Source organism: Jatropha curcas, chromosome 5 (genome assembly GCF_041381405.1).
Source record: "Jatropha curcas cultivar XTBG-Jc1 chromosome 5, XTBG_Jcur_1.0, whole genome shotgun sequence".
Taxonomy (NCBI): Eukaryota; Viridiplantae; Streptophyta; class Magnoliopsida; order Malpighiales; family Euphorbiaceae; genus Jatropha; species Jatropha curcas.
Window position 1 is genome coordinate 1,243,098 of NC_143155.1, and position 109,558 is coordinate 1,352,655.

The 109,558-nt window shown below is 32.8% G+C and overlaps 2 long non-coding RNA genes, 1 other non-coding gene and 14 pseudogenes across 3 annotated transcripts; 2 read left to right on the plus strand and 15 right to left on the minus strand.

Annotated features, from left to right (window-relative positions):
* The first annotated feature begins 945 nt into the window (after positions 1-945).
* LOC119369890 (uncharacterized) lies at positions 946-1,653 on the plus strand. Its single transcript, XR_005177456.2, has 2 exons — positions 946-1,036; positions 1,127-1,653. It is a non-coding gene; the product is annotated as an uncharacterized LOC119369890 (long non-coding RNA).
* A 3,069-nt stretch (positions 1,654-4,722) lies between these two features.
* Positions 4,723-6,870, minus strand: LOC105629974 (L-type lectin-domain containing receptor kinase SIT2). The gene has a single exon (XR_016320960.1). It is a non-coding gene; the product is annotated as an L-type lectin-domain containing receptor kinase SIT2 (transcript).
* Positions 6,871-8,139: 1,269 nt separating this feature from the next.
* LOC119369870 (L-type lectin-domain containing receptor kinase SIT2 pseudogene) lies at positions 8,140-10,217 on the minus strand (annotated as a pseudogene).
* A 1,538-nt stretch (positions 10,218-11,755) lies between these two features.
* On the minus strand, positions 11,756-13,276 carry LOC110008645 (putative L-type lectin-domain containing receptor kinase I.5 pseudogene; annotated as a pseudogene).
* A 2,011-nt stretch (positions 13,277-15,287) lies between these two features.
* Positions 15,288-17,962, plus strand: LOC149495985 (uncharacterized). The gene is made up of 2 exons (XR_016320784.1): positions 15,288-15,878; positions 17,628-17,962. It is a non-coding gene; the product is annotated as an uncharacterized LOC149495985 (long non-coding RNA).
* Positions 17,963-19,338: 1,376 nt separating this feature from the next.
* On the minus strand, positions 19,339-21,339 carry LOC149495986 (L-type lectin-domain containing receptor kinase IV.2 pseudogene; annotated as a pseudogene).
* A 4,222-nt stretch (positions 21,340-25,561) lies between these two features.
* Positions 25,562-27,769, minus strand: LOC149495987 (L-type lectin-domain containing receptor kinase SIT2 pseudogene; annotated as a pseudogene).
* Positions 27,770-33,406: 5,637 nt separating this feature from the next.
* Positions 33,407-35,923, minus strand: LOC119369865 (L-type lectin-domain containing receptor kinase SIT2 pseudogene; annotated as a pseudogene).
* A 1,466-nt stretch (positions 35,924-37,389) lies between these two features.
* LOC105644023 (L-type lectin-domain containing receptor kinase IV.2 pseudogene) lies at positions 37,390-37,845 on the minus strand (annotated as a pseudogene).
* Positions 37,846-37,864: 19 nt separating this feature from the next.
* Positions 37,865-43,829, minus strand: LOC149495988 (L-type lectin-domain containing receptor kinase I.3 pseudogene; annotated as a pseudogene).
* Positions 43,830-46,778: 2,949 nt separating this feature from the next.
* LOC149495989 (L-type lectin-domain containing receptor kinase SIT2 pseudogene) lies at positions 46,779-63,413 on the minus strand (annotated as a pseudogene).
* A 4,541-nt stretch (positions 63,414-67,954) lies between these two features.
* On the minus strand, positions 67,955-69,956 carry LOC149495990 (L-type lectin-domain containing receptor kinase IV.2 pseudogene; annotated as a pseudogene).
* A 4,366-nt stretch (positions 69,957-74,322) lies between these two features.
* Positions 74,323-76,642, minus strand: LOC149495991 (L-type lectin-domain containing receptor kinase SIT2 pseudogene; annotated as a pseudogene).
* Positions 76,643-77,960: 1,318 nt separating this feature from the next.
* LOC149495992 (L-type lectin-domain containing receptor kinase V.9 pseudogene) lies at positions 77,961-80,875 on the minus strand (annotated as a pseudogene).
* An 815-nt stretch (positions 80,876-81,690) lies between these two features.
* On the minus strand, positions 81,691-83,690 carry LOC149495993 (L-type lectin-domain containing receptor kinase IV.2 pseudogene; annotated as a pseudogene).
* A 5,577-nt stretch (positions 83,691-89,267) lies between these two features.
* On the minus strand, positions 89,268-91,809 carry LOC149495994 (L-type lectin-domain containing receptor kinase SIT2 pseudogene; annotated as a pseudogene).
* Positions 91,810-93,112: 1,303 nt separating this feature from the next.
* Positions 93,113-94,673, minus strand: LOC149495995 (L-type lectin-domain containing receptor kinase SIT2 pseudogene; annotated as a pseudogene).
* Between the last annotated feature and the right edge of the window lie 14,885 nt (positions 94,674-109,558).

Consider the following 109,558-nt stretch of genomic DNA (forward strand, 5'->3'; position numbering starts at 1 on the left):
TCTGTTTGCTACATCAATTAAAATAGGGACCAATTTACTAATTTTAGCAATCGATATGGTCGGTCGCTAAATTTTTAGGGCGATTTAGTCGCCTTCCTCTCTCGCGCGAGACTGAATCAATCTCACGCCTCCTTCGTCTCCTCTCTCACTCTCTGTCGTCTCTCTCCTTGTGTCTCACTTCGACGCCGGTCATCAATGCCCCTGTTTTCGCTCGCCGCCGCCGTCCAACAGGTAAGTTATTTGTTATTTGTCTTTTTTTTTATTTTTTTTATTTTCCTTATTTATAATCTGCAGTTGTTAATGTTTACGTTATTTTTTTTTTTGACATTTTAATTTTTTTATTTTTGTTTAGTTGATTGTTTATTGTCCGTTTATTGTTTGATTAATCTGCAGTTAACTTTGTGTTATAATTTATTATTTTGGTTTTGTTATTAATTATTTATTATAATTTGTTTGTTGTTTGTTTATATTTAAGATTAATGGTTTTGGTTTATATTGTTTTTATGTTTTGTTGTTTGTTTTTGTTAGTAAAAATTCTGACTTTGGATTAGTTTTTTGTTTTTTTTGTTATTTTTTAGATATTAGTTATGGTTTTTTTTTTTTTTTTTTTTTGTATAGTTTGGTTAATTGGTTTTTATGGTTAATTAGTTTGTATGTTAATTGGTTTTAGATATTAGTTTGTTGGTTTTTGTATATAATGAATTAGGTTGTTGTTAATTAGTTTAGTTTGTTAATTAGGTAAGTCCTTTAATTAGATTAGTTTTCACATATAATTTCTTAGAGATAAAAGAAAAAACGTTGTTATTATAATTTGTTAATGTGTTTGTTAATAAAAATCTTCTTTAGGATAGTTAGTTTGTTAATTAGTTCAGTTTGTTAATTAGTTTAATTTTTTAATTCGGTTAGTTTTTTATTTATTTTCTTGTCAATTTTATGCAGACTCAAGCATCTTAACACATTAATTTGTTAAAAAAAAATGCACAATTGAGTAAGCATAATTCATACATTCATTGATAGGCGTGCCGAGCTTGTCAGAGTAAGCACAATTGAGTATTTTTTTCTGTTTTTTCATATAAATTTGAATATTTTGCATTGTTCTGATCCTGTTGTATTCTATATTTGTAAGGATAACTATACTACGGGGAAAGAGAGAGCTACTGTAGCTCAGGCTCAGACTGGTAAGTAGCCTACAATCGATGAGTTGCAGCTTTATCTCGAGGCTGCAGGAGGCGAGAAGAAGAGAAAAGTCTACGACATTAGTTCGCAGTCTGATATTTTTTATAGTCGCACGCATGGGGCTTCAGCGAGTAGAGCCACACCAGTTGAGCCGGATGCAATTACAGAGGAGATTCAGAATTTACGGGCTCAGCTTCAGGCACAGCAATAGATATTACAGCTTATATTGCAGCAGCAATAGCTGATTGAAATGTATGCTTGAGATCGATCTATTGCATCACCAGCTCCCTCTACACCGACAAATCACTCTGATCCCTCGGCTTCTTTAATTCTGCCTGCTTCTCAGAGTTCCATTATGGATTTTACAGATCAGACCCCACCTTAGACATCTTTTTTGCTATTATGTTTATTTTGTACATATTGCAGTATAATTTGTACAATTTTATTCACACATTAATAATAATTTTTTTTAATTCAGTATTTTTTTCATTGCTGTGATTGTTTGTGTGAATTACTTGAATCAGCATATATTGCGATTCTTTATAGGTGAAAATTTTTGGTTGTCAAAAATTTAAATTTTATTTTTGTATGCCAAAAAACAAATAGCGACCACTAAGCGTCAGAATAGCGACGAATAACAATATTTTAAAAATTAATTGAAAAAATATAGCGACCGATTAGCGATGGATTGAGTGACAGTTGCGACGGCTTAACGACGGAACGTCAAAGATTTAAAATAATATACAACGACCGATTAGCGATAGATGTAGCGACCAACTCTAATGACGGACTAGCGACCGAGATATTTAGCAACCGAATAGCAACTGCTTTATCGTTAATGGGAGTAAGTGATTCAGCGACTGAAATATCGGTCGCTGAGTTGCGATTAATGTCATATTCAGTTGCTAAAAAAATTAGCAACAAGAAATTGTGCGATCGATTATGGTGGTCGCAAATCTATTTTAGCGACAGATAAAAAAGAATTAGTGACCAATTTGTCTGTTGCTTAATAGTGTTTTTTTTTTTTGTAGTTTATATAATAAAGGAAAAATTATAATTTTGGTACCTGAACTTTATATTTTTTTTTACTATTTGGGTGTCTTGCCGGAAAACTTTATCGTCGAGTGTCTATACTTAAAAAAATTTGCAATAAGGTGGCTTTGACCGATTTTAATTGTTGGAATGTTGAGTCAACAAATATGGGGTCCATTTTTTAATAGCTGGAAGCTAATGTGGATTTAATTAAATCCACTTCACACCAAACACTTGATCGAACAAAAAAAAAAACACTCGAAAACAGGTTTAAATCGTTGATCGAATCATTGAAAAATCAAGGAAACTTTCTAGAATCGTAATCGGTCCAAACCAGCCTTTGAATTGGACCCAACCCATGGCATAACCAATAGGATCAGGAGAGAGAAAACTCATTTCCCTCCCTATCTCCTTCTCCCTTCGGCGCCGACATCTTCTCCACCATTCCTTTCCGTTTTCCGGCCAAAACTCCATGGAAACCAATGCTCTTCGACTCTAGACCCTAGTACTCGATAAGGGGAGCTCTATTTTGGCCTTGGATCGTGTTGATTAGGCATTGTACGCGAGATATTGAAGCTTGAACGCTGCCTCACCGTAATAGGTTCGATTTTCTGGTAATAATACACGGTTTCCAGTGGGCTCAGGTGTGGGATGAGTTTCGATCAGTTCAAAATAGCCTCCTGATATTTTCCCTTCGATTTCCATGCACACCTTCGTTTAGCGAAGCCACCATGAACAGTGGTACGGGCGTGACTGCCATGACTGATTCGATACTAGGGGACCATTATTTCTTCAAATTGATCACATATTCGGACTCCCCAAAGGATTCCGAGTGAGTTGGTGTGTCACCCATCGAGTTCCGGTGAAAAGTGACATTTTGGCCACTGTCCATGGCAGTCACGAGCAGAAGAGGAGTTGCACAAGCACTCAACTCTGATTATAATTTTCAAGGCAGGACGAAAGAGACGAAAGAGTGATTTTCCAGGCATTAACTTTCATGTCAGCTGCCACGTATTAGGAAACGGGCCCCACTTTCGCTGACTAAGCATTCTGGCATACAACCATCTAATTGCAAATTTTTATAAATATAGACACTCCGTGGATAAAGTTTTCAGATACTAAAAATAGAAAAAAAATCCAAAATTCATATATCAAATTATTATTTTCTCATACGATAATTATATATTTTGATGAGATTTGACTATAAGTATATAATTTTGTTAGATGGGCAAAAATATCTTAAGTAATTGTTATATTTTATTATTTTTCAAAACATATAATTAACACATTGTTGATATCTATGTAAAATGGAATGTGAAAATATTGTAATCCATAAAAATATTATAATCCATAAAAATACTGTAATAAATTTATGATAAAAATATTTTTAAAAAATTTAATTTTATTAATTGAAAAATAAAAATAATTTTATTTGATTAATTACTTTAGTTTTCTTTGTAAATATAAATAATATTGGTTAAACAATAAAATAAAAAGAATTAATAGTGTATACAAAATATATAATGTCAATGTTGAATAGATGGTCTTTGAAATTTAAATTTAATTTGGACTGTTCTTGTATTCTAACATAGAATGGTCAAAGCTGACAAAACAAAAAGAAAATTGTCAAAGCTGAAAAGGGAGACTTCCAGTTTATTTTACAACTTCCATCTAGGGGTATGCAAAAAGTTGACCATCAAAACCGAAAAAATCACAAGCAATCCCGAATCCAAGTCAACTAAATTGAACCAATTTGATTTGATTTAATTTAATTTAGTTCAGTATGATTTTTTGATTTTAACTTGTTATTAGACTTATTTTGCATTGATTTTCAATTAATGAAAATGGAACTGAACTAAAGAATTTTGGTTCTTTAATTAAAATCAAAGCCAAACCAAATCCAACTGAGCAAGTTAATTTGGTCCGGTATATCTGCTCAGCCCAATTTCCTCCTCATCATACTTCTTAAAAATAATCTATACGGCCTACGGTATAAATGTGACCTTATACTTTCAGTAATTATCCTTATAGTACCTTAAATTTTATATGGACGCATTTTAGTAATAACTATATCCTCGCCAAAATAAAATGTAAGAGTGCAAGGTCATGATTAAATTCTTTGCAAAATTATTTTATTTCGGCGAGAAACATGATTGTTACTCAAATGTGAAAATGTGTGGTTGTAATTACACTGAGAAGTCTAAGAGGCCACAAAAAAAATCGGCTAAAGTTGAGAATCAAATTTATGTATTATGACTAATTCTGGACGGTACGGACTCGAACCGTATACCTTCCCGGTAAAATAAATCAAACTGATTATTATCAAAATGATTCCAACCTGAGTATGTCCATCTAAACATGGGAATATCTATTATCCAAATCCAAATAAGAAATATAGAAATGATAATTAATTTTACCCTTCTAAATTTATCAACTAGAAACTTTTTATAACTGAGTTATCTGAAACATCACATTTACAAAAATTCTGTAACATTAGAGAACAATTAGCAGAAGCTCAGAATCAGCAGCAAAAATATGCACAATATATTCTGCTAAAGAAATTTTTTTTCTCTGAACTTAAAGAAGGTTTAGCTAATTAGGCTACAAGTTTTGCAGATTCAACGACCATAGCTAAGTATAGAATCTGTGCTAGACAAACCAGAATAGTCATTAGATTCAGGAAATGACAAACTGCAATCTCTAGCAGCTTCTTGGCTAACTGTAATCAAACCAATAGCAAAACCATCCATTGGTGCTTGCGGTAAGATAGCATCTCCATCAAGATATTGGATTACTTGCCTCATAATAGGCCTAGCTGCTGGTATAGGATGAACACAAAGAAGACCCAGCTTCAAAACCAATTCCATTTCTTCAACTATATAATTACCTTGTAATTTAGGATCACTTGTTTCAAGAATTACTCCTCTTCTGTAACAATCAAGAACCCAATCTACTAAAATAATCTCTTCGCCCTGTCTTTCTGCTTCTACAGGCTTCCTTCCACAAGCTACTTCAAGCATAAAAGTTCCAAAAGCAAAAACATCACTGCTTGTAGTAGCCTTTCCAGTTCTTGTAACTTCTGGTGCTAGATATCCAACAGTTCCAACTATGCAAGTTGTTTGAGGTGTCGATCCACGATCGTAAAGCTTTGCAAGTCCAAAATCTCCTAATCTTCCATTAAGATCAGCATCTAATAGAACATTGCTAGCTTTCACATCTCTGTGTATAACAACTTGTTCCCATTCTTCATGCAGATAAACAAGTGCAGATGCAACTCCTTTTAGAATCTGATATCTCTGAACCCAATTTAGAGTGGGTGTGTTTCTGCGAAATAGAAATTTGTCAAGACTTCCGTTAGGCATATAATCATATACTAAGAGCAACTCTCCTTTTCTTCGACAGTAGCCTAAGAGTTGTACTAAGTTCCTATGCCTTAGCCTCCCCATACTAACAATTTCAGCTACAAATTCTTTCATTCCTCGTTGAGAACCATGAGATACTTTCTTGACAGCAACTTGTGTATTTGACGAAGGTAAAACTCCTCTATAAACCCTTCCAAAACCCCCAAATCCTAGTAATTCTTTGTCTTTGAAACCTTTCGTTGCTTTATAAAGTTCTTCATAAGAAAATCTTTGAGGACCATATTCTTTTTCCCAATCTTCACGCAGTTCTTCATATTTTTTCCTCCTAACTATATAAACAGCTCCAGTTATTAGCATCAGTAAAATAATCGCTGTTACTGATGCGATTATAATTCTTAAATTTCGTGTTTTGGTCGAATTTCTTTGAGAAGGAAGTGGGGGAAGTTTTGAGATATCAAGATTTTGAGCTTGCCCATTTTTGTTGAAGCTCCATCCAAGAATATAATGGTGGCTTGCCACTGCTCCTGTAGAAGAAGAAAACCCAATATACATAGAATCCAAGAAAATTAGAGAAAGATCAAGTTTTCTTGACAAGAGAGGCTTTTCTGGTTTCTTGATTGCTATAGGAGCTAAGGTAACATTGATTAACTTCTCTACATCATCATAATCAATCCAAACTTGCATTTCATTTCCACTAATGAGCTTCAAGTTCTTATTTTGCCTTTCTTCTTCCGAATAGTAAGCTACAAGAGCTGATGCATTTGATGTCAAGCCATTCACATCAATACCAACATGATTGTCATCTTTCTCTCCAAATTCAGTAGTAAGTAGAGTATCAAGCTCAACAGCAAATACATGGTTTGAAGACAAGCCATTGCTTGTAGAATTAAATAGTCCGAAATATTGCGTTGCTAATGCTCCTGTGAACTGCACAGATGGAGAAATAGTGAACGCAATTCCATGGCCGCCAAGATCAGGCCTCTCAGGAACAATAGCAAACGCAAAGTTAGTAGAAAATGAGAAAGATGACTGGGAACTGTTGGAGAAAGATTTACTAAAGTTGAAAGGTATTGGAAAGAAAGCACGACCAATTTGCTGGTATGAAATGTTTGTTAGCTCTAGCAGACCATTTGAATGGACTTTTGCAGCTCCATTAAGATTTAGGTTAGCTCCATTGAAGCCATGGTAGATGAACTGGTTTTCTGGTTGAGCTAAGGCCAAAAATTTTAAGGTAACAGAGAGGCAAAATAGGATATTCTGCAATTTAACCGCTGAAATCATGTTTACAGGGGGAGAGAAAAATGTTTAACAGAAAAGCTTTTGATGTGTGGTTTTTGCTTCTTCTTTTATGTTAATACCCTTAGTCTAAAATATCAACAAGCATCTATTTTCATGGGAAAGCAAATACTTTTCAGAGATAGTGGAAGGTCAAAGCAAAAGAATGCTCTAGGTAATAACAATAATAATATTAAATATTAAAAGCTTTTACGTGAATCTTTCAAATTTTTTTTTCAAATATTGACTATATATAACTTATAATCAAGTCATCTAATCAGGTTAAATAAGTTCATGCACGATGCTAATTAGTAATTAGGGTCAGAAACTCATTAAATGACCATTGAACTCCACTGGTTAACAAAATGAAAATTTGAACACCATTGATCCTATTAGGTAGAAAAAGTTAACCATACTACAAGAAAAAAGATGGCTGCTTCTAAAGTCAATGAAGAATGACAAATGTGAGAAATTTTGATGGGTGATCGAAAATGATATTTCTATATTTCTTTGTTTGATACCAAAATTCATCAACTACTTTTCTTTCACTGTCATCCAGTTTCAAGCAATACTGGCTTATCCTATGTAGTCATTTTGCCATTCTAACATGGCTATTATCCTTCTGTTAGCTATGAAATTTCTGAGTTCCGGTAAAGCATAAATAATAGAATAACCAGTAGTAAAAATTTCGGGAATCCTTTGACTTGACCAAATTTAGAAAAGAAATTATATTACTGGTGATATATATTAAATAATGGTGCAAATTGGTCAATAGTGCAGAAAATAAACCTGTTAGAGTGACTCAATTTAGTATTCTGTTGTCCTGATTCCTCTTGCTTTATAGTGTTTGTAATAAAATTTGGACAGTCTTATTTATTTTTTATTTTTTGTATAACCAGGACGTGTAATCCCCTCTTTGGATCGTAAAGCCTTAAGGTTTATGATTCTCCAGCAAAGTGCGCTTGCTAGGGATCAAACTTGTGTATGGTTCTTGTGAACTTAAACAAGATCTGATATTTAGCAGCAAAGATTCATCAAAACAAATGAAAAACTTATTTGGATTTCTATCTCATTATCCATGAAACTAGTCATGCTTGAACCAAATCCTATTAAATCAACATTTACAAATGAACTATAACTAGTAAGATTGCAATTTTGAACTATAGAAAACTTAGATGACTTGGCCAATGATATTATACTACTAAACATTAGGATTCATTTACAAGTGGCATTCTCTGCAAATGAAATGAATTCCTCATTCATTTGATGCAAACACTAAGCAAAATTTTTGCGTTCATCGACCACAACTTAGAATGGATTCATTGATAGACAATGTAGAATAATCATTAGACTCAGGAACTGACAAACTGCAATCTCCAGCTACTTGTTGACTAATTGTGACCAAACCAATTCCAGGACCAGAAGCTTCCATTTGTATTTCTGGCAAGCTAGCCTTTCCATCTAGATATTGCACCACTTGCCTCATGATAGGCCTAGCTGCTGGTATAGGGTGAGCACAGAGCAGGCCTAACTTCAGAACCAATTCCATTTCCTCCACCATATATTTACCTTCCAATTTAGGATCACTTGTTTCAAGAATTTGCCCTCTTTTCCAGCGTTCAAGAACCCAATCTGCCAAAATCACCTCCTGAGGTGGTCTTTCTGGCTCTAGAGGCTTCCTTCCACAGGCTACTTCAAGCATAAGAATACCAAAAGAAAAAACATCGCTGCTTGTAGTTACCTTTCCTGTTCTTGTAGCCTCTGGTGCAAGGTATCCTACAGTTCCAACAACACAAGTTGTTTGAGGAATCGACCCGTGATCATAAAACTTAGCAAGTCCAAAATCCCCTAACCTTCCATTAAGATCAGAGTCTAACATAACATTTGAAGCTTTCACATCTCTATGCAGAACAACCTGTTCCCACTCTTCATGGAGGTAAACAAGTGCTGATGCAACTCCTTTCAGGATTTGACGTCGGCAAACCCAATTCAGATTTGGTGTGTGATTGTGAAATAAGAATTTATCAAGACTTCCGTTAGGCATATACTCATAAACCAAGAGCAACTCTCCCTTTCTCCGGCAGTAGCCTAAGAGTTGCACTAAGTTCCTATGCCTTAGCTTCCCCATGGTAACAATTTCTGCTACAAATTCTTTCATTCCCTGTTGAGACTCATGTGAGACTTTCTTGACAGCAACTTGTGTATTGGAAGAAGGCAATACTCCTTTGTAAACTCGCCCAAATCCCCCAAAACCAAGCAACTCCTTCTCTCTGAACCCTTTAGTAGCTTTATAGAGATCTCTGTAACAAAATCTTTGAGGTCCATATTCCTGTTCCCAATCTTCGCGCAATTCTTCATATTTCTTCCTCCATATGATATAAACAACTCCAAAGATTATTGTTATCAGCAAAATAATTGCTATTATTAATGGGATTACAGTACTTAAATCTGGTCTTTTGCTTGATTTTCTTTGAGGAGGAAGTAAAGGAAGTTTTGAGATATCAAGATTTTGAGCTGGCCCACTTCTGTTAAAGCTCCATCCAAGAATATAATGGTAGCTTGACATTGATCCTGTTGAAGAAGAAAAGCCAACATACATAGAATCCAAGAAAACTAAGGAAAGATCAAGATTTGTTGACAAGAGAGGCTTTTCTGGTTTCTTGATTGTTATAGGAGCTAAAGTAACATTGATTAGCTTCTCTACATCATCATAATCTATCCATACCTGCATTGGATTTCCACTTATTAGCTCTAAACTCTTATTTTCCCTTTCTTCCTCTGAATAGTAGGCAGCTGAAGCTGATACATTCGATATTAAACCATTCACATCAACACCGATATGATTATTGTTGATGTCTCGAAAGTCTGGAGTCAGTATAGTATCAAACTCAACAGCAAAAATATGGTTTGAGGACAAGCCAATGGTTGTAGAATTAAATAGTCCAAAGTATTGTATCGGCTCTCCTCCTGTTAACTCCATAGATGGAGAGATAGTGAAGGTAAAGCCATGGCCACCAAGATTTGCCAACTGAGGAAGAATGGCAAACACAAAATTGGTGGAAAATGAAAGAGACTGAGAATTCTCTGATGAATGATCATTGAACTTTAGAGGGAATGGAATGAAAGCGCGGCCGATTTGTATAGCTGAAAGATTTGTCAGCTCTAGCAGACCATTCTTGTGAATTTTTGCAATCCCATTAGTATGCAGGTCAGTTTCATTGAAGCCATGGTAGATGAATTGGTTTTCTTCTTTTGCTGCTAAGGCTAACTGTTTCAAGAAGACAAAACTATAGAGTAGAAAATGAAACAATTTAAACAAAGAAAACATTGAGAGACACAATTAGTTGTTGGCTTGAACAAATTTAATCAAAATGCTTGTTCTATGAATTTTTGAATGCAGATAATAAAGTGTTTGAATATAAATATTTCTGTTCTAAATCTTGATGGTTTAGCAAATGCTATTCAACGCATGTGCTAGGTCAAAGGAAACAAGATTTCTATTTTTTTTCTTTTTACGTATTCAAGTTTAAGAAAATAGACTACAACTAATAATCTATTTCTGTAATCAAGTTGACAAAAATTCTTGCATTATAAAACTATAAAAAGATTAATAAATGATCCCTTGAACAGAACGACAATTGTATTTTATTATATTGGCACCCATGGTTGACTGTACATTACAAGAAGAAGTATATCACCTTTGCAAATTAATGACAGGATAATGAGTTTTAATAAATGACTGAAAATGATAATTTTTATTGCAGTCCAAAATTTAATTGCCTCTTTCATTTTCACCAATTTTCAGGGAATATGCATATTCCTGGAGTCCTGTTTCTTTCAATTTTAACTTAATTTGCTATTACATTTTCTGTTTTGTATATGTATATGAATTGAGTAATAATGTTCTAATAAAGCCTGGACAGCTTGTCTCTAACAATTGGAAGACTTCCAGGAACCCATTGGCTTGACCTTAATTTTATATATATATCATAATATATAGCAAGTGGCGTAACTTCCCTGGAAACATCTACACCAGGTAACTCATCCTGGAGTCCTGTTTCTTTCAATTTTAACTTAATTTGCTATTACATTTTCTGTTTTGTATATGTATATGAATTGAGTAATAATGTTCTAATAAAGCCTGGACAGCTTGTCTCTAACAATTGGAAGACTTCCAGGAACCCATTGGGTTGACCTTAATTTTATATATATAACATAATATATAGCAAGTGGCGTAACTTCCCTGGAAACATCTACACCAGGTAACTCATCCAATGGCAGTAATAAAAATAAGCCATGAATCCTAAGCTGCAAATGTCAAAAAAAAAAGAAAAGGCAAACCTATTTGCAGGCTTGGCTGCAGGATAGGCCAGGCCTTTGGGAAATTTGGTATTTTCAAAATACAGGCCCAGTCCGTTAATAGGTCTAGGACTACATGTTAGAGCTTAGGAATCTTAATTTTCAATCCAGACAGACTTAACTAAACCTAGTAATGAGCTTAAAATATTGATAAAACCAATGAAAAATAAATTGTTTTTGAAACAACGATTTTTCTTACCGGGAAAAAAAAAGGGAAAGTGAGAGCAACTTCTAAAAAAAATTTTTAGGGATTGGTTTGATCTGGACACATATTACCAGATCTAAGCGAGTTTTATACTTTTCAATCAAAAAATTACTTATTTCCCATTAATTGAATTTGTTTAATGCAACCTCTGGGATCAATAACAGAGAGACAAATAGAAAATCTAAAGCTTAATCTAGCCTTTTGGATCTTGTTCATGAAGCAATGGTATTGCATCTGAATTTCAAGAACTAAAAACATGCTTTAGTAGAATAAAATTAAATGATACATGGGATTCGAATAAAATAAAAGTTTCAGAATAAAAATTGAACTAAAAAATTTCATTACATTAGACATGTTCTGAGTTCTGACATTTAGCAAGTCCAAAATCGCCCAACCTTCCATTAAGATCAGAATCTAATAAAACATTGCTAGCTTTCACATCTCTATGTAAAACAACTTGTTCCCATTCTTCATGGAGGCAGAAAAGAGCAGATGCTACTCCTTTAATGATTTGATATCGTTGAAACCGATCAAGACTAGGTTTTTCATTGCTAAATAAAAACTTGTCAAGACTTCCATTAGGCATATGATCATAAACCAAGAAAAGCTCTCCTTTTCGCCGGCAATACCCTAAAAGATGAACAAGATTCCTATGCCTTAGCCTTCCCAAGCTAGCAATTTCAGCTACAAATTCCTTCATTCCCTGTGTTGAATTATGTGAGATTTTCTTTACAGCAATTTGTAGATTAAAGGTAGTGCTCCTTTATAAACCCTTCCAAAACCTCCACAACCAAGAAGCTCTTTGTCTTTAAAACCTTTAGTTGCTTTATAAAGATCCTTGTAAGGAAATCTTTGAGGACCGTATTGTTGTTCCCAACCTTCACGAATTTCTCCATATCTCTTCTTCCTTATCATATAAATAACTGCAGAAATAGTTACCAGAAAAATAATTACAATTGCCAATGGAAGCATAATTGTCAGTTCTAGATTACCCTTTGATTTTCTTTCATGAGGAAGTGAAGGAAGCTTTGAAAGATCAAGACTTTGTGCTTGCCCAATGTTGTTAAAGCTCCACCCAAGAATATATATAATGGTTACTTGCAACAGAACCAGTAGATGCAGAGAAACCAACATACATGGAATCCATGAAAACTAAAGAAAGATCAATACTTGTCGATAAAAGAGGCTTTTCTGGCTTTCTACTTTCTAGAGGAGCTACTGTTACATTAAGTAGCTTCTCCAATTGATTATATTCTATCCATGCTTGAATTGGGTTCCCACTAATGAGTTCCAAGCTCTTATTTTCTGCTTCATTTTCTGAAAAATACGTGACCGGAGCTGATTCAATAGATGTCAAATTGTTAACATCCACTCCAACATGATTGTCATTGATATCTCCAAATTCAGGATTCTTAACAGTATCTAACTCAATGGCAAGTAAATGATTGGAAGGTAAGCCTATCGTAGTAGAGTTAAAAAGTCCAAGATATTGAGTTGCTATTGCTTCTTTAAACACTACTGATGGTGAGATAGTGAAGGCTAAGCCATGGCTATCTCGATTATGCGACTCAGGAACTATAGCAAACACAAAGGTTGTAGAGAATGATAGAGATGAGAAAGAATTGTTGGGCAAATATTTGTCGAAATGAAATGGGAAAGGAAAGAAAGCATGACCTATTTGTTGGTTTGAAGTGTTTGCTAGTTCTAATAGACCATTTGGATGGATTTTTGCTGCCCCATTTAGACTTAGATTTGCTCCTTGGAAGCCATTGTAGATGAACTGGTTTGCTTCTTGAGCTAAGGCCAAGTGTTTTATGAATACAGAAAGAGCTAGGAAAAGTTGAAGTGATCTAAGAAATGCTGCCATTGAAGGAAGATTTAGAAAACAGAAAACAGAAAGAATGTGCTTGTATTCTGCATATGAATTTTAATTTCTTGGGCTAAAATATTAACATTTTCCAACTCAATCGAGTGTCAATATCAGGCATGAGAAAAAAAAATGATGACAACAAAGCTTTGATGATCTCAGAATCAAGTTGCTGTTATTGGAGGCTTTGTAGGCGGTCAATAGCATAAAAATGTAGAAGAAATAAGAAGAAAAAAAAATTATTGAATTAATTTTATGCGAAAAATTGCTAAAAAAATAAAAAAAAAGAAATGCTAGGTACTGTGGGCTGCAACGGCGGAGCCAATAAGAAGGAGGGTCAAAATTAATCCATTTGACTGGTCCATATCAACATTCCGGTGGCATTTGGGACGCTATGTGGTAAGATTTTTTTTTTTTTTTTTTTTTTTTTAAATTACAATTCATTATCAAGTAGTATATCATATTATTATTAGGAAAATAAGAAATATAAATATAAAAAATTTAAATTTTTTATTCGAAGATTGATATTGGCAAAAGAAATTAAATCTTTTTTAAATAGAACGACAAGAAATTTTTACAATTTTGTCCTTTTAGAGACTTATTATACCTAGGATAAAAGTGTAAAATATCAAATATTAATAGAGAAATGGTCCACACTATTAAAAACAATTAAGGTTATTATAACATATAATCACATTTTTTTTAAGATCCTTTTTTACAACATGCTAATAGAAATTTGGATATTTTTATATAAAAATTAAATTTTAGGTACAATAATGTAATAGAGTCTATAGTTTAGAGTGAATGAGTGAAATTAAATTAAAAAGAAAATGAAAAGTTTTATAATTTTAAAATAATTTTTTTAAATTAAGAGACAATTAAATTAAAAAAAAAAAGTTTTAAGAAAAATGGCATAGACCAATTTATTATGTGGTTATTAATTGTTGAAAAAAAAATTAAAGAATTGTATTATCAGTGTAATAAATTTATCATTCGGATTATTAATTATTGCAAAACAAGAAATCAAAAATTTTTTCATTAATACTGTAAATTTATTACTATCACCGTTTCATTAATTTTTTTTGACAGTTTTTGATTTTTCACAAGATTAGAAAAAAAAATATTCAACCACTTCAATTCTATAAAAAATAATGATAATTGATTAAATTATCCTGTAACTAATTCTTTATAACTAAAATGAATAAAGTTTGGTGGAAATAAATTAATATTCTGAAAATATTTCAAATAATTATTTTTTAAAATAATTATGTACACTTTTTTAATTATAATTAATGCTATAATTATATTTAATATTATATTATATTTTTTATTAAGTTAAAACAATAATTTATAATTTTTACTTACTATTTATTTTTGAAAATTAAAAAAAAATTTAATGCTAATCAGGTATTTAAACGAGTTCAGATATTTAAACTGTAATTGTAATCAGGTTCGGGACGAATTCAAGTAGTAAATGTGAATTTTTAAGTTGGTTCGAGTATCCAATTTATAATCGGATTCAAGTACGAGTAGTGCATTTTTAGCAGGTATTCGACTTGTTACTGAAATACCCCGAAATTTTATTTTCAAAATTTTAGAATTTTTATTAAATCAAAAACCCGAATTTTTGGATAGTATGGGTTGTTAAGACCGAGCAAGTTTAACTTGAGCCTGAATTTGAATTGGGCCCAAGCCCAATAACAGACTGTCCGGAAACTTTGATGAAATAAAATGGAACTCTACGATATAAACTAATTATCCTAAATTAATTTATTATTATCATTATTTGTTGTACTATTAGAAAGTAAATTGAAGAGATGTGTTATGATCCAACTAAATAATTAGATAAATTAAACTGGACCTAAAAATCAATTAATTATGTTGAAACCAAACGAAATGAGACCAAATCACTGAATCGGACCGAACCGGTTCGAATCGAACCGGACCGGCCCATTTCCTTTCTTTTCTTTTTCTTTCTTTTTCTTTTCTTTTCTTCCTTCTCCTTCCTCAGTAGCGTGACCACCTCCTCCTCCTCCTCCTCCTCCTCCCTCTTCTTCGATCTCCTTCCTCCGGCCACCAAATTCGGCAAATGAATACTCTAAAAACATTTACTCAACGCGAGGAAGAAGATTATAGCGTAGATTTGAATTGAAATTGTGTCTATTTTGAAGGGGAAGAGCTTGAAGTTTTGGACACCCTTTTTCCGGCGATTCACGCCGTTTCAGGCAAGCCTAGGGCTCAAGGTGAGTACCAAATGACTCCTCTCTTCTTCCTCTTTCATTTGATGGCCTCCTCGTCGACTGTAATGGCCGGAATCGGAAAACCCAAAATGGGTATCACCGAACCTTTCCGATCAATTTCCGGCCAAATAGTTCGTACCCACCTTGATTTGAATACATATTAATGATCCTCACATCGAAACGAATAAAATGATATATTGTTTGTTAATTTTGGTGATGATTTGAATTTCCGGCCACCGTGCACGGCGGTCGGCGGCGGTCGGCGGTCCGGTGACCGGACGGCGGCACTCCGGCGAGGCCCCGAGAGACAGAATCCTCTTCTCTTCGCACTGATCATGGAATCGTCGCCCGATTCCCAATGGGTACGTTCTAAGATTCAATTCTTAATTTTTATATATATAAAGAATTAATTGACTAATGAATTTAATCGAGTTATTAAATAGACTAAATTGAATAACAAGAGATTAACTTATTGAATTAACTAAAAAAAAAAATATATATATATATATATATATGAACATTTATAGTCTTTTGTAAATAAATTAGATTGATTAGTGTGCGTATTTGGATAGCGAACATGATTTGTTAACTGGTTTAGGACTTTAGAATAAACTAATTGTAAATTAGTTTAGAACATTGTCAAATAAATTACATGATTATTATTATGACTAGGTGATTTGAGGAGAAAGAATAAATTAGAATTAGTTAATTAGTTAATTAGATAACCATTAGATCAAAACTAGCCGATTGTGCATAAGAGAAGTAAGGCGAATTTTAGTTGGTTAACGGCTAGAATCGAAATTTGATAAATTAAGACTTGGGAGGCCTAGTCATTTTCGATATCGATATAAAAATCGAATTTTAATAGGTAGTAGTTATAATTAGTTATGGCTAAAATATGTTTTAGCTGTTTAACAAATTAGTTACCGTAAAGCTAATAATTTAATTAATAAATGATCTTATATGGATATTATTAGAATTAGTTTGTAAATTTTTAGTTGAGTGTTGATATTGTTGTTATGAAAGGAGGATGGGATTTTAAATTGATTGATTGCCCGACGGATGGGCTGTGTGCATTGATTGAGAAAGAGATAATGATATTGTGATATGTAAGCAGGTAGATAGTCCGATTTTTAGGGGAGGTGCTGCTGAAATTTTGACAGAAACTAGACTAAATTTTAATTAATCACATAATTAATAAGTTTACTTAGAGTAGTTCTATAATTTGGTACATAATAAATCTGGTGCTCTGATTATTTATTATCTTTATTATAGATTTCATTATTTACATATTTACTTATTTATTTTCATTCTTATTGTTATTATCGTTATTTATTTTATTATTGTTGTTTATTGTCAATACTATTATTTATTTATTTATTTGCATTGATTTTGGATGTTTAATTGCGCATTGCATTACAATGTCTAATCGATCAATATGTTTGCATTTAATTGCAATACTTGATTAATTGCGTTGTGATATTGTTGTGCTTTGTTGTGTGGAATTGGGATGAAGTGGGTCACCATGGGTTTGTGAGGACGGTTGGACCGTCGGCCGGGTAAATGGGAGATCGGCGCCCCCGTGTGTACCTACTGTTGTGATTTGTATGATATGGAAAACCACAGGTTGGCTTCTTTATTGGGCGCATCTGATAATCTAGGTTTGATCGCAGCCCGCAGGGTGACCTCCTGTTGTGAGCGCCTGATGATCTAGATTTGATGGAGACGACCGGGTTGCCTCCTGTTGGTATGGAAAAGAAAAGAGAGAATGGAAAAACAATGAGAGGGCTGGTCAAGTGAGGATTAGACCGGTCGGCCAGTATGGGGGATCGGCTCCCTGGTGCACACGTTATGAGAGGATGGGCCATGTGGGAGGACGGCTCATCGGGGGTTTCGGTGACACCATAGACCAATTTCCACGTGATGTGATTATTTGAAGGTGATATTGTTTGTGAGTACTGGTGACATGCCATTTGTGTGACTGGCTGCGTGAGCATATAACTAGTCGGACGACTAGATTTATATATATTTACACAATTGTGTGAATGTGTGTGTTGTGTAATAATAGTTACTCCTTAGAAAGCTCACATATCTTGTCTAATTTTTTTCAGGAAGTAAGTTTCTCTCTAATTCGATTTAGGATACGTTTCTTCGACGTAGGGCACTAAAGGAATTTTCCCTAGTTCCATAATTATTTCACTATGTAACTGTATGTATAAAAGGCTATGTATATCAATCAGTTAGTGACTCCGCAGTTGTAGAATTTATTTACATTTAGTTGTGTATTATCATAGACGAAATTATTTTGTGAGCCCATATTAAAAAGTGATGTATTGTTAATTGGGCCCAAACTGTGAAATGTGGTAGCTGATAATTTGGGCCGAAACTTGATAAAATCTTGAGGTTTATTTTTCTCTATAAATATGAGCTGAACGTTTAAAATTAATTTGAGGTAGTAAATTTTTAGTATTTCAGGCTTACTACGGGCCTCGGGGGCCTTAAGCTTACCTGGGCCCTAGTGCCGGTCCGGTCCATGAAATCGGGTCGTAACAGTTACAATCCTTAGTAGTGGTGGAGTGTTGGTGCACGGATTACAATATATATTTATAAACAAATATAAAAGTGGAATGATGATTACATGTATAAAGTTTTTTTAATCACATGACTAAACATAATAATGAAATTTTAATTACATTCCATTACAATACATTTTTTACCACGACTCCTTTTGTTTCTATAAACTTGTAGAAAAATATTTTCCATGATTTTTCATTGTTTGGAGTGTTCAGAAAAATAAGTGAAAGCAAAATATTTTCTTGGTCAAAGAAAAATTAAGTTATTTTTTAAAGAAAATAATTTTTTATTTTTGAAAGAGTAAAATATTTTCCGGACATTGACATATCTTATCATATATATTTTTTTTAATTTATTAATCATCACAGTCACTACTACTAGTCATCATTTACCACCGACCATCATTTAACCACCACCACCGGCCACCGACGACTTTCATAATTTATATTTTCTTTTCATTCTTCTCATATTTAATAATAAAATTGTTAAATTATAAAATTTCTATTATTATTAATATTTATTATTGTTTTATGAGATAAAAATTTTAATACTTTTAACTAATTTTCAATATTACAATCAAATAACAGAAAATAAATCATTTGAAAATAAAAAATATTTTTTAATAAATTATTTTTTTGCAATTTATTTTTTAAAAACAAACATAGCATTCGGTATATCGCATCAAATCTAACCAAATATAGCCGAGTGTATATGTGCCGTTTAAAAAGAAGGCACTAAAATGGTCCATGTGCAGAGGATATTGTTGATGCCGGCTCAAAAACAAGTCCAAAAGGTAAAAGCCCAAGGTTAGAACCCATGAGCAAAGCCTTAATGTAAAAAAATCTTCCAGATTTCTACATAAGTATTTCCGATGATCTAACTTTAAAATTCCACCATCAGCCCAAAAAGACTAAAACGATGCTCTTAATTATAGTGAGATTATGAATTTTAATATGTTAAATTGATATTTTTTACGTGGAACTTTTTGAGGTACCTAGAATAAAATTAAAATGAAACGTATTAATTGGAAATTTAGATTGATATTAAATATTTAAAAAAAAAAATTCCGTTCATGGTTGGATATTCCGGTGTCCTAGGCCTAGAGGAAATTTCAATGTCCCTTTCATTATTGTGAATAAGAATTCCTTTTTCATTTCTGTTCAATCTGTTTCAATAGTTTCATTTCTGTTCAAACACATTAATGTTTTACTTCGTTCTCCTGAATATGTATATTGATCAGCAAAAGACCTAACGGCCATTGATGAGAACTGAATTTATATCAGACAAGGAATAGGAGGCAGCATCATTGGTAGACGCTACAAAAGAAATTGAATCTGTACATGCTGTATAGCTACCTGAAACTAAACTGATATCAGGCAATGTAGCATTTCCATCCAAATACTGCAAAACTTGCCTCATTGTAGGCCTAGCTGCCGGGGAATGATGTGTACAAACCAAACCAAGTTTTAAAACCAACTCCATTTCTTCAATGACATAGTTACTTCCCAATCTTGGATCAACAGACTCGAGAATAACCTCTCTTTTCCAACAACTGAGTACCCAATCAATCAAAACAACCTCGTTCTCTTGTCTTTCTTGCTCTACAGGTCTCCTTCCACAAGCTACTTCAAGCATAAAATTCCCAAATGCAAAAACATCACTACTAGTAGTAGGCTTGCCAGTTCTTATAAGCTCCGGTGCTAAATACCCTACCGTTCCTACTACACAAGTTGCTTGAGGATTTGATCCGCGATCATAAAACTTAGAAAGCCCAAAATCCCCTAATCTTCCATTAAGTTCAGAATCTAATAAAACATTACTTGCTTTAACATCTCTATGCAAAACAACTTGTTCCCATTCTTCGTGAAGGTATAGAAGAGCATATGCCACATCTTTTATGATTTGATATCGATGAATCCAATCAAGATTTTGTTTTCCATTGCTAAATAAGAACTTATCAAGACTTCCGTTAGGCATATAATCATAAACCAAAAAAAGCTCTCCTTTTCGCCGACAATAGCCTAAAAGTCTAACCAAATTCCTATGCCTTAGCCTTCCTGTGCTTGCAATTTCAGCTACAAATTCCTTGATGCCTTGTTTAGAATCATGCGAAACTTTCTTGACTGCAACTTGTACATTATTTGAAGGTAATACTCCTTTATAAACCTTTCCAAAACCTCCACACCCGAGAAGCTCTTTGTCATTAAAACCTTTAGTAGCTTTGTGAAGATCCTTATAGGAAATTCTTTGAGGACCATATTGTTGTTCCCAATCTTCGAGAACTTCTTCGTATCTCTTCTTCCTCATTGCAAAGATAGTTGCTAATATACTTATGATAAACAAAACAGTTAGTGTCACTAATAGAAGTACAATTTTTAATTTTGATTTTCTTTCACGAGGAAGCTTGGGAAGCTTTGAAAGATCTAGACTTTGCGCTTGCCCGCTATCGTTGAAGCTCCACCCAAGAATATAATGGTGACTTGCATAATTAGAACCAGTAGATGCAGAGAAACCAACATACATAGAATCCAAGAAAACTGAAGATAGATCAATTCTTGTTGACAAAAGAGGCTTTTCTGGTTTCTTGATTGGTAATGGAGCTAGTGATACATTAACTAGCTTCTCCGTTTGATTATAGTCTATCCATACTTGAATTGGATCCCCACAGTTAAGTGCTAGGATTTTGTTTTTGGCTTCATTTGGCAGCAAGTAGGAGGCAGGAGCTGATTCGATAGATGTCAAATTGTTAACATCAACTCCAACATGATTGTCATTGATATCTCCAAATTCCAGGTTCTTTACAGTATCTAATTCAATGGCAAGTAAATGATTGGATGGTAAGCCTATTGTAAAAGCGTTAAAAAGCCCAAGAAATTCAGTTGCTACTGCTCCTTTGAATTGTGTAGATGGTGAGATGATAAAGGCAATGCCATGGCCGCCACCACTTACTCCATTTAAAGTCTCAGGAACCATGGCAAACACAAAGTTGGTAGAAAAAGAGAGAGAATCTGAATTGTTATTGAATTGCAAAGGGAGATGAAAGAAAGCATGACCTATTTGTCGGTGTGAAGTATTTGTTAACTCTAGCAAACCATTAGGAAGGACTTTGGCGATACCATTGAGACTTAGATTGGCTTTGATAAAGCCATCATTGTAGATGAATTGTGTTATCCCTTCTGATAAGGCCAAGAATTTGGAGCAAACAAGAAAAGCTAGCAAAATTATAAGTGATTTAACCAATTTTGCCATTGAAGAAAAGTAAAAGAAGGAATTATGTTGTTATCTAGTCTGTTTACTTACATCAGGATATCTTAAAGACCAAGAGACCCCAAGCCTCTGGTTCAATGAACCAAAATTGTTAATTCAATGAACCAGCAGGCTACCCAGAAGTCAAGGTTAGAACAGTTTTAGCTAATTAGTTTTTTAAAACGCGTGCCTTGCATGACCCACCGTCCAATAAAAAGTTGTTTTATGATTGATTAATTTTTATAAGCATAATAATAAACCTCATAATACATGTTTTTTTTTAATATTAGTATTTCTAATTGAGTTAAAATATTTATTTTTTAAAATATTTTATTAACTTTTATAAGTATGTAATAATAAGTTTCTTGATATTTTTGTTTATTTCTTTTAAATATTAGTACTCATCATTGAATTAAAATATTTATCCTTCTTTTAATATTAAGATTACTAATTGAGTTCAAATATTTCTAGTTTATTTAAAAAATATTTTTCCTTTTTTGTTTTACAAAATGTTTGGTTGTGAAAATATTTTTCAAATTTAGTTTTTTCACTAGGTGAAGCCGCACTTTGCGCGGGTTATTTTGATAAATTATAATTTATAAATACATATTTAAAATTTTATTTTTTTTATTGATATACATTGTCTTTTATAAATTGTATTTAATATATTATTAAAAGATTTATTTTTCTATTATATTAAATTATCTTGTTATAGAAATTGAAATACCTTGAATTTATATCAAATAAAATTCAATGAATCATACCTAGCTTTAGTTAAAGTTTATAATTCAAAATTTTAAACATTATATCTTATTATAAATAATTCTATACAAATCCCCTCAAAAAAAAAAAAAAAGATAATTCTATACATATAAAGTTTTACGGTTTAAAATAATTCAATATAAATAATATATAAATAAATATTATTTATAAATTAATTATGAACTTATGAATACCGTAAAATTCATAATCAATTCTCTATATATAAAATAATAAAAATTATATACTCGAAGCCTCCAACACAATAGTTATACAGTCTTCATCCTTCCTTCACTGTACATCTATCAAATCATGGCATGTTACAGGTTAATTGCAATCTCCTTTTCTTTACCACCTATAATACACTGATTTCATTTTCTTTAATGATAGAACAATCTCAAATCCGCAAAAGTATCATCCATGTTAGTGCATAGCATTAATCAAAATACTAAATTAGCTCAATTAGTGAATGAGTAATTGGTTTAATCAATGAGTCAATAGTTCAATTAGTGGATCATAAAAATATTAATAATATATATTAATTAAATAATTATAAATTGAAAAATATTAAAAATCAGTGTAGGTCAATCGGGTTTCGCGGATTGGCTAATTCAACCATAGGTTAGCTGATTCATGGGTTCTTCGCATTGACCTGTGGAATTTAATAACTATGATACTAAGTACTATCTAGTTATTTATGGTGGACTTTAAATGTGGAGTTTTTGAAACAATCTTTATTCACATAAAGAAGATCAATATGTAGGTGGACATGAATTTTAGGGTGTTTGCTCTATTTCAATCCATTTAATAAGAGTATGAAAGTTATAAATGAATTCAAAATAGATAAGGAAAGTCAAATTATTTCTCATATCTAATACGGATAATTAGAGTAAAAGTATGTAAGTCTTTGGATATATGTTATCCATCACCCGCTATATTAAATAGATCTGGTCATAGTACTCATTATATATTACCCATCATTAATAAAATTTTAAATAATTTTGGATTTGAATAATTTAAAATTTATGAATATTATTTTAGCTGAATTTTGAAATGAGTATGTACAATAAAATTTTGAATGGACTCAAATACGAGTACTAAAATAGAAAATGAGTATGAATAACCTGATGTTGCATATTAGAACTCATTAAAGCCCGACTTGCATCATTATGCTCGATAAAAGGACACTTTCATCCTTAGTTGTACCTTTAAAAAAAAAAGAAAAAAGAAAAAAGCATTAGCTTTTCCAAGCTAATTAGGGTATACTCGGCAAAATTAATTGTTTTTGTAACTATTAGTTGTTTTAGTAACATTTAACTATTAACTGTTAGTTGTTAGCTATTTGAAGAGCTTTTTATAAACTAAAAGCTAAATGTTACATAGGTTAACTTTTTATAAAAAGATTATTTTAATATTTAAAAATTAATTTAAACACTATGTTACCGAACATTATAATAAATAAATATAATTTTAGAAGTTACATAAAAAGATATTACCAAACACAGTTTAGTCTTAGCTTTTTTGCCACGCTACAAATACACACTCACGTGTAGACTCTTGACTTGTGATCAATGGCGAAGGGAGGATACCCGGGTTGGCTAACAATTTTTTTTTAAGATTTATACCTAGAAAATAGTGAAAATTTTTAATTTTACTCTTAAATTATATATTTTTTAATTTCATTTTTTTGTTTTGCCCCTGACCTTTAATTGCTTCTCATGATTGTACGTCAATGAAAAGAACGAGAAAAAGCATTAGCTTCTAAGCTAATGTGTCAACGTTTTCCACACGCTGCGCGGGAAATACACGCTCTTATAGACCATTGAGTTATGAAAACTGAGTACTATATGTCTAACTATTTATGGTGGACTTAACTGTGGAGTTTTTGAAATAAATTTCTTATCCTTGCTTTTGGACTAGAATAATATTTAGATAAAACCTTTACAATAGTGATAATTTTAGATTTTAAATCACTTGGTTTTATAAATATAATATCTTTGCAATATTGATAATTTTGAATTTTAAATCACTTGATCTTATAAATAAAATTCGTATAGAAATGCAATTTATTTCTATTAATCCAATCATTTATTGGTAAATATGAAATATTTTAAAAATGAGAAATAACGAATTTGATGGTTTAAACCATTGATTGCTTTATTTATTATAATATACAAATTTAATAATAAAAAGTCTGAATTTTGATATTTTTTTTAATTTTAGCAAATATTTTTAATTTTATCCGTCAATAGATTCCACATCGAAAATTATGAAAAAATAAAAATGTGAATGATAAAATGAAATTGTGTTTGGTAAAATGAAATATAAGTTCAATTTTTATCCAAGTTTTGAATTAAACGAATGAATTTAAAATTTAAGAATTAATATTTAGTGAAAGTATATAATTTTACAATATAAAACATACATAAACACATTCATTTTAAGAATTAAAATTATTAAAATTTAATAACTTTTTCCCACTCTCTATACATAAACACAACTCCCATTTTATCATCACCATTCACAAGCTATATATATATATATATATATATATATATATATTGCGAGCTTTGTATGGAGACCAAATTGACAAATATAGTAAATTCAAGGTATCAATTTATAAAATTAAAAATATTCGCCAAAATTGAAAACAAACATTAAAGTTCTAAGTTTTTTTTATGATTCAACCTTTATTATATGATAATGTGGCTCTATATTGGAGACGTGTATGATCCACTAACTGTCACATTAGTGAGCTTCTAACAATTCCTCCATGCGGCCATAACTGTTAATTAAATATTCAGGATTACGATTAATAAAGTTTAAAAAAATTACTTAAATATTCTTTTTAATAAAGTCAAGTAAATTGCAGCTAACGAAATCCTTTTCTCTCTCTCTCTCTCTCTCTCTCTCTCTCTCTCTCTCTCTCTCGGTGTGTAAAGTTAAAGGTTCAAATCCCTGAATTTCCGTCTAATTGTTTCATGCGAATGTCATGCCTAATTACAAGAGATGGCTAACACGGTCAGGTCACTGAATTCTTCACCGAAAAAGGGCTGTTCAAAAAGATTTTTTTTTCCCTGATTCCAAGCAGTTTAGCCAAATGCATTACTGCTTCCGTTCCATAATACTTGTCACATTTGAGAAAATAGCTTGTTCCAAAATACTTGTTGTATTTGGTTTCAACGAGTAATAAATATTTTTTTTCCATATTTTTGTATATGATCAATAATTTTTATTTCAATTTGATGATTTTCTTAGAGAATTAGTATTAAATTAAGGGTAATATAGTGAATTTACTCAATAATTTATTGTAATTTAGACAAATTTAATAATTTTCTTAAGGAACGTGAAATTCTAAATGTGACAAATATTATGAAAAATAGATAATAATTGTGTTACACATTTTCAAAGTAATAAAGCTGCACAAACAGGTTATTGTGAGAGAAATGAGATTAAGCCTTTGCAATAAATGAATTTTATGAAATCTATTTATCCTTGATGAGTAATATATTATATACTAAGTAGACAACAGAAAAACATTTCCCTTTTCTTTCTTTTTTTTTTTTTATTTTTATTTTTTAACTAAGAGGAATAACATTACACAGGACAAATCCTATGTTGTGTCAGACCAAGACAATTATTCAGGATAAGACGGGAATGGTACGAATACTGATGGAGGAAAAATTACCAAGAGACAAACTATAACCAATAGATAATCGGTAAACCGATATCTGGCATTGTAACATTTCCATCCAAATAATGCAAAACTTGCCTTATTGTAGGCCTTGCTGCTGGGGAATAATGTGTACAAACCAAACCGAGTTTTAGAACCATCTCCATTTCTTCAACCACATACTTACTTTCCAATCTTGGATCAACAGTCTCAAGAATAACCTCTCTTTTCCAACAATCCAGTACCCAGTCGGTCAAAAGTACCTCGTTGGCCGGTCTTTCTTGCTCGAGTGGCCTCCTTCCACAAGCTACTTCAAGCATAAAAATCCCAAATGCAAAAACATCACTGCCAGTAGTAGGCTTGCCAGTTCTTGCAAGTTCTGGTGCCAAATATCCAACAGTTCCAACTACACAAGTTGTTCGCGCATTTAATCCCTGATCACAAAACTTACAGTGTCCAAAATCCCCTAATCTTCCATTCAGATCAGAATCTAATAAAACATTGCTTGCTTTAACATCTCTGTGTAAAACTACTTGTTCCCATTCTTCATGAAGGTAAAGTAGGGCGGATGCTACATCTTTTATGATTTGAAATCGACGATTCCAATCAAGAGTTGGTTTTTCATCGCCAAATAAAAACTTGTCAAGACTACCATTAGGCATATAATCATAAACCAAGAAAAGTTCTCCTTTTCGCGGACAACAGCCTAAAAGTCTAACCAAGTTCCTATGCCTTAGCCTTCCTGTGCTTGCAATTTCAGCTACAAATTCCTTCATACCTTGTTTAGAATCATGCGAAACTTTCTTGACTGAAACTTCTACATTATTTGAAGGTAATACTCCTTTATAAACCTTTCCAAAACCTCCCCTTCCGAGAAGCTGTTTGTCTTTAAAACCTTTAGTAGCTTTATCAAGATCCTTATAGGAAATTCTTTGAGGACCATATTGTTGTTCCCAATCTTCAGGAATTTCTCCATATCTCTTCTTCCGCATTACAAATATAGTTGCTAATATAATTATGATAAACAACATAATTGGTGTCACTAATAGAAGCACAATTTTTAATTTTGATTTTCTTTCGTGAGGAAGCTTAGGAAGCTTTGAAAGATCAAGACTTTCCACTTGCCCACTATTGTTGAAGCTCCATCCAAGAATATAATGGTGACTTGCATAATTAGCACCAGTAGATGCAGAGAAACCAACATACATAGAATCCAGGAAAACTAGAGAAAGATCAATTCTTGTTGACAAAAGAGGCTTTTCTGGTTTCTTGATTGGTACTGGAGCTAGTGTTACATTCAGTAGCTTCTCCATTTGATCGTAGTCTATCCACACTTGTATTGGATCCCCACTTTTAAGTTCTAAGCTTTTGTTTTTCGCTTCATTTGGTGGGAAGTAGGATGCAGGTGCTGATTCATTAGATGTCAAATCGTTAACATCTACTCCAACATGATTGTCATTGATGTCTCCAAATTCAGGATTCTGCACAGTGTCTAATTCAACGGCAAGTAAATGGTTGGAATGCAAGCCTATTGTAGTAGAGTTTAAAAGTCCAAGACATTGACTTATTGCTCCTTTGAATTCTATAGACGGTGAGATAGTAAAGGCAATGCCATGGCCAGGCTCACCTGGAGGCAAAGACTCCGGAACCATGGCAAACACAAAGTGCGTAGAAAATGAGAACGAAGGCTTGAAATTGTTATTGAATTGCAACGGGAATTGGAAGAAAGCATGACCTGTTTGCTGGTATGAGATGTTTGTTAGCTCTAACAAACCATTAGGAAGGACTTTTGCAATACCACTGAGACTTAGATTGGCTGTAGTGAAGCCATTATTGTAGATGAATTGTTTTGTCTGTTGAGCAAAGGCCAAGAATTCAGAGCAAACAAGAAAAGCTAGCAAAATAAAAAGTAACTGAACCAATTTTGCCATTGAAGAAAAGAGAAAGAAGAAGGAATGATGCATTTAATCATAAACGTATTATAATTCAAAGGTTAATGAATTAATGGTACCAACTGGTCATTATGACTCGAGTGTGGAGATACATGCAGATAAAAAAAAGGAAAAATTATTATTTAGTCCCTAGGTTTTAAATAATTATCTAAATAATCCCTGACGTTTAATATAATATATAACTAGTTCCCGATATTTTACTCCGTCTAATTAAAAGGTCACTCCGTCTAAAAATTTGGTGTTTTGCCATTAATTGAAAACTATATATATATATATATATATATATATATATATATATATATATATATATATATATATATATATATTGTGAGCCTTGTATGGAGACCAAAAAAGGTATCAATTGATAAAATTAAAAATATTGGCCAAAATTGAAAACAAACGTTAAAGTTCTAAGTCTTTTTATCATTAAACCTTTATTATATGATAATGTGGCTCTATGGTGGAGACGTGCATGATCCGCTAACTGTCACATTAGTGAGCTTCTAACAATTCCTCCATTAGGCTATAATTGTTAATTAAATATTCAGGATTACAATTAATAAAGTTGAAAAAATTACTTAAATATTGTTTTTAATAAAGTCAAGTCAACTGCAGCTAACTAAATCCTTTTTCTCTCTCTCTCTTCGTCTCTCTCTCTTGGTGTGTGAGTTAAAGGTTCAAATCCCTGAATTTCCGTCTAATTGTTTCATGCGAATGTCATGCCTAATTACTAGAGACGGCTAACACAGTCAGGTCACTGAATTATTCACCGAAAAAGGGCTGTTCAAAAAAAATTTTTTTTTTTCTGATACCAAGCGTTTTAGCCAAATGCATTATTAACTCCGTTCCATAATATTTGTCATATTTGAGAAAATAACTTGGTCCAGAATACTTGTTGTATTAATGAGTAATAAATGTTTTTTTTCATATTTTTGACCAATAATTTTTATTTCAATTTGATGATTTTCTTGGAGAATGAGTATTAAATTAAGGATAATATAGTGAATTTACTCAATAATTTATTATAATTTAGATAAATTTAATAATTTTCTTAAGAAACGTAAAATTCTAAATGTGGCAAGTATTATGAAACATAGGTAATAACTGTATTACACATTTTCAAAGTAATAAAGCTGCACAAATAGGTTATTCTAACAGAAATGAGATTAAACCTTTGCAATAAATGAATTTTATGAAATCTAATTATACTTGACGAGTAATATATTATATACTGAGTAGACAACAGAAAAACATTTCCCTTTTTTTTTCTTTTTTTTTTTTTTTTTTAACTAAGAGGAATAACATTACACAGGACAAATCCTACGTTGTGTCAGACCAAGACAATTTTTCAGGATAAGACGGGACAGGTTAATGAATTGATGGTACCAACTGGTCATTGTTACTTGTTGATGATGGTGGGGACAAGATGCTTTATTCAGCCAGTAATGTGAAAGTGGATGTTCTGTTCATTTGCATGAAGTTCCATGAGAGTTCTCTTAAATTCTTCTTTTCTTTTCAATATTATAAGTGACAAGCTGAAATGTAGTTATGCAAGTTAAATGAATCTTCTTTTTTATTATTATCTTCTTTAAAGATTCATTTAACTTACATAAAACATTTCAGCTTGTCACTTATAATATTGTTTACTATTCAAGATATTTGCGAAAGAAATGAAGAGATGTCAGTATCAAAATCAGCAAACTCCAAATTCTCAATTAAATTCTTGATCATTTCACTCATTTAACATATAAACAATATAAATCAATTGTCTAAACATATAAGGAATATAAAAATAAATAAAAATTATTGAAATATATATTATTCACGAGAAACTAAAAATATAACTAACAACCTAATACAGTAACGGTAAAAGGCTAAATCATTAAAAATACTCCAAATATTATAGGTAGTTTTAATTGTACCATAAATCTAACTTTCTCCTTCTACTACCCTCAACTTCAATTTTAGTTAGGATATTCAATTTTAGTTAGGATAGCACCTCAGTTTCAAATTGTATCCAATTTAATGTAGGGAAAATAATTATTTCGTCCATGAGGCTTGCCATAATTATTTAAGTAGTCCCCGACATTTATACAAATATTTATAACATCTCTGAGGTTTACTTCCATCTTATTAATTGGTCCTTCAGTCCAAAAAATATATTTTTTCCGTTAATTTTGAGAGAAAAAGATGAAATTATCCTTTATAAGTTTCCATTATTTTGTCCCTGAGGTTTGCCATAGTTATTTAAGTAGTCCTGACATTTATATAAATATTTATAACATCCCTGATATTCACATCCGTCATATTATTTTATCCTTTCGTCCAAAAAAACACACTTTTCACTGTTAATTTTTAATAGAATGACCAAACTACCCTAAATCCTCTAATTAACATATCCTTCCTTTCAACTACCTTAAGTCCTCTAAATTTACCCAAAATTTAGAAATTTTAATCTAAAATTTGGGTAAATTTCTAAATTTTTAATGTGCTTGTTCAATTTTGAGTTTAAATCAAACTGGGTGATTACTTTAATTTAGTTTACAATTTATGATTTAAAATTTACATGGTGGTGTGTTAATGGTGGTGTTGGGTTTCAAGTGAACAAGAGTAAGCTAAATGTGCTGTGTAAATTTTTTCTTTGCTGTATTGTATTCTTTTTGGCAGATTTTGCATATGATTCCTGTTTCTGGGATTAATTGCTAAGGTTATTGAGCAAAGTAATGCATTGGATGCAAATACAAAGATTAAGTACATGAACATGTTTGATGCTCAAGTAGATGTTGTTCATTCTGCTTTGAGCTCTATGGAATTTGTTTATACCATTTTTGTGAGTGAGTGAGAAGGAAAGCAAATGAGTTGAAAGGAAGGATATGTTAATTAGAGGATTTAGGGTAGTTTGATCATTCTATTAAAAATTAACAGTAAAACAGTGTGTTTTTTGGACGGAAGTATCAAATAATAATGACGGAAGTGAACCTTACGGATGTTATAAATATTTATATAAATGTGAGGGAGTACTTAAATAATTATGGCAAACCTGAGGGACGAAATAATGAAAACTTATAAAGGATAATTTCGTCTTTTTCTATCAAAATTAACAGAAAAAGTGTGTTTTTTGGACAGAAGGACCAATTAATAAGACGGAAGTAAACCTCAGAGATGTTATAAATATTTGTATAAATGTCGGGGACTACTTAAATAATTATGGCAAACCTCAGGGACGAAATAATTATTTTCCCTTTAATGTACAACATGTTAGTTTTATAAGACCTAATTTAACATTTTCTCCCAAATCAGACTCCTTTTCAACCACCGTTGCTTATAAATAAATAAATATTTATATTTATTTATATAAATATTAAAATAAAAAATAATCTATTCATCTTAAAAATAAAATACTTTTATTTATATATATAATATTGAAAGCAAGCAAAAATGACGCCATAATAAATAAAATCTATTTTAATAAAAGATCTAACTTAAGTATAAACAAAATTTCATGCTTAAAACATAGCAAAACAAAAAATGTAAACTGATATTCTACGCTTATAACTAACTAAAATTTGATATTTTATTTGGCTTCTTATGATTTAAATTCCTAACTATTATTAGTTAGTATGTTGTTAAATGGTGAGTTTTTGATTGTCCTGGCCATAAGGGAGAGAGTATAGATCCAGTGAAAATAATATTTTATTCATTAAATTGGATACAATTTAAAATTATGGTGCTATTATAACTAAAATTGAACTTCAGATTATTAAGAGAAAAAAATTAGATTTAAAACTACCCACAAATTTCAAAGTTTTTTTAATGATTTAGCCACCGGTAAAATGTGTGCACTTTATGCAAAATGAGATAAAGACATTCATAGAGGAGATAAGAAAGTTTTGACATAACATGTTTTCTATGACGCAGGAGAGGATAGAAAGTTTTGATTCCTCCTTGTTCATAATGGTTCCTTTACCGTCACTAGTGATGTCAAAGTAATCAATTTCTAGTACTAGAAGTAGTAAAAAGCAAGAAAATATCAATACGCAACATGAAATATATAGTCCTTCGCTTGTTAAATCAGTGAAAATTTATGTGATTAAGAGAATTTAAATTTGAAATTTCTCGCTCGTTAACTAAATGAGAAAGCCAATCAAACCAAACGATACCCACTGACTTTATTTTATTATAATTTTTTGCTCTCTTTATATATTTTATTATTCTTTTAATGGGATTGAGTTGGTATTCCGCCAGTCTTGAAGTTTAAATTTTTTGTTTTGAATTTATTGCTAATGTTCAAGTAATTGGTCTTGTTCGAAAACATATATGATGATTTGTGGCCGAAAATAGCCACCAAACGGAGTACACTTTCATCGAGTTAAAATGATTCTAATGCTCTATCATTGGAAGAAATTAAAGCCAATTTCTAATTTTTTTTTATAGTTATTAATATGTCTTTATATATATATATATATATATTTTTATTTAAATCAAGATGTATAGTCCTTGAATATGAACGAAAGAATTCTAAAATATATATATATATATATATATATATATATACTGATTTGGGGAATAAAAAGGGAGTAAAGCAATTTTTACTTAAGAAAAAGCAAAACACGGTTGAGGGGAAAAAAAGTAATACAATTCTTAATTGGGGAAGAAAAAATCATGTTATCGTTAGGAAATGCATGGTAATAAAATATTTAATTTTGAGTCAATTAAATATAGTTTGATTAATCTTCCTATTTTAAAAAAAGACGTTCATTGTATAGTTCACAAAATAAAATACTCTTAAAATTTAAATTTGAGTTAGCACCATATCCACTAAAATTGAGTTCAAAGTGGTTAATTATTCCTTTCTTTTTCCAAGCATTTTTTGCCAAATGTAAGAACAAGAAGAATTGATCGACAAATGGGAATTGATGATTTATATACAATCAGAAAACAGAAGTTGATTTCTTCAATAATACATGCATATTGATCATCTGAATTAACTTTCCACTATTAATAAAATAAAATTATCCGTAAATTACATGGCAAATTTCTAGCTACATAATTATATTTTCCCCTTTGCTTTCTTACTGCTCTGGCTGCTCATCACCATCAGTATGCGAAATTTTGAAGAACGACAAATATGAAGAACGACAAATATGAGAAATTTTGATGGGTGATCGAAAATGATATTTCTATATTTCTTTGTTTGATACCAAAATTCATCAACTACTTTTCTTTCACTGTCATCCAGTTTCAAGCAATACTGGCTTATCCTATGTAGTCATTTTCCCATTCAAAGCATAAATAATAGAATAACCAGTAGTAAAAATTTTGGGAATCCTTTGACTTGACCAAATTTAGAAAAGAAATTATATTACTGGTGATATATATTAAATAATGGTGCAAATTGGTCAATAGTGCAGAAAATAAACCTGTTAGAGTGACTCAAATTAGTATTCTGCTGTCCTGATTCCTCTTGCTTTATAGTGTTTGTAATATAATTTGGACAGTCTTATTTATGTTTTTTTGTATAATCAGGACGTGTAATCCCTCTTTAGATCGTAAAGCGTAAAGGTTTATGGTTCTACAGCAAAGTGCGCTTGCTGGGGATCAAACTTGTATATGGTTCTTGTGAACTTAATCAAGATCTGATATTTAGCAGCAAAGATTCATCAAAACAAATGAAAAACTTATTTGGATTTCTATCTCATTATCCACGAAACTAGTCATGCTTGAACCAAATCCTATTAAATCAACATTTACAAATGAACTATAACTAGTAAGATTACAATTTTGAACTATAGAAAACTTAGATGACTTGGCCAATGAAATTCTACTACTAAACATTAGGATTCATTTACAAGTGGCATTCTTTGCAAATGAAATGAATTCCTAATTCATTTGATGCAAACACTAAGCAAAATTTTCACGTTCATCGACCACAACTTAGAATGGATTCAGTGATAGACAATGTAGAATAATCATTAGACTCAGGAAATGACAAACTGCAATCTCCAGCTACTTGTTGGCTAATTGTGACCGAACCAATTCCAGGACCAGAAGCTTCCATTTGTATTTCTGGCAAGCTAGCCTTTCCATCTAGATATTGCACCACTTGCCTCATGATAGGCCTAGCTGCTGGTATAGGGTGAGCACAGAGCAGGCTTAACTTCAGAACCAATTCCATTTCCTCCACCAAATATTTACCTTCCAATTTAGGATCACTTGTTCCAAGAATTTGCCCTCTTTTCCAGTATTCAAGAACCCAATCTGCCAAAATCACCTCCTGAGGTGGTCTTTCTGGCTCTAGAGGCTTCCTTCCACAGGCTACTTCAAGCATAAGAATACCAAAAGAAAAAACATCGCTGCTTGTAGTTACCTTTCCTGTTCTTGTAGCCTCTGGTGCAAGGTATCCTACAGTTCCAACAACACAAGTTGTTTGAGGAATCGACCCATGATCATAAAACTTAGCAAGTCCAAAATCCCCTAACCTTCCATTAAGATCAGAGTCTAACATAACATTTGAAGCTTTCACATCTCTATGTAGAACAACCTGTTCCCACTCTTCATGGAGGTAAACAAGTGCTGCTGCAACTCCTTTCAGGACTTGATATCGGCGAACCCAATTCAGATTTGGTGTGTGATTGTGAAATAAGAATTTATCAAGACTTCCGTTAGGCATATACTCATAAACCAAGAGCAACTCTCCCTTTCGCCGACAGTAGCCTAAGAGTTGCACTAAGTTCCTATGCCTTAGCTTCCCCATGGTAACAATTTCTGCTACAAATTCTTTCATTCCCTGTTGAGACTCATGTGAGACTTTCTTGACAGCAACTTGTGTATTGGAAGAAGGCAATACCCCTTTGTAAACTCGTCCAAATCCCCCAAAACCAAGCAACTCCTTCTCTCTGAACCCTTTAGTAGCTTTATAGAGATCTCTGTAAGAAAATCTTTGAGGTCCATATTCTTGTTCCCAATCTTCGCGCAATTCTTCATATTTCTTCCTCCATATGATATAAACAGCTCCAAAGATTATTGTTATCAGCAAAATAATTGCTGTTATTAATGGGATTACAATACTTAAATCTGGTCTTTTGCTTGATTTTCTTTTAGGGGGAAGTAAAGGAAGTTTTGAGATATCAAGATTTTGAGCTGGCCCACTTCTGTTAAAGCTCCATCCAAGAATATAATGGTAGCTTGACATTGATCCTGTTGAAGAAGAAAAATCAACATACATAGAATCCAAGAAAACTAAGGAAAGATCAAGATTTGTTGACAAGAGAGGCTTTTCTGGTTTCTTGATTTTTATAGGAGCTAAAGTAACATTGATTAGCTTCTCTGCATCATCATAATCTATCCATACCTGCATTGGATCTCCACTTATTAGCTCTAAAGTCTTATTTTGCCTTTCTTCCTCTGAATAATAGGCAGCTGAATCTGATACATTTGATATTAAACCATTCACATCTACACCGATATGATTGTTGTCCCTGTCTCGAAATTCTCGAGTCTTTATAGTATCAAACTCAACGGCAAAAATATGGTTTGAGGACAAGCCAATGCTTGCAGAATTAAATAGTCCAAAGTATTCTGTCGGCCATCCTCCTGTTAACTCCATAGATGGAGAGATAGTGAAGGTAAAGCCATGGCCACCAAGATTTGCCAACTGAGGAACAATGGCAAACACAAAATTGGTGGAAAATGAAAGAGACTGAGAATTCTCTGATGAATGATTATTGAACTTTAGAGGGAATGGAAAGAAAGCGCGGCCGATTTTCTTATATGAAAGATTTGTTAGCTCTAGCAGACCATTCTGCTGAATTTTTGCAATCCCATTAGCATGCAGGTCAGTTTCACTGAAGCCATGATAGATGAATTGATTTTCTTCTTTTGCTGCTAAGGCTAACTGTTTCAAGAAGACAAAACTATAGAGTAGAAAATTAAACAATTTAAACAAAGAAAACATTGAGAGACAAAATTAGTTGTTGGCTTGAACAAATTTAATCAAAATGCTTGTTCTATGAATTTTTGAATGCAGATAATAAAGTGTTTGAATATAAATATTTCTGTTCTAAATCTAGATGGTTTAGCAAATACTATTCAAAGCATGTGCAAGGTCAAAGGAAATAAGATTTCTATTTTTATTCTTTTTACATATTGCAGTTTACGAAAATAGACTACAACTAATAATCTATTTCTCTAATCAAGGGGACAAAAATTCTTGCATTATAAAACTATAAAACAATTAATAAATGATCCCTTGAACAGGACAACAATTATATTTCATTATATTGGCACCCATAGTTGACTGTACATTACAAGAAGAAGCATGTCACCTTCGCAAATTAATGACAGGATAATGAGTTTTAATAGATGATTGAAAATGATAATTTTTATTTCAGTCCAAAATTTAATTGATTCTTTCATTTCACCAATTTTCAGGGAATATGCATATTCCTGGAGTCCTGTTTCTTTCAATTTTAACTTAATTTGCTATTACAAGTAGAAGCATGTCACCTTCGCAAATTAATGACAGGATAATGAGTTTTAATAGATGATTGAAAATAATAATTTTTATTTCAGTCCAAAATTTAATTGATTCTTTCATTTTCACCAATTTTCAGGGAATATGCATATTCTTGGAGTCCTGTTTCTTTCAATTTTAACTTAATTTGCTATTACAAGAAGAAGCATGTCACCTTCGCAAATTAATGACAGGATAATGAGTTTTAATAGATGATTGAAAATAATAATTTTTATTTCAGTCCAAAATTTAATTGATTCTTTCATTTTCACCAATTTTCAGGGAATATGGAGAGCTTGACTCTAACAATTGGAAGACTTCTAGAAACCCATTGACTTGACCTTAATTTTATATATATAACATAATATATAGCAAGTGGCGTAACTTCCCTGGAAACATCTACACCAGGAAACTCATCCAATGGTAGTAATAAAAATAAGCCATGAATCCTAAGCTGCAAACCTATTTGCAGGCTTGGCTGCAGGATAGGCCAGGACTTTGGGAAATTTTGTATTTTCAAAATACAGGCCCAGTCCATTAATAGGTCTAGGACTACATGTTAGAGCTTAGGAATCTTAATTTTCAATCCATTCTGGCTTAACTAAACCTAGTAATGAGCTAAAATATCGATCAAACCAATGAAAAATAAATTGTTTTTGAAACAACAATTTTTCTTACTGGAAAAAAAAAAAAAAAAGAGAAAGTGAGAGCAAATTCTAAAAAAAATTTTAGGGATTGATTTGATCATAGGTAGATACATATTATCACATCTAAGCGAGTTTTATCCTTTTCAATCAAAAAATTACTTATTTCCCATTAATTGAATTTGTTTGATGCAACCTTTGGGATCAATAACAGAGAGACAAATAGAAAATCTAAAGCTTAATCTAGCCTTTTGGATCTTGTTAATGAAGCAATGGTATTGCATCTGAATTTCAAGAACTAAAAACATGCTTTAGTAGAATAAAATTAAATAATACATGGGATTCGAATAAAATAAAAGTTTCAGAATAAAAATTGAACTAAAAAATTTCATTACATTAGACATGTTCTGAGTTCTGACATTTAGCAAGTCTAAAATCGCCAAACCTTCTATTAAGATCAGAATCTAATAAAACATTGCTAGCTTTCACATCTCTATGTAAAACAACTTGTTCCTATTTTTCATGAAGGTAGAAAAGAGCAGGTGCTACTCCTTTAATGGTTTGATATCGTTGAAACCAATCAAGACTAGGTTTTTCATTACTAAATAAAAACTTGTCAAGACTTCCATTAGGCATATGATCATAAACCAAGAAAAGCTCTCCTTTTCGCCGGCAATACCCTAAAAGATGAACAAGATTCCTATGCCTTAGCCTTCCCAAGCTAGCAATTTCAGCTACAAATTCCTTCATTCCCTGTGTTGAATTATGTGAGATTTTCTTTACAGCAATTTGTAGATTAGATGAAGGTAGTGCTCCTTTATAAACCCTTCCAAAACCTCCACAACCAAGAAGCTCTTTGTCTTTAAAACCTTTAGTTGCTTTATAAAGATCCTTGTAAGAAAATCTTTGAGGACCGTATTGTTGTTCCCAACCTTCACGAATTTCTCCATATCTCTTCTTCCTTATCATATAAATAACTGCAGAAATAGTTACCAGAAAAATAATTACAATTGCCAATGGAAGCATAATTGTCAGTTCTAGATTACCCTTTGATTTTCTTTCATGAGGAAGTGAAGGCAGCTTTGAAAGATCAAGACTTTGTGCTTGCCCAATATTGTTAAAGCTCCACCCAAGAATATATATAATGGTTACTTGCAACAGAACCAGTCATGCAGAGAAACCAACATACATGGAATCCATGAAAACTAAAGAAAGATCAATACTTGTCGATGAAAGAGGCTTTTCTCGCTTTCTACTTTCTAGAGGAGCTACTGTTACATTAAGTAGCTTCTCCATTTGATTATATTCTATCCATGCTTGAATTGGGTTCCCACTAATGAGTTCCAAGCTCTTATTTTCTGATTCATTTTCTGAAAAATACGTGACCGGAGCTGATTCAATAGATGTCAAATTGTTAACATCTACTCCAACATGATTGTCATTGATATCTCCAAATTCAGGATTCTTAACAGTATCTAACTCAATGGCAAGTAAATGATTGGGAGGTAAGCCTGTAACACTCTCCGCCCAGTCCTGTGAGACCCGACTACGGATGCCACATTCGGTGCCAGAGACACCGTCTTAACTTAACATACAAATCATTAAATAAGATTATGAATTAGAAGTAATTGAGTATTCACAAGTGTAGCGAGTAATATATATATATATATATTTTTTAGATAATCATTTCATTTCGTTTTTATCTTTTTTTTTTTTTTTTTTTTTTTTTTGAAAAATAGATTGGGACAAATCCTACATAAATACTATAAGAATTTTCCCTTTTTAAAAACTGAGCTCGCCAAACATGTGAATACAAAACACTCCCAATTAAACTCCAAACTCCCAACATCTCCAAATAATCATCATAACACAACAACACTTCTATATTTTCATAACTATATAAATCCTCAATAGCATTTTAATATTCATCAATTAATTGCATTCAGTATATATATCAAGTCTTAATAAACTAATCATACCAACTCTCTTGAAATATTTTATATTCAATCATTTAATGAATCTTATGCTTATCTCCGAATATAGACACCAACATAATTGCTAATTACATGATTAAGTTATAATTCAAATAATACAATCTCTGAAAATATAATACTTATACATGCTATAATTCTTAAGTACATAAAACTCAATCTACTACTACCACAATAGTCACTTCTGCTCTGATGCTACTCTTCTAGTCTTCGAGCAGCAACCACAGTCTTTAACCTGCGCGTGATAAATCAACGCGCTGAGTATAAAACTCAGTGGTGCTCATAATTCACATACTTACTAAAGTTGTGATGACAACTTACTTAAAACACAAATGACATAAAATCATTAAATTTCAACATACATGTATATTTATAGCAAAAGAAATGTCAAATAGACTATTAATTAATAACATAAAGAAATATCAAATTACATTTACATTTATTAAATCATTACTTGCACATTTATTATACCAATACACATGTACCTGAATATCATGCTTTGAAAATTCATATCATTAATTTCCAAAGTAAGGTTGACTAACATGATATGATCTCATTCGTTTAATTCAAATATTTTGAAAGCAATAAGACGATTATAAATACAAATATGTTGATTCTTTAGTTAAGGCTCGTAATAATACAGAATGAACATAAGCATATTTGATCGTGGCCTATGAAAGCACCACCGTGGCCTATGAAAGCACCACCCCCATCACACAATCGTGGCCTATGAAAGCACCACCGTGGCCTATGAAAGCACCACCCCCATCACACAAATAAGCGCGTCCGCCTATTTATAAGGGCTGATAACCCTAGCATATGATCATAGCTTCACATAACAAAATCAATCTCATTATACCACGTTTCAATCATGCATAGTAGAGCCCAAATCAAAATCATTCTTTCACAAAAGCAATAATTCTTAATCAAAAACTCTTCATTACTTAAGACCCATCATTTCAAATTTCTCAACTTACAACTTACAAAAATTTCCACATTCTTCAAAGGAAATATTTCAAATATATATATATATATATATATATATATATATATATACTTAATATAAGAAAATTTCTCATCAATTCCTGTTCTTTTAAAACTTTCTTAACATCATAATAAAATTTATCATACTTTCCTTATGCAAAATTCAAAGCACATACACCTTAAATACTCATTTTTTTTTTTAAAACTCTAAACATATAACAGTTATCAAAATAATCATACTTATGTCATACTTATAGTGGTTTGGCCTCTTAATGAAACCAAGGGGAGGAATTTCCTTCTCCAACCAAGCATACTAACATAACTCTTATGCACCAAGGTATCCATTTCTATCCTCATCATGCATTATCTAAACTAATTCCACACTTTATCCCAAGATTTCCAACAATTTTTCTCATTTATATCCATTTAAACATATCCACAATACCACTTTTCAACCTTATATCTTATTTTTGTCAAATCAATCCTCAAACATACAAATAATCAAGAGAACCTCATCACACATGATTCATACATGCATTTATCCAAATAAACCTATGAGTCAAGGCATAGGAAATTTCCAGCATTAAAATAACCTTGACCTTTGCTGTGTTTTTAAGACATCACTTGAGTTATAGGTCTCCAAATTGAACGAAATTAGATTCATTAGAAAGCTAAGACAAAATGCTACAACTGTTATGAAGGGACCACAGCCCAGTTCAATGTGTAAGATGGTAAACAGAAGCTACGAACACAGACCAACAGTCCAGACCCGATTCAGCAGAACTAAGTCCAATGTTTATTAACTTCCTACTTCACCAAACACTCAAATTAAACCAATCCAAAACCAGAGAAGTCTCAAGACACAGGGCAACAACTCTCATGAAGAACTCAGAACATAATCTTGTCATTATAGTGGTCAAAATTGGCACTCCATTCAGTGATGCATGTGGCCCGACACAACAGAGTCAGTTTGGGTGTTTCAGCCATAAGTTGAGCTATATATCTCCCAATTAGACCCAAGAGGATGGGTTGGAAAGCTAAGAAGTAGACCTAAAACTTTCATGAAGGACTCAGACACAAATGGAAAATAGAAATGGTCAAAAACTAGTCCTTAATCTTACCCAATAACACTTTTTCCAAAATTCAGTTTACTTTAACCATGAAAAGAACATGAACAACAAAGATACAAGGTAGAGATTTCTACCACATACTAAATACTCATCAACATCACCCAAGAGCATGTTATTGCAACCAAAATTCAACAAATCAATCATTTCATACAAAATCCCAAAATACATGTATGATAGCATAAATGCACAAAATCAAAAATTCAAGTAAGGTAAGTGTGTTTATGAACACTAACCTTAAAAATAAGCTTTAGCAAGCTTCAATTAAAGCTTTCTAAGCTCTAAATTTGCCTGGACTCCATGGTAGATGTTTCCCCAACCTTTGGCTTAAGTAGAGAATCTCTAAATTTCTTGAAAATAATCACCACAAATCATTTCTCAAGCTTAATTCTTTAAGATTAATTACAAATCAAGTTGGGTGGGTTTAATTTGGTGGATTTAACAAGTAAGAAGTGAAGAAAAACAAAGAAGAGAAGAAGAAGAGGAAGTGGCGTTGAAGAGAAGAAGAAGAAGAGAAAAAGTGGTTGCTCAATAATTGGAGTTGACCTTATAAAGTGATCAAAGGGTATTTTGGTCTTTTCCCCATAATTGGATGGCTAAGATTAAACTCATCTAATGGCTAAAAATATTCTCCAATTCAATTCTTTCACAATATTATTTATCTCCACAAATTTCTCAAATTACTCCATAAAAATAATCCCTCAAATTTCCTTAATTAATAAAGCATCATAATTCACTATTCACTAATTATCTAAATTCTCCAAAAATATTCATTACTTACTTTCTACCCATAAAAATCATGCATACATACTCCAAAAATATTAAAGAAAATATAAAACATATATAGTAATTTTTCCGGACCAAAATAATACCGACTCCCGGACCGGTAGTACTATTCACAGACCGGTGGTACTATTTATAGACTGGTAAATCACTACCCATTCATAGTTAATCATACTCAATATCTTTCTCGGATCTAAATAAAATATTATCCCCCTTTCTGCAGCACCATTCATGACCCGATAAAATAATATTATTTTAAGATTTGAAAATTTTGGGGCGTTACAAAGCCTATCGTAGTAGAGTTAAAAGTCCAAGATATTGAGTTGCTATTGCTTCTTTAAACACTACTGATGGTGAGATAGTGAAGGCTAAGCCATGGCCATCTCGATTATGCGACTCAGGAACTATAGCAAACACAAAGGTTGTAGAGAATGATAGAGATGAGAAAGAATTGTTGGGCAAAGACTTGTCGAAATGAAATGGGAAGGAAAGAAAGCATGGCCAATTTGTTGGTTTGAAGTGTTTGTTAGTTCTAATAGACCATTTGGATGGATTTTTGGTGCCCCATTTAGACTTAGATTTGCTCCTTGGAAGCCATTGTAGATGAACTGGTTTGAAAAAAAAAAAATAATAAATAACATATTTAAAATAATAAAAATTTATGTATAATTTGAAAACCAAATTTTCATCAATATAAAGTTACCCATCAATCAATTTAATTTTTTATAACACTTATCTTTTTTACATTTTGTAGGTTCCCTTTTTTATATAAATTGCAAAATAAAATTGACATTAATATTCAATAAATATACATATGAGAAGATAAATTTTGTAGGTAATTTGATCCTAGTTTGTCACTAATATTAAATGATATTTTTTTAATTTTAAAATTAAATTTATTGATAATTTATTGTTAATTTATCACTAAATGCCGAAAAAAATTTTTTTCGGTAAATACTAATTTTTTTGTAGTGCTTAAAATTTTATGAAAAAAATTTTATATAAAACAATAAATAGGTAACTAAGGAATTATAATTATAATTTTTATTTGAAAATATTGAAATTGCATTAAAAATTGTAAATCGATTGTGATTTAGGGGACGATAACTTTAGTGTCCTTTTTGGTGATAAAATAATTTGCAAGAATAACATCAAAGCTGAATTAGTGAATAAATTAGGATAATTAAACAAATAGTTTTTTCCTTAGGCTGCAGAGAAAATGCACTCGATAGACTATTGACTTGTGATACTCAGCAGTGTTATTAAATCCAGCTCATATATTGACCTCGTTAAAGAATTGGGTGAACGAGTCATTGGTTTAATCAATAAGTCAGTAGTTCAATTAGTGGATCATAAAAATATTAATAATTATATTAATTAAATAATTATAATTTTAAAATATCAAAAAATCAGTCTAATCGGGTTTCACGGATTGACTAATTCAACCATAAGTTAATTGGTTCAATATAATTTCTCTTTTTTAAATAGTTCAAAAGAAAAATCGGCTCGATTTTGAAACTGATTCATTGGTTCTTTGTATTGACATGCCAAATTTAATAACTATGATACTGAGTACTATTTAATTATTTATGGTGGACTTTAAATGTGGAGTTTTTGAAACAATCTTCATTCACATAAGGAAGATCAAGATGTAAGTGGACATGAATTTTAGGGTGTTTGCTCTATTTCAATCCATTTAATAAGAGTACGATAGTTATAAGTGGATTCAGAATAGATTCAGATAATCAAATTACCATTCATGTCAGATACGGATAATTAGAGTACATATATATAAGTCTTTTGATACATGTTATTCATCACCCGCTATATTAAATAGATCTGGTCATGGTACTCATTATATCTTACCATCATTAATAAAATTTTAAATAATCTTGGATTTGAATAATTTAAAATTTATGAATATTATTTTAGCTGAATTTTGAAATGAGTATGTACAATAAAATTTTGAATGAATTCAAATACGAGTACTTAAATAAATTTTCAACAAACACGAATAATAAAATAGAAAATGAGTATGAATAACCTGATGTTGCATATTAGAACTCATTAAAGTCCGACTCACATCGTTATGCTCGATAAAAGGACACTTTCATCCTTAGTTGTACCTTAAAAAAAAAAAAAAAGAAAAAAGAAAAAAGCATTAGCTTTTAAGCTAATGTGTCAACGTTTTCCACACGCTGCGCGGGAAATACACGCTCTTATAGACCATTGAGTTATGAAAACTGAGTACTGTATGTCTAGCTATTTATGGTGGACTTAACTGTGGAGTTTTTGAAATAAATTTCTTATCCTCACTTTTGGATTAGAGCAATCTTTCGATAATTTCAAATTTTAAATCACTTGATCTTATAAATAAACTTCGCATAGAAATGTAATTACTTCTATTAATCTAATCATTTGTTGATAAATATGAAATATTTTAAAAGTGAAAAATAACGAATTTGATGGTTTAAACCATTGATTGCTTTATTTATTATAATATACAAACTTAATAATAAAAAAGTCTCAATTTTGATTTTTTTTAATTTTACCAAATATTTTTAATTTTGTCCATCAATAGATTCCACATCGAAAATTATGAAAAAAATGAAAATGTGAATGATAAAAAGAAATTGTGTTTGGTAAAATGAAATATAAGTTCATTTTTTTATCCAAGTTTTGAATTAAACCAATGAATTTAAAATTTAAGAATTAATATTTAGTGAAAGTATATAATTTTACAATATAAAACATACATAAACACATTCATTTTAAGAATTAAAATTATTAAAATTTAATAACTTTTTCCACTCTCTATACATAAACACAACTCCCATTTTATCATCACCATTCACAAGCTATATATATATATATATATATATATATATATATATATATATATATATATATATATATATATATATATATTACGAGCTTTGTATGGAGACCAAATTGACAAATAAAAGTAAATTCAAGGTATCAATTGATAAAATTAAACGTATTATAATTCAAAGGTTAATGAATTGATGGTACCAACTGGTCATTATTACTAGTTGATGATGGTGGGGACAAGATACTTTATTCAACCCGTAATGTGAAAGGGGATGTTCTTTTCATTTGCATGAAGTTCCACGAGAGTTCGCTTAATTTTTTGTTTTCAAATATTGACTATATATAACTTATAATCAAGTCATCTAATCAGGTTAAATAAGTTCATGCACGATGCTAAATAGTAATTAGGGTCAGAAACTTATTAAATGACCATTGAACACCACTGGTTAACAAAATGAAAATTTGAACACCATTGATCCTGTTAGGTAGAAAAAGTCAATGAAGAATGACAAGTGGCTTAACTTCCCTGGAAACATCTACACCAGGTAACACGTCCAATGGTAGTAATAAAAATAAGCCATGAATCCTAAGCTGCAAATGTCAAAAACAAAGAAAAGGCAAACCTATTTGCAGGCTTGGCTGCAGGATAGGCCAGGCCTTTGGGAATTTTGGTATTTTCAAAATACAGGCCCAGTCCATTAATAGGTCTATGACTACATGTTAGAGCTTAGGAATCTTAATTTTCAATCCAGACTGGCGTAACTAAACCTAGTAATGAGCTACTATATTAATCAAACCAATGAAAAATAAATTGTTTTTGAAACAACAATATTTCTTACTGGAAAAAAAAAAAGAGAAAGTGAGAGCAACTTTAAAAAAAAAAAAAAAAAATTTAGAGATTGGTTTGATCATAGGTGGATCCACATTAGCAGATCTAAGTAAGTTTTATCCTTTTCAATCAAAAAATTACTTGTTTCCCATTAATTGAATTCGTTTGATGCAACCTCTGGGATCAATAACAGAGAGACAAGTAGAAAATCTAAAGCTTAATCTAGCCTTTTGGATCTTGTTCATGAAGCAATAGTATTGCATCTGAATTTCAAGAACTAAAAACATGCTTTAGTAGAATACAATTAAATGATACATGGGATTCGAATAAAATAAAAGTTTTAGAATAAAAATTGAACTAAAAAATTTCATTACATTAGACATGTTCTCAGTTCTGACATTCATTCTGCTATTTCTTTTTGATATGCACTTTATAGATTTGTGCTACTCAATAACAATTTTGCATATTTGGTCAGCTAAAAATCTGGCTTATCAGCATTCATGAAAAGCTGAACATTTATCTTAAGCAAATTACAAAAATTAATACGTGTTCAGAACCCATTTAGCAGAATTAGTTGAAACTCATGACTAGCTAGCAACTAAGCTATGAGAGATTCAACGACCATCGAGAAGGATCGAGTCAGTATCAGAAAAGGAATAAGAAGAAATACTCTCTCTAGATGCAAGAAAAGGCCAATCTCTAGCTGGTCATGGGCCACCCGGAAATAAACCAATACTTGTGTTGTGGGGTCCCTCCAACATGTGGGATCCACACACATTTGAAAAGAAAAAAATAAAATAAAACAAAGAAGACTGCCGAACAAAGAAGAAAAAAAAATTGTTGAAATTTTGGACACGTGATTAACGCGTCCATTCGGTAGACGCGTTAATGACACGTCCCCTTCTCCTATTAGGAGAAGGATTTTCCTAAACTATGTACAAAAACATAAAATGAAAAGATCTACACAGTTAAGTGTAGAAAATTTTAGGAAAGGGTTTCTAAAATTGGGAAAGAGAGAAAATAATAAGGATTGTAATTTTGGGGTGTTTTTGGGAAACACTTAAAGTGTCACTATTTTTGTAATCTCTTTTGTACCTACTATTTTTTAGTGAAAGAATTATTCGGAGTTTTTGTCCCGTGGATGTAGCCCATAACAGTTGAAGGGTGAACCACGTAAATCTCGGTGTTCTTATTTTTCATCTGGCATTTATGGTAATTATTTAATTTTTACCGTTGTTATTATTTCTGGTGGATTCGATCGTCAATATCCAATACGAAATTATTGGAGGTATATGTGGTAATAGTAATTTTATTTTACTTTTACCATCGGTATTTTTCTGCGGGCCCCACTCGGGATCAGTTATAATCCCAACAACCTGAACCATACAATGGTATATCAGGCAGAATAGAATTTCCATCTAAATATTGCAGCAGCTGTCTCATCTTCGGCCTAGAAGCTAGTTTTCGTTGTGCACAAAGCAAACCTAGCTTCAAAACTAACTCCATTTCTTTCACAACATAACTACCTTCCAATCTGGGATCAACACACTAAGAATTTCCTCTCTTTTCCAGCATTCAAGAACCCAATCTACTAAGACGACCTCCTCTGGGGATCTTTTTAACTCTACAGGCTTCCTTCCACATGCTACTTCAAGCACAAAGATCCAAAAACCGAAAACATCACTACTAGTAGTAGGCTTTCCTGTTGTAGTTAGTTCTGGTGCAAGATATCCTATGGTTCCAACTAGGGAGGTTGTTTGAGGAGTTGATCCATGATCGTAAAACTTAGCAAGTCCAAAATCCCCTAACCTTCCATTAAGATGAGAATCTAATAAAACATTGCTAGCTTTCACATCTCTATGTAAAACAACTTGTTCCCATTCTTCATGGAGGTAGAAAAGAGAATATGCTACTCCTTTAATGATTTGATATCGTTGAAACCAATCAAGACTAGGTTTTTCATTACTAAATAAAAACTTATCAAGACTTCCATTAGGCATATGTGTTAGATTATTTAATAATCTATATGTGGCCCATGTGATTAAAGGGCTGGTTCTAATTAAGGTGGCCCAAGATGATGGTTATTAGGCTTAATGGATAAGTGCCAGTTAGGGTTTTAATACCCTTCCTCTGCCTTATAAAAGTAAAAGGAATCGACAGCTTAGGGTGTACACAGAAAAGAAAACAAAATAGAGAGTGTGACGACTGCCTCAAACATATATGGTGATAGCTTGTTTGAGAGAGCTCATAAAAGAAACTCTCATAGCTGTTGATTATTCTCTGATCATTGAAGGAAAACTTACGGACAAAAGGCCAGAGGAAGAAACATAGATCTGCTGTTACGGTGAGAATCGAATTGCCGCAACGAGGTAACTCATAACATAGATCTGCTGTTATGGATCAAGCTATGCTTTCACTTATTGTCTATTTCTATCAAATAAATTCTATGAATAATAGATCTGGGCTATATTAAAGATTATTTAACATGTGGTATCAGAGCCTGTACCTGTTCTAGATTTGTTTGATAGCATTTTGTTTGGCTTAATTTATGGAAAATTAATTTCGTATTGTAATGATTGAACGAAGCCCAAATTATAGAAATTTGAAAACTGTTTGTTTTCTTTATGCTCTATAAATTATTATGCTGTTATTTATAGAGATGGTTATGGCATATTATTAGGTTATGTCGTTAAAGTTTTGAGATCTTAATTCAATCTCATAAAAGTTTTCCATAAATCAATGTTTAATGAATGGAAAACTTGTTAGTCACCAAAGTGGCCTTGTCTGGATTAGTTTAGACATTGATTATGCAGCTTTCAATTGTTCATGTTTGTGTGATGCCTTAAATGACATGAAAGTTAAAATTGAACAATTGAGATCATTGATTATGATTTGTTAGGTTACCCAAAGGTAGACCATTAATTATAATCAATGACATTAAAGAGACTTATCATTGGATTAATTAATATGAATGTATATCCAAGATAACATGCATATTGTATGGAGCATTATTGAATAGTTGAATGGAATAAAAAAAAAAAAAACATAACTAGATTCCAGAAAGGAGCATGGGGCGTGCTGTAATGTAGGACGGGCGTGCTTCTCTCTGACTTACATAAAGGCTCGTAAGTTGCTCCACAATGAAAGTCTATTAAAGTATTTTTCTTCTTGGCATTATTATTGATTAAAGCTATGCATTTAAATATAACCCAAAGGTGAATCTAGATGCATAATTAAAGTTGTTATTTGTTTGAATCCATTTTATGTTTACTCAAAGCATTAACGTATGAGTATATGTGTAATGTTGCAGCTTCCTTTAACATGTTTGCTATGGGCACTGGGTTGATTAAGTTCAATGGATTGAACTATGTTGATTGGTCTGAACAAATCCATTATCAGTTAGGAGTTCTGGACTTAGATCTAGCATTAGTCTCTAAAAAGCCAGCAGCCATTACAGAGACCAGCACTGAAGCTGACAAGTCTCATTATGAGGCTTGGGAGCGGTCTAACAGGCTAAGCTTGAACTTAATGAGGATGACAATGGCTGAAAATGTTAAGCCATCAATGCCCAGAACAGACAATGCGAAAGAGTACATGCTGAAAATTAAGGAATACTCCCAATCGGACATAGCTGACAAATCCATCGTAGGATCCTTGATGAGTGAGCTGATGACCAAGAAGTTTGATTGGTCACAATCCATTCATGATCATGTGATTGGCATGCAGAATTTGGCAGCTAAACTAAAATCAATGGGAATGGATGTGAGTGAATCCTTTTTAGTTCAATTTATTATTAACTCACTTCTTCTTGAGTTTGGTCAGTTCCAGGTGAATTACAACACCCTTAAGGAAAAATGGAACATTCAGGAAATCAAGGCCATGTTGATACAAGAGGAAAGGAGATTAAAGAAATTGAAGAAACACTCCGTCAATCTCACATTTCATAATGGAACAAGCAGCAGCAACAACAAATCAGGGAAGAAAGGCAAGAAAAGGGACATGCCCCAATGAAGGTTAATGAGGGCCAAATTCGTAAGGAATTGAAGTGCTACTTTTGTAGGAAGAATGGTCACTTCAAGAAGGACTGTTCTAAAAGGAAGATTTGGTTTGAAAAGAAAGGTATACTTTATGTTTCAGTATGTTTTGAATCAAATCTTATTGAAGTGCCTAATAATACCTGGTGGTTAGATTCTGGTGCAACTACTCATGTGTCTCATATTATACATGGATTTCTTTCGATCAACTCATAAACGAAACTGAAAAGTTCCTATTCATGGGAAACATAATGAAGGCACGAATAGAAGGAATTGGGACTTATAGATTGATCCTGGACACTGGTTGTTATTTGGATCTTGAAAAGTGTCTCTATGTTCCCGAATGTGCTAGAAATCTAGTTTCTGTAGGGAGGTTGGATTATGTTGGTTTCAGTTTTAAGATTTGTAATGGTACATTTTCATTAATACAAACTTAAGTACTATTATGGTTCTGGTACTTTGATTGATGGTTTGTATCGTTTTAATCTTGATGCTGAATTTATTGAATCCCTTTTTAATGTTGAACACAATATAGGTAATAAACGTAGTGCACATAATGAATGTTCTGCTTTCTTGTGGCATCAAAGGTTAGATCACATATCCAAAGAAAGGATTTTGAGGTTAGTGAAATGTGAAATGTGAAATCTTACCTCAATTGGACTTCACTGACTGGGATTTGTGTATAAATTGCATTAAAGATAAGCAAACTAAGCACACATTAAAGAATCCAGCCACAAGAAGCAGTGAATTGCTTGAACTTATACACACTGATACATGTGGCCCGCCTTTTTGATGTTCCCTCTTGGGGTGGTGAAAAATTTTTTATTACCTTTATCGATGATTTCTCACGGTACGGTTATGTATATTTACTGCATGAAAAGACTCAATCAGTGGATATCCTTAAGATATTCATTAATGAGGTAAAAAGGCAGTTAAATAGAAAAGTTAAAGTGGTGAGATCTGATAGAGGTGGTGAATATTATGGTAAATTTAATGAAAATGGACAATGTCCAGGTCCATTTGCAAAGTTCCTTGAAAGTCGAGGCATTTGTGCGCAATACACAATGCCAGGTACACCTCAACAGAATGGTGTAGCTAAAAGGCGGAATCGTACTCTTATGGAAATGGTTAGGAGTATGCTAAGTAATTGTACTATACCTTTATCATTATGGATGCATGCATTAAAGACTACTGCATATTTACTTAATAGGGTTCCCAGTAAGGCAGTTCCTAAGACCCCTTATGAACTGTGGACGGGAAGGAAACCTAGTCTGAGGCATCTTCATGTTTGGGGCTGCCCAGCGGAAGTAAGGATATATAATCCATAGGAAAAGAAGCTTGATGCTAGAACGGTTAGTGAATTTTTCATAGGATATCCTGAAAAGTCAAAAGGGTACAGATTTTATTGTCCTAACCATAGTACGAGAATTGTTGAGTCTGGTAATGCTCGGTTTATTGAAAATGGCCAAATTAGTGGGAGCAGTGAACCACGTAAGGTGAATGTGCAAGAGATTTAGATTGAAAATCCAACTCAAATGGATTTTCCTAATGTCTCTTCTTTGGTTGTTGTTCCACTTGTTGTATCACGGTTTAACAACATGGTTGAATAATAAAGCAACATTCCGACCCCACAAAATGACCATATAAATGATGAACCAGCAAATAATGAACAATTCACGAATGATCAAGTGGTTTCATAAGAAATAGCATTACGGAGGTCACAAAGGCAAAGAAGGCCAGCTATTTCTAGTGATTATGTGGTTTACTCACTTGAGAATGAATGTGAATTGAGCATTGATAAGGATCCAATCTCTTTCCAGAAAGCCATGGAATGTGATAATTCTGAAAAGTGGTTTAATGCCATGAAGGAAGAAATGCAATCAATGAGTGATAATCAAGTCTGGGATTTAGTCGAGTTGCTTGAGAGGTCAAAATAAATTAGTTGTAAATGGGTTTTTAAGACCAAATGGGACTCTAAGGGCAACATTGAAAGATATAAGACCAGACTTATTGCTAAAGGTTATACTCAGAAGGATGGCATTGATTATAAAGAGACCTTTTCTCCAGTTTCCAAAAAGGACTCTTTAAGAATTATTTTGGCTTTGGTGGCTCAGTATGATCTAGAGCTTCACCAAATGGATGTAAAAACAACCTTTCTTAATGGTGACTTAAAGGAGGAAGTATATATGGACCAACCAGAGGGTTTTGTGTACACAGGAAAGGAAAACTTGGTGTGTAAGTTAAAGAAGTCAATATATGGACTGAAGCAAGCTTCCCGCCAATGGTATCTTAAGTTCAATAATACCATCACTTCATATGGTTTTATAGAAAACACTGTTGATCGGTGTATTTATATGAAGGTTAGTGGGAGCAAGCTCATTATGTTAGTCCTATATGTTGATGACATTCTTCTTGCAACGAATGATGTTGGGTTGTTGCATGATGTAAAGGGTTTTCTCTCTAAGAACTTTGAAATGAAAGATATGGGAGAGGCATCCTTTATGATTGGAATAGAAATATTCTGTGATAGATCACAAGGACTGTTAGGATTGTCTCAAAGAGCTTACATTGATAAGGTATTAGAGAGATTCAGAATGGAAAAATGCTCCGCATGTGACATCCTACCGAGTTGAGTCTTTGCATTGAGTCGAGTCTTGCATTGAGTTGAGTCGAGTTGAACCAAACCTGGTTGGGGTAGAAAGAGATTAGAAGTGGACTTATTTGCATATAAAGGTTAGGACTTGTTTGCATTAAAATATACAGCTTGTGTATTAAGTTGTAGCCTTTGTACACTTGAGGTACCAATTGGGGAGTTTACACAGCCAAGTCATTTCATCTAGAGACTACCCGTTCTTATCAACTCACTTTCCCATTTTCCCGTTTCTCCTTCTCTTCTTACTTGTCCCGCCCATTTTCTTTCAATTGTCAACATAGTTAAGCATTAAGTCAACTTCAAGTAAGTAGAATTCCTTGAAGTGTGATGTTATTTCCTATTTCATTTAGTTCTATTGGAGATGAGTTATGAGAATTCTTGTGTATAGGAGAAGAAAGTTCAAAAGGTGCAGAAAAGAGAAGCTGAAACAGAGGTCAAGCTTTTGACGTCAAGGTTTGATATCTCATGTTGTTTACTATTTTCTTTGCATGTAAATTGTGTGGTGTGTTGCTAGTGAGATGATATGTTGCTTATTGTTGAGTGAGAAGAGTGGACATGATGTGAAAACAGGGGATGAATATATGAAGTGGAAACAGAGTTTGCTGGAAATTTTACCAGCAACTTCATCTTGATTTTGAACCCATTTAATGATGGAATTAGGAATTGTCACAGAAGAGTTATTTGTTCCTTTTTGTGTTAGCTTTACACGCGTTTTGGAATCACTCAATTTGGAGATAGTTATTGAGAGTTATGGCCAAAAGAATACAGACTGCACAGAATCACGTCGCGCGCTCGCGCATGCTGGAAAGCACGTCGCGCTCGCGACTTCCCATTGCGCGCTCGCGACTTGAGTCAGGTAGCTCTCTGACTCTCAATTGCACAACTCGCGCTCGCGAGGATCACATGCGCGGTCGCGACTTTGGCCAGAAGCTCTCTGACTCTCAGTGTGCATAAGTCGCGCTCGCGACTTTCACATACGCGGTCGCGACTTGAGCCAGAAACCCTCTGACTCTCAGTCGCGATTCTCGCGCTCGCGATGTTGCAAGGCGCGCTCGCGACTTATGCTGTGACACTCTTTTGCCTTTCATTTGCTATGTAATTACATTTCTTTGCTCAACATGCATGCATCCAATCATTTTACAACAAAAATACAACATAAGAACATGGATTAAAACAACATACAAGCATTCATATGATGTGAAATCAAATCAACATGATGAACTATGAAGTTGTAAAACCATTTATGTGCTATTGTGTTACATTGTTGATATGCTAATATGAAGCTCCATTGAGGTTGGGTAGAAACCATGTAGATAAGGCTATGTCGCGACATAGAATAGCAGATCTGCGCCCCATACAGTTTGGAACTCCGGCTACAGGCTGTTGAGTGGATATGATTATACAGGCCATAGCAGCCAAGCATACAGTATTCATACAGTTTCATACAGTTTATCTTATCACTTCGGTTTCACTATAACCTTATGGAGCCATACAGATATTTTAACTTGCTACTGCATGAATCATACAGTAAAATAAACAGTAAGAAAGATCATTAAGGTAAAATGAAAGCTGCATGTTATGTGTGATTATATGTGCTTACATAATGCTTTTTGCTTATATGTGTGCTTATTGTTGTTTTATGTTGAGATATCCACTAAGCTTTATTTGCTCAGCGAGTTACCTGTTTAACTCGCAGGTTTTGAGATTGGTCCGTAGAGGGTCCGTTTACAACTGCTGCCGTTCATCTATAGAAGACTCGGTCTTCAGGGTAGAAACTCATTTTGTTATTTTTTTTTTTGGCATGTACAGGGCACACAGTTGGGCCCAATCCATTTTGTAACCAGTATCATGTCTTGTAAATATTCAGTACATTATTACTATAAGCAATCTCAGCATGATATTAGATTCATTATACATTATGATTTCAGCATGTCAGTTCATTCAGTCAACCAGGTTGTAGCGTCTTGGCTCAGTTTATTCGGGTTTACGGGTGGACCGAGAAGGGGTGTTACAAATTTTGGTATCAGAGCCCTAGGTTCAGTTTCCCTGGGCTTGCATTCATAAGTCAGTATAGTGTACATGCCATGACTACCCTGATGAACTAAGCAGTTGTTGTTCTTTTAGGAGGATGTCACAAGAGGGTGAGAGTGAGTCACACGCCTCCAGAGCAGTGGAGGGTGAGGCTCCAGCAGCACCAGGTCAAGAGGCATTATTAAAGCAACTTGCAGATACTTTCAGACAGATTGCAGGAGTGATACCTCAAGCACCAGTCATAATAGAAAGAGACAGAAAGCCCCCACTGGAGAAGCTTAGAAAATATGGTGCAAAGGAATTCAAAGCGAGCAAAGATGATAGTCCCGAAGTAGCTGAGTACTGGCTAGATGGGACATCGAGAGTTCTAGAACAATTGCAGTGTACAGCAGAAGACAAGTTGGTTTGTGCCACTTCATTGTTGATAGAAGAGGCATATACATGGTGGACCACTGTGCAACAGAGAGTAATAGCAGATCAGCGGACTTGGCAATTCTTCTTGGATGAATTCAAGAAGAAGTTCATCACCGAGGCTTACCTAGATGCGAGAAGGAAGGAGTTCTTATACCTGCGACAGAATAGAATGTCTGTAACTGAATATGAAAGAGAATTCACTAGACTAAGCAGGTATGGTAAACAGATAGTGGCTACAGAAGCCGAAAGGTGTAAAAAGTTCCAAGAAGGTCTAAATGATGAGATTCAGATGGGAGTGGTAGCTTCCAGATTCAGAGAGTTCTCAGCTTTGGTAGAGGCAGCTCAGGAGATAGAGCGAATTCAGGCCAGTCAGCGTACCAGACGCCAGCGGTCTCAGCAAAGAAGAGATCAGACTCCGAGTGCACCGAGTACACATCAGCCGGAGAGTAAGAGATTCAGAGGTGCTAGTAGTTCAGCTGGTTCTAGACCTTCCTTTAGCCAAGGCGCAGCTAGGGGTGCTAACATGCCAGCGGTATCAGTTGTGGCTAGTTCCGCCGGTGGTAGTCGAGGTTCAGGCAGAGGAACTGGTAGAGGCACCAGTAGAGGTGCAGAGACGGCAGGTTATCCTTTTCCACCTTGTGAGCATTGTGGCAGACGGCATGGTGGAGATTGTTGGTTGGTGACTGGTAAATGTTGGCTATGCGGAGCATCAGACCATCAGAAGAAAGACTGTCCTAAGAGGGCAAGAGTTCCTACACAGTTCATAGCAGGCAGAGGTAGAGGTGAGAGCTCCGGAGGGCAGAGACAACAATCAGAGACTGTGGATAGACCCGATACTAGAGGTCCAGCCAGGGTTTATGCTATGCGAACGAGAGAAGAGGAGGAAGCTCCAGATGTAATAGTTGGTGAGTTTTCTCTAGGTGGTCATACAGTTTATGCTTTAGTTGATCCTGGATCATCACATTCATACATTAGTGTACCTAAACCTTGGGTTAAAGGGTTCGAAGTTGCATATGTGAGTCAGGGTATGGTAGTTACTAATCCACTAGGTGATGTAGTAAAAACCCATACAGTGATCGAAGGATGCCCAATTGTTATACATGGAAAAGAGTTTCCAGGAGATCTTATGGAGTTGCCATTTAGAGAATTTGATGTTATTCTGGGTATGGATTGGCTAGCCAGACATCAGGCTATAGTTGATTGTGCAAAGAAAAGGGTGACATTATATACTACAGCAGGGGAAGAGATAATAGTAATCGGGAAGCGGCGAGATTTTCTGGGTAATGTGATATCAGCCATGACAGCAAAGAGATTAATTCAGAAGGGTTGTGAAGCATACTTGGTATGTGCATTACATGCAGAGCAAGAACAGTCAAAAGTGCAAGACATACCAACAGTGTGTGATTATCCAGATGTATTTCCAGAAGAGTTACCAGGATTACCACCAAGGAGGGAAGTAGAATTTACCATAGATGTCTATCCTGGAGCAGCACCAGTATCAATTGCCCCTTACAGAATGGCACCAGCAGAGCTAAAAGAGTTAAAGATTCAGCTGCAGGAGTTATTAGACAAAGGCTTTATCAGACCCAGTGTATCACCTTGGGGAGCACCGATATTATTTGTAAAGAAGAAAGATGGATCATTTAGATTGTGCATTGACTACAGACAACTGAACAAACTGACAATCAAGAATAAGTATCCATTGCCTCGCATTGATGATTTGTTTGATCAATTAAAGGGTGCAGGTATGTTTTCTAAAATCGACCTCAGGTCGGGATACCATCAGGTGCGGATAAAGGAAGAAGATATCGCTAAGACTGCATTCAGGACCCGATATGGTCACTATGAATTTTTAGTCATGCCATTCGGGCTCACAAATGCACCAGCGGTTTTCATGGACCTCATGAACCGCGTGTTTCATTCATATTTAGATCAGTTTGTGGTGGTGTTCATGGATGACATTTTGGTCTACTCCAGAGACAGGGTTGAACATGATAAACATTTGCGGATCGTACTTCAGACATTGAGGGATAAACAGCTGTATGCCAAGCTCAGTAAGTGTGAGTTTTGGCTGGAAGAAGTTTCTTTCTTAGGACATGTGGTATCATCGGAGGGTATCAGAGTGGATCCTAAGAAGATTGAAGCTATTGTTAATTGGAGACCACCCAGAAATGTTACAGAAGTTCGCAGTTTTCTGGATTTAGCCGGTTATTACAGAAGGTTCGTAAAGGGATTCTCTATCATTTCATCACCTTTAACAAGATTATTGAAGAAAGCAGTTGTATTTCAATGGGATGATAGATGTCAGCAGAGTTTTGACACTTTGAAGAAAAAGTTGACTGAAGCACCAGTGTTGACCCAGCCAGTGTCAGGTAAAGACTTTGAGATTTACAGTGATGCTTCTCATATTGGGTTAGGATGTGTACTTATGCAAGACAGGAAGGTGGTAGCTTATGTCTCCAGACAGTTAAAGCCACATGAATTGAATTATCCAACCCATGATTTAGAACTGGCAGCTATTGTTCTAGCATTCAAAGTATGGCGGCATTATCTGTATGGTGAAAAGTGTCACATTTACACGGATCATCAAAGTTTAAAGTATTTACCAACACAGAAAGATTTGAATTCAAGACAACGGAAGTGGATGCAGATTCTGGCTAATTATGATTATGTCATTAATTACCATCCGGGCAAAGCTAATGTGGTAGCTGATGCCCTTAGCCGGAAATCATTGTTTGCTTTGAAAGCAATGAGAATTCGCATGGAGTTGCAACAGCAGGGAGTGATTCTAGCACAGATGCAAATACAGCCATCTTGGGTTCCGGAAGTTGCAGAAGCACAGAAGAAAGATGCACAAACAGTACTATGGGTGAAACAAGTACAGGAAGATCATGGTGGGAAATTCAGATTGGATAACAGTGGAGTCTTATTCTATGAAGATAGAGTTGTTGTACCGCAGACAGGCGAGCTTAGACAAAAGATTTTGCATGAAGCTCATAACAGTCCATATACAATGCATCCCGGTAGTACCAAGATGTATCAAGATTTGAAGAAAGGCTATTGGTGGCCGGGCATGAAGAACGATATTGTACATGTTGTAACAAGATGTTTAACATGTCAACAAGTAAAAGCAGAACATCAACTGCCATCTGGGTTACTTCATCCAATAACAGTGCCAACATGGAAGTGGGATCAGATCACGATGGATTTTGTTACTGGATTACCTCAGACGCAGCGGAAGCATGATGCAGTATGGGTGATTGTGGATAGATTAACTAAATCTGCACACTTTTTACCAGTTAGGATGGACTATTCTCTAGCCAAGTTAGCCGAAATTTATGTTAGAGAAATAGTTCGACTACATGGAGTTCCATCATCCATTATATCTGATCGTGATCCAAGGTTTACATCGAAGTTTTGGGGTAAACTGCAGGAAGCATTAGGAACGAAATTGCATTTCAGCACTGCATTTCATCCTCAAACAGATGGCCAATCAGAGAGAGTCATTCAGATCCTGGAAGACATGATGAGAGCATGTGTCATAGAATTTGAAGGCAGTTGGGACAGATATGTACCTCTCATGGAATTTGCCTACAACAACAGCTATCAATCGAGCATTAAAATGGCACCATATGAAGCATTGTATGGTAGACAATGCAGGACACCTGTGTGTTGGACAGAACTTAGTGAGAAGAAGATTTTGGGTCCAGATTTGGTTAGAGAAACTGAAGAGAAAGTGGAGATTATCAGAAAACGGCTGAAAGAAGCAAGTGATCGACAGAAGTCTTATGCTGATTTAAAGAGAAGGGATATTGAGTATTCGGTCGGTGATAAAGTATTTCTGAAAGTTTCACCATGGAAGAAGATCCTAAGGTTTGGACGAAAGGGTAAGCTTAGCCCTAGGTTCATTGGTCCATACGAGATTGTTGAACGTGTCGGACCATTGGCCTATCGCCTAGCATTACCTTCAACCTTAGATCGGATTCATAATGTCTTTCACGTATCAATGTTAAGGAGATACAGATCAGACCCATCACATGTGTTATCAGCAGAAGAGATTGACATTCAGCCGGATCTCACTTATGAAGAAGAACCAGTTCAGATCCTAGCAAGAGAAATGAAAGAACTGCGGAACAAGAAAATAGCATTGGTAAAAGTTCTTTGGAGGAATCATAAGACAGAAGAAGCAACTTGGGAATCTGAAGAAACCATGCGACAACAGTATCCGCAGTTGTTCACAACAGGTAAACTTCGAGACGAAGTTTTTATTTAGGAGGGGAGAATTGTGACATCCTATCGAGTTGAGTCTTTGCATTGAGTCGAGTCTTGCATTGAGTTGAGTCGAGTTGAACCAAACCTGGTTGGGGTAGAAAGAGATTAGAAGTGGACTTATTTGCATATAAAGGTTAGGACTTGTTTGCATTAAAATATACAGCTTGTGTATTAAGTTGTAGCCTTTGTACACTTGAGGTACCAATTGGGGAGTTTACACAGCCAAGTCATTTCATCTAGAGACTACCCGTTCTTATCAACTCACTTTCCCATTTTCCCGTTTCTCCTTCTCTTCTTACTTGTCCCGCCCATTTTCTTTCAATTGTCAACATAGTTAAGCATTAAGTCAACTTCAAGTAAGTAGAATTCCTTGAAGTGTGATGTTATTTCCTATTTCATTTAGTTCTATTGGAGATGAGTTATGAGAATTCTTGTGTATAGGAGAAGAAAGTTCAAAAGGTGCAGAAAAGAGAAGCTAAAACAGAGGTCAAGCTTTTGACGTCAAGGTTTGATATCTCATGTTGTTTACTATTTTCTTTGCATGTAAATTGTGTGGTGTGTTGCTAGTGAGATGATATGTTGCTTATTGTTGAGTGAGAAGAGTGGACATGATGTGAAAACAGGGGATGAATATATGAAGTGGAAACAGAGTTTGCTGGAAATTTTACCAGCAACTTCATCTTGATTTTGAACCCATTTAATGATGGAATTAGGAATTGTCACAGAAGAGTTATTTGTTCCTTTTTGTGTTAGCTTTACACGCGTTTTGGAATCACTCAATTTGGAGATAGTTATTGAGAGTTATGGCCAAAAGAATACAGACTGCACAGAATCACATCGCGCGCTCGCGCATGCTGGAAAGCACGTCGCGCTCGCGACTTCCCATTGCGCGCTCGCGACTTGAGTCAGGTAGCTCTCTGACTCTCAATTGCACAACTCGCGCTCGCGAGGATCACATGCGCGGTCGCGACTTTGGCCAGAAGCTCTCTGACTCTCAGTGTGCACAAGTAGCGCTCGCGACTTTCACATACGCGATCGCGACTTGAGCCAGAAACCCTCTGACTCTCAGTCGCGATTCTCGCGCTCGCGATGTTGCAAGGCGCGCTCGCGACTTATGCTGTGACACTCTTTTGCCTTTCATTTGCTATGTAATTACATTTCTTTGCTCAACATGCATGCATCCAATCATTTTACAACAAAAATACAACATAAGAACATGGATTAAAACAACATACAAGCATTCATATGATGTGAAATCAAATCAACATGATGAACTATGAAGTTGTAAAACCATTTATGTGCTATTGTGTTACATTGTTGATATGCTAATATGAAGCTCCATTGAGGTTGGGTAGAAACCATGTAGATAAGGCTATGTCGCGACATAGAATAGCAGATCTGCGCCCCATACAGTTTGGAATTCCGGCTACAGGTCGTTGAGTGGATATGATTATACAGGCCATAGCAGCCAAGCATACAGTATTCATACAGTTTCATACAGTTTATCTTATCACTTCGGTTTCACTATAACCTTATGGAGCCATACAGATATTTTAACTTGCTACTGCATGAATCATACAGTAAAATAAACAGTAAGAAAGATCATTAAGGTAAAATGAAAGCCGCATGTTATGTGTGATTATATGTGCTTACATAATGCTTTTTGCTTATATGTGTGCTTATTGTTGTTTTATGTTGAGATATCCACTAAGCTTTATTTGCTCAGCGAGTTACCTGTTTAACTCGCAGGTTTTGAGATTGGTCCGTAGAGGGTCCGTTTACAACTGCTGCCGTTCATCTATAGAAGACTCGGTCTTCAGGGTAGAAACTCATTTTGTTATTTTTTTTTTGGCATGTACAGGGCACACAGTTGGGCCCAATCCATTTTGTAACCAGTATCATGTCTTGTAAATATTCAGTACATTATTACTATAAGCAATCTCAGCATGATATTAGATTCATTATACATTATGATTTCAGCATGTCAGTTCATTCAGTCAACCAGGTTGTAGCGTCTCGGCTCGGTTTATTCGGGTTTACGGGTGGACCGAGAAGGGGTGTTACACCGCAGGAATAGTTCCAATTCAGAAAGGAGATAGGTTCAGCGAAATGTAATGTCCTAAAAATGATTTGGAACGTAAAGAGATGGAGTCTATTCCATATGCGTCAGTGGTTGGGAGCTTAATGTATGTTCAGACATGTACTCGACCGGATATTAGTTTCGCCGTAGGAATGTTAGGGCGATATCAAAGTAATCCCGGGATGGACCATTGGAAACCTGCAAAGAAAGTACTTAGGTATTTACAAGGCACTAAGGATCATATACTCACTTATAGAAAGTTCAGCCATCTAGAAGTGGTGGGATACTCGGATTCAGACTATGCCGGTTGTGTAGATTCAAGAAAGTCTACATTTGGCTACTTGTTTCTCCTAGCTGGAGGAGCAGTATCATGGAAAAGTGGAAAGCAGTCTGTCATTGCCACTTCCACAATGGAGGCAGAATTTGTGGCATGCTTTGAGGCCACTGTTCATGCATTGTGGTTGCGAAACTTTGTCTCAAGTATAGGCATTGTCGACAGTATAGCTAGACCATTGAGAATTTACTGTGATAATTTCGCAGCTGTCTTCTTCTCTATGAATTATAGGTACTCTAAGGGTGCAAAGCACATGGATTTGAAGTACTTATCTATGAAAGAAGAAGTGCAAAAACGCAAAGTGTTAATTGAGCATATCGGTACTAATCTGATGATAGCGGATCCGCTAACTAAAGGCTTACCGCCCAAAATCTTCACTGGCCATGTTGATAGGATGGGCATTATAGACAAGTCCTTGTTAGCATGATGTTTAAACTTGTATATATATATATACATATGGTTATTTTGCTCATATTATTGTGACATTTGTGAATTCAATTAAAAATGTGTTTTTGCTTATTTATGTGTTATCCACATTATAGATGTATACAATAATGGTTTGAGTGAGATAACAATAACATTTGATTGTGACAATGTATTGTTTGTTGAATAGTTTCTCCATTAAAGTTTATGAATTGAAGTGGTTTGTGATATATGGAAGGAATCATGTCGATTAATGACTTGTGACCGCCATAATCTGATCATCTTAATTCTAATTAAGGTAAACATGATAGACTCAAGAAATGCACATGGGCCAAGTGGGAGATTGTTAGATTATTTAATAATCTATATGTGGCCCATGTGATTAAAGGGCTGGTTCTAATTAAGGTGGCCCAAGATGATGGTTATTGGACTTAATGAATAAGAGCCAGTTAGGGTTTTAATACCATTCCTCTGCCTTATAAAAGTAAAAGTAATCGACAGCTTAAGGTGTACACAGAAAAGAAAACAAAATAGAGAGTGTGACGGCTGCCTCAAACATATACGGTGATAGCTTGTTTGAGAGAGCTCATAAAAGAAACTCCCGTAGCTGTTGATTATTCTCTGACCATTGAGGGAAAACTTACGGACAAAAGGCCAGAGAAAGAAACATAGATCTGTTGTTACGGTGAGAATCGAATTGCCGCAACGAGGTAACCCATAACATAGATCTGCTGTTATGGATCAAGGTACGCTTTCGCTTATTGTCTATTTCTATCAAACAAATTCTATGAATAATAGATTTGGGCTATATTAAAGATTATTTAACAATATGATCATAAACCAAGAAAAGCTCTCCTTTTCGCCGGCAATACCCTAAAATATGAACAAGATTCCTATGCCTTAGCCTTCCCAAGCTAGCAATTTCAGCTACAAATTCCTTCATTCCTTGTGTTGAATTATGTGAGATTTTCTTTACGGCAATTTGTACATTAGATGAAGGTAGTGCTCCTTTATAAATCCTTCCAAAACCTCCACAACCAAGAAGCTCTTTGTCTTTAAAACCTTTAGTTGCTTTATAAAGATCCTTGTAAGAAAATCTTTGAGGACAGTATTGTTGTTCCCAAACTTCCCGAATTTCTCCATATCTCTTCTTCCTTACCATATAAATAACTGCAGAAATAGTTACCAAAAAAATAATTACAATTGCCAATGGAAGCATAATTGTCAGTTTACCCTTTGATTTTCTTTCATGAGGATGTGAAGGAAGCTTTGAGAGATCAAGACTTTGTGCTTGCCCAATATTGTTAAAGCTCCACCCAAGAATATAATGGTTACTTGCAACAGAACCAGTAGATGCAGAGAAACCAACATACATGGAATCCATGAAAACTAAAGAACGATCAATACTTGTTGATAAAAGAGGCTTTTCTCGCTTTCTACTTTTTAGAGGAGCTACTGTTACATTAAGTAGCTTCTCCATTTGATTATATTCTATCCATGCTTGAATTGGGTTCCCACTAATGAGTTCCAACCTCTTATTTTCTGCTTCATTTTCTGAAAAATACGTGACCGGAGCTGATTCAATAGATGTCAAATTGTTAACATCTACTCCAAAATGATTGTCATTGATATCTCCAAATTCAGGATTCTTAACAGTATCTAACTCAATGGCAAGTAAATGATTGGAAGGTAAGCCTATCGTAGTAGAGTTAAAAAGTCCAACAACAATCACAATTATTATCACCTTCATATAATCACATCACGTGGAAATTAGTCAGTGGCGTTACCTAAACCCCCGACGAGCCGTCTTCCCAAACGGCCCATCCTCTCAAACGTGTGCACTCAGGGAGCCAATCCCCCATATCTGACCGACCGGTCTAATCCTCACATGACTAGTCCTCTCATTCTTTTTACATTCTCTCTTTTCTTTTGCATATCATTCATATCATATCATCAGGTGCACACGGGGGCGCCGATCTCCCATTTACCCGGCCGACGGTCCAATTTCACAATTTCATCATAATCAGGATCCATAATTTACCGACCATCCTCACAAACCCATGGTGACCCACTTCATCCCAATTCCACACAAACAAAGCACAGTATATATATACACAACACAAGTAATCAAGCAATTCGTAATCAGAACAGTAATACAGCACAATATGGCAATTAAGCAAAATAATGCATGATAACATTTAGCCGTGAATACATGAATGCAGGCGGATGATGCGAATTATCTAACACTACTCACAGTTCTTTATTGTTCTTAATAGAACCCTCTTTACTATTGCCCGTTCTCAGCTTTTGTTTCGACGTTCAGCAGCTTCACAGTATCTAAAAGGAAATTCTAAGTAAGAATTCTAATTCAAGAAATTAAATCTTTAATCGTTAGACAATTACAGTCGTTATTTAATTTATTAAGCTATTTAATTACAGTAGTCTTGTTTATTCATTTATTTTATTCACATCTTTAATATAAGTGTCTTTAGTAAGTTTTATGGTTCATAATAATGATAATATTAGTAAATCAAAATAAACGTATCATTAATCGTAGTATTAGTTATACCAACAATTTTAAGAATTATTTCCATTTCTTAAAACAATTAGATTTGTTCTAATACTCACACATTAGGATATAAATGATTTATACCACCCATATGTTTTAATTGTTATTTTCCTTATTGTCCATCAATTATACTGAAGCCCGGTTCTTACTGGATGTTTACATTTCTCAATTATCTGTATTTAAGTTCATAAAACTCCAATTTTTTACTAATTCAATTAATCTTATATTCAATTAATTAATTAATTCACATTTTGAACTTTATACCTAAAATGAGTAACGAGGCCTTATAATGTACTGATCGAACATCGGATTTTATTTTCGTGATCCACGCGAAGAGGAGATCATTCTGCCTCTTGAAGGCTCACCGGAGTCTCGCAGGCCGGTCACTGGACCACCGCCGTCGCCGCCGTGCACGGTGGCCGGAAAAATCATCCTTGCCCAGAAATTTGCAACGATCACACCATTCAACTCAAAATTCCCCAAGGAGTCCATTTCAGGCGTTGGTTTAGTGAGATCAACCCTCTAGTCGGTCGAATCAAGCTGACAGCCGCCCCTCACCACCGTTCATGGTGGTTCCAGTTCCTTCCACCAAAACCATAGTTCCTTGGATGGAAAATGTTCACACAAGACAGAGGAATCGATCGGAGCTCACCTTGAAGCTTCACGTCACCAGAATTGCCGGAAATCGAAGGATGAGGATTGTCGATGGAGACAGCCTCGTTTCGCGTCACTAGAGGCTCTACCAGCGTGGAAGGAGGCCGGAAAATGGACCGCAGGCTCCAGGGATGGCGATCGCCACCTCTCACTGTCGATCTAGTGGCCGGAGACGAAAGGAGAGGAAGGAGGGAGGGATCGCGCGACTGGAGAAGAAGAAGGAAAGAAAGGAAAAGAAAAAGAAAGAAAAGAAAGAAGGCTAACGCTTCTAGACCATTCTGGTTCGATTCGAATCGGTTCGGTCTAATTCAATGATTTGACTCGATTCTTGCTCGGTTTGCAGGTTTTTCGCTTGGTTTTCGGATTATTCGTGTAGTTTTCGAAAAATCAATTTAATTCTCGGGTCCGATTCGATTTATTTTAATTATTTTTATTAGGTTCTGTAACATTTCCTCCATTTACTTAATGATAATAAAAATATTAATAGTAATGATTTTAAATTTAGAATAATTAATTTATATATATTTCTAATAGATTAATCGCTGGTGTTTTATATTATTTCTTGAAAATTTTAACTGTTCTCAAATCGAAAATTTCCGAATGAATTATTTTGGGCTTAGGCCCAATTCAAAAATTTGGGCTCGAATTGAGACTGTGTTATATTTGCAGCCCACGCGGTCAAAATTTGCGATTTTTGATTTAATAAAAATGCAAAAGTTTCGAAAATAAAAATTCGGGGTATTACACTGAATCTAATAATTGTTATAAAAGATAAGGAATTTAGAATTTATTGGAAAAAAATTAAATAAATTAAGAAAAAGTACGAAAAGGTGGTTCGAAGAACAAAATCTAAAAGAAAATCAAAGGAGAGGGAAGGAGAAGAGAAACAATTAAGGTTATTATAACATATAATCACATTTTGTAAGATCCTTTTTTACAATATGCTAATAGAAATTTGAATATTTTTATATGAAAATTAAATTTTAGGTACAATAATGTAATAGTCTATAGTTTAGAGTGAATGAGTGAAATAAATTAAAAAGAAAATGAAAAGTTTTACAATTTTAAAATAATTTTTTAAATTAAGAGACAATTAAATTAAAAATAAAAATAGAGAAGTTTTAAGAAAAATGGCATATACCAATTTATTATGTGGTTATTAATTGTTGAAAAAGAAATTAAAGAATTGTATTATCAGTGTAATAAATTTATTATTCGGATTATTAATTATTGAAAAAAAGAAATCAAAATTTTTTTCATTGATACTGTAAATTTATTACTATCACCGTTTCATTAATTTTTTTTTACACTTTTTGATATTTCACAAGATTAGGAAAAAAAAAAATTCAACCACTTCAATTCTATAAAAAATAATGATAATTGATTAAATTATCCTGTAATTAATTCTTTATAACTAAAATAAATAAAGTTTGGTGGAAATAAATTAATATTCTGAAAATATTTAAAATAATTATTTTAAAAAAAATTATGTACACCTTTTTAATTATAATTAATGTTATAATTATATTTAATATTATATTATTTTTTTATTAAGTTAAAATAATAATTTATAATTTTTACTTAATATTTATTTTTGAAAAATAAAAACAAAAAATTTTTTAATGCTAAACAGGTATTTAAACGAGTTCAGATATTTAAACTGTAATTGTAATCAGGTACGGGACGAGTTCAAGTAGTAAAGGTGAATTTTTAAGTTGGTTCGAGCATCCAATTTATAATCGGATTCAGGTACGAGTAGTGCATTTTTAGCAGGTATTCGACCTGTTCCGATCCTTAGTAGTGGTGGAGTGTTGGTGTACTGATTACAATATATTTATAAAAAAATATAAAAGTGGAATGATGATTGCGTTTATAAAGTTTTTTTAATCACATGACTAAATATAATAATGAAATATTAATTACATTCCATTACAATACATTTTTCGTTGCATTACATTTTTTACCACGACTCCTTTCGTTTCCGTAAATAAACTTGTAAAAAAATATTTTTCATAATTTTTCATTGTTTGTGGCGTTCAGGAAAATAAGTCAACGGAAAATATTTTCCTGGTCAAAGAAAAATTAAGTCATTTTTTAAGGAAAATAACTTTCCATTTTCGAGAGGGTAAAACATTTTCCGGATATTGACAAATCTTATCATATTTTTTTTAATTTATTAATCATCACAGTCACTACCACTAGTCACTATTTACCACCGACCATCATTTAACCACCACCGCCGGCCACCGGCGACTTTCATAATTTATATTTTCTTTTCATTCTTCTCATATTTAATAATAAAATTTTTAAATTATAAAATTTCTATTATTATTAATATTTGTTATGGTTTTATGAGATAAAAACTTTAATATTTTTAACTAATTTTCAGTATTACAACTAAATAATGAAAAATAAATCATTTGAAAATAAAAAATATTTTTCAATAAATTATTTTCTTACAATTTATTTTTTAAAAACAAACGGAACATTTGTTATATAGCATTAAATCTAACTAAATATAGCCCGAGTGTATACGTGGCTTTTAAAAAGAAGCCACCAAAATGGTCCATGTGCAGAGGATAATGTTGATGCCGACTCAAAAACAAGTCCAAAAGGTAAAAGCCCAAGGTTAGAACCCATGAGCAAAGCCTTAATGTAAAAAATCTTCCAGATTTCTACATAAGTATTTCCGATGATCTAACTTTAAAATACCACCATCAGCCCAAAAAGACTGAAACTATGCTCTTAATTATAGTGAGATTATGAATTTTAATATGTTAAATTGATATTTTTTACGTGGAAATTTTTGAGATACTGAGAATAAAATTAAAATGAAACGTATTAATTAGAAATTTAGATTGGTATTAAATATTAAAAAAAAAAAATTCCGTTCATGGTTGGATATTCTGGTGTCCTAAGCCTAGAGGAAATTTCAATGTCGCTTTCGTTATTATGAATAAGAATTCCTTTTTCATTTCTGTTCAATCTATTTCAATAATTTCGTTTCTGTTCAAACAAATCAATATTTTACCTCGTTCATCTGAATATATATATTGATCCGCAAAAGACCTAACGGCCGTTGATGAGAACTGAATTTATATCAGACAAGGAATAGGAAGCACCATCATTGGTAGACGCTACAAAAGTAATTGAATCTGTACATGCTATATAGCTACCTGAAACTAAACTGATATCAGGCGATTTAGCATTTCCATCCAAATACTGCAGAACTTGCCTCAATGTAGGCCTAGCTGCCGGGGAACGATGTGTACAAACCAAACCAAGTTTTAAAACCAACTCCATTTCTTCAACGACATAGTTACTTCCCAATCTTGGATCAACAGACTCGAGAATAACCTCTCTTTTCCAACAACTGAGTACCCAATCGATCAAAACAACCACGTTCTCTTGTCTTTCTTGCTCTACAGGTCTCCTTCCATAAGCTACTTCAAGCATAAAATTCCCAAATGCAAAAACATCACTACTAGTAGTAGGCTTGCCAGTTCTTATAAGCTCTGGTGCTAAATACCCTACCGTTCCTACTACACAAGTTGCTTGAGGATTTGATCCGCGATCATAAAACTTAGAAAGCCCAAAATCCCCTAATCTTCCATTAAGTTCAGAATCTAATAAAACATTACTTGCTTTAACATCTCTATGCAAAACAACTTGTTCCCATTCTTCGTGAAGGTATAGAAGAGCATATGCTACATCTTTTATGATTTGATATCGATGAATCCAATCAAGATTTTGTTTTCCATTGCTAAATAAGAACTTATCAAGACTTCCGTTAGGCATATAATCATAAACCAAAAAAAGCTCTCCTTTTCGCCGACAATAGCCTAAAAGTCTAACCAAATTCCTATGCCTTAGCCTTCCTGTGCTTGCAATTTCAGCTACAAATTCCTTGATGCCTTGTTTAGAATCATGCGAAACTTTCTTGACTGCAACTTGTACATTATTTGAAGGTAATACTCCTTTATAAACCTTTCCAAAACCTCCACACCCGAGAAGCTCTTTGTCATTAAAACCTTTAGTAGCTTTGTAAAGATCCTTATAGGAAATTCTTTGAGGACCATATTGTTGTTCCCAATCTTCGAGAACTTCTCCATATCTCTTCTTCCTCATTGCAAAGATAGTTGCTAATATACTAATGATAAACAAAACAGTTAGTGTCACTAATAGAAGTACAATTTTTAATTTTGATTTTCTTTCACGAGGAAGCTTGGGAAGCTTTGAAAGATCTAGACTTTGCGCTTGCCCGCTATCGTTGAAGCTCCACCCAAGAATATAATGGTGACTTGCATAATTAGAACCAGTAGATGCAGAGAAACCAACATACATAGAATCCAAGAAAACTGAAGAAAAATCAATTCTTGTTGACAAAAGAGGCTTTTCTGGTTTCTTGATTGGTAATGGAGCGAGTGTTACATTAACTAGCTTCTCCATTTGATTATAGTCTATCCATACTTGAATTGGATCCCCACAGTTAAGTGCTAGGATTTTGTTTTTGGCTTCATTTGGCAGCAAGTAGGAGGCAGGAGCTGATTCGATAGATGTCAAATTGTTGACATCAACTCCAACATGATTGTCATTGATATCTCCAAATTCCAGGTTCTTTACAGTATCTAATTCAATGGCAAGTAAATGATTGGATGGTAAGCCTATTGTAGAAACGTTAAAAAGCCCAAGAAATTCAGTTGCTAGTGCTCCTTTGAATGGTGTAGATGGTGAGACGATAAAGGCAATGCCATGGCCGCCACCACTTACTCCATTTAAATGCTCAGGAACCATAGCAAACACAAAGTTGGTAGAAAAAGAGAAAGAATCTGAATTGTTATTGAATTGCAAAGGGAGATGAAAGAAAGCATGACCTATTTGTCGGTGTGAAGTGTTTGTTAGCTCTAGCAAACCATTAGGAAGGACTTTGGCGATACCATTGAGACTTAGATTGGCTTTGATAAAGCCATCATTGTAGATGAATTGTGTTATCCCTTCTGATAAGGCCAAGAATTTGGAGCAAACAAGAAAAGCTAGCAAAATTATAAGTAATTTAACCAATTTTGCCATTGAAGAAAAGTAAAAGAAGGAATTATGTTGTTATCTAGTCTGTTTACTTACATCAGGATATCTTAAAGGCCAAGAGACCCCAAGCCTCTGGTTCATTGAACCAAAATTGTTAATTCAATGAACCAGCAGGCTACCCAGAAGTCAAGGTTAGAACAGTTTTAGCTAATTAGTTTTTTAAAACGCGTGCCTTGCATGACCCACCGTCCAATAAAAAGTTGTTTTATGATTGATTAATTTTTATAAGCATAATAATAAACCTCATAATACATGTTTTTTTTAATATTAGTATTTCTAATTGAGTAAAAATATTTATTTTTTAAAATATTTTATTAACTTTTATGAGTATGTAATAATAAGTTTCTTGATATTTTTGTTTATTTCTTTTAAATATTAGTACTCATCATTGAATTAAAATATTTATCCTTCTTTTAATATTAAGATTACTAATTGAGTTCAAATATTTCTAGTTTATTTAAAAATATTTTTCCTTTTTTGTTTTGCAAAATGTTTGGTTGTGAAAATATTTTTCAATTTTAGTTTTTTAACTAAGTGAAGACGCGGTCTGCACGGATTGTTTTCATAATTTATAATTTATAATCTATCTAATAATGCCATGTTACGGGTTAAATGCAATGTTCTCTTTATCAGAATCACAGGATGAGTAATCATCATATACAATAACATACAGATTCACAGAAAATACTCACTAAAAGCAAAATTCAAATCCCTTTCCCCAATTTTGAAAAAAAAAAAGAAGAAAAAAACTGAAAAAAGACACTGAATGGAGAAAAAAGATTATTATAAAGAGATTATAAAAAACCAAAATAAATAAATAAATAAATAAAAGGATAGGATAGGGTTCTTCATTTAACATAGTCTTTTAAATTCAAAATATATATTATTTTGTTGTAGATAATTTGTAAACAAATTAAATCATAGCAAAATAAAATAAAATTTAAAAAAATCAAAAATTTATAAAAAAGATAAATAAAAATCTGAACGCAGAGAGCATCTTGAACTTATTTTTTACTTTAGGATTATATATATATAAATATGTGTGTGTGTTTTTTATTACAAAATAAAAAAAAATCATTACTTAATTAAATTGATAAAAATTAACATATTTAAAATAATAAAAATTTATGTATAATTTGAAAACCAAATTTTCATCAATATAAAGTTACCCATCAATCAATTTAATTTTTTATAACACTTTTCTTTTTTACATTTTGTAGGTTCCTTTTTTATATAAACTGCAAAATAAAATTGACATTAATATTCAATAAATATACATATGAGAAGATAAATTTTGTAGGTAATTTGATCCTAGTTTGTCACTAATATTAAATGATCTTTTTTTAATTTTAAAATTAAATTTTATTGGTAATTTATTGTTAATTTATCACTAAATACCGAAAATTTTTTTTTCAGTAAATACTAATTTTTTTGTAGTGCTTAAAATTTTATGAAAAAAATTTTATATAAAACAATAAATAGGTAACTAATTAAGGAATTATAATTATAATTTTTATTTGAAAATATTGAAATTGCATTAAAAATTGTAAATCGATTGTGATTTAGGGGACGATAACTTTAGTGTCCTTTTTGGTGATAAAATAATTTGCAAGAATAACATCAAAGCTGAATTAGTGAATAAATTAGGATAATTAAACAAATAGTTTTTTCCTTAGGCTGCAGAGAAAATGCACTCGATAGACTATTGACTTGTGATACTCAGCAGTGTTATTAAATCCAGCTCATATATTGACCTCGTTAAAGAATTGGGTGAACGAGTCATTGGTTTAATCAATAAGTCAATAGTTCAATTAGTGGATCATAAAAATATTAATAATTATATTAATTAAATAATTATAATTTTAAAATATCAAAAAATCAGTCTAATCGGGTTTCACGGATTGACTAATTCAACCATAAGTTAATTGGTTCAATATAATTTCTCTTTTTTAAATAGTTCAAAAGAAAAATCGGCTCGATTTTGAAACTGATTCATTGGTTCTTTGTATTGACATGCCAAATTTAATAACTATGATACTGAGTACTATTTAATTATTTATGGTGGACTTTAAATGTGGAGTTTTTGAAACAATCTTCATTCACATAAGGAAGATCAAGATGTAAGTGGACATGAATTTTAGGGTGTTTGCTCTATTTCAATCCATTTAATAAGAGTACGATAGTTATAAGTGGATTCAGAATAGATTCAGATAATCAAATTACCATTCATGTCAGATACGGATAATTAGAGTACATATATATAAGTCTTTTGATACATGTTATTCATCACCCGCTATATTAAATAGATCTGGTCATGGTACTCATTATATCTTACCATCATTAATAAAATTTTAAATAATCTTGGATTTGAATAATTTAAAATTTATGAATATTATTTTAGCTGAATTTTGAAATGAGTATGTACAATAAAATTTTGAATGAATTCAAATACGAGTACTTAAATAAATTTTCAACAAACACGAATAATAAAATAGAAAATGAGTATGAATAACCTGATGTTGCATATTAGAACTCATTAAAGTCCGACTCACATCGTTATGCTCGATAAAAGGACACTTTCATCCTTAGTTGTACCTTAAAAAAAAAAAAAAAGAAAAAAGAAAAAAGCATTAGCTTTTAAGCTAATGTGTCAACGTTTTCCACACGCTGCGCGGGAAATACACGCTCTTATAGACCATTGAGTTATGAAAACTGAGTACTGTATGTCTAGCTATTTATGGTGGACTTAACTGTGGAGTTTTTGAAATAAATTTCTTATCCTCACTTTTGGATTAGAGCAATCTTTCGATAATTTCAAATTTTAAATCACTTGATCTTATAAATAAACTTCGCATAGAAATGTAATTACTTCTATTAATCTAATCATTTGTTGATAAATATGAAATATTTTAAAAGTGAAAAATAACGAATTTGATGGTTTAAACCATTGATTGCTTTATTTATTATAATATACAAACTTAATAATAAAAAAGTCTCAATTTTGATTTTTTTTAATTTTACCAAATATTTTTAATTTTGTCCATCAATAGATTCCACATCGAAAATTATGAAAAAAATGAAAATGTGAATGATAAAAAGAAATTGTGTTTGGTAAAATGAAATATAAGTTCATTTTTTTATCCAAGTTTTGAATTAAACCAATGAATTTAAAATTTAAGAATTAATATTTAGTGAAAGTATATAATTTTACAATATAAAACATACATAAACACATTCATTTTAAGAATTAAAATTATTAAAATTTAATAACTTTTTCCACTCTCTATACATAAACACAACTCCCATTTTATCATCACCATTCACAACCTATATATATATATATATATATATATTACGAGCTTTGTATGGAGACCAAATTGACAAATAAAAGTAAATTCAAGGTATCAATTGATAAAATTAAACGTATTATAATTCAAAGGTTAATGAATTGATGGTACCAACTGGTCATTATTACTAGTTGATGATGGTGGGGACAAGATACTTTATTCAACCAGTAATGTGAAAGGGGATGTTCTTTTCATTTGCATGAAGTTCCACGAGAGTTCGCTTAATTTTTTGTTTTCAAATATTGACTATATATAACTTATAATCAAGTCATCTAATCAGGTTAAATAAGTTCACGCACGATGCTAATTAGTAATTAGTGTCAGAAACTTATTAAATGACCATTGAACACCACTGGTTAACAAAATGAAAATTTGAACACCATTGATCCTATTAGGTAGAAAAAGTCAATGAAGAATGACAAATGTGAGAAATTTTGATGGGTGATCGAAAATGATATTTCTATATTTCTTTGTTCGATACCAAAATTCATCAACTACTTTTCTTTCACTGTCATCCAGTTTCAAGCAATACTGGCTTATCCTATGTAGTCATTTTGCCATTCTAACATGGCTATTATCCTTCTGTTAGCTATGAAATTTCTGAGTTCCTGTAAAGCATAAATAATAGAATAACCAGTAGTAAAAATTTAGGGAATCCTTTGACTTGACCAAATTTAGAAAAGAAATTATATTACTGGTGATATATATTAAATAATGGTGCAAATTGGTCAATAGTGCAGAAAATAAACCTGTTAGAGTGACTCAAATTAGTATTCTGTTGTCCTGATTCCTCTTGCTTTATAGTGTTTGTAATAAAATTCTGACAGTCTTATTTATTTATTTTTTTGTATAACCAGGACGTGGAATCCCCTCTTTGGATCGTAAAGCCTAAAGGTTTATGGTTCTCCAGCAAAGTGCACTTGCTGGCGATCAAACCTGTGTATGGTTCTTGTGAACTTAAACAAGATCTGATATTTAGCAGCAAAGATTCATCAAAACAAATAAAAAACTTATTTGGATTTCTATCTCATTATCCATGAAACTAGTCATGCTTGAACCAAATCCTATTAAATCAACATTTACAAATGAACTATAACTAGTAAGATTGCAATTTTGAACTATAGAAAACTTAGATGACTTGGCCAATGTTATTATACTACTAAACATTAGGATTCATTTACAAGCGGCATTCTCTGCAAACGAAATGAATTCCTCATTCATTTGATGCAAACACTAAGCAAAATTTTCACGTTCATCGACCACAACTTAGAATGGATTCAGTGATAGACAATGTAGAATAATCATTAGACTCAGGAACTGACAAACTGCAATCTCCAGCTACTTGTTGACTAATTGTGACCTAACCAATTCCAGGACCAGAAGCTTCCATTTGTATTTCTGGCAAGCTAGCCTTTCCATCTAGATATTGCACCACTTGCCTCATGATAGGCCTAGCTGCTGGTATAGGGTGAGCACAGAGCATGCCTAGCTTCAGAACCAATTCCATTTCCTCCACCAAATATTTACCTTCTAATTTAGGATCACTTGTTTCAAGAATTTGGCCTCTTTTCCAGTATTCAAGAACCCAATCTGCCAAAATCACCTCCTGAGGTGGTCTTTCTGGCTCTAGAGGCTTCCTTCCACAGGCTACTTCAAGCATAAGAATACCAAAAGAAAAAACATCGCTGCTTGTAGTTACCTTTCCTGTTCTTGTAGCCTCTGGTGCAAGGTATCCTACAGTTCCAACAACACAAGTTGTTTGAGGAATCGACCCGTGATCATAAAACTTAGCAAGTCCAAAATCCCCTAACCTTCCATTAAGATCAGAGTCTAACATAACATTTGAAGCTTTCACATCTCTATGTAGAACAACCTGTTCCCACTCTTCATGGAGGTAAACAAGTGCTGATGCAACTCCTTTCAGGATTTGATATCGGCGAACCCAATTCAGATTTGTTGTGTGATTGTGAAATAAGAATTTATCAAGACTTCCGTTAGGCATATACTCATAAACCAAGAGCAACTCTCCCTTTCGCCGGCAGTAGCCTAAGAGTTGCACTAAGTTCCTATGCCTTAGCTTCCCCATGGTAACAATTTCTGCTACAAATTCTTTCATTCCCTGTTGAGACTCATGTGAGACTTTCTTGACAGCAACTTGTGTATTGGAAGAAGGCAATACCCCTTTGTAAACTCGTCCAAATCCCCCAAAACCAAGCAACTCCTTCTCTCTGAACCCTTTAGTAGCTTTATAGAGATCTCTGTAAGAAAATCTTTGAGGTCCATATTCTTGTTCCCAATCTTCGCGCAATTCTTTATATTTCTTCCTCCATATGATATAAACAGCTCCAAAGATTATTGTTATCAGCAAAATAATTGCTGTTAGTAATGGGATAACAATACTTAAATCTGGTCTTTTGCTTGATTTTCTTTGAGGAGGAAGTAAAGGAAGTTTTTTGATATCAAGATTTTGAGCTGGCCCCCTTCTGTTAAAGCTCCATCCAAGAATATGATGGCAGCTTGAAGTTGCTCCTGTTGAAGAAGAAAAACCAACATACATAGAATCCAAGAAAACTAAGGAAAGATCAAGATTTGTTGACAAGAGAGGCTTTTCTGGTTTCTTGATTTTTATAGGAGCTAAAGTAACATTGATTAGCTTCTCTACATCATCATAATCTATCCATACCTGCATTGGATTTCCACTTATTAGCTCTAAACTCTTATTTTGCCTTTCTTCCTCTGAATAATAGGCAGCTGAATCTGATACATTTGATATTAAACCATTCACATCTACACCGATATGATTGCTGTCCATGTCTCGAAATTCTCGAGTCTCTATAGTATCAAACTCAACAGCAAAAATATGGTTTGAGGACAAGCCAATGCTTGTAGGATTAAATAGTCCAAAGTATTGTGTCGGCCATCCTCCTGTTAACTCCATAGATGGAGAGATAGTGAAGGTAAAGCCATGGCCACCAAGATTTGCCCACTGAGGAACAATGGCAAACACAAAATTGGTGGAAAATGAAAGAGACTGAGAATTCTCTGATGAATGATTATTGAACTTTAGAGGGAATGGAAAGAAAGCGCGGCCGATTTTCAGAGATGAAAGATTTGTTAGCTCTAGCAGACCATTCTGGTGCATTTTTGCAATCCCATTAGCATGCAGGTCAGTTTCATTGAAGCCATGGTAGATGAATTGGTTTTCTTCTTTTGCTGCTAAGGCTAACTGTTTCAAGAAGACAAAACTATAGAGTAGAAAATGAAACAATTTAAACAAAGAAAACATTGAGAGACACAATTAGTTGTTGGCTTGAACAAATTTAATCAAAATGCTTGTTCTATGAATTTTTGAATGCAGATAATAAAGTGTTGAATATAAATATTTCTGTTCTAAATCTTGATGGTTTAGCAAATGCTATTCAACGCATGTGCAAGGTCAAAGGAAATAAGATTTCTATTTTTTTTCTTTTTACGTATTGCAGTTTAAGAAAATAGACTACAACTAATAATCTATTTCTGTAATCAAGTTGACAAAAATTCTTGCATTATAAAACTATAAAAAGATTAATAAATGATCCCTTGAACAGAACGACAATTATATTTTATTATATTGGCACCCATAGTTGACTGTACATTACAGGAAGAAGCATGTCACCTTTGCAAATTAATGACAGGATAATGAGTTTTAATAAATGACTGAAAATGATAATTTTTATTTCAGTCCAAAATTTAATTGCCTCTTTCATTTTCACCAATTTTCAGGGAATATGCATATTCCTGGAGTCCTGTTTCTTTCAATTTTAACTTAATTTGCTATTACATTTTCTGTTTTGTATATGTATATGAATTGAGTAATAATGTTCTAATAAAGCCTGGACAGCTTGTCTCTAACAATTGGAAGACTTCCAGGAACCCATTGGCTTGACCTTAATTTTATATATATAACATAATATATAGCAAGTGGCGTAACTTCCCTGGAAACATCTACACCAGGTAACTCATCCAATGGCAGTAATAAAAATAAGCCATGAATCCTAAGCTGCAAATGTCAAAAAAAAAGAAGAAAAGGCAAACCTATTTGCAGGCTTGGCTGCAGGATAGGCCAGGCCTTTGGGAAATTTGGTATTTTCAAAATACAGGCCCAGTCCGTTAATAGGTCTAGGACTACATGTTAGAGCTTAGGAATCTTAATTTTCAATCCAGACAGACTTAACTAAACCTAGTAATGAGCTAAAATATTGATCAAACCAATGAAAAATAAATTGTTTTTGAAACAACAATTTTTCTTACCGGAAAAAAAAAAGGAAAAGTGAGAGCAACTTCTAAAAAAAATTTTTAGGGATTGGTTTGATCTGGACACATATTATTAGATCTAAGCGAGTTTTATCCTTTTCAATCAGAAAATTATTTATTTCCCATTAATTGAATTTGTTTGATGCAACCTCTGGGATCAATAACAGAGAGACAAATAGAAAATCTAAAGCTTAATCTAGCCTTTTGGATCTTGTTCATGAAGCAATGGTATTGCATCTGAATTTCAAGAACTAAAAACATGCTTTAGTAGAATAAAATAAAATGATACATGGGATTCGAATAAAATAAAAGTTTCAGAATAAAAATTGAATTAAAAAATTTCATTACATTAGACATGTTCTGAGTTCTGACATTTAGCAAGTCCAAAATCGCCTAACCTTCCATTAAGATCAGAATCTAATAAAACATTGCTAGCTTTCACATCTCTATGTAAAATAACTTGTTCCCATTCTTCATGGAGGTAGAAAAGAGCAGATGCCACTCCTTTAATGATTTGATATCGTTGAAACCAATCAAGACTAGGTTTTTCATTGCTAAATAAAAACTTGTCAAGACTTCCATTAGGCATATGATCATAAACCAAGAAAAGCTCTCCTTTTCGCCGGCAATACCCTAAAAGATGAACAAGATTCCTATGCCTTAGCCTTCCCAAGCTAGCAATTTCAGCTACAAATTCCTTCATTCCCTGTGTTGAATTATGTGAGATTTTCTTTACAGCAATTTGTAGATTAGATAAAGGTAGTGCTCCTTTATAAACCCTTCCAAAACCTCCACAACCAAGAAGCTCTTTGTCTTTAAAACCTTTAGTTGCTTTATAAAGATCCTTGTAAGGAAATCTTTGAGGACCGTATTGTTGTTCCCAACCTTCACGAATTTCTCCATATCTCTTCTTCCTTATCATATAAATAACTGCAGAAATAGTTACCAGAAAAATAATTACAATTGCCAATGGAAGCATAATTGTCAGTTCTAGATTACCCTTTGATTTTCTTTCATGAGGAAGTGAAGGAAGCTTTGAAAGATCAAGACTTTGTGCTTGCCCACTATTGTTAAAGCTCCACCCAAGAATATATATAATGGTTACTTGCAACAGAACCAGTAGATGCAGAGAAACCAACATACATGGAATCCATGAAAACTAAAGAAAGATCAATACTTGTCGATAAAAGAGGCTTTTCTCGCTTTCTACTTTCTAGAGGAGCTACTGTTACATTAAGTAGCTTCTCCATTTGATCATATTCTATCCATGCTTGAATTGGGTTCCCACTAATGAGTTCCAAGCTCTTATTTTCTGCTTCATTTTCTGAAAAATACGTGACCGGAGCTGATTCAATAGATGTCAAATTGTTAACATCTACTCCAACATGATTGTCATTGATATCTCCAAATTCAGGATTCTTAGCAGTATCTAACTCAATGGCAAGTAAATGATTGGAAGGTAAGCCTATCGTAGTAGAGTTAAAAAGTCCAAGATATTGAGTTGCTATTGCTTCTTTAAACACTACTGATGGTGAGATACTGAAGGTTAAGCCATGGCCATCTCGATTATGCGACTCAGGAACTATAGCAAAAACACACACACACACATACAAAAACTTCTTAATAAGGCAGAACAACTCCTTAAATGGAGGAAATATACCACTTGATACTGCAAATACTCAAATCAGAGAAACTGAATCTAATAATTGTTATAAAAGATAAGGAAATTTAAAATTTATTGGAAAAAAATTAAATAAATTAAGAAAAAGCACGAAAAGGTGGTTCGAAGAACAAAATCTAAAAGAAAATCAAAGAAGACGGAAGGAGAAGAGAAACAATTAAGGTTATTATAAGATATAATCACATTTTTTGTAAGATCCTTTTTTACAATATGCTAATAGAAATTTGGATATTTTTATATGAAAATTAAATTTTAGGTACAATAATGTAATAGAGTCTATAGTTTAGAGTGAATTATGAGTAAAATTAAATTAAAAAGAAAATGAAAAGTTTTATAATTTTGAAACAGTCAGTTACAGTTGGTAAACTAACGAAGGGAAGAATTGAATCGGGTATCATCCCTTCGATCCCTCGCTGCATACTTCAGTAATTTTTTTAAATTAAGAGACAATTAAATTAAAAAAATAATAGAGAAGTTTTAAGAAAAATGGTATATACCAATTTATTATGTGGTTATTAATTGTTGGAAAAAAAAATTAAAGAATTGTATTATCAATGTAATAAATTTATTATTCGGATTATATAATTATTGCAAAAAATGAAATCAAAATTTTTTTCATTAATACTGTAAATTTATTACTATCACCGTTTCATTAATTTTTTTTGACACTATTTGATTTTTGACAAGATTAGAAAAAAAAAAAATATTCAACCACTTCAATTCTATAAAAAATAATGATAATTGATTAAATTATCCTGCAATTAATTTTTTATAACTAAAATAAATAAATTTAGGTGGAAATAAATTAATATTCTGAAAATATTTAAAATAATTATTTTTTAAAAAAATTTTATGTACTCCTTTTTAATTATAATTAATGCTATAATTATATTTAATATTATATTATTTTTTTATTAAGTTAAAATAATAATTTATAATTTTTACTTGCTATTTATTTTTGAAAAAAAAAATTTTTTTTTAATGCTAATCAGGTATTTAAACGAGTTCAGATATTTAAACTGTAATTGTAATCAGGTTCGGGACGAGTTCAAGTAGTAAAAGTGAATTTCTAAGTTGATTCGAGTATCCAATTTATAATCGGATTCAGGTACGAGTAGTGCATTTTTAGCAGGTATTCGACCTGTTACGATCCTTAGTAATGGTGGAGTGTTGGTGTACTGATTACATTATATATTTATAAATAAACATAAAAGTGAAATGATGATTACATGTATAAAGTTTTTTTAATCACATGACTAAACATAATAATAAAACATTAATTACATTCCATTATAATACATTTTTCGGTGCATTACATTTTTTACCACAACTCCTTTTGTTTCCGTAAATAAACTTGTAGAAAAATATTTTTCATAATTTTTCATTATTTGGGGCGTTCAGAAAAATAAGTCAACGGAAAATATTTTCTTTGTCAAAGAAAAATTAAGTCATTTTTTAAAGAAAATAACTTCTCATTTTCGAGAGAGTAAAATATTTTCCAGACATTGACAAATCTTATCATATTTTTTTAATTTATTAATCATCACAGTCACTACTATTACTCACCATTTACCACTGACCATCATTTAACCACCACCGCCGGCCATCGACGACTTTAATAATTTATATTTTCTTTTCATTCTTCTCATATTTAATAATAAAAATTTTAAATTATAAAATTTCTATTATTATTAATAGTTGTTATGGTTTTATGAGATAAAAACTTTAATATTTTTAATTAATTTTCAATATTAAAACTAAATAACGGAAAATAAATCATTTAAAAATAAAAAATATTTTTCAATAAATTATTTTCCTACAACTTATTTTTTAAAAACAAACGAGCATTCGTTGTATAGCATTAAATCTAACTCAACATAACCCGGGTGTATATGTGGCTTTTAAAAAGAAGCAACTAAAATGGTCCATGTGCAGAGGATATTGTTGATGCCGGCGCAAAAACAAGTCCAAAAGGTAAAAGCCGAGGTTAGAACCCATGAGCAAAGCCTTAATGTAAAAACAATCTTCCAGATTTCTACATAAGTATTTCCGATGATCTAACTTTAAAATACCACCATCAGCCCAAAAAGACTAAAACGATGCTCTTAATTATAGTGAGATTATGAATTTTAATATGTTAAATTGATATTTTTTTACGTGGAAATTTTTGAGGTACTGAGAATAAAATTAAAATGAAACGTATTATTTAGAAATTTAGATTGGTATTAAATATTAAAAAAAAAAAAATTCCTTTCATGGTTGGATATTCTGGTGTCCTAAGCCTAGAGGAAATTTCAATTAATGTCTCTTTCATTTCTGTTCAATAGTTTCATTTCTGTTGAAACACATCGATGTTTTACCTTGTTCTCCTGAATATGTATATTAATCTGCAAAAGACCTAACGGCCGTTGATGAGAACTGAATTTATATCAGATAAGGAATAGGAAGCACCATCATTGGTAGACGCTACAAAAGTAATTGAATCTGTACATGCTATATAGCTACCTGAAACTAAACTGATATCAGGCGATTTAGCATTTCCATCCAAATACTGCAAAACTTGCCTCATTGTAGGCCTAGCTGCCGGGGAATGATGTGTACAAACCAAACCAAGTTTTAAAACCAACTCCATTTCTTCAACGACATAGTAACTTCCCAATCTTGGATCAACAGACTCGAGAATAACCTCTCTTTTCCAACAACTGAGTACCCAATCGATCAAAACAACCTCGTTCTCTTGTCTTTCTTGCTCTACAGGTCTCCTTCCACAAGCTACTTCAAGCATAAAATTCCCATATGCAAAAACATCACTACTAGTAGTAGGCTTGCCAGTTCTTATAAGCTCTGGTGCTAAATACCCTAGCGTTCCTACTACGCAAGTTGTTTGAGGATTTGATCCGTGATCATAAAACTTAGAAAGCCCAAAATCCCCTAATCTTCCTTTAAGTTCAGAATCTAATAAAACATTACTTGCTTTAACATCTCTATGCAAAACAACTTATTCCCATTCTTCGTGAAGGTATAGAAGAGCATATGCTACATCTTTTATGATTTGATATCGATGAATCCAATCAAGATTTTGTTTTCCATTGCTAAATAAGAACTTATCAAGACTTCCGTTAGGCATATAATCATAAACCAGAAAAAGCTCTCCTTTTCGCCGACAATAGCCTAAAAGTCTAACCAAATTCCTATGCCTTAGCCTTCCTGTGCTTGCAATTTCAGCTACAAATTCCTTGATGCCTTGTTTAGAATCATGCGAAACTTTCTTGACTGCAACTTGTACATTATTTGAAGGTAATACTCCTTTATAAACCTTTCCAAAACCTCCACACCCGAGAAGCTCTTTGTCATTAAAACCTTTAGTAGCTTTGTGAAGATCCTTATAGGAAATTCTTTGAGGATCATATTGTTGTTCCCAATCTTCGAGAACTTCTCCATATCTCTTCTTCCTCATTGCAAAGATAGTTGCTAATATACTTATGATAAACAAAACAGTTAGTGTCACTAATAAAAGTACAATTTTTAATTTTGATTTTCTTTCACGAGGAAGCTTGGGAAGCTTTGAAAGATCTAGACTTTGCGCTTGCCCGCTATCGTTGAAGCTCCACCCAAGAATATAATGGTGACTTGCATAATTAGAACCAGTAGATGCAGAGAAACCAACATACATAGAATCCAAGAAAACTGAAGAAAGATCAATTCTTGTTGACAAAAGAGGCTTTTCTGTTTTCTTGATTGGTAATGGAGCTAGTGTTACATTAACTAGCTTCTCCATTTGATTATAGTCTATCCATACTTGAATTGGATCCCCACAGTTAAGTGCTAAGATTTTGTTTTTGGCTTCATTTGGCAGCAAGTAGGAGGCAGGAGCTGATTCGATAGATGTCAAATTGTTAACATCAACTCCAACATGATTGTCATTGATATCTCCAAATTCCAGGTTCTTTACAGTATCTAATTCAATGGCAAGTAATGATTGGATGGTAAGCCTATTGTAGAAGCGTTAAAAAGCCCAAGAAATTCAGTTGCTAGTGCTCCTTTGAATGGTGTAGTTGGTGAGATGATAAAGGCAATGCCATGGCCGCCGCCACTTACTCCATTTAAAGGCTGAGGAACCATGGCAAACACAAAGTTGGTAGAAAAAGAGAAAGAATCTGAATTGTTATTGAATTGCAAAGGGAGATGAAAGAAAGCATGACCTATTTGTCAGTGTGAAGTGTTTGTTAGCTCTAGCAAACCATTAGGAAGGACTTTGGCGATACCATTGAGACTTAGATTGGCTTTGATAAAGCCATCATTGTAGATGAATTGTGTTATCCCTTCTGATAAGGCCAAGAATTTGGAGCAAACAAGAAAAGCTAGCAAAATGATAAGTAATTTAACCAATTTTGCCATTGAAGAAAAGTAAAAGAAGGAATTATGTTGTTATCTAGTCTGTTTACTTACATCAGGATATCTTAAAGACCAAGAGACCCCAAGCCTCTGGTTCATTGAACCAAAATTGTTAATTCAATGAACCAGCAGGCTATCCAGAAGTAAACGTTAGAACAGTTTTAGCAAATTAGTTTTTTAAAACGCATGCCTTGCATGAACCACCGTCCAATAAAAAGTTGTTTTATGATTGATTAATTTTTATAAGCATAATAATATACCTCATAATACTTGTATTTAGTTTTTTTTTTTAATTTTAGTATTTCTAATTGAGTTAAAATATTTATTTTTTAAATAATATTTTATTAACTTTTATGAGTATGTAATAATAAGTTTCTTGACATTTTTGTTTATTTCTTTTAAATATTAGTACTCATCATTGAATTAAAATATTTATCCTTCTTTTAATATTAAGATTACTAATTGAGTTCAAATATTTCTAGTTTATTTAAAAATATTTTTCCTTTTTTGTTTTACAAAATGTTTGGTTGTGAAAATATTTTTCAAATTTAGTTTTTTAATTAAGTGAAGACGCGGTCTGCACGGATTGTTTTCATAATTTATAATTTATAAATACATATTAAAATTTTATTTTTTAATTGCTATACATTGTATTTTATAAATTGTATTTAATATATTATTAACATATTTATTTTTATATTATATTAAATTATTTTGTTATAGAAATTGTAATAACTTTAATTTATATTAAATAAAATTCAATTAATCATATCTAGCTTTAGTTAAAGTTTATAATTCAAAATTTTAAACATTATATCTTATTATAAATAATTCTATATAAATCCCCTCAAAAAAAAAAAAAAAAAGATAATTATGTACATATAAAGTTTTACAGTTCAAAATAATTCAATATAAATAAATATTATTTATAAATCAATTATAAACTTACGAATACCCTAAAGGAATCAATTCTCTATATATGAAAGAATAAAAATTATATGCTCGAAGCCTTCAACACAATAGTTATACAGTCTTCATCCTTCCTTCACTGCACATCTATCAAATAGTGGCATGTTACAGGTTAAATGCAATCTCCTTTTGTTTTATTCTCTTTTGTTTACCATATTACTGCATAGCATCAATCAAAATACTAAATTAGCTCAATGAATAGTGTCAAAATGACCAATGTTGTTTGTGGGAATAGCCAATCCTCCCGCTACTTAGGTGCATTAGCTTTTTTACATAAATAGTATACCGTACAAGTCTTAATCCCAACGTTCTCTTTATCAGAATCACATGATGAGTAATCATCATATAAAATAACATACAAATACTCACTAAAAAGCAAAATTCAAATCCCTTTCCCCAATTTTTTAAAAAAAAGAAGAAAAAAACTGAAAAAAGACACTGAATAGAGAAAAAAGATTATTATAAAGAGATTATAAAAAATCAAAAGAAAAAAAATAAAAATAAAAGGATAGGATAGAGTTCTTCATTTAACATAGTCTTTTAAATTCAAAATATATATTGTTTTGTTGTAGATAATTTTTAAACAAATTAAATCATAGCAAAATAAAATAAAATTAAAAAAAAATCAAAAATTTATAAAAAAAGATAAATAAAAATCTGAACGCAGAGAGCATCTTGAACTTATTTTTTACTTTAGGATTATATATATATGTGTCTTTTATTAAAAAAAAATCATTACTTAATTAAATTGATAAAAATTAACATATTTAAAATAATAAAAATTTATGTATAATTTGAATACCAAATTTTCATCAATATAAAGTTACCCATCAATCAATTTAATTTTTTATAACACTTTTCTTTTTTACATTTTGTAGGTTCTTTTTTTATATAAATTGCAAAATAAAATTGACATTAATATTCAATAAATATACATATGAGAAGATAAATTTTATAGGTAATTTAATCCTAGTTTGTCACTAATATTAAATGATCTTTTTTTAATTTTAAAATTAAATTTTATCGGTAATTTATTGTTAATTTATCACTAAATACCGAAAATTTTTTCTTCGGTAAATACTAATTTTTTTGTAGTGCTTAAAATTTTTTTAAAATTTTATAAAAAAATTTTATATAAAACAATAAATAGGTAACTAAGGAATTATAATTATAATTTTTATTTGAAAATATTGAAATTGCATCAAAAATTGTAAATCGATTGTGATTTAGGGGACGATAACTTTAATGTCCTTTTTGGTGATAAAATAATTTGCAAGAATAACATCAAAGTTGAATTAGTGAATAAATTAGGATAATTAAACAAATAGTTTTTTCCTTAGGCTGCAGAGAAAATGCACTCGATAGACTATTGACTTGTGATACTCAGCAGTGTTATTAAATCCAGCTCATATATTGACCTCGTTAAATAATTGGGTGAACGAGTCATTGGTTTAATCAATAAGTCAATAGTTCAATTAGTGGATCATAAAAATATTAATAATTATATTAATTAAATAATTATAATTTTAAAATATCAAAAAATCAGTCTAATCGGGTTTCACGGATTGACTAATTCAACCATAAGTTAATTGATTCAATATAATTTCTCTTTTTTAAATAGTTCAAAAGAAAAATCGGCTCGATTTGGAAACTGCTTCACTGGTTCTTTGTATTATTTAATAGTTATGATACTGAGTACTATCTAATTATTTATGGTGGACTTTAAATGTGGAGTTTTTGAAACAATCTTCATTCACATAATGAAGATCAAGATGTAAGTGGACATGAATTTTAGGGTGTTTGCTCTATTTCAATCCATTTAATAAGAGTACGATAGTTATAAATAGATTCAGAATAGATACAGATAGTCAAATTACCATTCATGTCAGATACAGATAATTAAAATACATGTATATAAGTCTTTTGATACATGTTATTCATTACCCGCTATATTAAATAGATCTGGTCATAGTACTCATTATATCTTACCATCATTAATAAAATTTTAAATAATCTTGGATTTGAATAATTTAAAATTTATGAATATTATTTTAGCTGAATTTTGAAATGAGTATGTACAATAAAATTTTGAATGAATTCAAATACGAGTACTTAAATAAATTTTCAACAAACACGAATAATAAAATAGAAAATGGATATGAATAACCTGATGTTGCATATTAGAACTCATTAAAGTCCGACTCGCAACATTGTGCTCGATAAAAGGACACTTTCATCCTTAGTTGTACCTTAAAAAAAAAAAAAAAAAAAAGCGTTAGCTTTTCCAAGCTAATTAGATATGTTCAGCAAAATTAACTGTTATTGTAACTATTAGTTGTTTTAGTAGCATTTAACTATTAACTGTTAGCTATTTGAAGAGCTTTTCATAAACTAAAAGTTAAATATTACATAGATTAACTTTTTATAAAAGATTATTTTAACATTTAAAAATTAGTTTAAATGTTATATTACCGAAAATTAAGAAAAATAAACGTAACCTTATAAATTACGTAAAAAAAATATTGTCATACAGAGTTTAGTCTCAGCTTTTCTCCCACGCTACAAATACACACTCACGTGTAGACTCTTGACTTGTGATCAATGGCGAAGGGAGGATACCCGGGTTGGCTAACAATTTTTTTTAAGATTTATACCTAGAAAATAGTGAAAATTTTTAATTTTACTCTTAAATTATATATTTTTTAATTTCATTTTTTTGTTTTGCCCCTGACCTTTAACTGCTTCTCATGATTGTACGTCAATGAAAAGAACAAGAAGAAGCATTAGCTTTTAAGCTAATGTGTCAACGTTTTCCACACGCTGCGCGGGAAATATACGCTCTTATAGACCATTGAGTTATGAAAACTGAGTACTGTATGTCTAGCTATTTATGGTGGACTTAACTGTGGAGTTTTTGAAATAAATTTCTTATCCTCACTTTTGGATTAGAGCAATCTTTCCATAATTTCAAATTTTAAATCACTTGATCTTATAAATAAACTTTTCATAGAAATGTAATTACTTCTATTAATCTAATCATTTGTTGATAAATATGAAATATTTTAAAAGTGAAAAATAACGAATTTGATGGTTTAAACCATTGATTGCTTTATTTATTATAATATACAAACTTAATAATAAAAAAGTCTGAATTTTGATTTTTTTTAATTTTAGCAAATATTTTTAATTTTGTCCATCAATAGATTCCACATCCAAAATTATGAAAAAATGAAAATGTGAATGATAAAAAGAAATTGTGTTTGGTAAAATGAAATATAAGTTCATTTTTTTATCCAAGTTTTGAATTAAACCAATGAATTTAAAATTTAAGAATTAATATTTAGTGAAAGTATATAATTTTACAATATAAAACATACATAAACACATTCATTTTAAGAATTAAAATTATTAAAATTTAATAACTTTTTCCACTCTCTATACATAAACACAACTCCCATTTTATCATCACCATTCACAAGCTATATATATATATATATATATATATATATATATATATATATATATATATATATATATATATATATATATATATATATATATATATATATATATATATATTACGAGCTTTGTATGGAGACCAAATTGACAAATAAAAGTAAATTCAAGGTATCAATTGATAAAATTAAACGTATTATAATTCAAAGGTTAATGAATTGATGGTACCAACTGGTCATTATTACTAGTTGATGATGGTGGGGACAAGATACTTTATTCAACCAGTAATGTGAAAGGGGATGTTCTTTTCATTTGCATGAAGTTCCACGAGAGTTCGCTTAATTTTTTGTTTTCAAATATTGACTATATATAACTTATAATCAAGTCATCTAATCAGGTTAAATAAGTTCATGCACGATGCTAAATAGTAATTAGGGTCAGAAACTTATTAAATGACCATTGAACACCACTGGTTAACAAAATGAAAATTTGAACACTATTGATCCTATTAGGTAGAAAAAGTTAACCATACTACAAGAAAAAAGATGGCTGCTTCTAAAGTCAATGAAGAATGACAAATGTGAGAAATTTTGATGGGTGATCGAAAATGATATTTCTATATTTCTTTGTTTGATACCAAAATTCATCAACTACTTTTCTTTCACTGTCATCCAGTTTCAAGCAATACTGGCTTATCCTATGTAGTCATTTTGCCATTCTAACATGGCTATTATCCTTCTGTTAGCTATGAAATTTCTGAGTTCCTGTAAAGCATAAATAATAGAATAACCAGTAGTAAAAATTTCGGGAATCCTTTGACTTGACAAAATTTAGAAAAGAAATTATATTACTGGTGATATATATTAAATAATGGTGCAAATTGGTCAATAGTGCAGAAAATAAACTTGTTAGAGTGACTCAAATTAGTATTCTGCTGTCCTGATTCCTCTTGCTTTATAGTGTTTGTAATAAAATTTGGACAGTCTTATTTATTTATTTTTGTATAACCAGGACGTGTAATCCCCTCTTTGGATCGTAAAGCCTAAAGGTTTATGGTTCTCCAGCAAAGTGCGCTTGCTGGAATCAAACTTGTGTATGGTTCTTGTGAACTTAAACAAGATCTGATATTTAGCGGCAAAGATTCATCAAAACAAATGAAAACTTGTTTGGATTTCTATCTCATTATCCATGAAACTAGTCATGCTTGAACCAAATCCTGTTAAATCAACATTTACAAATGAACTATAACTAGTAAGATTGCAATTTTGAACTATAGAAAACTTAGATGACTTGGCCAATGTTATTATACTACTAAACATTAGGATTCATTTACAAGTGGCATTCTCTGCAAACGAAATGAATTCCTCATTCATTTGATGCAAACACTAAGCAAAATTTTGGCGTTCATCGACCACAACTTAGAATGGATTCAGTGATAGACAATGTAGAATAATCATTAGACTCAGGAACTGACAAACTGCAATCTCCAGCTACTTGTTGACTAATTGTGACCAAACCAATTCCAGGACCAGAAGCTTCCATTTGTATTTCTGGCAAGCTAGCCTTTCCATCTAGATATTGCACCACTTGCCTCATGATAGGCCTAGCTGCTGGTATAGGGTGAGCACAGAGCATGCCTAACTTCAGAACCAATTCCATTTCCTCCACCAAATATTTACCTTCCAATTTAGGATCACTTGTTTCAAGAATTTGCCCTCTTTTCCAGCGTTCAAGAACCCAATCTGCCAAAATCACCTCCTGAGGTGGTCTTTCTGGCTCTAGAGGCTTCCTTCCACAGGCTACTTCAAGCATAAGAATACCAAAAGAAAAAACATCGCTGCTTGTAGTTACCTTTCCTGTTCTTGTAGCCTCTGGTGCAAGGTATCCTACAGTTCCAACAACACAAGTTGTTTGAGGAATCGACCCGTGATCATAAAACTTAGCAAGTCCAAAATCCCCTAACCTTCCATTAAGATCAGAGTCTAACATAACATTTGAAGCTTTCACATCTCTATGCAGAACAACCTGTTCCCACTCTTCATGTAGGTAAACAAGTGCTGATGCAACTCCTTTCAGGATTTGACATCGGCGAACCCAATTCAGATTTGGTGTGTGATTGTGAAATAAGAATTTATCAAGACTTCCGTTAGGCATATACTCGTAAACCAAGAGCAACTCTCCCTTTCGCCGGCAGTAGCCTAAGAGTTGCACTAAGTTCCTATGCCTCAGCTTCCCCATGGTAACAATTTCTGCTACAAATTCTTTCATTCCCTGTTGAGACTCATGTGAGACTTTCTTGACAGCAACTTGTGTATTGGAAGAAGGCAATACTCCTTTGTAAACTCGTCCAAATCCCCCAAAACCAAGCAACTCCTTCTCTCTGAACCCTTTAGTAGCTTTATAGAGATCTCTGTAAGAAAATCTTTGAGGTCCATATTCTTGTTCCCAATCTTCGCGCAATTCTTCATATTTCTTCCTCCATATGATATAAACAGCTCCAAAGATTATTGTTATCAGCAAAATAATTGCTGTTATTAATGGGATTACAATACTTAAATCTGGTCTTTTGCTTGATTTTCTTTTAGGGGGAAGTAAAGGAAGTTTTGAGATATCAAGATTTTGAGCTGGCCCACTTCTGTTAAAGCTCCATCCAAGAATATAATGGTAGCTTGACATTGATCCTGTTGAAGAAGAAAAACCAACATACATAGAATCCAAGAAAACTAAGGAAAGATCAAGATTTGTTGACAAGAGAGGCTTTTCTGGTTTCTTGATTTTTATAGGAGCTAAAGTAACATTGATTAGCTTCTCTGCATCATCATAAACTATCCATACCTGCATTGGATCTCCACTTACTAGCTCTAAAGTCTTATTTTGCCTTTCTTCCTCTGAATAATAGGCAGCTGAATCTGATACATTTGATTTTAAACCATTCACATCTACACCGATATGATTGTTGTCCATGTCTTCAAATTCTCCAGTCTCTATAGTATCAAACTCAACAGCAAAAATATGGTTTGAGGACAAGCCAATGCTTGTAGGATTAAATAGTCCAAAGTATTGTGTCGGCCATCCTCCTGTTAACTCCATAGATGGAGAGATAGTGAAGGTAAAGCCATGGCCACCAAGATTTGCCACCTGAGGAACAATGGCAAACACAAAATTGGTGGAAAATGAAAGAGATTGAGAATTCTCTGATGAATGATTATTGAACTTTAGAGGGAATGGAAAGAAAGCGCGGCCGATTTCCTTATATGAAAGATTTGTCAGCTCTAGCAGACCATTCTTGTGAATTTTTGCAATCCCATTAGCATGCAGGTCAGTTTCACTGAAGCCATGGTAGATGAATTGGTTTTCTTCTTTTGCTGCTAAGGCTAACTGTTTCAAGAAGACAAAACTATAGAGTAGAAAATGAAACAATTTAAACAAAGAAAACATTGAGAGACACAATTAGTTGTTGGCTTGAACAAATTTAATCAAAATGCTTGTTCTATGAATTTTTGAATGCAGATAATAAAGTGTTTGAATATAAATATTTCTGTTCTAAATCTAGATGGTTTAGCAAATACTATTCAAAGCATGTGCAAGGTCAAAGGAAATAAGATTTCTATTTTTATTCTTTTTACATATTGCAGTTTACGAAAATAGACTACAACTAATAATCTATTTCTCTAATCAAGGGGACAAAAATTCTTGCATTATAAAACTATAAAACGATTAATAAATGATCCCTTGAACAGGACAACAATTATATTTCATTATATTGGCACCCATAGTTGACTGTACATTACAAGAAGAAGCATGTCACCTTCGCAAATTAATGACAGGATAATGAGTTTTAATAGATGATTGAAAATGATAATTTTTATTTCAGTCCAAAATTTAATTGATTCTTTCATTTCACCAATTTTCAGGGAATATGCATATTCCTGGAGTCCTGTTTCTTTCAATTTTAACTTAATTTGCTATTACAAGTAGAAGCATGTCACCTTCGCAAATTAATGACAGGATAATGAGTTTTAATAGATGATTGAAAATAATAATTTTTATTTCAGTCCAAAATTTAATTGATTCTTTCATTTTCACCAATTTTCAGGGAATATGCATATTCCTGGAGTCCTGTTTCTTTCAATTTTAACTTAATTTGCTATTACAAGAAGAAGCATGTCACCTTCGCAAATTAATGACAGGATAATGAGTTTTAATAGATGATTGAAAATAATAATTTTTATTTCAGTCCAAAATTTAATTGATTCTTTCATTTTCACCAATTTTCAGGGAATATGGAGAGCTTGACTCTAACAATTGGAAGACTTCTAGAAACCCATTGACTTGACCTTAATTTTATATATATAACATAATATATAGCAAGTGGCGTAACTTCCCTGGAAACATCTACACCAGGAAACTCATCCAATGGTAGTAATAAAAATAAGCCATGAATCCTAAGCTGCAAACCTATTTGCAGGCTTGGCTGCAGGATAGGCCAGGACTTTGGGAAATTTTGTATTTTCAAAATACAGGCCCAGTCCATTAATAGGTCTAGGACTACATGTTAGAGCTTAGGAATCTTAATTTTCAATCCATTCTGGCTTAACTAAACCTAGTAATGAGCTAAAATATCGATCAAACCAATGAAAAATAAATTGTTTTTGAAACAACAATTTTTCTTACTGGAAAAAAAAAAAAAAAAGAGAAAGTGAGAGCAAATTCTAAAAAAAAATTTAGGGATTGGTTTGATCATAGGTAGATACATATTATCACATCTAAGCGAGTTTTATCCTTTTCAATCAAAAAATTACTGATTTCCCATTAATTGAATTTGTTTGATGCAACCTTTGGGATCAATAACAGAGAGACAAATAGAAAATCTAAAGCTTAATCTAGCCTTTTGGATCTTGTTAATGAAGCAATGGTATTGCATCTGAATTTCAAGAACTAAAAACATGCTTTAGTAGAATAAAATTAAATAATACATGGGATTCGAATAAAATAAAAGTTTCAGAATAAAAATTGAACTAAAAAATTTCATTACATTAGACATGTTCTGAGTTCTGACATTTAGCAAGTCTAAAATCGCCAAACCTTCTATTAAGATCAGAATCTAATAAAACATTGCTAGCTTTCACATCTCTATGTAAAACAACTTGTTCCTATTTTTCATGAAGGTAGAAAAGAGCAGGTGCTACTCCTTTAATGGTTTGATATCGTTGAAACCAATCAAGACTAGGTTTTTCATTACTAAATAAAAACTTGTCAAGACTTCCATTAGGCATATGATCATAAACCAAGAAAAGCTCTCCTTTTCGCCGGCAATACCCTAAAAGATGAACAAGATTCCTATGCCTTAGCCTTCCCAAGCTAGCAATTTCAGCTACAAATTCCTTCATTCCCTGTGTTGAATTATGTGAGATTTTCTTTACAGCAATTTGTACATTAGATGAAGGTAGTGCCCCTTTATAAACCCTTCCAAAACCTCCACAACCAAGAAGCTCTTTGTCTTTAAAACCTTTAGTTGCTTTATAAAGATCCTTGTAAGAAAATCTTTGAGGACCGTATTGTTGTTCCCAACCTTCACGAATTTCTCCATATCTCTTCTTCCTTATCATATAAATAACTGCAGAAATAGTTACCAGAAAAATAATTACAATTGCCAATGGAAGCATAATTGTCAGTTCTAGATTACCCTTTGATTTTCTTTCATGAGGAAGTGAAGGAAGCTTTGAAAGATCAAGACTTTGTGCTTGCCCAATATTGTTAAAGCTCCACCCAAGAATATATATAATGGTTACTTGCAACAGAACCAGTAGATGCAGAGAAACCAACATACATGGAATCCATGAAAACTAAAGAAAGATCAATACTTGTCGATAAAAGAGGCTTTTCTGGCTTTCTACTTTCTAGAGGAGCTACTGTTACATTAAGTAGCTTCTCCATTTGATTATATTCTATCCATGCTTGAATTGGGTTCCCACTAATGAGTTCCAAGCTCTTATTTTCTGCTTCATTTTCTGAAAAATACGTGACCGGAGCTGATTCAATAGATGTCAAATTGTTAACATCTACTCCAACATGATTGTCATTGATATCTCCAAATTCAGGATTCTTAACAGTATCTAACTCAATGGCAAGTAAATGATTGGAAGGTAAGCCTATCGTAGTAGAGTTAAAAAGTCCAAGATATTGAGATGCTATTGCTTCTTTAAACACTACTGATGGTGAGATAGTGAAGGCTAAGCCATGGCCATCTCGATTATGCGACTCAGGAACTATAGCAAACACAAAGGCTGTAGAGAATGATAGAGATGAGAAAGAATTGTTGGGAAAAGATTTGTCGAAATGAAATGGGAAAGGAAAGAAAGCATGGCCAATTTGTTGCTTTGAAGTGTTTGTTAGTTCTAATAGACCATTTGGATGGATTTTTGCTGCCCCATTTAGACTTAGATTTGCTCCTTGGAAGCCATTGTAGATGAACTGGTTTGCTTCTTGAGCTAAGGCCAAGTGTTTTATGCATACAGAAAGAGCTAAGAAAAGTTGAAGTGATCTAAGAAATGCTGCCATTGAAGGAAGATTTAGAAAACAGAAAACAGAAAGAATGTGCTTGTATTCTGCATATGAATTTCAAATTCTTGGGCTAAAATATTAACATTTTCCAACTCAATCAAGTGTCAATATCAGGCATGAGAAAAAAAAATGATGACAACAAAGCTTTGATGATCTCAGAATCAAGTTGCTGTTATTGGAGGTTTTGTAGGCGGTCAATAGCATAAAAATCAAGAAGAAAGAAGAAGAAAAAGAATTATTGAATTAATTTTATGCGAAAAATTGCTAAAAAAATAAAAAAAGAAATGCTAGGTACTGTGGGCTGCAACGGCGGAGCCAATAAGAAGGAGGGTCAAAATTAATCCATTTGACTGGTCCATATCAACATTCCGGTGGCATTTGCGACGGTATGTGGTAAGTTTTTTTTAAAAAAAATTACAATTCATTATCAAGTAAGTATATCATATTATTATTAGGAAAATAAGAAATATAAACATAAAAAATATTTTTTATTTGAAGAATGATATTAGCAAAAGAAATTAAATCTTTTTTAAATATAACGACAAGAAAATTTTATAATTTTGTCTTTTTGGAAATTTATTATATCTAGGACAAAAGTGTAAAATATCAAATATGAACAGAGAAATGGTCCACACTATTAGATTTCAATGGTAAAAAAAACTTACTTAAACTTAAAGATATAAAATCCGCAACCATATGTATCAACGGTCTATTTTGTATTTTGAACTAAAAAAACAAAAAAAAAAAAAAAAAACACACACACATACAAAAACTTCTTAATAAGGCAGAACAACTCCTTCAATGGAGAAAATATACCACTTGATACTGCAAATACTCAAATCCGAGAAACTGAATCTAATAATTGTTATAAAAGATAAGAAATTTAAAATATATTAAATAATGAAAAAAAATTAAATAAATTAAGAAAAAGCACGAAAAGGTGGTTCAAAGAACAAAATCTAAAAGAAAATCAAAGAAGAGGGAAGGAGAAGAGAAACAATTAAGGTTATTATAAGATATAATCACATTTTTTGTAAGATCCTTTTTTACAATATGCTAATAGAAATTTGGATATTTTTATATGAAAATTAAATTTTAGTTACAATAATGTAATAGAGTCTATAGTTTAGAGTGAATAAGTGAAATTAAATTAAAAAGAAAATGAAAAGTTTTATAATTTTAAAATAATTTTTTTTTAAATTAAGAGACAATTAAATTAAAAAAATAATAGAAAAGTTTTAAGAAAAATGGCATGTACCAATTTATTATGTGGTTATTAATTGCTGGAAAAAAAAAATTAAAGAATTGTATTACCGGTGTAATAAATTTATTATTTGGATTATTAATTATTGCAAAAAAAGAAATCAAAATTTTTTTTCATTAATGCTGTAAATTTGTTACTATTACCATTTCATTAATTTTTTTGACACTTTTTGATTTTTCCAAGATTAGTGAAACACCCTGAATTTTTATTTTCAAAACTTTTAAATTTTTATTAAATCAAAAATCGCAAATTTTGGCCGCGTGGGTTGCAATTGTAACATAGTCCCAATTCGAGCCCAAATTTTCGAATTGGGCCTAAGCCCAAAACAATTCATTCGGGAATTTTCGATTTGAGGACAGTTAAAAAATTTTCGAGAATAACGTGAAACACCAGGATTAATCTATTATATATATATATATATATGAATTAATTATTCTAAATTAAAAATCATTACTATTAATACTTGTATTATTAAGTAAGTGGAGGAAAGGTTGCAAAACATAATAAAAATAATTAAAATAAATCAAACCGGACCTGGAAATTTAATCGATTTATCGAAAACCACACGAATAATAGGAAAAACACGAAAACCGAACAAATGAGATCAGATCACTAATCGGACCGAACCGGTTCGAATCGAACCGGAATGGCCCAGCCCACTTTCCTTCCTTCCTTTTCTTTTTCCTTTCTTTTCTCTCCTTCTTTTTCCCTTCTTCTTCCTCGCGCGCGCGACAGTCTCTCCTCTCCCTCTCCTTCGCGTTTCCGGCCACCGCTCAACAAGATGAAGGCGGCGATCGGTTCTTCTGGCGATGCTGGTCACGTTTCCAACTTCCCCTCGCTCCGATTGGACCTCCAGCGGCGCGAATCGAGACCATCTCCTCCGACAGTCATACTCTTCGATCTCCGGCGACTTCTCGCCATTTCCGACGGGCTCAAGGTGAACTGAAGGTCTCGATTGACTCCTCTCCTCCACGTGAACAATTCCCCTCCATTGGTACGTGATTTTGCTTGAGTTTTGATGAACCACCATGGATGGCGGCTTGAAGGTGGCTGTGGAGGTCGATCCGGCCAAACGAGCCACTGCCTCATCAAACCGATGGTAGATTTGGACTCCTCGCGAAAATTGGAGTCAGGTGGTGGTGACCTTGCAATTTTCTGGGCGGTTTAGCTTTTCCGGCCACCGTGCACGGCGGCCGGCCGGCGGCGGTCCGGTGACCGGCCGACGGCACTCCGGCGAGGCCCCGAGAGACAGAATCCTCTTCCCTTCGCGCTGATCATGGAATCGTCGCCCGATTCCCAATGGGTACGTTCTAAAACTCAGTTCTCAATTTTTATATATAAAGAATTAATTGAATTATTTAATAGACTAAATTGAATAACAAGAGATTAACTTATTGGATTAACTTGAAAATATATGAACATTTATAGTCTTTTGTAAATAAATTCTCAACCTTTTCTAGTATATTTCATGAATTTTGTGATTTAGTGGGTGATTTGGTGTTATTGAGGTAATTTTTATTTATAGGCTAAGAATTGGATAGATGGCAACAACTTGTGATTAGAGAAATTGTAGTTTTCGGTTTAATTAAGTTCATATATATGAATTTTTAATTACTGTTGAGGCAGCAGCTAGTTTAGTTATTTTGGTTAAATTTTGCTTAATGAGTAGCAAAGGCTATAGTGTATTGAGTTACAAATTCAATTCGTGCTAAGACTTGATTAGCTAGAGTATACCTATTTAGTTATGCTTAATAGATAATTTAAATAGGACGTTTCCTATAATCTTGCTTGGTGAGGATAGTGATTCACGGATTATTAAGTTGTTACATAAGATTCTAGTTAATGTTGGTCAAAGAAATATGAATCATAACTTGTATGATTATTGAAGGTATATATGATTGGATAGTTTAAAGAAGTAGAATGTGGAGATTAAACAAATAACCATTTTCATTTAATTGCGTATTTATTTACTTATTTGTTTAATCTTAGTAAAGCTATGAATATTTTTGTATTAGTAGTAAACTAATTTGTATCGATGTTGAAACCATGGATTAAGTAAAGCTAAGGTTTTGTATAGATGGTTAAATAATTATTTGTTACTTAGTTGGAGGAAGGGAGAATAAATTGATTGATTGCCCGACGGATGGGCTGTGTGCTTTAATTGATAAAGATATAATGATATTGTGATATGTGAGCAGGTAAATAGTCCTATTTTTAGGGGAGATGCTGCCGAAATTTCGATAGAACTTAGACTAGTTTTAAGTAATGACACAATTAATAAGTCTATTTAGATTAATTCTATAACTTAATAAATATTAAATAGAATGCTCTAACTATTTAATTATTTTCATTATTATTCATCGAATTATTCAATTATTTATTTATTTCCATTATTATAATTTATTTAATTGTTTGTTTATTCTTAATATTATTTATTTATTTATTATCTTTATTATTCATTTAATTATTTAAGTATTTAATTATTTTCATTGTTATTGTTTATTATTATCATTTATTTTATTGTTGTTATTTATTGTTAATGGTATTTATTTAATTATTTAATTGCATTTGAGAATGGATGTCTAATTGTGCATTGCATTACGGTGTTCAACTGATCAATATGTCTGCATTTGATTGCAATGTTTGATTAATTGTGTTGTGAAAATGCTATGCTTTGTTTGTGTGGAATTGGGATGAAGTGGACCACCATGGGTTTGTGAGGACGGTCTGTGATATGGATCCGGTTATGATATGATACTTGACCGTCGGCCGGGAAAATGGGAGATCGGCGCCCCCTTGTGCACCTGATGATATAGATTATATGGGAATTCACAGGATGGCTTCTTGTTGTTGCGCACCTGATAATCTAGATTTGATTGTAGCCCGCAGGGTGGCCTCCTGTTGTGAGCACTTGATGATCTAGATTGGATGGAGACCACCGGGTTGCCTCCTGTTGGTATGGAAAAGAAAAGAGAGAATGGAAAAACAATGAGAGGACTGGTAAGTGAGGATTAGACCAGTTGGCCGTATGGGGGATCGGCTCCCTGGTGCACATGTATGAGAGGGCGAGCCATGTGTGAGGACGGCTCGTTGGGGTTTCAGGTGGTGCCACTGACTAATTTCCACGTGATGTGATTATATGAAGATGTTTATGATTGTGAGTGCTAATGATATGTCATTTGTGTGACTGGCTGCGTGAGCATATAACTAGTCGGATGACTAGATTGATATGTTTACATATTTGTGTGACTGCGTGTGTTGTGCAATAATTATTACTCCTTAGAAAACTCACATGTCTTGTTTAAATTTTTCAGGAAGTAAGTTTCTCTTTAATTCGGTTAAGCTATGTTCCTTCGTCGCAGAGCTATAAAGAAAATTTTCCTAGACCAATAAATATTTTGCTATGTGTCTAGATGTATAAAAATCTATGTATATCTATTAGTTAGTGACTCCGCAGTTGTAAAATTTGTATATAATTAATCGTGTATTAACATAGACAATATATTTATGTAAGCTCATATTAAATGTGGTGTATTGTTAATTGGGCCCAAACTATGGAATGTTGTAGCTAATAAATTGGGCCGAGATTTAATAAAATCTTGAGATTTATTTCCTACAAACATGGGCTGAATGTTTAATATTATATTGAGATAATAAATTTTTTGGTGTTTCAGGCTTACTACGGGCCTCGGGGGCCTTAAGCTTACCTGGGCCCTAGTGCCGGTCCGGCCCATGGAATTGGGTCGTGACAAAGTTGGTATCAGAGCTTAGGTTAGGGTTCTAGGACACAACTGCGGAGTATAGGAATTTCTTTATGTTGGGATCGGCCGTAACCAACATAAGGAAGGAAACTTGTGATTTTCCTCTCTAGGGATGGTGGACGCACTAGACCCTATGAGGTGGGAAAATCCACACCTATTGTGTAGATCAATAGACTATAGGGAATAGAGTAATACCTGAAGGTAGTGGATTGGCCTGATCACCCAGTACACTATTTTTCATGTGAACTCTATTCCTGTCAGTGAGTAGAATAGTGTAGAGAATAAATAGGATTTTCATTGGTATGGTAGATTCATGAACAGAAATAATAACTTTGGGGCAATTAGAAATTTGTGTCTAGTTTTCAACACAGCTACTGAATTTCTTTAGAGTTTGTTCAAAAATATAAACTTTTTATTTTTGTTTTTGTTTTCATTTTATCTACCTAAAATTTTAAATTTAAACCCCCATTTTAATTTTGAATTCAAATTGTGTTATGATAAATAAATTGAAATTGATTATTTATTTAGAAAATTATTTTTGGAAGCTGTCTATTTATATTACGGGCCAATGGGATTAGATCATAAAATGAAAGGTTATCAGATGAGATTTAGGTTGAGAACGGAAGTGCGAATTACTAAGAGATATTATTATGAAAGTTAAATTTTCGTGATGAATATTAAGGCGACATAAGGAATAAGCGTTGGAAAGAGAAGTTGGTGATTAAGTGGAAGGAGTGAAAATTCTCACAGGATTCAGATAGCTAAGGGATGCAGTGATTTAGGAGCTGTATAACAGATGAACTAATCTATAGTAAAGATATTATAGAGACAATCGAATTTGCATAAATGAGAAATAAAAACAGTTATTTCGAAGCGGCCTGTGATATAATGGATAGCGGAAATTACAGATGATTTTGCCTATAGTTTTGAAGTAAAGCAACAAGTTTTCAAAAGTTTTGATTACTAAGGGTTTTATTAAATAACACATGTGAATTGAACGAGTTAATTCTTATGATTGTAGGTAAATCATAATTACAATTGTTTGCCTTTGTAAATTATGTTTGGCCTTCACAGAAGAATGTCTAATAAAATTTAAATTTTCAAATGAAGTTACATAATTTTGAGAAAAATCTATGATATATGATATGTACTTTTCTGTTAAACCTGATTTTATTGTCAAATTTTTATTCAAGAAAGATTTTCTAAAGAGTTCAGTAGCTGTCTAAGGATAATGATTGGAGATTTAGGTAATAAACTCAAATTCTTGTGAGTGTTAGCTAGGTGGCACTAAAAATGATGGTTGGCGAGAGAATTACAATTGGAATACTTGACCCTTTTCCTTCCTAGGTTCACATTATGTACTCTCGAGATGTGCCCTTGGTGTTGGAAGTAATTTCTTATGGCTTTGAAATTCTTTGTGTGTTCATTCTTACTCTCTCCTACTAGATTTCAATTCGAGGACGAATTGTCTTAAGGGGGGGAGATTGAAACACCCTGAATTTTTATTTTCAAAACTTTTAAATTTTTATTAAATCAAAAATCGCAAATTTTGGCCGCGTGGGTTGCAATTGTAACATAGTCCCAATTCGAGCCCAAATTTTCGAATTGGGCCTAAGCCCAAAACAATTCATTCGGGAATTTTCGATTTGAGGACAGTTAAAAAATTTTCGAGAATAACGTGAAACACCAGGATTAATCTATTATATATATATATATATATGAATTAATTATTCTAAATTAAAAATCATTACTATTAATACTTGTATTATTAAGTAAGTGGAGGAAAGGTTGCAAAACATAATAAAAATAATTAAAATAAATCAAACCGGACCTGGAAATTTAATCGATTTATCGAAAACCACACGAATAATAGGAAAAACACGAAAACCGAACAAATGAGATCAGATCACTAATCGGACCGAACCGGTTCGAATCGAACCGGAATGGCCCAGCCCACTTTCCTTCCTTCCTTTTCTTTTTCCTTTCTTTTCTCTCCTTCTTTTTCCCTTCTTCTTCCTCGCGCGCGCGACAGTCTCTCCTCTCCCTCTCCTTCGCGTTTCCGGCCACCGCTCAACAAGATGAAGGCGGCGATCGGTTCTTCTGGCGATGCTGGTCACGTTTCCAACTTCCCCTCGCTCCGATTGGACCTCCAGCGGCGCGAATCGAGACCATCTCCTCCGACAGTCATACTCTTCGATCTCCGGCGACTTCTCGCCATTTCCGACGGGCTCAAGGTGAACTGAAGGTCTCGATTGACTCCTCTCCTCCACGTGAACAATTCCCCTCCATTGGTACGTGATTTTGCTTGAGTTTTGATGAACCACCATGGATGGCGGCTTGAAGGTGGCTGTGGAGGTCGATCCGGCCAAACGAGCCACTGCCTCATCAAACCGATGGTAGATTTGGACTCCTCGCGAAAATTGGAGTCAGGTGGTGGTGACCTTGCAATTTTCTGGGCGGTTTAGCTTTTCCGGCCACCGTGCACGGCGGCCGGCCGGCGGCGGTCCGGTGACCGGCCGACGGCACTCCGGCGAGGCCCCGAGAGACAGAATCCTCTTCCCTTCGCGCTGATCATGGAATCGTCGCCCGATTCCCAATGGGTACGTTCTAAAACTCAGTTCTCAATTTTTATATATAAAGAATTAATTGAATTATTTAATAGACTAAATTGAATAACAAGAGATTAACTTATTGGATTAACTTGAAAATATATGAACATTTATAGTCTTTTGTAAATAAATTCTCAACCTTTTCTAGTATATTTCATGAATTTTGTGATTTAGTGGGTGATTTGGTGTTATTGAGGTAATTTTTATTTATAGGCTAAGAATTGGATAGATGGCAACAACTTGTGATTAGAGAAATTGTAGTTTTCGGTTTAATTAAGTTCATATATATGAATTTTTAATTACTGTTGAGGCAGCAGCTAGTTTAGTTATTTTGGTTAAATTTTGCTTAATGAGTAGCAAAGGCTATAGTGTATTGAGTTACAAATTCAATTCGTGCTAAGACTTGATTAGCTAGAGTATACCTATTTAGTTATGCTTAATAGATAATTTAAATAGGACGTTTCCTATAATCTTGCTTGGTGAGGATAGTGATTCACGGATTATTAAGTTGTTACATAAGATTCTAGTTAATGTTGGTCAAAGAAATATGAATCATAACTTGTATGATTATTGAAGGTATATATGATTGGATAGTTTAAAGAAGTAGAATGTGGAGATTAAACAAATAACCATTTTCATTTAATTGCGTATTTATTTACTTATTTGTTTAATCTTAGTAAAGCTATGAATATTTTTGTATTAGTAGTAAACTAATTTGTATCGATGTTGAAACCATGGATTAAGTAAAGCTAAGGTTTTGTATAGATGGTTAAATAATTATTTGTTACTTAGTTGGAGGAAGGGAGAATAAATTGATTGATTGCCCGACGGATGGGCTGTGTGCTTTAATTGATAAAGATATAATGATATTGTGATATGTGAGCAGGTAAATAGTCCTATTTTTAGGGGAGATGCTGCCGAAATTTCGATAGAACTTAGACTAGTTTTAAGTAATGACACAATTAATAAGTCTATTTAGATTAATTCTATAACTTAATAAATATTAAATAGAATGCTCTAACTATTTAATTATTTTCATTATTATTCATCGAATTATTCAATTATTTATTTATTTCCATTATTATAATTTATTTAATTGTTTGTTTATTCTTAATATTATTTATTTATTTATTATCTTTATTATTCATTTAATTATTTAAGTATTTAATTATTTTCATTGTTATTGTTTATTATTATCATTTATTTTATTGTTGTTATTTATTGTTAATGGTATTTATTTAATTATTTAATTGCATTTGAGAATGGATGTCTAATTGTGCATTGCATTACGGTGTTCAACTGATCAATATGTCTGCATTTGATTGCAATGTTTGATTAATTGTGTTGTGAAAATGCTATGCTTTGTTTGTGTGGAATTGGGATGAAGTGGACCACCATGGGTTTGTGAGGACGGTCTGTGATATGGATCCGGTTATGATATGATACTTGACCGTCGGCCGGGAAAATGGGAGATCGGCGCCCCCTTGTGCACCTGATGATATAGATTATATGGGAATTCACAGGATGGCTTCTTGTTGTTGCGCACCTGATAATCTAGATTTGATTGTAGCCCGCAGGGTGGCCTCCTGTTGTGAGCACTTGATGATCTAGATTGGATGGAGACCACCGGGTTGCCTCCTGTTGGTATGGAAAAGAAAAGAGAGAATGGAAAAACAATGAGAGGACTGGTAAGTGAGGATTAGACCAGTTGGCCGTATGGGGGATCGGCTCCCTGGTGCACATGTATGAGAGGGCGAGCCATGTGTGAGGACGGCTCGTTGGGGTTTCAGGTGGTGCCACTGACTAATTTCCACGTGATGTGATTATATGAAGATGTTTATGATTGTGAGTGCTAATGATATGTCATTTGTGTGACTGGCTGCGTGAGCATATAACTAGTCGGATGACTAGATTGATATGTTTACATATTTGTGTGACTGCGTGTGTTGTGCAATAATTATTACTCCTTAGAAAACTCACATGTCTTGTTTAAATTTTTCAGGAAGTAAGTTTCTCTTTAATTCGGTTAAGCTATGTTCCTTCGTCGCAGAGCTATAAAGAAAATTTTCCTAGACCAATAAATATTTTGCTATGTGTCTAGATGTATAAAAATCTATGTATATCTATTAGTTAGTGACTCCGCAGTTGTAAAATTTGTATATAATTAATCGTGTATTAACATAGACAATATATTTATGTAAGCTCATATTAAATGTGGTGTATTGTTAATTGGGCCCAAACTATGGAATGTTGTAGCTAATAAATTGGGCCGAGATTTAATAAAATCTTGAGATTTATTTCCTACAAACATGGGCTGAATGTTTAATATTATATTGAGATAATAAATTTTTTGGTGTTTCAGGCTTACTACGGGCCTCGGGGGCCTTAAGCTTACCTGGGCCCTAGTGCCGGTCCGGCCCATGGAATTGGGTCGTGACAAAGTTGGTATCAGAGCTTAGGTTAGGGTTCTAGGACACAACTGCGGAGTATAGGAATTTCTTTATGTTGGGATCGGCCGTAACCAACATAAGGAAGGAAACTTGTGATTTTCCTCTCTAGGGATGGTGGACGCACTAGACCCTATGAGGTGGGAAAATCCACACCTATTGTGTAGATCAATAGACTATAGGGAATAGAGTAATACCTGAAGGTAGTGGATTGGCCTGATCACCCAGTACACTATTTTTCATGTGAACTCTATTCCTGTCAGTGAGTAGAATAGTGTAGAGAATAAATAGGATTTTCATTGGTATGGTAGATTCATGAACAGAAATAATAACTTTGGGGCAATTAGAAATTTGTGTCTAGTTTTCAACACAGCTACTGAATTTCTTTAGAGTTTGTTCAAAAATATAAACTTTTTATTTTTGTTTTTGTTTTCATTTTATCTACCTAAAATTTTAAATTTAAACCCCCATTTTAATTTTGAATTCAAATTGTGTTATGATAAATAAATTGAAATTGATTATTTATTTAGAAAATTATTTTTGGAAGCTGTCTATTTATATTACGGGCCAATGGGATTAGATCATAAAATGAAAGGTTATCAGATGAGATTTAGGTTGAGAACGGAAGTGCGAATTACTAAGAGATATTATTATGAAAGTTAAATTTTCGTGATGAATATTAAGGCGACATAAGGAATAAGCGTTGGAAAGAGAAGTTGGTGATTAAGTGGAAGGAGTGAAAATTCTCACAGGATTCAGATAGCTAAGGGATGCAGTGATTTAGGAGCTGTATAACAGATGAACTAATCTATAGTAAAGATATTATAGAGACAATCGAATTTGCATAAATGAGAAATAAAAACAGTTATTTCGAAGCAGCCTGTGATATAATGGATAGCGGAAATTACAGATGATTTTGCCTATAGTTTTGAAGTAAAGCAACAAGTTTTCAAAAGTTTTGATTACTAAGGGTTTTATTAAATAACACATGTGAATTGAACGAGTTAATTCTTATGATTGTAGGTAAATCATAATTACAATTGTTTGCCTTTGTAAATTATGTTTGGCCTTCACAGAAGAATGTCTAATAAAATTTAAATTTTCAAATGAAGTTACATAATTTTGAGAAAAATCTATGATATATGATATGTACTTTTCTGTTAAACCTGATTTTATTGTCAAATTTTTATTCAAGAAAGATTTTCTAAAGAGTTCAGTAGCTGTCTAAGGATAATGATTGGAGATTTAGGTAATAAACTCAAATTCTTGTGAGTGTTAGCTAGGTGGCACTAAAAATGATGGTTGGCGAGAGAATTACAATTGGAATACTTGACCCTTTTCCTTCCTAGGTTCACATTATGTACTCTCGAGATGTGCCCTTGGTGTTGGAAGTAATTTCTTATGGCTTTGAAATTCTTTGTGTGTTCATTCTTACTCTCTCCTACTAGATTTCAATTCGAGGACGAATTGTCTTAAGGGGGGGAGATTGAAACACCCTGAATTTTTATTTTCAAAACTTTTAAATTTTTATTAAATCAAAAATCGCAAATTTTGGCCGCGTGGGTTGCAATTGTAACATAGTCCCAATTCGAGCCCAAATTTTCGAATTGGGCCTAAGCCCAAAACAATTCATTCGGGAATTTTCGATTTGAGGACAGTTAAAAAATTTTCGAGAATAACGTGAAACACCAGGATTAATCTATTATATATATATATATATATGAATTAATTATTCTAAATTAAAAATCATTACTATTAATACTTGTATTATTAAGTAAGTGGAGGAAAGGTTGCAAAACATAATAAAAATAATTAAAATAAATCAAACCGGACCTGGAAATTTAATCGATTTATCGAAAACCACACGAATAATAGGAAAAACACGAAAACCGAACAAATGAGATCAGATCACTAATCGGACCGAACCGGTTCGAATCGAACCGGAATGGCCCAGCCCACTTTCCTTCCTTCCTTTTCTTTTTCCTTTCTTTTCTCTCCTTCTTTTTCCCTTCTTCTTCCTCGCGCGCGCGACAGTCTCTCCTCTCCCTCTCCTTCGCGTTTCCGGCCACCGCTCAACAAGATGAAGGCGGCGATCGGTTCTTCTGGCGATGCTGGTCACGTTTCCAACTTCCCCTCGCTCCGATTGGACCTCCAGCGGCGCGAATCGAGACCATCTCCTCCGACAGTCATACTCTTCGATCTCCGGCGACTTCTCGCCATTTCCGACGGGCTCAAGGTGAACTGAAGGTCTCGATTGACTCCTCTCCTCCACGTGAACAATTCCCCTCCATTGGTACGTGATTTTGCTTGAGTTTTGATGAACCACCATGGATGGCGGCTTGAAGGTGGCTGTGGAGGTCGATCCGGCCAAACGAGCCACTGCCTCATCAAACCGATGGTAGATTTGGACTCCTCGCGAAAATTGGAGTCAGGTGGTGGTGACCTTGCAATTTTCTGGGCGGTTTAGCTTTTCCGGCCACCGTGCACGGCGGCCGGCCGGCGGCGGTCCGGTGACCGGCCGACGGCACTCCGGCGAGGCCCCGAGAGACAGAATCCTCTTCCCTTCGCGCTGATCATGGAATCGTCGCCCGATTCCCAATGGGTACGTTCTAAAACTCAGTTCTCAATTTTTATATATAAAGAATTAATTGAATTATTTAATAGACTAAATTGAATAACAAGAGATTAACTTATTGGATTAACTTGAAAATATATGAACATTTATAGTCTTTTGTAAATAAATTCTCAACCTTTTCTAGTATATTTCATGAATTTTGTGATTTAGTGGGTGATTTGGTGTTATTGAGGTAATTTTTATTTATAGGCTAAGAATTGGATAGATGGCAACAACTTGTGATTAGAGAAATTGTAGTTTTCGGTTTAATTAAGTTCATATATATGAATTTTTAATTACTGTTGAGGCAGCAGCTAGTTTAGTTATTTTGGTTAAATTTTGCTTAATGAGTAGCAAAGGCTATAGTGTATTGAGTTACAAATTCAATTCGTGCTAAGACTTGATTAGCTAGAGTATACCTATTTAGTTATGCTTAATAGATAATTTAAATAGGACGTTTCCTATAATCTTGCTTGGTGAGGATAGTGATTCACGGATTATTAAGTTGTTACATAAGATTCTAGTTAATGTTGGTCAAAGAAATATGAATCATAACTTGTATGATTATTGAAGGTATATATGATTGGATAGTTTAAAGAAGTAGAATGTGGAGATTAAACAAATAACCATTTTCATTTAATTGCGTATTTATTTACTTATTTGTTTAATCTTAGTAAAGCTATGAATATTTTTGTATTAGTAGTAAACTAATTTGTATCGATGTTGAAACCATGGATTAAGTAAAGCTAAGGTTTTGTATAGATGGTTAAATAATTATTTGTTACTTAGTTGGAGGAAGGGAGAATAAATTGATTGATTGCCCGACGGATGGGCTGTGTGCTTTAATTGATAAAGATATAATGATATTGTGATATGTGAGCAGGTAAATAGTCCTATTTTTAGGGGAGATGCTGCCGAAATTTCGATAGAACTTAGACTAGTTTTAAGTAATGACACAATTAATAAGTCTATTTAGATTAATTCTATAACTTAATAAATATTAAATAGAATGCTCTAACTATTTAATTATTTTCATTATTATTCATCGAATTATTCAATTATTTATTTATTTCCATTATTATAATTTATTTAATTGTTTGTTTATTCTTAATATTATTTATTTATTTATTATCTTTATTATTCATTTAATTATTTAAGTATTTAATTATTTTCATTGTTATTGTTTATTATTATCATTTATTTTATTGTTGTTATTTATTGTTAATGGTATTTATTTAATTATTTAATTGCATTTGAGAATGGATGTCTAATTGTGCATTGCATTACGGTGTTCAACTGATCAATATGTCTGCATTTGATTGCAATGTTTGATTAATTGTGTTGTGAAAATGCTATGCTTTGTTTGTGTGGAATTGGGATGAAGTGGACCACCATGGGTTTGTGAGGACGGTCTGTGATATGGATCCGGTTATGATATGATACTTGACCGTCGGCCGGGAAAATGGGAGATCGGCGCCCCCTTGTGCACCTGATGATATAGATTATATGGGAATTCACAGGATGGCTTCTTGTTGTTGCGCACCTGATAATCTAGATTTGATTGTAGCCCGCAGGGTGGCCTCCTGTTGTGAGCACTTGATGATCTAGATTGGATGGAGACCACCGGGTTGCCTCCTGTTGGTATGGAAAAGAAAAGAGAGAATGGAAAAACAATGAGAGGACTGGTAAGTGAGGATTAGACCAGTTGGCCGTATGGGGGATCGGCTCCCTGGTGCACATGTATGAGAGGGCGAGCCATGTGTGAGGACGGCTCGTTGGGGTTTCAGGTGGTGCCACTGACTAATTTCCACGTGATGTGATTATATGAAGATGTTTATGATTGTGAGTGCTAATGATATGTCATTTGTGTGACTGGCTGCGTGAGCATATAACTAGTCGGATGACTAGATTGATATGTTTACATATTTGTGTGACTGCGTGTGTTGTGCAATAATTATTACTCCTTAGAAAACTCACATGTCTTGTTTAAATTTTTCAGGAAGTAAGTTTCTCTTTAATTCGGTTAAGCTATGTTCCTTCGTCGCAGAGCTATAAAGAAAATTTTCCTAGACCAATAAATATTTTGCTATGTGTCTAGATGTATAAAAATCTATGTATATCTATTAGTTAGTGACTCCGCAGTTGTAAAATTTGTATATAATTAATCGTGTATTAACATAGACAATA